Here is a 144,179-nt window from a genome sequence, read left to right on the forward strand (position 1 = left end):
ATATATATATATATATATATATATACATACACACATATACATACATATACATACAGTATACATATAGGACTGTCTCAGAAAATTAGAATATTGTTTCATTCATTCTGGATTCATTATACAACAGAAATATTGCAAGCCTTTTATTATTTTAATATTGCTGATTATGGCATACAGCTTAAGAAAACTCAAAACAATTAGAATTAGAATATTTCCTCAGACCAAGTAAAAAAAAAGATTTATAACAACAAAACAAAATCAAACATTTGAAAATGTCAATTAATGCACTCAGTACTTGGTTGGGAATCCTTTAGCACGGATTACTGCATCAATGCGGCGTGGCATGGAGGCAATCAGCCTGTGGCATTGCCAGAGGTGGGTAGAGTAGCCAGAAATTGTACTCAAGTAAGAGTACTGTTACTTTAGAGATTTATTACTCAAGTAAAAGTAAGGAGTAGTCACCCAAATATTTACTTGAGTAAAAGTAAAAAGTATGTTGTGAAAAAACTACTCAAGTACTGAGTAACTGATGAGTAACATACACACACATATCATATATATATATATATATATATATATATATATATATATATATATATATATATATATACACACACACATTTATATATATATATATATATATATATATATATATATATATATATACACACACACATTTATATATATATATATATATATATATATATATATATATATATATATATATATACAGTATATAATTTATATTTATTTATTTTGCCGTTTTTGTTTACATGTTAAAGGTGTTTTAATGAATATACATGCATGTTTAACACATATAGATTCCTTTCTTTCATGAAGACAAGAATATAAGTTGGTGTATTACCTGATTCTGATGACTTGCATTGATTGTAATCAGACAGTAGTGCTGATAGCGTCCACGTTTTCAAATGGAGGAGAAAAAAGTTCCTCCTTTCTGTCTAATACCACATGAAAGTTGTTGATTTTTGGCATCTTATTTGTCCAGCTTCCATATTCGTTTTTATACACTTTACAAGAAATACATTGGCGGCAAACTCCGTAGCTTGCTAGCTTGTTTGCGCTGGCTTTCGGAGACTCTTGTTTTGAAAGCGCAGGCGCGATGGAGCGACACTTTTATTGTGAAGACAGGAACTGTGCAGTCAGTCTTTAGGCTTTTGACGGGATGTACGGTTGAAATAAAAGGGTATTTTTTCCTTCACACTTTTGATTGATTGATTGAAACTTTTATTAGTAGATTGCACAGTACAGTATATATTCCGTACAATTGACCACTAAATGGTAACACCCCAATAAGTTTTTCAACTTGTTTAAGTCAGGTCATGTGACCGCCTGGTTCTGTTTAATTGGTCCAACGTCACCAGTGACTGCATCTGATTGGTGGAACGGAGTGAAAGTCACCAGTGACTGTATTTGTTGAAACGCATGCACTATGAAGGTCTGTCTGACAGACCAAAACAAACAAAGCGTGCATTAACAGATCGATAAAAAATAGTAGCGAGTAGCGAGCTGAATGTAGATAAAAGTAGCGGAGTAAAAGTAGCGTTTCTTCTCTATAAATATACTCAAGTAAAAGTAAAAGTACGTTGCATTAAAACTACTCTTAGAAGTACAATTTATCCCAAAAGTTACTCAAGTAGATGTAACGGAGTAAATGTAGCGCGTTACTACCCACCTCTGGGCATTGCTGAGGTGTTATGGATGCCCAGGATGCTACAATAGCGGCCTTTAGCTTATTTGCATTATTGGGTCTGGTGTCTTTCAGCTTCTTCTTCACAATACCCCACAAATTCTCTGGAAGCATGTAGTGCTCTAAAATCTCTAGAAGCATCTGACTTGGGCTATGGAAAAGAAGCACTGGACAGTTGCAGAGTGGTCCAGAGTCCTGTTTTCAGACGAAAGCAAGTTTTGTATTTCATTTGGAAGTCAAGGCGCTAGAGTCTGGAGGAAGGCTGGATAGAAGCAAAATCCAAGTTGCTTGAAATCCAGTGTGAAGTTCCCACAGTCAGCAATGGTTTTGGGAGTCATGTCAGCTGCTGGTGTTGGTCCACTGTGTTTCATCAAGTCCAGAGTCAATGCAGATGTGTACCAAAAGAGATTTTAGAGCACTACATGCTTCCATCTGTTGAAAATCTCTATGGAGATGATGATTTCATTTTCCAGCATGATCTGGCACCTGCCCACAGTGCCAAAACCACCAGTAACTGGTGTACTGACCATGGCATTACTGTCCTCGATTGGCCTGCCAACTCCCCTGACCTGAACCCCATTGAGAATTTGTGGGGTATTGTGAAGAAGAAGCTGAAAGACACCAGACCCAATAATGCAAATGAGCTAAAGGCCGCTATTGTAGCATCCTGGGCATCCATAACACCTCAGCAATGCCACAGGCTGATTGCCTCCATGCCACGCCGCATTGATGCAGTAATCCGTGCAAAAAGATTCCCAACCAAGTACTGAGTGCATTAATTGACATTTTCAAATGTTTGATTTTGTTTTCTAATTCTAATTGTTTTGAGTTTTCTTAAGCTGTATGCCATAATCAGCAATATTAAAATAATAAAAGGCTTGCAATATTTCAGTTGATGTGTAAAGAATCCAGAATGTATGACATTTTTGTTTTTTAATTGCATTACAGAAAATAAAGAACTTTATCACAATATTCTAATGAGTGTGAGACCGTATTGCTATATGAATTATATCATACCCCATTTCCATATGAGTTGGGAAATTGTATTAGATGTAAATATAAATGGAATATAATGATTTGCAAATCATTTTCAACCCATATTCAGTTGAATATGCTACAAAGACAACATATTTTGATGTTCAAACTGATAAACATTTTTTTTTTTTGCAAATAATCGTTAAGTTTAGAATTTGATGCCAGCAACACGTGACAAAGAAGTTGGGAAAGGTGGCAATAAATACTGTTAAAGTTGAGGAATGCTCATCAAACACTTATTTGGAACATCCCACAGGTGAACAGGCAAACTGGGAACAGGTGGGTGCCATGATTGGGAATAAAAGTAGATTCCATTAAATGCTCTGTCATTCACAAACAAGGATGGGGCGAGGGTCACCACTTTGTCAACAAATGCATGAGCAAATTGTTGAACAGTTTAAGAAAAACCTTTCTCAACCAGCTATTGCAAGGAATTTAGGGATTTCACCATCTACGGTCCGTAATATCATCAAAGGGTTCAGAGAATCTGTAGAAATCCCTGCACGTAAGCAGCTAAGCCTGTGACCTTCGATCCCTCAGGCTGTACTGCATCAACAAGGGACATCATTGTGTAAAGGATATCACCACATGGGCTCAAGAACACTTCAGAAACCCACTGTCAGTAACTACAGTTGGTCGCTACATCTGTAAGTGCAAATAAAACTCTCCTATGCAAGACGAAAACAGTTTATCAACAACACCCAGAAACGCCGTCGACTTCGCTGGGCCTGAGCTCATCTAAGATGGACTGATACAAAGTGGAAAAGTGTTCTGTGGTCTGACGAGTCCACATTTCAAATTGTTTTTGGAAACTGTGGACGTTGTGTCCTCCGGACCAAAGAGGAAAAGAACCATCCGGAGTGTTATAGGCGCAAAGTTGAAAAGCCAGCATCTGTGATGGTATGGGGGTGTATTAGTGCCCAAGACATGGGTAACTTACACGTCTGTGAAGGCACCATTAATGCTGACAGGTACATACAGGTTTTGGAGCAACATATGTTGCCATCCAAGCAACGTTACCATGGACGCCCCTGCTTATTTCAGCAAGACAATGCCAAGCCATGTGTTACATCAACGTGGCTTCATAGTAAAAGAGTGCGGGTACTAGACTGGCCTGCCTGTAGTCCAGACCTGTCTCCCATTGTAAATGTGTGGCGCATTATGAAGCCTAAAATACCACAACGGAGACCCCCGGACTGTTGAACAACTTAAGCTGTACATCAAGCAAGAATGGGAAAGAATTCCACCTGAGAAGCTTAAAAAATGTGTTTCCTCAGTTCCCAAATGTTTACTGAGTGTTGTTAAAAGGAAAGGCCATGTAACACAGTGGTGAACATGCCCTTTCCCAACTACTTTGGCACGTGTTGCAGCCATGAAATTCTAAGTTAATTATTATTTGCAAAAAAAAAAAAAAGTTTATGAGTTTGAACATCAAATAGCTTGTCTTTGTAGTGCATTCAATTGAATATGGGTTGAAAAGGATTTGCAAATCATTGTATTCCGTTTATATTTACATCTAACACAATTTCCCAACTCATATGGAAACGGGGTTTGTATATATATATATATATATATATATATATATATATATATACTGTGGAGCATCACAATACCTCCGAACAGGTGAGACTAGGCGGAGGGCCAGTCATCACAATGACAGCATGCACCAGGCGGTCAAACTACGCCACCCTCTAGGTGTGGTCATTGAAGGCAAGTGCATCCCTAATTTTATCCTCAATCAGGCTGATGTGTGGCCACCTGCCCCAAGGCAGCTGTGTCAGGTTGGCAATCACTGCGTTTGATTTAAATAGCACCTCAGTGTTTGACTCATTGTGTGGCTGGCTCCCTGCTGGGAAAGGTCTGCGTCCATCGGGCGGTAAGTGTGTTGCTCCACTGAACTATAGTTTGTAAATTAGTCTGCTAAATGTGTAAGATGTTTGATTCATTGAATGCTCTGATTTATTGAACTTTGCACTGATCAGAGATTTCTCTGCTCTATGTTCCAGGCAATTTAGGAGACCTGATCAAGGCATGAGAAATGCGATAATTTGTTTGTTTAAATGAAAACCCCAACCGGGAGGAATTTAAGTTAGCCTGCATTCCAAAAAAGTGACTGAATAAAGCAACGCTGCTGTGTTTGAACCCTAACAGAACTGTCTCTGGGAGGTTGGTTTGTGACCGCATATCACAATACATACATACACATATATATATGTGTGTGTATGTATGCATACGTGTGTGTGTGTATATATATATATATATATATATATATATATATATATACACAGTCGTGGCGTGGTCAAAAGTTTACATACACTTGTAAAGAACATAATGTCATGGCTGTCTTGAGTTTCCAATAATTTCTACAACTCTTACTTTTTTGTGATAGAGTGATTGGAGCACATACTTGTTTGTCACAAAAAACATTCATGAAGTTTGGTTCTTTTATGAATTTATTATGGTTCTACTGAAAATGTGACCAAATCTGCTGGGTCAAAAGTATACATACAGCAATGTTAATATTTGGTTACATGTCCCTTGACAAGTTTCACTGCAATAAGGCGCTTTTGGTAGCCATCCACAAGCTTCTGGTTGAATTTTTGACCACTCCTCTTGACAAAATTGGTGCAGTTCAGCTAAATATGTTGGTTTTCTGACATGGACTTGTTTCTTCAGCATTGTCCACATGTTCTCAATGGGGTTTAAGTCAGGACTTTGGGAAGGCCATTCTAAAACCTTAATTGTAGCCTGATTTAGCCATCTCTTTACCACTTTTGATGTGTATTTGGGGTCATTGTCCTGTTGGAACACCCAACTGCGCCCAAGACCCAACCTTCGGGCTGATGATTTTAGGTTGTTCTGAAGAATTTGGAGGTAATCCCCTTTTTTTCATTGTTCCATTTCCTCTGTCAAGCACCAGTTCCATTGGCAGCAAAACAGGCCCAGAGCATAATACTACCACCATGCTTGACGGTAGGCATGGTGTTCCTGTGATTAAAGGCCTCACCTTTTCTCCTCCAAACATATTGCTAGGTATTATGGCCAAACAGCTCAATTTTTGTTTCATCTGACCACATAACTTTCCTCCAGAAGGTCTTATCTTTGTCCATGTGATCAGCAGCAAACTTTAGACGAGCCTTAAGGTGTCGCTTCTGGAGCAAGGGCTTCCTTCTTGCATGGTAGCCTCTCAGTCCATGGCGATGCAAAACACACTTGACTGTAGACACTTACATCTGTGTTCCAGCAGCTTCCAATTCATTGCAGACCTGCTTTTTGGTGGTTCTCGGTTGACTCTTGATCATCCTGACCAATTTTCTCTCAGCAGCAGGTGATAGCTTGCGTTTTTTCCCTGATCGTGGCAGTGACAAAACTGTGCCATGCACTTTATACTTACGAACAATTGTCTGCACAGTTGCTATTGGGACCTTAAGCTGCTTTAAAATGGCTCCAAGTGACTTTCCTGACTTGTCAAGTCAATGATTAGTTTTTTCAGATCTGTGCTGAGTTCCTTTTGACTTTTGTCGCATTTGTAACCAAGTATAATGACTTCATCACATGAGCTCTATTTAAATGGGCTCAGAGAAGTCAACAAGTGTCGTCAATCATAATCACTCACATGAAGTTAAGAGGCCATGCCATGAAGCCAAATTGATTTGATTGTAACTTTTCTACATCACCAAAATTGATAATGTATGTATACTTTTGACCCAGCAGATTTGGTCACATTTTCAGTAGACCCATAATAAATTCATAAAAGAACCAAACTTCATGAATGTTTTTTTTTTTTTACAAACATGTGCTCCAATCACTCTGTCATTACAACTACAGTGCATACACTTTCTGGCTAGCTGTGTACAAACAAAACATGAAATGTGGGCTAATACTTTTCAGTTACTATAATATGATGGTTCATGTTTTTCAGTCAGTACAGATTGGTGTTCTATCCTATTGTGTTGTGCATTACAAACTCAAACGCGTTTTGTGCTGAGGTTGAAGCTAGCTTATCTCTTGCCGTAGCTAACTTTTATGGCTAATACTGAAACATGGCGATGTGTTACTACGCTAGAAAGAGCGTTCCTCAATGTTCGTTTTTACGCAATGTAAAAGTGTAAAGTATTGGTGATGGTTTTTGAATACATTTTAGAGGTAGAATTGATTGCTCCCATTAGCTGCATTGCTAGCTACCTACAACGAGACAATTTTTACATGTTAGAATGCAAAAAAAACTAAAATGTTTGTCTTCTTGTCTTTCATTATGATTGTGAACAATAGGCAACCTTTTTTTTTTAACTGCAGTTACCCTTTAAGTCACCGGCTGGTTCTTTAATACGCTCCCGCGGGCACAATGTAGGTCAGAAATTATACAACGACCAAAAATAAATGTATTCTCATTTTGCAAAAATCCTCATCAGCTTTCGACGAACAACTCTACTTGTGAATCCCAAAACAAACAGACACTCGGCGAGTCTAAAAAAAATCAGTGTGAGAATTGATTAATTTAATATATATTTGCCAGACTCTCATATAAATGTAGTATTTACATGAGAACACCGGCAGATTTGGTTTTGAGATTCCGTAAGAGTATGCTCTCGCCATATCCATGATACCAGGTACTTGGACTGGAAGCTAGGATTTAGAATGGGAAGTCACAGGGCGAGACATATGCTGAGAAAAAGCATCTTGCTGACTAGATGTTGTGGATTGAACTATGTCTGAATTATGATTAGACACATCTGGTTCTCATCTGGTGGTACAACCTAGACTGTCGACTTGTATGAGTTGGATTGTTGACAAGCTGTTATGCAAGCAAGACTTTCTCAACATGGCCTTGTATGAGCAGATTGACCTAACATAATGACATCTGGTGTTCTTGGCAACACATCCGATATGACGTTAGAAGAGGGTATTTAAGTGTCTATGAACAAAGACTGGAGAGACTGTCTTACTTCTACACAGACGGATAAGTAAAGTAGTAGGCATTTGGGTACATGACTCAACACCTGCTGTCATCTGATGTGATAGTGACTGCTGTGTCACAGGTGGCTGTTGCCAGGGTGGAGGATGATCCACCAATGGCAATTGTGCGGCTGCTCTACCTTGCAGCACCATGACAAAAATGGGTATCTGGCTTCCTAGACCATCTTACACTGGTACTACGAGAGGTGTACGGTAGAAGCTGTCCAGCTATGGATTGCGGTACTGGCACCTAAGGTTACTTCACAGAAGGAGGAGCAGGTTGTAGACCTTGGAAATATTATTCAAGCGAGTCTTTAACAAATACCACTGTTTCCCACACATTCATTTATTTGTGGCGGCCCGCCACGAAAGAATTACGTCCGCCACAAATTGATTTTTCGGCTTTTGACTCGCTCGACCGCTCATAAAAGCAATGGGACTCAATTCACCTGGTGGGCCAGAAGAAGAGGAAGAAGAAGACGAAGACGACGAAGTAAAAGAAGAACGGACCGACCGGATCAAAATACGAGGGTAAGACGTCTTGGCAAACAAGTTCAAAAGTGGTCCGAACCTGTGCAGTGTGCAGCACCGACTCGGATTTTCATAATTTTTATTTTCGGGATTTGAATGCATTTATTTTGAAAGGACAGCTGGGGAGAGGGGGGATTGACGCGGAGCAAAGCGAATCGAACTGGGTCGCCGCAGCGGGTGCTCTACCAGGTGAGATAGGTTATAGCTGCATCACTCGCGGCTCGTCATATATTTAACGTTAATCCGCGATTTCACCGAGCGTTTCACTGACGGTGAACAGCCTGACGCTGCTTCATTAACACCGCCGCTGTTTGACTCGGGGGCCGGGGCAGACGCACGCAGTAACAGTCACCTGTTACCATACCGACAAGCTAACGTGTCCAGGTTATAACCCTGTTGTCAATAAACACACGTGGAGACGGTGCTTCAGATACTGCATTAATACTGAAGCTAAATTGTCCACTGTCCACTGCAGCATGTGAATGCAATGAAAAGAATAAAATCTGAGCCAACCAGCTGTTAAAATGTTGTCCAGGTTAATGTTTTGGCCATTAAAGGCCCTTCATTTCAAGATTTCAACTGTGATCCGGCTTTAAACAGGTGGCCGACCTGTTTCAGATGGGTGTAACTGCTACTGGTCAAATAATGTGAAATAGCATTTAATTTTACATGTATGCAATGCCATTTAAATGTAATTATAGATAATAATAATAATTTTAGTAAGATATAAGCCATGAGCACTACACAGCCAGAAAAAAACCTAGGCAGGACAAGTAAAAATATTGGGGCAAGTAGATTTGAGAAGTCGGGCAAGTAGAAAAAAACCTTAATGTTGAACCCTGCATGTGTTGAGCTGCTGCCACTTAAGGTTAGACGGCACTGTACATAGAGCGGTTCTGCTCGTTAGTAATAAATTCTAATGTTGGATGTTCACTCCTTCACACAGATGATGTATGCACTAATTAAAGGGGCAGAGCTTTAAGAGACATTTTAGCTTTTATATTTTATAAGATATATTTTTTGTAAGAACCACAATTAATAAATATATTTCAGTGAATAACTAATTGTTCAAATCTGTATATAAATATGTACATAAAGTGTTTATTATATTATATTCCAACTCTGCGTTCTTCTTGGTCATCGCCGCTGCCCCCCACCCCATAGATGCCTGTCCTGTGGGAAACACTGAATACCCATAATGGCTGCGCACTTGATTGTCCGCGTACGTCTTTTCCCTCTCCCGCCGATGACGTATTCACCCGTTACGTCATCGGTGATCGACACCCAACGACAGAAAGTTGTATACTGTATACAATTTATTTGGATCATGTTGAAAAAAATGTACAGCACAACAAACAACCACACTTGCATTAGATAATTGAACAAATCCAAAAAGGAATAAGAGGATAGCAAAGCGTATTTGGTCCTACCTCTGTAGAGTATTAGAGCAGTGTTTTTCAACCTTTTTTGAGCCAAGGCACATTTTTTGCGTTGAAAAAATCCGGAGGCACACCACCAGCAGAAATCATGAACAAACGAAATTCAGTTGACAGTAAAAAGTCGTTGTCGCAATTGTTGGCTATGACTTTAAACCACAACCAAACATGCATCAATATAGCTCTTGTCTCAAAGTAAGTGTAATGTCACGACCTGTCACATCACGTTGTGACTTATTTTGAGTTTTTTGCTGTTTTCTTCTTGTGTGTAGTGTTTTAGTTCTTGTCTTGCGCTCCTATTTGGGTGGCTTTTTCTCTTTTATTGGTATTTTCCTGTAGCCGTTTCATGTCTTCCTTTGAGTGAAATGTATTTTGTTTTAGCAATCAAGAATATTTCAGTTGTTTTTCTCCTTCTTTGTGGGGATACTGTTGCTTGTCATGTCATGTTCGGATGTACATAGTGGACACTGTCTTTGCTCCACAGTAAGTCTTTGCTGTCGTCCAGCATTCTGTTTTTGTTTACTTTGTAGCCAGTTCAGTTTTAGTTTTGTTCTGCATAGCCTTCCCTAAGCTTCAATGCCTTTTCTTAGGGGCATTCACCTTTTGTTTATTTAAGCATTAGACACCTTTTTACCTGCATGCTGCCTCCTGCTGTTTCCGACATCTACAAAGCAATTAGCTACCGGCTGCCACCTACTGATATGGAAGAGTATTACATGGTTACTCTGCCGAGCTCTAGACAGCACCGACACTCAACAACAACACATCATTTGCAGACTTATAATTACTGGTTTGCAAAAAATATTTTTAACCCAAATAGGTAAAAATTATATAGTCTCCCACGGCACTCCAGACTGTATCTCACGGCACACTAATGTGCGGCACAGTGGTTGAAAAACACTATTAGAGTGTGTCTTGTAACCACACTGACCATTTTCAGAGAAATGGGCGCAATCATGAGCTAGCAGATGCCCATCACTACAGTGTTTTATCAGCGAGGAAGCCAGTGTTATGTTTCTTATTGGGGTTTTTTTGTCAGATGCAAAAACATTTTATTGTCTGCTGAATGAATGAATTAATGTGGCTGCCAATGTGCAGGACTACACTGTATATCAAAGATATCACGTTACTGTATTGGATATGCTTTGGTGTGAATGTTGCTTAAATTTTGCTCCACAGTCACATTTTTAACCCCATTTCTGAGTATGCCTGCAAATGGTTCTTTTTGTGGGTCTGTCTGAATACGTCGTAAAAACGGTATCAACCTTTCTGCAATATAATGTGCATGGAAATGGTTTCATTTGTAAGTCCAGTACCTGTCAGAGCTCGAAGTTTGACACAGCAGGCCACATAGTCGTCGAAGAAGATGCGTCCACCTTTGTTGTAGCGCTTGAGGATGGCGTTCAGAGCCTGAGGACTGATGCGGTATCCTGGGTAAGCATCATATAAGGCCAGAGTCAATATCATCCAGGCATGTGCACAGATGCTCAAGCACCTGCTCTTTTGCTCTGTGTGAAAAAAGTGCCCTTATCTGTTGCAGCCCAATTTTTGTTGTCAATTATTAATATTAAAAATTACTTATAAGTGGCATTGATTAAGAGTTTTTGTGAGAATTCTTCCTCAAACTCACTCACTCAAAAATGCAGAAGCAGATGTTGGCTATTTCCTTCAAAAATAACAACTGCGACTAATCATGGCAGAATTATTATATATAACGACTACTTTGGGACAAATGATGATCCAGAACCTAATATTTTTTAGCTTAAATATAAGAAGAATAAGCTACAAGTTCAGAAGCTAAGTGATCAGCAGATTCAGCAAGTAGCACTATTGTTAAGTGCTAAATAAGAAATTTAAACTATGGACATGAATTGATTAACGTGGACTTAAACAAGTTGAAAAATGTATTCGGGTGTTACCATTTAGTGGTCATTGTACGTAATATGTACTGTACTGTGCAATCTTCTAATAAAAGTTTCAATCAATCAATCAAAGACATAATAAACCAATCACTAACTTTACAATGTCTGCTCTCACTAGGATGCCGACTGATGGGATGTTCAGAGCTTTCAGATTAAATAAAGAATTATTCATAATCCTCACACAGGTACAAAAGAGAAAAAAAATACACAAATTATCAACGTTTTTAGTGTTTCTCGCCATCTCATGGTCTTAATTGAATGTCTAAGTTGACCACCTTCTCAGTTTGTAGCTACTACCTTCTACTCCACAAGTTAGAGGCATGATTTGTATAATTTTACTAACTCAGACATGATGCAGCAGCTTACCGCCTCAATATGTCAATATGTAGCTGCATATGCTTAAAAACGACTAGCAACAAATCTAGCATATTTTTCTGGTGTTATTGGAGACAACACTCGTGTGTAGAGAGTTTACTTCTGTCACTCAATGTCTGCTACGAACAGTGAGAGCTGCAGCAAGCCTGACGTCACACTTGCTTTGTGCTACTGCTCCAAATGCATATTCTCTCTTTAAAAGCCGCCATTATCCTCTTAATATTTGCACATTGCACATTTTGTAGACCGCTGTCCGCGGGTATATCTCAGATATATTAGAGTACGACCACATCGCAGACATACTGCCTCTGCTCTAAACAATCCCGTGCATTTTCTTTACTTCATCACAACATCTGGTCTCGGTGATCAAAGTTTTTTTTCGCCGGCCGAATACATTTTTGGTGCATTTCTAGTCAATCGTGCGAAAATAACAGCCTTTATATATCCATTCATACTTTATATTACTTTAATTTGTTTTCACATAAAAACAATATAATTTTTAAGTTGTGGCGGCTTTTATTTTGCCATGGCGGGCCTTGTAGGGGAAACCCTGATGATTCTGTTGTGCTTTTAACACTGAATTTTCATAGTGACACATCTAAAAGATGTTTGTTTTCTTGTATCCCTACCTTTGAGGTTCAACTGTATTGTCAAAGTCCAAGTCATTAACAGTCTCTCACCCATTGAGCTGATTGCCTGGTTCATCTCATGAGGCTCCACAGTCCCACTCCTGTTTCGGTCAAACATCATGAAGTTCTGCTTCCAGCCATTCAGAGCCAGAAACAACTCCTTGAACTCATTGAAGCCCATCTTTCCTGTGAAGTCCCTCTGTGATGGTGTGGTGAAGGTTCAATTGCTGATGATGGACAGCAACTGGGACATGTTGCGTGATCACAAATGATGCCGCACACAGCAATACAGAAAAGGATACATCAAGCATCGCAATCATTATTCTGCATGTCTCCAGGCTGAATGCTGCATCATAAAGAACATGAAGAGAACCGTTTTGACAAGTTAGCGTAGCACAGCATAACATTGCCAGAGCTGCAAAGCCTCACGCTTTGAGCGAGACAGTTACGCAATTTAACCCTTTCTCACGCCACACTTGACATTTCTCACACACAAATTTCCCTACACAATACTCATTATTTATGTTTTTCATGATCATAAACTTTGGCCTTTGAGCCTAAATCTAACCAACCACAGAAGCCACCACGCAATATAAACCAATCAGAAGCAATGTAAGGCGGGTCTTGGCTGCGTTTTGGCCGTCCTTTGTTTAAAAAAAGACACTGTCATGTCATTGCTACGATCAGTCAGCGTATCAACTTGAATCTTTTGACGGTAAGGCATAATCTGATTTGTGATTGGCTCGAGACTGAAGGGGATTAATGGCGGGATATAGGAGGAAAGCATGAAAACCGACAGGACTCGAGGGGAGAGGGAAGAACTGATGGAAAATATTTATTTTGTTAGAGCAGTCAGACTGGCTGTGGCGCGCCGTGCTATTATTGTGAAGGGGGGAAGTGTGCTGTGCTTTGGCGACTCACTTGAGGCTGTTAAAAAAAAAAAAAAAGAGAGCGCCTCTCAAGTTGCGACCACGGTTTGTAAATTGATATTACATGGATGATGTCGTTCACAACAACACAAGCAAATGAGATGTGTTGCAGGTGTATGGGTTGTTCTTGTTAGCTTTAGCTTTGTGGTTTAATCAATGTTTCAAGTGACCGTCTATACATTAGCTGTGTCCCAAGTCAGGGTCTGCATCCTTCGAAGGGCGAATTTGAAGGCCGCTTACGTCACAACGCTGCGCAAAGGCTGTCCCAATTTATTAAAATTCAAAGGCTCCTGCAAATGCAGCCGACGAATGCGCCCTCCTTTTCCCTGTATTCAGAGGATGCACCGCGACTATCCTTCGTGGCCTGCCATATCCCGAGATGCTTTGCGCGCCTTTGTTCAACCCGGATCTTTTTGACGATGGCGGCAAATACAAGCAGCGGTACCGGCAGCGGCAGCGAATACACTTTCAAATGTAAGTATCCTCCGCAGGCTAGACTGTCCCCATTTAACAACAGGTCATCTTTCAGAGGTGCCTCCGAAGGTCCAGCTTTCTGAGGCTGCGTAGGCCGGGTCCTCCGAAGGATGCATCCCCTGAATTGGAACACAGCTATTGTTTAGTTTCGGATGGGGAAGTTGACTGTGTCGGGGATAAATGAGCGCTATCGGACACATTATTTTTCCAAACAAATGTTTCTTCTCCTCACAATGACAACGTTTCACTTACATTTATGTCAATTTCCCTGATATTATTTTGCGTTTATCAGCGGATTCTGTTTTATTAGCCAATTATGTCACTTCGTCCGCGGTTACTTGAACGTGTAAATCTTGTGCCTTACTTTTTTGTTGAGTTTAGTGATTATTGATTCGGCATACTCTAATAATAATAATAATAATTAATTTGATTTATATAGCGCTTTTCTATCAACTGGATACTCAAAGCGCTCACAGAGAAGTGAGAACCCATCATTCATTCACTCTACATTCACACTTGGTGGTGGTAAGCTACAAAGCGCTGTGTCAAGTAAAAAGTAGCAACCATGGGGACATTCCAAACCTCTCGTAGACATGCTCTTCTTTCATTCATTCGCTCCTCATCGGTTTCACCATCACAAGCTACGGAATTTGCTTGCACGTTGCGCGGTCGATTGTTTATTTTTTCGATTATTATATCTTCATAATCGTGAAAAGCCATTATCGAAATTCAAATTCGAAATCATAGTCCAGATCTTTTGAAAGATGTTTGGTGAGAGGAAGTGACATCAGACAGTTCTGCTGTCTTTTCCTCCTGGTTGAAATGAAACATTGACAAAATTCTTGTTAAAATTTCCATTTCTAATTTCTGGTTAATTAAGACTATCATTAGGAGGCCACAGTGCAGGGAGAGCCGCTGGAGGTGAGGACATCAATCTTAAAAGGTATAAATCAACAATATCAGGCCAAATCGATTCTAAAAAAAGGCCAAAAAATATGTGAACGCATAATGACACTAAAGTCTCACTTTTTTCTGAAACTTGGCAGCCCTGACATAGCATAGGGATGGCCACTTACGGCTGTAGGTTCCAGTGAAGCCAGCTTGAGTTAGACATCTTTGGAGCTCCTCTGCATCCACCTCACCATCCTACAGAAAGGTAGTAAGTTCGAATTGTAGCAGTGCCCGTTAGAAAGCACTGTAGATGCCTTTTCTTCTACAAGGGGACATACCTGGCCAGCAATGGCTGTGAAATAACCCCACATTGGGTCATTGGCAGTTGGGGTTGGAACGCCATATGTGCTGGGATATCCTCCCCCATAAGGGGCATATCCACCAACCCGAGGCGGTGTACCTCCCATTGGTCCACCCATTTGACTGGGCATGTGGCCCCCCATTGGTCCTCCAGGCGCTCCATAGGGTAGCATTGGGCTGCCATACTAAAGCAAGAAATAGTGCATGTTTAATTTCAGAAATTATTTCGAAAAGCTCCATGCATTCTGAAAAATAGGACATATGCCACTTGGGCCAAAACCATTGTACAACCAAACAATAATGAAAACTAAAGATGGATTTTACATTGTAAAATTAAAAAAAAGTGTATATGTGGCAATAGTATGCAATGGAACACAAATTGTAAAGTATCCAATTGGCTGACTCATGTCAACACAAGCACTTGTCAACATAACTGGTATTAGCCATTCCTTTTACATTTACTTATGATTTGCCCGGGGACATAAAGTGAAAGGGTGATATTTAAGAATGTTTTTTTTTTTTAATTCTCCATTTCTGCAAAATGAAAATGGGTTATTTTTGTTAGTTGCAGAAAGGGAGATGAAACAAAGGCTGAGCAGTCTGCCACCACAGAAAGGTATTTAACATCAGCATATTTTTTGTGCAATAATGATTAAATCAACAATTAGATAAGAATCTTCTTTGCCCTTGTACAAAAATACACAGGACACCAGTTCAACCAAATGTGGGCACAGTTTCTCCCCTCAGTGCAAAACAGGTATATAACACATAAGTAAATGAAAATATAAATATAAAAGTATATAGAAAAAAAATGTAAAAGGAAGAAATACAAATTGGAATCCTAAACACAAATTACACAAAATGACATTGGCAGCAAATTAACACAAGTTACGTTGACAGCAGATTATTGCACTGTTTTACTTTTTTTTTTTATTGTACTTGGTTGCGGATTGCATTTGTCCAATATTGCACTTGTGCCTAAAACGACACATGATACAATCACATGTTTTTATTTAACAGGACTATGGCCCTGTTATAAAAACTGACCCTCAGTCTATAACAAAACCCAAAACCAGTGAAGTTGGCACGTTGTGTAAATCGTAAATAAAAACAGAATACAATGATTTGCAAATCCTTTTCATCTTATATTCAATTGAATAGACTGCAAAGACAAGATATTTTAATGTTCAAACTGAGAAACTAACTAAAAATTTTATGGCAGCAACACATTGCAAAAAAGTTCGCACAGGGGCATTTTTACCACTGTGTTACATCACCTTTCCTTTTAACAACTCTCAGTAAACGTTTGGGAACTGAGGAGACCAATTTTTGAAACTTTTCAAATGGAATTATTTCCCATTCTTGCTTGATGTACAGCTTAAGTTGTTCAACAGTCCGGGTCTCCGTTGTCGTATTTAAAGCTTCATTATGCGCCACACATTTTGAATGGGGAACAGGTCTGGACGTGGCTTGGCATCGTCTTGCTGAAATAAGCAGGGGCGTCTATGAAAAATATGTTACTTGGATGGCAACATATGTTGTTCCAAAACCTGTATGTACCTTTCTGCATTAATGATGCCTTCACAGATGTGTAAGTTACCCTTGGGCACTAATAGACCCCCATACCATCACAGATGCTGGTTTTGAACATTGCGCCTAGAACAATCCGGATGGTTCTTTCCCTCTTTGGTCCGGAAGACACAACATCCACAGTTGCCAAAAACAATTTGAAATGTGGACTTGTCAGACTACAGAACACTTTTCCACTTTGTATCAGTCCAACTTAGATGATCTCGGGCCCAGCAAAGCTGGCAGCGTTTCTGAGTGTTGTTGATAAACGGTTTTGGCTTTGCATACTAGAGTTTTAACTTCCACTTACAGATGTAGCGACCAACTGTAGTTACTGACAGTGGTTTTCTGAAGTGTTCCTGAGCCCCGGAAGCGTCCCGGAAGAGTTAGTGCTGCAAAGGGTTCTGGGTATTTGTTCTGTTGTGTTTATGTGCGGATGTTCTCCCAAAATGTGTTTGTCATTCTTGTTTGGTGTGGATTCACAGTGTGGCGTATATTTCTAACAATGTTAAAGTTGCTTATACGGCCACTCTCAGTGTAAACTGTATCGCTGTTGATGAAGTATGCGTTGCATTTATGTGTGTGTGCGTACAGAAGCCACTCATATCTTGTGACTGGGCGGGCACGTTGTTAGAAGGGATGAAATGTGGACGTGACGTCAGCTCGTACAGGACGTTAAAAGCATTGCCTGTAAGGAACGCCCCAAAGACTGTGGAATACGAGAAATAATGACTGATGAACACCTTCGTTCGATAATGAGGGATGCCTCAGCTCAAAGCGGCGATGACCAAGAAGAACGCGGAGTTGGAATATAATTACAACATTTTATGTACATATTTATATACAGATTTGAACAATTAGTGATTCACTGAAATATATTTATTAATTGTGGTTCTTACAAAAAATATATCTTATAAAATATAAAAGCTAAAATGTCTCTTAAAGCTCTGCCCCTTTAATTAGTGAATACTAAATAATTTAACTTTAGCCTACTACTACAACCATATTATTTACCAGCAACATGAAGTGAAACAGAGGCAGAGGTGTCCTGCCACAGTCAGTCAACCTCCTCCTCCTCCTCCTCCTCCTGCTGCTGCTGCTGAACAGGTCGCACCTGTGGTCCGAACTGTAGGCCTACCTCCTCTCCAAGTCGAGCCCTTTTTGGCCGTTGAAAATATTTTTCTATACTCATCTGTGTGAAGGAGTGAACATCCAACATTAGAATTTATTACTAACGAGCAGAACCGCTCTATGTACAGTGCCGTCTAACCTTAAGTGGCAGCAGCTCAACACATGCAGGGTTCAACGTTAAGGTTTTTTTCTACTTGCCTGACTTCTCAAATCTACTTGCCCCAATATTTGTACTTGTCCTGCCTAGGTTTTTTTCTGGCTGTGTAGTGCTCATGGCTTATATCTTAATAGAATCCTTCCCGTTGACTATTTACAACACTACACAGTATTTATTAATATTATTATTATTATTATTATCTATAATTGCATTTAAATGGCATTGCATACATGTAAAATTAAATGCTATTTCACATTATTTGACCAGTAGCAGTTACACTCATCTGAACAGGTCAGCCACCTGTTTAAAGCCCAATCACAGTTGAAATCTTGAAATGAATGGTCTTTAATGGCCAAAACATTAACCTGGACAACATTTTAACAGCTGGTTGGCTCAGATTCTATTATTTTCATTGCATTCACATGCTGCAGTGGACAGTGGACAATTTAGCTTCAGTCCATGTGTGTTTATTGACAACATGGTTATAACCTGGACACGTTAGCTCGTCGGTATTGTAACACGTGACTGTTACTACGAGCGTCTGCCCCGGGCCACGAGTCAAACAGCGGCGGTGTTAATGAAGCAGCGTCAGGCTGCTCACCGTCAGTGAAACGCTCTGTGAAATCACGGATTAACGTTAAATATATGACGAGTTGCGAGCGATGCAGCTATAACCTATCTACTAGTGATGGTTTGATGAGGCGTCATGAAGCGTTGTGACACATTGCAAAACTGTATTGATACTGTGTCGATACTGTGTCACTAAATAATGACATCTGCTGGACATTAAAAATCCCTACAGGCAACCTATGGACCGACTCAACTGACACTGATTTTATGACCTAGTACAGTGGTTCTCAAATGGGGGTACGCAAACCCCTGGGGGTACTTGAAGGTATGCCAAGGGGTACGTGAGATTTTTAAAAAATATTCTAAAAATAGCAACAATTCAAAAATCATTTATATATTTATTGAATAATACTTCAACAAAATATGAATGTAAGTTCATAAACTCAGTGAAGCACAAGCTCAGGTTTGTCACTAAAATGTCTGTCAAAAAGAACTGTGAAAAGAAATGTAACTATGCAATATTCAGTGTTGACAGCTAGATTTTTTGTGGACATGTTCCATAAATATTGATGTTAAAGATTTATTTTTTTTGTGAAGAAATGTTTAGAATTAAGTTCATGAATCCAGATGGATCTCTAATACAATCCCCAAAGAGGGCACTTTAAGTTGATTATTACTTCTGGTGTAGAAATCTTTATTTATAATTGAATCACTTGTTTATTTTTCAACAAGTTTTTAGTTATTTTTATATGTTTTTTTCCCAAATAGTTCAAGAAAGACCACTACAAATGAGCAATATTTTGCACTGTTATACAATTTAATAAATCAGAAACTGATGACATAGTGCTGTATTTTACTTCTTTATCTTTTTTTTTCAACCAAAAATGCTTTGCTCTGATTAGGGGGTACTTGAATTTAAAAAAAAATCACAGGGGGTACATTGCTGAAAAAAGGTTGAGAACCACTGACCTAGTATATACAATAATATAAACCAAGTCATTGTATTTCATTTAGGATTATTTCATAACTTCATTTAAATAAAAATATATTTTTTGTCTTTTTTAGATACAGTCAAATAATGTGAACATGTATCATAACATGGAAATCTAAGAGAACGTGTTGTGAATGAGGATGCTTGTGGACCTGGAAATTATTATTTATTTATTTTTACACATTTTTATTAAAAAAAAACAGTTTTTCCAACGTATTCAATTTTAGACGCTTTCTCTTCTTAGTAATTATTTCTCCGGCTGTAGAAAAGAGCCGCTCACAGGGCACAGAGGAGGCGTCAGTGCGACACAGCGTATCGGTCACGTGACCAAAACAGCTCATGATCGGTCACGTGACTTTCTAAAAGCGGTACGCGCACCGACACAGGGTTTCGCTCTATGAGCTCGACGCATGCGCCGATGCATCGGTGTTGCCGGACCCATCACTACTATCTACCTATAACACCTGTAAAAATGAAGCAATGCTACCACGCTAGCAAGCGTTAGCTCGCCGGCTATGAGCCACCAAGCTGCTAACTGTCGCCAAAAGGCACCATTTAAGTTTTTTTCCCCATGGCATCCTGGATCAAGGCTTTCAGCAGCTTTTGGACGTTTGAGGTAGAAACGTAGGAAGCGCAATCATTATGAAAAGTAGCCGGCGAGTATTTTGATTCCGTCCGTCCATCCGTCCCTCTTCTTCTTCTTCTGGCCCACCAGGTGAATTAAGTGCTATTGCATAGTGCATAGTAGGCTACCGCCACCTACTGCACCTGGGGTGTAACTACAAGCAACATTCACAGACAGTCCCGTTGCTTTTATGAGCGGTTGACCGAGTCAAAAGCCGAAAAATCAATTTGTGGCGGACGTAATTCTTTCGTGGCGGGCCGCCACAAATAAATGAATGTGTGGGAAACACTGAACAGAGTTTATCAGTTCAAACATTAAGTATCTTGTTTTTGCATTGTATATTGAATGCAGGTTGAAAAAGATTTGCAAATCATTGTATTCTGTTTTTATTTACCATTTACACAACGTGCCAACTTCACTGGTTTTGGGTTTTATAACTCCATATGACTTCTATGTGTCAGGTGATGTGTCTTTGGCAAATATGATGACTATTTGTGGCCATAAAGCTGTGTGAAAAACACCTGCTACTACTGCAGCCAGTTGTGGAAGCGACCACCAATTATACATCTTTATCAGTAAGTTCATGATAACTTGACAGCTTCAAATAGTTGGAACACCAGTGTTGAAATAATAAGTGATGCATCCTTGTGTGTGCTTTCCATATGACTTCTGTAACCAGAATGCCATTTGTGCCATTTGTTTACAACTGAATAGAATACTAATGTGGGTGATTTTGACTATTTTGGACTGGTAGTAGTCTATCCACAGCGATCGCTCTGCCACACACACACTGTACCTCAATGCTTATGAGGGGGAATTACACTTCAACGACTGGCGTTAACTTTCACAGTGGGATTGTCTTGTTTGCATCAAAGCAGTTGTTTTTCTTACTACAATAGGGCGAAACCATAATTTCCCAGACACACCCTCCTGGTTTTTAAAGTATAAATATTTGGGGTTTTAGCACCAGCCGCTCGACGAGATCTGACCAATCTCAGTCTAACGTCTTCTACGACAAACCAAACAGTCCAGTTGCGATCGATTGAATGCCCTGAGATTACAATGACCATATATTGAAAAACCCAAATTTGTGTTTTTGTTCATTATTAATATCAATGTGTCAGCATTCTTCCTTTAGTTCTATTTTAAAAAATTTTGAAGGTGCCATAAAAACAAACATGTTTAATGGGAGGCCCATGTTTCATTAGTTGGACACAGACGCTTGACCTAATTAACTTAGTTTGTACTGTGAAACATGTGTAATAAATGACCAAGAACAAAAATACAGTTATTTGATGTAACGACTGAACTCATGTGAAAGTGTCCGTCAATGCACAATTAATTTTCCGCATTCTCTGGATTCATACGCAGGCGCACAGGGGGCGCATGAATTCTTATTGGGATCACGTAATGTTGGCACTGGATGGAAAAGCGTGTCCAGACTATTTAGCACGGTGGTTCACTGTTACTACGACTCCAAGGAGGCAAGCAGAGCAGCATGTTGTGCATGTGTCGAAAAGCGTAAGAATGAGTTTAACATGGGGGGCACATACTGTATTAGTAACAGGACAGTTCAAAAAAAAGTTTGAGCAGAAATGTCATAAAGGAATCAACAATCCACTGCAAAATATTCACAAAATGCTACTGTATTTAAAGTTATAACTTTGTGACATGAACAAACCCCACAAATAATGTAAAAAAAACAGTGTTTACTTTTGTATATCAATATAAAACACAAATAAGTATGGCCAATAAGGATAAAGTCTTCTAAACAAGTTTTGTTCTTCTCCAAAAACACTATGTGGTCCAGGGCAACAGTTTGGCCAACAAAAATAAGCAGGAGTGAGACCTCTCACCTCTAATACACACACACGCTTTGTGCCTCACTGACAAGTCAGAGTGATGTCACTTTACAACATGCGTTCAATTCATTGAGATGACAAACCATTTTAGCTAGTGTTGATGTTATTGGTAACACTGATGAAGTTAGCAAAATACAGCATGTATGACCATCACAATACACAAACAGCGAGACGTTATAAACAAGGTGTGGCAACGTTCTCTGCACGTTTCTTCCTGTCCTTGAAGAGGAACTGCACTTTTTTTTAAGTTTGGCCTATCGTTCAAAATCATGTCTTTTTTTTTGTCTTAGGATACGTAATATGTACAATATTTAACGTATTTTGGTTATTGTATGCATTACTGAAACCTATTTTCTCAGCGTATTTATTTCCATGCCCAGAGCAATGCACTTCCAACAAAAGTACGTTACTACTTCTGGAAACAAATGTTTGTGTTTTCCAATCGTGGCAGACTTGGAAATAGACGACAAAGTTGGCTATTTTTGGACAAATGCGGATTCACAACCTTATCTTTAACTTAATTTACAGACGTTGAACTGCTGGTTATAGAAGCGAGAAAAGAGAAGGTGATACGTTGGAGCAGAAGCAGGTTGACGTGACTCGCCGATGTAAATGTGGAACTTGGAAACAAGCTTGTTCGTCATAAATGGAGTGCTTACCCCAAAATAACCAGAAAAAGACTAAACGCACAACTGTCAGTCGAGTTAGTCACTATAACACTGATCATGATACATCATACTTGTTATTACATTACATTCACTGTCGAGTTAGCAGTGTACAAACAAAGCATGAAATGTGGGATAATACTTTATACATACTGTAATATAATTGTTCATGTTGTTCAGTCACTACATATTAATGTCCTGTCATTTTGTGTTGTGCATTACAAACTCAAAAGCCATTTAGCTGCTGACGTAGAAGCTAGCTTACAGGTAATACCGTAGAATATCTTGGAAAGGCCATGTGCACTACGCTAGAAAAATAGTTCAGTGTTCGCTTTTACAATACAATGTCGCTACATCTTGGTTTCTATCCAGGTTACGGAACATAAATTAAGTATTGTTGGCAGTTTTTGGATGCATTTTTTAAATTATTTAGAGGTAGTATGGATTGCTCCTATTAGCTGCATTTTTACTTTTTCAGAATGAGCCGATTATTACAAACTTGAATGCAAAAAAAACAAAAAACCTTTGTCTTCTTGTCTCTCATAAGGATTGTGAATGATAGGCAACATTCCAAAAAGTGCAGTCCCCTTTAACACTCAGTGTCAGAGCAAGTGAGTAAAGGAGCGACCAGTCGCATAGCACTGTGTTGCGCTTTAAAAATGTAAATAAAATCAAATACATTTCACCTTGAGGGAAACTTTTAGTGTGAGACAAATGCATCCGTTTTCAATATTGTGCACACCTGGCGCCATCTAATAACAGCAGTGCGGTTTTAAATGCACACCGAGACTCCACGGAAGTGAAGCAAGTGAAATTAAATGAAATGAAGCGATGGACTGCAGAAACCCTGGCAAAAGTTTGTCAATGTTAATGATAATATTAATGTTTAAGTTTGGCGTGGTGGTAGCGTTTTGCGTCCATACACAATGCCCTCTGGCGTGGACGGGCGCGCTCTACGCAGACCAGGGGCCTCATGTAACTAGAGTTGCGTGGCGTTACTACTAAAAATAGACATACTTTCAAATCCAGAAATGTACGTTGGCCAGTACAAATTCCGAAGGAATAAAGTGTGCACCCGCACAAATCCAAGCACATTTCTTGGTTTCGCAATCAACATGGATTTGATCTCAGTAATTGGCTTGACATGGCATACCAAAGCCACGACACGGCCCTTTTAAATACGATAATCATGCGTGGGTTCCCTCCGGGTACTCCGGCTTCCTCCCACTTCCGAAGACATGCACCTGGGGATAGGTTGATTGGCAACACTAAATTGGCCCTAGTGTGTGGATGTGAGTGTTAATGTTGTCTGTCTATCTGTGTTGGCCCTGTGATGAGGTGGCGACTTGTCCAGGGTGTCCCCGCCTTCCGCCCGATTGTAGCTGAAATAGGCTCCAGCGACCCCAAAGGGAATAAGCGGTAGAAAATGTATGGATGGATAATGAAACTAGCAATGTGCTTAAGCGCTGCACGATTTGGCCAATCACAACTCAGTAGGAGGTGTTTCCTTCTTGCGTTTGGAGCGATCACCAGCGGATTGAAATTGCGGTGTGCTGTGGGAACGGCAGACTGAAATGAAAAAGAAATGGTCAGACATCAGAAGGAGGTGAGGAAGAAGATGGATGTACATCGCCGACCATGACCTTCATGATCAAAAATCTTGATTTTATTTTATTAATTGTGCAGCTGTAACTTAGGGCTTGGCGATATATCGAATATACTCGATATATCGCAGGTTTGTCTCTGTGCGATGTAGAAAATGACTATATCGTGATATTCGAGAATACGTTCTCAGGCAGTTGCTTTTAGCTGCGGGCATTACCGTATTTTCCGCACTATAAGGCGCACCGGATTATTAGCCGCACCTTCAATGAATGGCATATTTCATAACTTTGTCCACCAATAAGCCGCCCCGGACTATAAGCCGCGCCTACGCTGCGCTAAAGGGAATGTCAAAAAAACAGTCAGATAGGTCAGTCAAACTTTAATAATATATTAAAAACCAGCGTTCTAACAACTCTGTTCACTCCCAAAATGTACGCTAATGTGCAATCACAAACATAGTAAAATTCAAAATAGTGCAGAGCAATAGCAACATAATGTTGCTCGAACGTTAATGTCACAACACACAAAATAAACATAGCGCTCACTTTCTGAAGTTATTCTTCATTCGTAAATCCTTCGTCTTCGGTGTCCGAAGTGAAAAGTTGGGCAAATTTACGATCCACTGGCAGATGTTGGCGTCGTCTGGCGCTGCCTCCTCGTCTTAGTGAAGGTGTGTTCGCCTTCTGTCCTCCATTGTTCCCACGCAGTTAGCAGTCTAGCTTCGAATGCCCTGTTGACACCAATATCTAGCGGCTGGAGGTCTTTTGTCAATCCACCCGGAATGACGGCGAGTATTGAATTAAGCGCGTAAGCGTGTCTCTCAATGTGCTGTTATGAGCTAGCAAATATAACAACTACACTACCCAGCATGCAACGATAGTTACGAGCATGCGCGGTAGCCCTGAGAAGCGTTGTATGCTGGGAGTTAGAATGTGGTTATGAGCACGCTGTAAGTAAACGTTGAGAACTCAGTTAACACGCCTCGTCTGCATTATTTATAATTAGACAGACAACACACTTAATAGGAGCCATTTTGGGGTCTTTACATAAACACACAAATGGAAATGAAACGTCACATATCCCAGCATGCACCGCGCGCTTCTTCGTCCTCCACTGTTCCCACGCAGTTAGCAGTCTAGCTTCGAATGCCCTTTTGACACCAATATCTAGCGGCTGGAGGTCTTTTGTCAATCCACCCGGAATGACGGCGAGTATTGAATTAAGCGCGTAAGCGTGTCTCTCAATGTGCTGTTATGAGCTAGCAAATATAACAACTACACTACCCAGCATGCAACGATAGTGACGAGCATGCGCGGTAGCCCTGAGAAGCGTTGTTGTATGCTGGGAGTTACAATGTGGTTATGAGCACGCTGTAAGTAAACGTTGAGAACTCAGTTAACACGCCTCGTCTGCATTATTTATAATTAGACAGACAACACACTTAATAGGAGCCATTTTGGGGTCTTTACATAAACACACAAATGGAAATGAAACGTCACATATCCCAGCATGCACCGCGCGCTTCTTCTACGGGGAAAAAAGATGGCGGCTGTTTACCGTAGTTGCGAGACCTAAACTTTATGAAAATGAATCTTAATATTTATCCATATATAAAGCGCACCGGGTTATAAGGCGCACTGTCAGCTTTTGAGAAAATTTGTGGTTTTTAGGTGCGCCTTATAGTGCGGAAAATACGGTACACTACAGGGGCGGCGTGGCGCAGTGGAAGAGTGGCCGTGCGCGACCCGAGGGTCCCTGGTTCAATCCCCACCTAGTACCAACTTCGTCATGTCCGTTGTGTCCTGAGCAAGACACTTCACCCTTGCTCCTGATGGGTGCTGGCTAGCGCCTTGCATGGCAGCTCCCTCCATCAGTGTGTGAATGTGTGTGTGAATGGGTAAATGTGGAAGTAGTGTCAAAGCGCTTTGAGTACCTTGAAGGTAGAAAAGCGCTATACAGGTACAACCCATTTATCATTTATTTACAGGCGTTTCTCACTCTTTCTTGTCTCTCCTTCTCACTGAGACATAAAACAAGCGCACCTTCTTACATACGTCACATACTGTCGCGCGTGCAACGTCATACGCCCTCGCAGAGCAGAGAGGTAGCAGCATAGTAACTTTAGCTGTGATGCTAGCTGAGTGGTGCGAGTGGTAATACGAGAGAAAGAAGGTGTGAATCTGGTAACAAATGAAGGAAGAATTAATTCCTAAGAAAAACAGCACGGGGTGCATCGTCTGGCGGTGGTTCGGCTTCAAGCGGGAAGATGTCGACCAAGTATGCAGCAAAAGCGTTGCTACAAAAAGTAGCACCACTGCTAATTTGTAGCATGACTTGAAAAGTCACCCGCTAGAGAATGAAGAGTGGTTGAAACTCTGCATGTCAACATCTCCGTTCAGTGCCACACCAACAAAGTGCCCAAACAACCATTTCCAGATCAACACCGTATGAAAAAAATAGTCAACAGAAGGAGATAACGTCCGCAGGAACCTACCACATAGCAAAGGACATACACTATTTGATTTACTATTATGCAGCTCATTTTTATTTGACAGCTATTGAAATATCTTGTGTGACATCATGCACAAAAGTGCACTTTATTTGTTTTAAACTATTGTAGTGGCGTTCTGTACAAAAAGTGCACTTTAATTTAGTGTTGTTTGATATGTCATCTTAGTGACATCATGCACAAAAGTGCACTAATAGCTTGTTTTAAAATGTCTCTGACAATCTTGCACGTTCTGTTTTGAAATGACATGAATGTTTGTGCCACTGCTTAATAACTGTTTAATAAATACAGTTTTGGTAAATTGACTTAGTTGTGGTTTCCCTCTCTGCATGAAAGTTTTAAATTAGCATATATTAATGCAGTTTAGATAGATAGATAGTACTTTATTGATTCCTTCAGGAGAGTTCCCTCAGGAAAATTTAAATGACCAAGAATGTTTTAATGTAGACACTAAGAATCATCATACTCGTGTAATTATATGCATCAAGTGTTAATTCAAGGCTAAGGCAAAATATCAAGATATATATCGTGTATCGTGACATGGCCTAAAACAATCGAGATATTAATAAAAGGCCATATCGCCCAGCCCTACTGTAACTACAACACATGTCGACATGAACAAACCCACTTTTCACAGAAATTACCTTTTGGATCTCAAATTCAATGTGGCTTTAAGGATTTGAGGGATGCTATGTGTTTACTAATATTCTATATGGACTTCCAGCCAAAAAAAAACATGTATGGGGAACACTGGGTCAAGTCAGTACATGAAGAACAGTACAGAGACAAGTGTTGAAATGTGACAAAATACTAGCGTTACCTCAAAACCACAAAGTGATGAAACGAAAAACACACCAAACTAACCTGAGATATTTGTTGTCCAAAAGCACAGTCTATGGCAAGCAGTCCCGCTAACACTGAGAAACTATAGATGACGTCTCTAAATGAATGTGTTGACATGACCGTATTATACACTCTCAAAAAGAAGACTACAATACGTTTTATTGTTTATTAATCTTATTGTCCTTTTGACGTATAAACTGTGCTTTATAAACAAAAGAAGAAAATCAACACACACTAACTAGTGCTGTGCGATATAGACAATAATATATATATCTCAATATAGGCAATTTCAATTTCATGCTTTTACTAGTGTACACTGAGTGCACACACTTGTGTAGGGCTTTCCCAAATCAATTATTTTAGTGTTTGCGCACTGACCGGAAATCCATCCATTTTCTACCGCTTGTCCCTTTTGGGGTCGCTGGAGCCTGTCTCAACTGCATTCGGGCGGAAGGCGGGGTACACCCTGGACAAGTCGCCACCTCATCACAGGGCCAACACAGATAGACAGACAACATTCACACTCACATTCACACACCAGAGCAGTGGTTCTTAACCTTGTTGGAGTTACCGAACCCCACCAGTTTCAAATGCACATTCACCGAACCCTTCTTTAGTGAAAAATAAAATGTTTTTTTCAAATTCAACACAAAGTTATATGTTTTTGGTAACACTTTAGTATGGGGAACATATTCTAAATAACAAAGACTTAATTTAGAGTTATTTGGTTAGGGTTCGGGTCAGGGTTAGAGGGTTAGGGTTATAATAAGGCCATGCAGAATAAGGCATTAATAAGTACTTAATAATGACTAGTCAAGAGCCTATATGTTACTTATTTGCATGTTAATAAGCAGCTAATTAATGGTGAATATGTTCCCCATACTAAAGTGTTACCATGTTTTTTTTACTGGTGCACAAAATGAACCGTGCATGAACATCACCTTGTTCAAACAACAAAACCAACACAGTGCATAAACTCACAACAAATTATACACCTGCAAATCAGTCAAATGTTGCTGTATCCGTAATACGCCGATAGGGAGAAGTTTGTATTTACACGATGAGTCGGATGTGTTTTGACCTCCGCCGAACCCCTGAGGCCGACTCACCGAACCCCTAGGGTTCGATCGAACCCAGGTTAAGAACCACTGCACTAGGGCCAATTTAGTGTTGCCAATCAACCTATCCCCAGGTGCATGTCTTTGGCGGTGGGAGGAAGCCGAAGTACCCGGAGGGGAGAACATGCAAACTCCACACAGAAAGATCCGATCCCAGGATCGAACCCAGAACCTTCTTATTGTGAGGCACACGCACTAACCCCTTTTTCCACCACCGTGCTGACCAGAAATGACAATCCCAATATTAGTAACCCACTTGTTCTGTGCAACACCATCACAGTTGCTCCTCAACTGGCATTATTTCAGACTCAGAATCAGCTTCATTGGCAAAGTATGTTTAACTTGCAATGCATTTGACTAGGAAGACTGTAGTACCGTTTAAGTTAGTTCAATATTAAGGGTGGTGACTGGAAGTATGTCCCTCCTCACTCCTACCCACTTCTCCAAAGTGGGCTGGCTCAGGGTGGAGGACAGAGTAAAACAACTTGCACTGAGCCTAGTCTATAAAATCCGCGACACCTCCCTGATACCGAAGTGCATGTCAAACTACTTCCTTATGACCGCCATAACCACAACACCAGGGGGAGCTCCACTAACCACGTTAAACCCAGATTCCGATCTAACAAAGATCTTAACTCATTCTCTTTCTATGCCACATCAATGTGGAATGCGCTCCCAACAGGTAGAAAAGAAAGGGCATCTCTATCCTCCTTCAAAACCGCAATAAAAGTACACCTCCAGGCAACTTCAACCCTAAACTAACACCCTCCCCTATATACAATCAAATGTAGATACGTGTTCTTCTGCCTTCTGATCTCTCTCTCTATGTCCACTACTTGCTGTACATATCCTACCAAGTCAGACCTACACTGTTTCAATATCCATTTCTCTGTTCTCAATTGATGATGACTGATGATAACAACCAAACCTAACCCCCCACACTCCCCCTCCACACCCCGGATTGTAAATAATGTAAATAATTCAATGTATATACCCCGACTTAAACAAGTTGAAAAACTTATTGGGGTGTTACCATTTAGTGGTCAATTGTACGGAATATGTACTTCACTGTGCAACCTACTAATAAAAGTCTCAATCAATCAATCAAAAACCCTGCGCACCCATAATTTTGACCGTTTTGAGTGCAACATCCGGGTATTGGCCGTGAACGCACTTTTTTTTTTTTTTAGCAAGTATAAGTGCGGAAGTGAATTAAAAAAAGTGTCTTCAAAGTCAACTCCAAGACGACACTTTAGTGAAACAGTGACAGCTATGTAACTTATTGTGGTATTTTTCAACCTGAAAGTATTTTTTATGAAATAATTGATTTCCAGCGCACTGTGATGTTTGTTATTTTGGTTTGACTGAATAAGACACAAAGAGCTCGGAAAAAACCAAGGAGTTAAGAATGTTGTTTCAAATAATTGGAAACGCTGGCAGGAGCGCAACAGCCGAACGTATTATTTCAAACATAAAACGGTTACTTGAGTGGACGTTAATTGTTTAAATATACTCACCCCACCGTATCCTGGGTACGCCATGTGAAGTTAAAAAAAAGAAAACTAGCAAAAACCGAAAGGTTGTTGAAGCACCGGTTCTACCACTGCTTCTTCACTTCCGGGAAAGCAGTTGCTGTTTTTTTGGGGGGGGTCAGGTTTTTTTTCCCTCCTAACTTTATTTAAAATACAAACTAGTAGTGACAAGGGCTTAAAGTGGAAACATTCGATAATCAAAATATAATAAACAATAAAAACGACTAGAATGATTAAAACTATAACTAAACGGAACAGAAACATAACAAACAAATACTTAATCCAAATAAATACATAAAAATAAACAAACCAATAGACTTTACAATTTTGAAGTTTTTACGGTGACGATTTTTGTTTGGGCTTTTGTGAAGATTTGTTGTAAAAATGAGGTGTCATGAAAGTAAAACAATTATTAGCGTTGGTTGAATCAAATTAGGAATGTGTAGTTGCTGGTTCATTCCGCTTGGTGACGACAAACCCAGCATGAAACACTTCCCTGTTGACTTTTTGATTGATTGATTGAGACTTTTTATTAGTAGATTGCACAGTACAGTACATATTCCGTACAATTGACCACTAAATGGTAACACTCGAATAAGTTTTTCAACTTGTTTAAGTCGGGGCGGTATCGCTCGGTTGGTAGAGTGGCCGTGCCAGCAACTTGAGGGTTCCAGGTTCAATCCCTGCAAAAAATGTTCTATAGAATTTCTAAAGAATATCTCTATAGAATTTCTAATGAACTTTAGGACCGAAGTTCTATAGAATTTCTAAAGAATATCTCTATAGAATTTCTAATGAACTTTAGGACCGAAGTTCTATAGAACAGGATTCTAAAGAATGGTTCTATAGAACATGGTTCTAAAGAATGGTTCTATAGAACAGGGTTCTAAAGAATGGTTCTATAGAACAGGGTTCTAAAGAATGGTTCTATAGATCTCCTCTAAAGAATAGTGCTATAGAAGAAAGTTCTAAAGAGTAGTTCTATAGAACAGGCTCCTATGGAATGGCTTTCTGTGGAATACGGTTCAGAATGATGTAGAAATGATTGGGCAGGCATTCTACAAAATCTGTGGTCTAACACTGGCAATGGAGAAAGACAAATATTGCAGTTGAATGAATGTTGACTTGTATTTATTATATACATGTAACTCAAATCTTGACGTAATAAATAAATGTCAGCAGCATAAATCAACATGATCACCGCGCTTCCCCGACTGTTAGAGACGGCTAGACGTCCAGCAGAATTTGTTTCTGAGGCCTTCTTTTTTTCCCCATTTTCTGCGCAATGTTCAGTTTCACTCCAATGATTTTCTTTATCACATTTGCTTCACTTGAGGGATGGAGCTTCTTCACAAAATCTGAAAGATCAATAAAATATACCAGAATTAGTGTCTGCAGACACCAAGACACTAGCTGTCATGCAATGAGTTACACTATGGCATTTTTCAGCTCGATAAAGAGAGTGATGTCTATCATTTAATCAATGCAATGGATAGTCAACACACTGCATACATTGCATATCACGCGTTTCTATGCTGTAAGGCACTTGCACTGCTTGACGCACACAAAATCATATGTGGTGCAATCATGGCAGGCTTTACGAACTGCAACAAATCTGTATCAAATTCTGACAGTGCATGTACACTATTCATTAGCTATATAGAAAATCCATTCAGTGTGTGAAATATTTTTCAAATTATTTTCAGGATTTCACTTTCTTGTGAATCTTGTTGTGTACTTGATGGGTGTCCCCAATGGCGTTCGAACAATCACGAAAGTGCATTAATAGAATTCTAATAAAAATATTTAACTTCAATCTGATTGAAACCATATCCACATCGGGAAGGGGATCTGACACATTCCCTATCTAAAAGTTCGTTCACTTCTCAACTTGCAGCAGAACTCACGGAAATTCCCGACGCTAGTTGTTAAATAGTAAGGCGGAGAATGCCGATATAAGATATCAAACGAGAAAAAGGTGTAGATATCCGTGCGCTGCGGTTTTTGCTTTGTCACTTGATGTTGGTTTCCGACGAGATCAAAGCTAATGTGACCACCCATGCCTATAAATCTGTCAAAACGAACATCTCGCAGTCAATTCATGGACCAAGCAGACTGGAAGCTATGGATATCTATACTTCATGCCAAACGATCACGGAACGACTTGGAGATAGGAAAAGGGTCAGATCCACTTCCCTGATGTGGATATGGTTTTAATCAGATTGATTTAACTTATACTCACCAATAATAGCAGACACTTTCTTGTCATCCAGTTTTGGTTTCTCATGCTTATCCTTAAAAGCATTGGATTTTTTTCCTGTCAAGCTGCTGTTGGCCAGCTCCTCTCTGGCAGAGCGACAGCAGGACGTCGAGCTGATAGTATTGTTGCCTGACGTGATAAGTCGTCCATCTTCATTAGCAGGCCAGGAAGTCCTTTAATAGAAAAAAGTACATTGTGATGCAGACACAATTAAAAAAAAATACATTAATAACATGAAGCTGCCGATATCCAAACCGCTCGGCTCTAACCCCAGCTATCATAATGTAAGGGTATTTTGATAGGAATCTTGTTCAAGTCAAGGGAAACATGGTAAGGAAGCAATCAAAGATGAAAAATATATATAACCATATATATTAATTCATCCTGACCACGCGAAGATTTAATATTTGTCGGTCAAGTATTAATCAGATATCCAGCTGAGACAAAATATCAAGATGGAAGGGACGTAACTCTTGCTAATATAAGAGAAACACACAAAAACGGACGGACAGACAGACAAACAAACAAGTACCATATGTCCTCCCCTTATTTAGAGGGGAGGACATCACAACTTAGGATGTTGTATATGCAACAGTTCTGAAATTATCCCAAATCATAAATGGATTTTTATTGGAAAAAAGGGGCATAACTCTGGAAAATATTGTCCGAGACGACTCATTTTCGATAGGCTTCTTGTTACACTAAGATAAATAGATGTAACAAGTTTGGTTTCCGTACATGAAACGATTCTGTAAATATTGCGGTGACGGATGGACAGCCGTACATGACGACAATACCCGTAGGCCAAAGTTAGATGAAAATACAGTAATAAGAAAGTTATTTCATACATCGACATGTAAGCATATTTTCCATCAACCTATGATAATTACAATAACATACTTCTAGAATAAGAAAACCTACCTTCAACAACCCTCAATGCATCTCGAAGGGATTTGTTTTCCTCTCTCAACTGGAGGACTTCCTTCTTCAGGGATTCCATTTCTGTACATGTATCTTTCGGTGAAGTTCTTCCCAGCTGAAAATGTCAAAATAGTAAATCAAATGAAATAATTTGTATTATGATTAATTTGGGCGCTCATATGTTTTCCGGAAGCAATTTGTCCTGGATACGGCCCTGACAGCACCATATAAGTTTTACATGTATAAGCAACCTTGTAGGCACATTAATTTGAATATGCTACATGTACATGTAGCAGTAAGCCATTCACACAGTAGGCACTGTTCATCAGGTATTTGTAGTGTTATTTTCATATAAGTAAAAGTATAAACTTGTGTTTTAAACCAGTTGCCAGGGATGCAATTTTTACGTCCTCGATTTCAAATGAATGCTAGGCACTTGTGATTGTTTGCCTCGAGAGGGTGCTTTGATTAACCAATAAAATCCTATTCTATTCTATTCATGTACTCACAGCAGCAAGTTGGGCCTTCAATTGTGCCCGAGCATCATATCCCACAGCTGTACGGCTTACTTTCCTCTTTTTCTTCTGAAAAATCAAGATTAACAAGAAAACGTGTTCAGTTCTTTTATATGCCATTGAAGTGAAGAAATATGTTTGCAGAAATGATAGATTTTCGAGTACATGCAGAAAGTCTGTCAACACCTCAATTTGTCTTGAATATTATTCTGTCTGAGTTGGTCGAATTGAATCAAAATATTCAATAACTTTAAAGCCTACAATGAAACATGATTTGATTAACTTTTATGATAAAGAAAAACTGACAAGGTACTTCAAAAGTATGGGATTGAATCCTACAAAACCTCACACAGTTGAAACACCACTGAAATAGTGAGTGAGTGAATTAACGTTTAACGTCACTTTCAACACTATTTCGGTCATATCGCGACAACACCACTGAAATAAAAGTACCTGCTGTCTGTCAGATAGAGTCTCCTCAACACTTTCATCCTTGCTCTCACTGTCTGATGACCAAGACTTTGGCTGTTTGTTTCTCTTGCCTCTGCCATATTCCAAATCACCAGTAAGGGGTACATCCTTGCCATCCTGAGCGGCTTTCAAATATGGCGTCAGTTCACGTGTGTCTTCTGTGTAAAAACAAATATGTGCCACATTAAGCTAAATTAAACTGTACAGTTAGTCATACATTTCAGCAGCAGATTGTTATCACTAAATTACTTTGGTATACCTACAGTTCTGATGATTCAGAAATTCACCTCAGCGAGAAACAAATTTCACCTTACTTTCCCTTATTTACAGGCTTACAGCCATATTAAAAAATTGTCAAGGTTAAGTCTGTACTATCATGACAATCACCTCAGCATTGCAGATTGAAACATTCAGTATACCAGGGCTGCACTGATGAGAAATTACTATCAATCATGGAAGAAAAAAAATTATATTAATTAAATTTAACTTTACATAAACAAAGTCGAAAGTTCAAGGTGTAAAATCAGAAGTACATTAAATATATCTATATTAAATATATCTATATTTATATGTACTTCTGGTAAAACGTATACTTTTTACTGAATTGAATTGAAAAGTTTTCAACTGTTTATTAATTACCACCAAATCTCAGAATTCTTGCCACGTATTTGGTTTGTGACTGCTTCCTTCCTCCTGCTTTGTTGAGTGGCCATGGAACTTGGACTTCTTCATCACTGTCCCAATTTTCTCCATTCATCTTCTCTCGAGAACCGCTCGTGGTTAATATACTATATTTCGTCTCGATGATCATCCTCCCCTTGCTTCCGTTTGGCGACCTGACTGGGGGCCAAACTCCTTCTCTGTGTGATCACACAAGCCTGACGTTACAAACAATGGAGGGATGATAATAATAATAATAATAATAATAATAAATGAGGCTAGTTTTGCTAGCTCACCATTTCCGCCCGTGCCTCGAAGCTGCTGTTTGGCTCAACGTTAGCCCGCTTGTGACGTCTCGCATCGCGCCTAGAAGACCCTAAACCTAAATGTGATGTTTAAGCCAACAAAGTTACCGTCAATGAACTCCGACGTGACTTGGGCAGCTTAGAAAGAGCGAGTGAAGTCAACATGGACGTTGTGGCCGCCATCACCAACTCAAACTGCCCGCGAAATCTGCTTTGCAACTACGGCAAGCGCGAAGGGGAAAAATAAATAATTTAAAAAAAAGTTGATTTGAAACATATTCGCACTTATTAGTGTCGGATATGAGAAACATTGATACAACGCGATTATTACCAACTATACATGAATTTGGTTGTGATTGCAGCCTTAAAACAGTTTTGTTATTTTATAACAAAACGAGAGCAGTTCTATCTATCGTGTTTGGGGGGGGGGGGGGAGTAGTAAACTAAATATAACATTGAACCATGCTTTTGAAAATGTATACATTTAAATCCTGGCAAATACTGACTTTTAACAATATAAATTGTTACTTACATGAGTTCGGTAAAGTGTTTTCCTATCCCGGGCTCCGTGAAGAAACGTGTCTGGGCTTGTTCTTCCACAGCTGCATGCAGGTACGTGGGCGGGTCCTGACGTTTTAGGTCTGATTTAAACCTTTGAACTGAGTTTTGCTAAATCAATTTATGTTGGAAGTCCAATAAAATTAATTTTATCACATAAAAAAGTAAGTTACGAAAATATTCACACTTTTTACTTATAGATAACTCAAAAACTCTAAAAATAAAAATAAATTGATTTATTGGAATAAATATACTTTTAAAAATAAAGTCTGCCGAAGTTCTGGGTGTCCGCCTTGAAATGACACCTCACAATTTTGAATGATACAAAATTAACATTTTCATAATTGAGGGAGACATCCTGCATTGTTCAAAAAACAAGCTCAAGTCTGGTGAATCAACTTAATGAGATTAATCAATGCTATGGTGATAGCGCTGCTGCCATTTTATAGAATTTTATTCCATGGAACAATCTATAGAACTTTCAGCAGATAAAGGATAATGTCTATAGAATTTCTGTTAGACATTCTATAGAATGCCCAGTTCTATAGAACAATCTATAGACCTTTCAGCAGATAAAGTAATGTCTATAGAATTTCTGTTAGACATTCTATAGAATGCCCAGTTCTATAGAACAATCTATGGACTTTTCATCAGATAATGTAATGTCTATAGAATTTCTATAGGATATTCTATAGAATTCCCAGCTCTATAGAACAGTGAAAAGACCTTCCAGCACATGAAGCTGATGTCTATAGAATTTCTATAGAATTTTGAATACATATTCTATAGAATCTTCAGTTCTAAAGAAATTCCGACGAAATTCTATAGCGTTCTATATATTTCTATAGAGATTCTATAGAACATTTTTTGCAGGGATCCCCGCTTCCGTCATCCTAGTCACTGCCGTTGTGTCTTTGGGCAAGACACTTTACCCACCCGCTCCCAGTGCCACCCACACTGGTTTAAATGTAACTTAGATATTGGGTTTCCACTATGTAAAGCGCTTTGAGTCACTAGAGAAAAGTGCTATATAAATATAATTCACTTCACTAAGTCAGGGTCCATGTTAATCAATTAATGGTAAACAACTCAACAACACAGACATCACAACATCTTCAAAGGTAAACATAAAATACATCTATTTGTGTTTTTAAAGACAGGGGAGGCTTAACCCCCAGTAGATGCACACATAATTATAATTATTATGTTTTATTATAATTGTTATGATCAATTAACGATAATTCTACATGACCTTGCACTATACAGTAAAGGGAAACTTAACAGCTTCATAATCATATTAAAAAGAATAATGACAGGTTGTATGATTTTTACAACTTCAATTCTGGCTTGTTTGTAAGCACTATTAGAACAACAAAAAACACAAGTTAAATAAAGACAACACCAAATATTTTTGGGGAGTTAAGGATATTTTAGGGATATTGTGGGCTTTCTGATCATGGAGTGCGCCACTTATACTGTGCTTCCGGGTCATGACGTTGGAAAGGCTGGAACGTGTTGAGAATTAATACAATGATCGATGAATGGGAGTGTATACATGCAAGAGGGAACTAGTTTACAATCACTTATTGTAGATATTTTGTTTGCAGCTTTAAAAAGTCCAACATCTGATAAAATCTTTTTCCATGCAAACACTTGGAAAAAGTTTGCATGCTGCATGTAAAACCTTATTAAAGTTTTTATATGTGTTTTAAAAAGCTAGTTTCAACCATAATAAGTCAAAAATTCGTTTTTGAGTGCATGTAAGCAGATTGAGTGTGTGTATGTCATGCGGTGATGTTAGGTTTAGGGTGAGGTAGTTTAAGAATCTAATAATAATAAGTAATATTAAAGACAAGAATGGGTCCAAAACAATCTTGTGTGGGACCGCACAAAGCCCTGAAAATAATTAAGAAATTAAGAGTACAATGTTGTTTTCTTCAGCGTTTTACAAACCCCGTTTCCATATGAATTGGGAAATTGTGTTAGATGTAAATATAAACGGAATACAATGATTTGCAAATCATTTTCATCCCATATACCAGTGGTTCTCAAACTTTTTTTGTCATCCCCCACTTTGGACAAGGGCGAGTTTTCAAGCCCCACCTGCCCCCATCGCCCCAACAGAACGCTAACGCCAAGCTTAACATTTTCAAATTTATTGAACATCAAGTAACATAAAGTTGTATACATTCAAACTCAATTACATAAAATAACATCAAGTTCAATAATAAATAAAATAACTGTGCAGCTGTGGTATAACTTGCCCATCCATCCATTTTCTACCGCTTATTCCCTTTGTGGTCGCGGGGGGCGCTGGAGCCTATCTCAGCTACAATCGGGCGGAAGGCGGGGTACACCCTGGACAAGTCGCCACCTCATCGCAGGGCCAACACAGATAGACAGACAACATTCACACTCACATCCACACACTAGGGCCAATTTAGTGTTGCCAATCAACCTATCCCCAGGTGCATGTCTTTGGAGGTGGGAGGAAGCCGGAGTACCCGGAGGGAACCCACGCAGTCACGGGGAGAACATACAAACTCCACGCAGAAAGATCCCGAGCCCGGGATTGAACCCAAGACTACTCAGGACCTTCGTATTGTGAGGCAGATGCACTAACCCCTCTGTCACCGTGCTGCCTGGTATAACTTGCATCAAGTTCAATAATAAATAAAATAACTTGCATCAAGTTCAATAATAAATAAAACAAAAGTGTTATAACTTGCATCAAGTTCAATAATAAATCAAAAAAAGTGTTATAACTTGCATCAAGTTCAATAATAAATAAAAAAAAGTGTTATAACTTGCATCAAGTTCAATAATAAATCAAATAAAAGTGTTATAACTTGCATCAAGTTCAATAATAAATCATATAACTTGCATCAAGTTCAAAATAAATAAAATAAAAGTGCCACTTTGCAATCTTTGCAAAAAAAAAGGAGGAGCTATGCATTTGGGAAGACAGGGCAAGTGACAGCACTTTGCCCCGGGAGAGCCACCTTGCTTCACTGTGAAACACATACTTGCCAACCCTCCCGGATTTTCCGGTAGACTCCCGAAATTCAGCGCTTCTCCCGAAAACCTCCCGGGACATATTTTCTCCCGAAAATCTCCCGAAATTCAGGCGTACCTGAGTGACGTGTCGACAGCATGTTTTCACGTCCGCTTTCCCACAATATAAACAGCGTGCCTGCCCAATCACGTTATAACTGTAGAATGATCGAGGGCGAGTTCTTGGTTTCTTATGTGGGTTTATTGTTAGGCAGTTTTATTAACGTCCTCCCAGCATGGCAACAACACACAACAACAGCAGTCACGTTTTCGTCTACTGTAAAGCAGTTCGTCTGCCGTAAACAGCAATGTTGTGACACTCTTAAACAGGGCAATACTGCCATCTAATGTACATGCATATGTGACATTAACATCTAGGGCTTTTAGAGAGTGCAGTGCACAACTTCGCACACAACAAGGAGACGAAGCAGATTTCATCATCAGAGAGGGTGTTCAGCATGGTTAGAAAAATAATGACAGAGAATAGAACAAGGATGGACAATTCAACCCTTAACTCAACAATGAGTAGATGAGTGTTATGTGTGTGTATATGTGTAAATAAATGAACACTGAAATTCAAGTATTTCTCTTATTTATATATACATATATATATATATATATATATATATATATATATATATATATATATATATATAGCTAGAATTCACTGAAAGTCAAGTATTTCTTTTATATATATATATATATATATATATATATATATATATATATATATATATGTGTGTGTGTGTGTGTGTGTGTGTGTGTGTGTGTGTGTGTGTGTGTGTGTGTGTGTGTGTGAAATACTTGACTTGGTGAATTCTAGCTGTAAATATACTCCTCCCCTCTTAACCACGCCCCCACCCCCAACCGCGCCCCCCACCCCCACCTCCCGAAATCGGAGGTCTCAAGGTTGGCAAGTATGGTGAAACAGCACGGCTGTATGATCAGCTCCCATTTCCTCACACAGTGCAGAGAATAGTCGCGCTTTCAGTGGTCGTGTTTTGATCAAATTTACCGCGCTCACATCTGTTAAAACCTCATTGAGTTCGGGGCTGAGCTGCCTTGACGCGAGTGCTTCATGACACAGTGTGTCCAATGCGCATTTGGCGCAAGCCTCTTTATTAGAGCCTGCAGCTTGTTTCTTGACCCTGCCATGGTCGTTGCGCCATCAGAGCAAAAGCCCACACAGTTTTCCCATTTAAGGTCGTGTTCTTTGAGGAAACTGTCCATTATCTTGAACAGCGCATCAGCAGAGGCTCTATTTTTGATGTATTTGCAAAACAGCAAATCCTCGCACAGTGACTCGCCATTCACAAAGCGGACGTATGCGATGAACAGGCAGTCTTTATTGCTGTCAGTAGCTTCGTCCACTTGTAAAGCAAAACGACTTTATTTTCATTTGTCTCCGAGTTGTTCCTCAAGATCACTTGCAATGTCGCATATACGTCTCGCCACTGTGTCGTTTGACAGTGGGACAGCTTTTCATTTTGCTGCGCTTGTCTCGTCAAGTTTGTTCCGCTTAGCCCCGCCCCCATTAGTTACTGTTGCTATGTCTGTCAAACTTTTGCTCCTACCTAGAAATGTAGAGCCTACAGGAAGAATAAGTAATTTACATTTATTTATAAAGCGGATTTCACAGACAGAATCACAAAGTGATTTACAGTGTGTATGGAAAATGAAAGCAAAGTAAAAAAAAAAAAATCTAAAAAAAAATAAAATAAAATAAAATAAATTAAAGTGAAATTCCCTCCCGTTCCTCGCGCCCCACCTGTCATGTCTCTATTCCCCACCAGTGGGGCGCGCCCCACACTTTGAGAAACGCTGCCATATACAGTTGAATATGCTACAAAGACAACATATTTGATGTTCAAACTGATAAACCTTTTTTGCAAATAATCATTAACTTTAGAATTTGATGCCAGCAACACGTGACAAAGAAGTTGGGAAAGGTGGAAATAAATACTGATAAAGTTGAGGAATGCTCATCAAACACTTATTTGGAACATCCCACAGGTGTGCAGGCTAATTGGGAACAGGTGGGTGCCATGATTGGGTATAAAAACAGCTTCCCAAAAAATGCTCAGTCTTTCACAAGAAAGGATGGGGCGAGGTACACCCCTTTGTCCACAACTGCGTGAGCAAATAGGCAAACAGTTTAAGAACAACGTTTCTCAAAGTGCAATTGCAAGAAATTTAGGGATTTCAACATCTACGGTCCATAATATCATCAAAAGGTGCATAGAATCTGGAGAAATCACTCCACGTAAGCGGCATGGACGGAAATCAACATCGTGACCTTTGATCCCTCAGACGGCACTGTATCAAAAACCGACATCAATCTCTAAAGGATATCACCACATGGGCTCAGGAACACTTCAGAAAACCACTGTCACTAAATACAGTTCGTCGCTACATCTGTAAGTGCAAGTTAAAGCTCTACTATGCAAAGCGAAAGCCATTTATCGACAACATCCAGAAACGCCGCCGGCTTCTCTGGGCCCGAGATCATCTAAGATGGACTCATGCAAAGTGGAAAAGTGTTCTGTGGTCTGGCGAGTCCACATTTCAAATTGTTTTTGGAAATATTCGACATTGTGTCATCCGGACCAAAGGGGAAGCGAACCATCCAGACTGTTATCGACGCAAAGTTCAAAAGCCAGCATCTGTGATGGTATGGGGGTGTATTAGTGCCCAAGGCATGGGTAACTTACACATTTGTGAAGGCACCATTAATGCTGAAAGGAACATACAGGTTTTGGAACAACATATGCTGCCATCTAAGCGCTGTCTTTTTCATGGACGCCCCTGCTTATTTCAACAAGACAATGCCAAGCCACATTCAACACGTGTTACAACAGCGTTGGAAGAGGGGTTAGTGCGTCTGCCTCACAATACGAAGGTCCTGAGCAGTCCTGGGTTCAATCCCGGGCTCGGGATCTTTCTCTGTGGAGTTTGCATGTTCTCCCCGTGACTGCGTGGGTTCCCTCCGGGTACTCTGGCTTCTTCCCACCTCCAAAAACATTATAGGTAGGTTAGGTTAGATTGGTTGATTGGCTAAATTGGCCCTAGTGTGTGAATGTGAGTGTGAATGTTGTCTGTCTATCTGTGTTGGCCCTGTGAGGAGGTGGCGACTTGTCCAGGGTGTACACCGCCTTCCGCCCGATTGTAGCTGAGATAGGCTCCAGCGCCCCCCGCGACCCCGAAGGGATTAAGCGGTAGAAAATGGATGGATGGATGGATATGAAAGCATGTGTTAATCACCAAGATTGGTACTTATTTAACACATAGACCTTAGGCTTAAGTCGGGCTGATTAAAAAAAAAGTACTAACTTAATACACTGCATAAGAAGGGACTCATGAAAAACTGACAAAAAATAAATGTACGTACATTTATGTTGTGCTAAAACAAATGAACTAAATTAGTATTGAATGTTTCTTAACTAAACTGTCAATAAATTTAAAGTGCAAATAAAAATACAGCTTCACCACTTTAGTCATAATTTTTGCGCTTAAGAAACTTCTCTATGACTTCAGCTCCAGACTTCTTCTGTTTGTTTGAGATTGTCATTACTGCCACAAGTGGTGGAAAAGTGTTTTACAACTGAATACGGGCCACAGCTGAGAAACAGTATTTTTTTGGGCGTCCCTTTTGATGGCGCTCGCAGCTATGGTTGAAAAACACTGCCCTAAGTGACAAATAGGAAACATTTTAGAGTGGTTGCCAAGTGACCAGTGGCAGTTCTAGCTTCAATGGCGCTCAGAGCGAGATTCTCCTTGGCCTGTAATATTCTCTTAACACCCACGTCAGGAGAAGACATTTGATTTTCATTTGTTTTTGTCAGAGTTACACATTTCAGAGAATAAAATCTGAAGCAAAATAGAAATATGGATGAAGGTTACCAATCTTAGTCTGTTAGAGGTGTCATGTAATGCACAGCCGCCACTTACAATTAAAATAACAAAAAATAATTTTGTCAGCTATGTATTAGTATTGTAGGTCTTGGTGGTGGTCTTGCTTTGGAAAGTATTGGTACCCCTTTCAAAGATCACATTTTTGAATCAGGTTGGATTTGATTTTGTGCGCGGCATGGATTTGCTGTGCACAGCAGACGCACGAGCAGTGGGCAATTGTACAGGCGCATACCTTAGAGCAGTGGTCCCCAACCACCGATTGGTACCGGGCCGCACAAGAAATAAAAACATTAAAAAAAAATATATTTTTTTTTTGTATTAAATCAACATAAAAAACACAATATATACTTTATATGTCAGTATAGATCAATACAGTCTGCAGGGATACCGTCCGTAAGCACACATGATTGTATTTCTTTATGGAAAAAAAAGAAACCCCCCCGGTCCGTGGGACAAGTTTTCAAGCGTTGTCCGCAGCTACAAAAAGGTTGGGGACCACTGCCTTTATAGGGCTGCGAATCTTTGGGTGTCCCACGATTCGATCCAATATCGATTCTTGGGGTCACGATTTGATTCTAAATCGATTTTTTTCAATTCAACGTGATTCTCGATTCAAAAACGATATTTTCCAGATTCAAAACGATTCTCTCTTCATTCAATACATATGATTTCAGCAGGATCTACCCCAGTCTGCTGACATGCAAGCAGAGTAGTAGATTTTTGTAAAAAGCTTTTATAACTGTAAAGGACAATGTTTTATCAACTGATTGCAATAATGTAAATTTGTTTTAACTATTAAATGAACCAAAAATATGACTTATTTTATCTCTGTGAAAATATTGGACACAGTGTGTTGTCAAGCTTATGAGATGTGATGCAAGTGTAAGCCACTGTGACACTATTGTTAATTTTTTTATTTTTTTTTATTCATGTCTAATGATAATGTCAATGAGGGATTTTTAATCACTGCTATATTGAAATTGTAACTAATATTGATACTGTTGTTGATAATATTCATTTTTGTTTCACTACTTTTGGTTTGTTCTGTGTCGTGTTTGTGTCTCCTCTCAATTGCTGTTCTGAGTGTTGCTAAGTCGTGTTTGGTTTTGGAATTGGATTGCATTGTTATGGTATTGCTGTGTATTGTTTTGTTGGATTGATTAATTTAAAAAAAATACATTAATTAATTAAATAAATAAAAAATGGAAAATAAAAAAAAGTTAATAAAAAAAAAACTATCGATTTTTTAAAAATGACAATCGATTCTGAATCGCACAACGTGAGAATCGGGATTCGAATTCGAATCGATTTTTTCCCACACCCCTACTATTATATATGTCTCCGTTATCCATAGGTTTATCTATAACCCATAAAGTAGGCAGGCACGGAGCTATTTCTCAGTGTGTGTTTATTCCAGCCGGCACGTTAATACACTGACACACAACATCCGGATTCCCATCATGCATTGTTTCAAAACTACGGCAAGTAGTAATGTCCAAAAACATAACAGAGACGAAGCAGAAGAACAAAGAAGAGACATGGCGACGACGAGGAAGAAGAAGAAGTACGCTTGCAAGTTCCAAAATGATTGGAAAAAATAATTTCAGTTCATCCAGGACAGCTCGAAGGGGAAGGGGTATGCTGCCTGCACATTTTGTAGATCAGACTTCTCCATTGAACACGGTGGCTGAACGGATATACTCATTCATGAACGGATTATTTATAATATTATGATATAAATAATCAGTTCATGAATGAGTATATCCGTTCGGCCAATTATATATATATATATATATATATATATATATATATATATATATATATATATATATATATAAAAGAAATTCTTGAAAATGTATGCACCCCCCGCTACCCCATCTCCCGAATTCGGAGGTCTCAAGGTTGGCAAGTATGCGTTGGCCTCGAGGTCAAAAAGGTTAAGAACCCCTGACTTAGGAGTTCAAGTGAAGCACAAAACTCTATAGGACACATTTGAACACTTCTAAAGTGTTTTTTCTGGATTGAATAACCATAAAACAATCAAAACTGCAATAGGACACTTAAAGAAACACCCATTACCAAGTATGTTTGTTCCAGTTATAAACTTCAACTGCAGACAAATATTTATTGAATGTTCTGACCTCTCCAGTTTTGTTCCGCCTGCCCAAACTTCCTTTAGTCGCATTGTGTGTTCATCATGACAGAAGCAATATCATTAAGTGCTGGTAGTCCCAGTAAAAAGCCTTATATAAACACTTTACTCTTCCATTGGGACCAAATGCGTTGACAGTGTCACCTATAAATGCTGTGGTTTAGTGGCAGGTAAATGGTACATTTCATCTCTTCAAACAAAGCACGCTGCACGAGGGAACGTTTGTTTGCCCAGGATGTCCACTCTGAGGGCAACAAGTGACCAAAATGGTGTTTTATTCCACATAAAGGTAGAGCTTTTCTATTTGTTAAGCTTTTAACAGGGTTTTGTTTTTTTAACCAGCGTTTACTGTGACCAAATGTTCTTCACTTACACAGTGTGCAAAATATATAACCTTCCGATTTAGTTGAAAAAAATATGGTTGATTTACTCTAACATAGAAACACATAATGTAAAGAAAATAACATTCAATAAAAGTAGTAAAGTAATTGTTATTATATTGAGTAAAAAAGAAAAGGTTCAAATGTAATGAATAAAGTATTTTGGTCAAACATAGATTTCAGATCTCGTACAGTAGCAAATGTGCTTGCAGTAGTGTACTTGCAGTTTATTGTAGTTGTAGCACAATACTTGCAGTAGTGTTCTTGCAGTTTATTGTAGTTGTAGTACAATACTTGCAGTAGTGTACTTGCAGTTTATTGTAGTTGTAGTACAATACTTGCAGTAGTGTACTTGCAGTTTATTGTAGTTGTAGTACAATACTTGCAGTAGTGTACTTGCAGTTTATTGTAGTTGTAGTACAATACTTGCAGTAGTGTACTTGCAGTTTATTGTAGTTGTAGTACAATACTTGCAGTAGTGTACTTGCAGTTTATTGTAGTTGTAGTACAAAACTTGCAGTAGTGTACTTGCAGTTTATTGTAGTTGTAGTACAATACTTGCAGTAGTGTACTTGCAGTTTATTATAGTTGTAGTACAATACTTTCAGTAGTGTACTTGCAGTTTATTGTAGTTGTAGTCCAATACTTGCAGTAGTGTACTTGCAGTTTATTGTAGTTGGAGTACAATACTTGCAGTAGTGTACTTGCAGTTTATTGTAGTTGTAGTACAATACTTGCAGTAATGTACTTGCAGTTTATTGTAGTTGTAGTACAATACTTGCAGTAGTGTACTTGCAGTTTATTGTAGTTGTAGTACAATACTTGCAGTAGTGTACTTGCAGTTTATTGTAGTTATAGTACAATACTTGCAGTAGTGTACTTGCAATTTATTGTAGTTGTAGTACAAAACTTGCAGTAGTGTACTTGCAGTTTATTGTAGTTGTAGCACAATACTTGCAGTAGTGTACTTGCAGTTTATCATAGTTGTAGTACAATACTTTCAGTAGTGTACTTGCAGTTTATTGTAGTTGTAGTCCAATACTTGCAGTAGTGTACTTGCAGTTTATTGTGGTTGGAGTACAATACTTGCAGTAGTGTACTTGCAGTTTATTGTAGTTGTAGTACAATACTTGCAGTAGTGTACTTGCAGTTTATTGTAGTTGTAGTACAATACTTGCAGTAGTGTACTTGCAGTTTATTGTAGTTGTAGTACAATACTTGCAGTAGTGTACTTGCAGTTTATTGTAGTTATAGTACAATACTTGCAGTAGTGTACTTGCAGTTTATTGTAGTTGTAGTACAATACTTGCAGTAGTGTACTTGCAGTTTATTGTAGTTATAGTACAATACTTGCAGTAGTGTACTTGCAGTTTATTGTAGTTGTAGCACAATACTTGCAGTAGTGTACTTGCAGTTTATTGTAGTTGTAGTACAATACTTGCAGTAGTGTACTTGCAGTTTATTGTAGTTGTAGTACAATACTTGCAGTAGTGTACTTGCAGTTTATTGTAGTTGTAGTACAATACTTGCAGTAGTGTACTTGCAGTTTAGTGTAGTAGTAGTCCAATACTTGCAGTAGTGTAATTGCAGTGAATTGTAGCAGTAGTACTTGTAGTGGTGTACTTGTAGTTTCTTGTGGTTCAGTTGATTGTAGTTGTAGTCAGTGTTGGGTTAGTTACTGAAAAACAGTAACTAGTTACAGTTACTAGTTACTTTATTTCAAAAGTAACTCAGTTACTAACTCAGTTACTTACACCAAAAAGTAATGCGTTACTGTGAAAAGTAACTATTTAGTTACTTCTTCTACTTTTTTTTTTTTAAAGCTCCCATTAATGCCCTTTTAGCCTTCATTTTAGTACTGTTATTGCACTGGAGAATAATACAATCTGTTGATCAACTTGACATACATTTGCATCACTGAACTCTGCTAAGCAATGTGCTCTACATACAACACACATAGACAAAGATATGTTTCAAAGGGCCAATTTATTTCAGGCCAGAACAAATTGACAAAACTATTTTAAATAGCTGCAACATAACATACATAAGTAACAAACAGCATAATAACACTAACACTAACACTAACACTAACCACGTTAAACCCAGATTCCGAACTAATAAAGGTCTTAACTCATTCTCTTTCTATGCCACTTCAATATGGAATGCACTCCCAACAGGTGTAAAAGAAAGGGCATCTCTATCCTCCTTCAAAACCGCACTAAAAGAACACATCCAGGCAACTACAACCCTAAACTAACACCCTCCCTTCCACATAATACCTCTTCGGATTGTAAATAATCAAATGTAGACACTTTTTCTTATACTTTCTGATCTCTCTCTCTGTGTCCACTACTTGCTGTACATATCCTACCAAGTCAGTCCTACACTGTTTCAATGTCCATTTCTCTGATGATGCAATTGTTGATGACTGAAGTGTTGATACCAACCAAACCTAACCCCCCCCCCCCCCTCCATATCCCACACCCCGTATTGTAAATAATGTAAATAATTCAATGTATATACTCTGATGATTATCTTGTGTGATGACTGTATTATGATGTTAGTATATATTTGATAGTATATATCTGTATCTGGACCCCGACTTAAACAAGTTAAAAAACTTATTTGGGTGTTACCATTTAGTGGTCAATTGTACGGAATATGTACTGTACTGTGCAATCTACTAATAAAAGTTTCAATCAATCAATCAATCAATCAACAACATAGCTGTAAAGCTGGCTTCACCTAAGGAAGGCACACGTGACATACACAGAGCCTAACCAGGCAGATTTGAATTGTTGTTTTGGGCAGTAGACGGGATCTTTGATCCAAGACACAACTTACATTTAACTAAAATGTTCTTTTCTTTGTGCTCGACAAAAGAAAAGAAGTGAGAATATCTCATACTTGCCAACCCTCCCGAATTTCACTGCCTCTCCCTGGGACAACCATTCTCCAAATTTCTGCCGATTTCCAGCCGGACTTAAGGCACGCCCCCTCCCGGTCTGTGCGGATCTGAGTGGGGACAGCCTGTCGTCACGTCCGCTTGGCCAACCAAAAAGTAACCACAGAACACTATACCGTATAGGCGTATAGTGTTCTGTGGTTGCTTTTTTGTTGGCCAACGGTTGTATTGCGCACCCCCTCCCCTCCCTTCCCCTCCCCTCCCCGTCCCACACTCAGACACACAGTCACACGCACACACAGAGAGCGCAGAAGAAGAATCAGAAGCACGTCTCTGCTTCGCTGGAATAAAACACACTCAGATCCTCAGTTTCTAGCCGATATTACATAAAAAATAACCTAAAATAACGCAGTAACGCATCATGTAGTAACGGTAACTGAGTTATTGAATATAAAAAAATAACGCGTTAGATTACTAGTTACCGCCGAAACTAACGGCGTTACAGTAACGCGTTAGTCCCAACACTGGTTGTAGTACTCATCAGTGTGCCTAACTATCAATGAAAGGCTGCAGATGGTTGATGCTTTTTCCCTTGTTGATCAATAAAGTTTGTCTAAGTTTCAGTCTAAGGCAAACACAATGCTGTGTGCTATTTATCGTCCTCTGTCCTTCCGCGATTTTAGCTCTTTGTAAAATGTCCGCGCCAACACCCTGTGCTCACTTCTGACCTTCATGGCAAAGGCTGAGAATCTTTATATACATGTGATTTCTTAGTTTTATATTTTTTAATAAATTTGCAAAAATTTACGATAAAGAAAATAAATAAGTTGTTTATCATTGTCTTTATGGGGTTATTGTGTGTAGAATCTGTGATGAGGTGGGGACTCTGCCCAGGGTGTACCGTGCCTACCGCCCGAATGCAGCTGAGATAGGCTCCGAAAGGGACAAGCGGTAGAAAATTGATGGATGGATGTGTGTAGAATGTTAAGGACAAAAATGAATGTATTCCATTTTGGAATAAGGCTGTGGCATAACAAAATGTGGAAAAAGTGAATCATTTTTGGATGCACTATATAGTGACGTACTTGTCGTTTCTTATAGTGGTAGTACTTGTAGTTGTACTACTTGTAGTTTATTGTAGCCATAGTATGTGTAGTAGTGTACTTGTAGTTTATTGTATTACTTGTTGTGAAATAATGGACGCTGCAACGCGACTTGCGTGAGCTTACATCATAGCCATCTTTTATTATTGTACTCTCACGCTTGTAACACTGCGCAACATTTGTGGGCATGCTATGGGAACACTGCAGGGACATAACAGACACTCACCACTTTATGCATGCTTTCAGCATTTTTACAGGTAAGTTACCAATCCGTTCTTGGTTCGCGGGGTCTTTCTGTGGGTTCCTCCCACCTCCAAAGACATGCACCTGGGGATAGGTTGATTGGCAACACTAAATTGGCCCTAGTGTGTGAATGTGAGTGTGAATGTTGTCGGTCTATCTGTTTTGGCCCTGTGATGAGATGGCGACTTGTCCAGGGTGTACCCCGCCTTCCGCCCGAGTGCAGCTGGGACAGGCTGCAGCACCCCCCGTAACCAAGAGAGGGACAAGCGGTAGAAAATTAATGGCTGGATGGAAGTTACCAATCCCAGAAAACCGTGTACACCATCTTTGTCTGTTAGAGCCTCCACTTTGGCTGGGTCTGGCTTTAAACCATCTGTCGTTATGAGGCGACCTACATGTGGCACTGGCGTCTGCCTAACATGGCACTTGTTGAAATTGACTTTGAGATTGTAGTTTGTTGCTCGTTCAACCACTTGACGCAAGATTGCATCATGTTCATGGTCAGTGGGGGGGTGCAATTACAATGTCGTCCATCACACTTACGGCTCCTGTTATGCCCTGAATTATTTCATCCATGATGTGCTGAAATATTTCTGGTTCACACTTTAGTCTAAAAGGCAGCCTCAGCCATCTGTACTGCCCGTTCGGCATGTTGAATGTTGTGAGAAATGATGATGGTTTATCCAGCTCGATTTGCAGAAAACCGGATTTGGCATCTAAAACTGTGAAGATTTTGGCAACAGGAATCATAGCGATGACTTCTTCCATGGTGCGCATAGACTTAGACTTAGACTTAGACAAACTTTAATGATCCACAAGGGAAATTGTTCAACACAGTAGCTCAGTTACAATGATGGAAAGTGTAAGGATGGAAAGGACAATGCAGGTATAAATTGATGTTGTGTCGTTCGCGAACGATTCGTTAGAAACGAACAAATCTTTTGAGTGAATGTACTGAACCGAATCACTTCATGAACTGATTCGTTCCTTTCTCCATTCAGTTGAGCTCCGCCGCGACCATGCCGGTATGAGTGGAACTGGCGCATTCTGTGACTCACTGAACCCTCGACGTCGGCGAACGACGCAGCCAGCTACTCATCATGGGGGCGGGGGGAGGGACTGAGCGAACGATTCGTTCACCGCGGATTAACGACATGAATCACTCAGTGAACGACAGAATCAGGACTCGCGAACCTACTGACACAGAGAACTGACTGTGTCGCGGAGGAGGACGTCACATTGAGGCTCTCGTTCAGTCACTGTGCGTGTCGTTCATTGGGTGCTGAGGGCTTGTGTCGTTCGCGAACTGACACACACCGAGATCTGCCGCTGGGGAAGCTGTTACTGACTGACTCATGATTCGCCAACCTGCACACAGAACTGCTGCTGCAGAAGTGATTCAGGTTCACGTACTGAACTGTGCTGACTGTGTCACTCACTGCCTGGTGTACTGCATGCACAGAGCTGTGTAGGAACTCGCGTTCACCCTATTTGCTGCTTCTCCCGCGAATGTCTGCACTGTACTGTACTACGCCCCCCCCCCCCCCTATTTTTTTATTTTTAGTTGGGGGGGTGGGATTCGGTGAACGGATTATTTGAACGAATCCATTTAAAGAACTAATTCTAGTGATTCAGTACAGTCAAAAGAACTGCCGATCCCATCACTAGTATAAATAGACTAATATAGCGATAAAAAAATCTAACATATATACGAATATATACATAATATGTGTACAGAATAATATATATACAGATATATTATATTATGTCTATAACATATATACAATATATACCAATGACCATGTACAATATTACAGTATATACAGTATATGTGACAGCAGCAGCATAAAATAGAGAGTAGATCCAGCAGGAAATAGAAAATAGACAATATAAACATTATAAACAAAGAGAAGTAGCTAACATGCAACGTTTCCTCTAAGGTGCGCGCCTGCGCAATTGCGCGCCTGCGCAATTGCGCACCGCTCACGCGTCCTCTGCGCACAGCAAATTAATGCCGCGCAGGAAATCAAAAACCCTATATGAACTTTAAACAAAATAAACACATTACAATTGGCCCTGTGATGAGGTGGCGACTTGTCCAGGGTGTACGCCGCCTTCCGCCCCGATTGTAGCTGAGATAGGCTCCAGCGCCCCCCGCGACCCCGAAGGGATTAAGCGGTACAAATGGATGGATAGACATTACAATTTATTCTGTATGATTTTGCAATGCACCTCTATGAGTGACAAGTGACAACAAGAGTGGCCCCAATGAATAAAACAATCTTTGTCAACACAATTCAATTATCGTCTGTCGAGACACTTTACGGACAGGAATTCCATCAATGACTTTATTGAGCAAAACTGTTTGTAACCACACCAAAAACATGAGTAAAAAAACCTTTTATCTATAAAAACTGGTAATTTTCTGCCACGTCATTTCAACAGAAGCCGCTCGCTCTCTCACCTGCACCAACACACGCACGCATGGCACTTAGCCAGTGCTGCGTTTATGGCCACACAAAAAGTCTGACAACCCCAACGCCACACAACGTGTAAATGCCAGGTTGTAACACTCTGACTCCACAATCAGATGTGTGCTTATTTTACTGCCATTTATTAAGAATATTAATCTAAGGATATTATTCATAAAATATTGTCATTTAGATTTCAGCTGGCTGTCGGTTGACAGGATGGACCGCACCCTTGGCATATGGATCTATTTCAATCATGTCTGGTGCCTGGGAGGGTTCCTGTAGTGTGGGTTGGTTCAGGGAAGTCACTCAGTCCAGCTGGAACACTGTGAGAAGCAGTGACATATTTGTCCACTCAAAAAAAAAAAGAAATCACAGACACCCTGACACACAAGGTCACTACTCCAGCAGCTGGCCGCCTTGCAGCACTGCAGAATACCCTGAAGCGCACCAAGCTGCCACGATAGATGCGGGGACTAGACCCAGCAGGCCCCAACCAAGACAGGCATCCGAAAGGGGTGGACGGCGGTACCACCACCATGCGTTGCAACAAACCCCAACATCGGCCACCCCCCACGCACCAGACCCAGCAGCCACGGGCGCCCACACCACAAGCAAACGGCAGCAGAAACAACGGCTGCATACCCCTGACAACCAGCCCAACTCGATCAAATCATAGTGACAGAAAAACCGTGACCGACAACCACACACCAATTTCTTGTAGTTGTAATACTTGTAGTCGTGGTGTACTTGTAGTTTTTTGTAGTTGTAGTACTTCTAGTACCGTACTTGTAGTAGTAGTGTACTTGTAGTTTCTTGTTGTAGTACGTGTAGTCGTGTACCTTATTTATTACTGAGATTACTGAGACAATAAAAAAAATGTACACATTACAAAAAATTATCTTGGCAAAACATTACAAGTTAATTGAATATTCCAAATTGATTCATTTTCAAAAACACCATGAAAAGCACAATGAACTTAGACTTTGTCTCAGTGTATTTACAAACCCATGAAACTTTAAGCACTAACTATTTAGCATTTTCATGTTGGCAGTTCAGTAAAGACATGTTTGGAAAAGCAATGGAGTTGTTACGATCCGCTGCCCGGATCATAGTTTGTTTATGTTTGTGTCACGTGTTTTCAGCACCTTGAGTTTAGTTTGTTCTCACACAACTGATGACGACGATTATGTACTGTTTCTTAGCTACTAGTTCTCACGCTAGGCTCTTTTGGTTTGCTAGCTCCCACGCTAGCCCTTTTGTTTATTCATCATATTATTTATATTTAAAATAAATCATTTTTCCTACCTGCAAGCTGTGTCCGAAGCCGTCTGCATCCTTGGGAGAACCACACCCGCATCACGATGCGACCACGTCGTTACAGTACGAAGCCAGCAGAAAACAATTCTCCCGCACTGACTAACGAGGAGTTGGACGAAGGTACGCTCATGGTGTTGCGAGCGATGGAAGCCGAGACGCTTCGCTATTCGACGGAGGAGAGGTCGAATCTCATGTGGGGACCTGGAGGCTCTCTTATCCCCATCGATTCCCTCTGGTCGGAAGACATCGCCGCTACACAGCAGTACCGTGCGCGCCGTCAAAGACGGAAGCCGGCCAGGAGGTCTTTCCCTCGCCGCCAAGACGCGCCGCTCCTGCAAACTCCTCCCCCGGACCGAAGCAAGCTACATGCAGCTCAAACTCCCCCTCCTCAGATGTTTGGCAACCCCATCGACCATTTCGCCAAAAAATTCTCCTATTGGGCTGTAAGTCACATGGACAGTTGCAACAGTGATGTCATTTCATTGGCGCCTCCCGAAGAGGTAACTCCGCCCACTTCTGATGACATCATTGAACAAGATTTTTTTTTTCCCTCTTCTAATTCTTTCTGTCAGCCAATACCTAATGATTTTCATTCTAAGATAAAACATTATCAGGACATTTTTGCTAAGTGTAAATCTAGTCAGTCACATTCTGATTTTCAAACTCCACCTCCAGTGACTTTGTTTCCGCCCCCAGTGACTATTGCTCCGCCCACTGCACATATTTTTTCCCCCTGTGCTCCCACCCAATCTCAAGTGAGGAGTAATAATAGTCAATTTGGACAATTTGAAGAAGAGTATACCCCCCTCCATACCTCCCCCCACCCACCCTTGAAGACAGTTCCAAACCGCAAAGAGCGCGTCTGGTATCCGCGTCTTGAGGGGGGGGATAGTACTGGGAACTGTGCTAGTGCGGTGGCACAACTTCGGCGTGCTAAGCCGCAACCTCCTGCACGGCCACCGCCACCAGTTTTTCGGCGTGCTAAGCCGCAACCTCCTGCACGGCCACCGCCACCAGTTTTTCGGCGTGCTAAGCCGCAACCCCCTGCACGGCCACCGCCACCAGTCTTTCGGCGTGCTAAACCGCAACCTCCTGCAAGGCCACCGCCACCAGTCTTCCGGCGTGCTAAACCGCAACCTCCTGCACGGCCACCGCCACCAGTCCTTCGTCCTGCTAAGCCACAACCGCCAGCTAGGCCACCTCCAGCTGCACCTCGGCTAGCACCTGTTCCTGCACCTCGGCTGACACACCAAGCTTCGTCTCCAGTACCCACACCAGCGCCGGCTCCAAGGCTGGTTCCCACACCAGCGCCGGCTCCAAGGCTGGTTCCCACACCAGCGCCGGCTCCAAGGCTGGTTCCCACACCAGCGCCGGCTCCAAGGCTGGTTCCCACACCAGCGCCGGCTCCAAGGCTGGTTCTCACACCAGCGCCGGCTCCAAGCTGGTTCTCACACCAGCGCCGACTCCAAGACCAACCCCTGTCCCGGCTCCAAGGCTGGTTCCCACACCAGCGCCGGCTCCAAGGCTGGTTCCCACACCAGCGCCGGCTCCACGGCTGGTACCCACACCAGCGCCGGCTCCACGGCTGGTACCCACACCAGCGCCGGCTCCACGACTGGTACCCACACCAGCGCCGGCTCCACGGCTGGTACCAGAACCTGCACCTGCTCCACGGCTGGTACCAGAACCTGCACCTGCCTCCACGGCGACGACGTCTCCTCCTGCCTCCACGGCGACGACGTCTCCTCCTGCCTCCACGGCGACGTCGGCTCCTCCTACCTCCACGGCGACGTCGGCTCCTCCTGCCTCCACGGCGACGTCGGCTCCTCCTGCCTCCACGGCGACGTCGGCTCCTCCTGCCTCCACGGCGACGTCGGCTCCTCCTGCCTCCACGGCGACGTCGGCTCCTCCTGCCTCCACGGCGACGTCGGCTCCTCCTGCCTCCACGGCGACGTCGGCTCCTCCTGCTTCCACGGCGACGTCGGCTCCTCCTGCTTCCACGGCGACGTCGGCTCCTCCTGCTTCCACGGCGACGTCGGCTCCTCCTGTTTCCACGGCGACGTCTGCTCTCTCCTCGTCTTCGTCTCAGCGACCTCGAGTGGTCTGGCTGCGCAAGCGGCGCTCTCGGAGGTTTGTTTATGGACGCCAGTGGCGCAAACAGCAGCGACACCCGAGACGTAGTCGTAGAACTCTCCGGCTGCTGAACTTCTGGCGCCACTCACGCCCACCTTCTCGGCAGCCACGAATGTGGCCTTTCCGTGGTCGCCCGCCTCGCCTGCGGCAGCGGCGTTCCACTCGCCGCCGCCACCTGACTCTTCCCCGGTGGATTCGGGGACACGTGGCCTGGCGACCCACCACCAAATCCTCCCTCCACCCTCCCTTGACTCTCGAACTATTTCTTGTTTTTTGGGTTCTAGTTTTATTTAGTGTCAAGGGACATCTGGAATCTGTCCTTTAAGGGGGGGGTACTGTTACGATCCGCTGCCCGGATCATAGTTTGTTTATGTTTGTGTCACGTGTTTTCAGCACCTTGAGTTTAGTTTGTTCTCACACAACTGATGACGACGATTATGTACTGTTTCTTAGCTACTAGTTCTCACGCTAGGCTCTTTTGGTTTGCTAGCTCCCACGCTAGCCCTTTTGTTTATTCATCATATTATTTATATTTAAAATAAATCATTTTTCCTACCTGCAAGCTGTGTCCGAAGCCGTCTGCATCCTTGGGAGAACCACACCCGCATCACGATGCGACCACGTCGTTACAGGAGTGTTTCCTCAAACCGCCGCATTGGTGACATCCACAACTGCCACAACACATTCATTTATCATCATGCAAATATTACAATTATAATATAATCAAAATCATTGTCAAAATGACACCATAATAGTCAAATGTAAGGTGAAATAACTACAAACTTAACCAATATGAATGTGGTAGATTTACACATAAAATAAAATAGAACAAACAACAAATGAAAAAACACACATTTTTACAGTGGATATCAAAGTGCACATCAACAATTTGCGAACACTGCATGGAATTCTAACTACAAAGATGATGGTCATTTTGACTTACGTCTTTGCATCTTACCATTTTGTTAAAGTCAGCTGACACGTCATCTTTAAACAGTGTCACGTGTGACGTGGGTTACACTTCAATTGCTATTGCGACATCCAGTGGACACATTTAGAACAGCAGTTTCTTTCATTAAAAAATTGCAGCTCATATTTATACTGAGAAATCTCATTTTGCGGGCTGCCGGCCGTACGTTTGACACCTCTGGTCTACTCTCTATAGTAAACATGTCCCGTGAACATTTGGGTGCAAAATAAACCATATTGACACAATCCAAGACTCATACTAAATAATAATAATATAAACATAAATGATACAAATATTGTAGTTTATCAGTTATTTTTTGTTGCTTTGGTAAGAATAATGAAATATGTTTAATTTCAATGACTCCAAAGAAACAAAACTCACTTCCTCCAAAGTTGGTTGAACTTGACAAACTTTGCTCTGCTGCTTGCCTATTTATTGTCCTGACTATGAAACCTCAGGTAATATTTAACAGCAACGTGTGACAGACGCACAACAACCTTTCCGCACACCTTTCTGCCGCTGCATGGATCCTGTTGTCATTTCTTTCCAAAACATATCCTGACTGTTCTTTAAGTCATGGTTAGTTCATGAGAGAACACACTTTTTCAGCTTGATGTTTTTCTACGAGTGTTCACTGAGTTTACGTCCACTCAGGTCTCCATTGCCACGGTGGTCCTTGGTGTCTCTGGACTGGCCATCGTCGTTGTTCTCATCACGGTGCCCACTGTCATTTATTTGAAGGGTAAGTCTTATTTTTGTTTGATTACATTCTTCCTGATAGTTACTTTTTTTTAAGGCTGTGTGATAAAAGTTGAGATTTTAGTGCTGTCCCTTCCTGTCATTATCAGTTATTGGCAACCTTTAACATCATGCTGCCCTGCCCCTCCCCTTCTTTATGGGTATTATCATGATGTCAAAATTACATGGGAAATTGACCTCATATATGCGTGATGTTACCATGAACTTTAAACGTTCCATCCAGTGCACTTTTTTTATTCACCAAAATTATATCAATGAACAAAAAATATGAGAAAAATTATTTGTCCAAAAAATAAATAGTTGTGAAAAAAGTCACGCCTGAAAAGCCAACACACTGTACAGTAGTTCTTATTGTAAAACCATGATAATGGTTAAGTAGAATATGAACATGCTGAATATTGAATATCTTGTTCATACAATTTAACATGTCCAATAAGGGGTAGCAAGAGTTTATTTAAATCCTACCCGTTTAAATGTGCTATATAAATAAAGTGGATTGGATTGATTGGATTTCTCCATGTACCAGCAACAAGTGATACTTTGAAGCAGGTTAGATATACTTGTATATACATCCATCCATCCATCCACTTTCTACCGCTTGTCCCTCTCGGAGTCGTGAGCAGTGGCTGGAGCCAAACCCAGCTGCAGTCATACATATATATAAATATATATGTATATATATATATATATATATATATATATATATATATATATATATATATATATATATATATATATATATATATATATATGTCTTAATAAGGTTATCCAAAAAATAGTGCTCGATACCGTAGTAGAGCGCAATATATGTATGTGTGGGGAAAAAAAATCACAAGACTATTTCATCTCGAGATGAAATAGTCTTGTGATTTTTTCCCCCCACACATACATATATATATATATATATATATATATATATATATATATATATATACAATACAAGCCAAAAGTTTGGACACACCTTCTCATTTAATGAGTTTTCTTTATTTTCATGACTGATTGTCACTGAAAGCATCAAAACTATGAATGACCACATCTGGAGTTATGTACTTAACAAAAAAAGGTGAAAACATGTTTCGTATTCTAGTTTCTTCAAAATAGCCACCATTTGCTATGATTACTGTTTTTCACACTCTTTGCATTCTCTTGATGAGCTTCAAGAGGTAGTTACCTGAAAGGGTTTTCACTTTACAGGGGTCATAGTTTTGATGCCTTCAGTGACTATCTACAATGTAAATAGTCATGAAAATGTAAAAAAACACATTGAAATGAGAAGGTGTGTTCAAACTTTTGGCCTGTACTGAATATATATATATATATATATATATATATATATATATATATATATACATATATATATATATATATATATATATATATATATATATCCATCCATCCATCCATCCATCCATTTCCTGCCGCTTATTCCCTTTGGGGTCGCGGGGGGCGCTGGAGCCAATCTCAGCTACAATCGGGCGGAAGGCGGGGTACACCCTGGACAAGTCGCCACCTCATCACAGGGCCAACACAGATAGACAGACAACATTCACACTCACATCCACACACTAGGGCCAATTTAGTGTTGCCAATCAACCTATCCCCAGGTGCATGTCTTTGGAATATATATACAGGTAAAAGCCAGTAAATTAGAATATTTTGAATAACTTGATTTATTTCAGTAATTGCATTCAAAAGGTGTAACTTGTACATTATATTTATTCATTGCACACAGACTGATGCATTCAAATGTTTATTTCATTTAATTTTGATGATTTGAAGTGGCAACAAATGAAAATCCAAAATTCCGTGTGTCACAAAATTAGAATATTACTTAAGGCTAATACAAAAAAGGGATTTTTAGAAATGTTGGCCAACTGAAAAGTATGAAAATGAAAAATATGAGCATGTACAATACTCAATACTTGGTTGGAGCTCCTTTTGCCTCAATTACTGCGTTAATGTGGCGTGGCATGGAGTCGATGAGTTTCTGGCACTGCTCAGGTGTTATGAGAGCCCAGGTTGCTCTGATAGTGGCCTTCAACTCTTCTGCGTTTTTGGGTCTGGCATTCTGCATCTTCCTTTTCACAATACCCCACAGATTTTCTATGGGGCTAAGGTCAGCGGAGTTGGCGGGCCAATTTAGAACAGAAATACCATGGTCCGTAAACCAGGCACGGGTAGATTTTGCGCTGTGTGCAGGCGCCAAGTCCTGTTGGAACTTGAAATCTCCATCTCCATAGAGCAGGTCAGCAGCAGGAAGCATGAAGTGCTCTAAAACTTGCTGGTAGACGGCTGCGTTGACCCTGGATCTCAGGAAACAGAGTGGACCGACACCAGCAGATGACATGGCACCCCAAACCATCACTGATGTTGGAAACTTTACACTAGACTTCAGGCAACGTGGATCCTGTGCCTCTCCTGTCTTCCTCCAGACTCTGGGACCTCGATTCCCAAAGGAAATGCAAAATTTGCATGGTTGGGTGATGGTTTGGGGTGCCATGTCATCTGCTGGTGTCGGTCCACTCTGTTTCCTGAGATCCAGGGTCAACGCAGCCGTCTACCAGCAAGTTTTAGAGCACTTCATGCTTCCTGCTGCTGACCTGCTCTATGGAGATGGAGATTTCAAGTTCCAACAGGACTTGGCGCCTGCACACAGCGCAAAATCTACCCGTGCCTGGTTTACGGACCATGGTATTTCTGTTCTAAATTGGCCCGCCAACTCCCCTGACCTTAGCCCCATAGAAAATCTGTGGGGTATTGTGAAAAGGAAGATGCAGAATGCCAGACCCAAAAACGCAGAAGAGTTGAAGGCCACTATCAGAGCAACCTGGGCTCTCATAACACCTGAGCAGTGCCAGAAACTCATCGACTCCATGCCACGCCACATTAACGCAGTAATTGAGGCAAAAGGAGCTCCAACCAAGTATTGAGTATTGTACATGCTCATATTTTTCATTTTCATACTTTTCAGTTGGCCAACATTTCTAAAAATCCCTTTTTTGTATTAGCCTTAAGTAATATTCTAATTTTGTGACACACGGAATTTTGGATTTTCATTTGTTGCCACTTCAAATCATCAAAATTAAATGAAATAAACATTTGAATGCATCAGTCTGTGTGCAATGAATAAATATAATGTACAAGTTACACCTTTTGAATGCAATTACTGAAATAAATCAAGTTTTTCAAAATATTCTAATTTACTGGCTTTTACCTGTGTATATATACATATATATATATATATATATATATATATATATATATATATATATATATATATATATATATATATATATATATATATATATAAAACATGCTTAAACACTTAACGCAATAAAACGTAAAAATTATTGGTCTAAGGCAGGGGTCGGGAACCTTTTTGGCTGAGAGAGCCATGAAAGCCAAATATTTTAAAATGTATTTCCGTGAGAGCCATATAATATTTTTTTTAACACTGAATACAACTAAATAAGTGCATTTTTAAGTAAGACCAACATTTTTAGAGTATAATAAGTATCTCATTCTTTTTAATAACATTGTTTTTCTGAAGCTAACCAATAATAAATAAAATACTTCTTACCATTAATGCGACTTCTTAAACAGGTGCGGTAGAAAACGGATGGATGGATTAAAATGCATGAGAATGTTTTATATTTTGAACGTTATTTTTAACACTGTGATTACCAGCGGAATTATTCAGTACTTATCCTGTTAAGTAATGTCAGCTAAGATTTATCTGAGAGCCAGATGCAGTCATCAAAAGAGCCACATCTGGCTCGAGAGCCATAGGTTCCCTACCCCTGGTCTAAGGTATGCTTATAATGACAAAAAAGTATATTGATTAGAGATTATCAGGATTAATTTTGAGTTAACAATGAACAAACCACAATTAATTGTGACATTTTAATCGTTTGGCAGCCCTTATATACACACACACACACACACAAAAATATATATTAAGTTATAATTGCGTCAAGTGCTTAAGCAAGTTTAAGCGTCATTTGCCACAAAAGGCATTAGTCATATTGCGTTATTGTAAAGTGTGGTATAATATGAAGAATTGTAATGTAAATTCATTCCAAGGAATATGTGTATGCAGTATAAATGAAAGATCAGGGTGTATTTATCACTGTACTTTGATTTGAAGGTTGCAACTCCGCCTGTGTGTAGATGAACAGAAAGTGATGTGTTTTAGGTAAATGTGTTCTGGGACATCAATAAAGATGTTTTCAAACCATGGAAAGGAAGAAAGTCAGTGTGAAGGGCAGTGCTGAGAATAGGAAGTAGATGATATTTATTGAATTTTAAAAAAGAAAGCAAGCGTATCTCCAACTTAGCAAAGCAATTCAAGCGTATCACTGCTCGTCTGGACTATACTGAAGCAGAATGAGTCTAACGCCAGCCACGATTGTTAAAATAATACCGAAACGGCGGATATTTATCCATGATAATATTAAAAAGCTGCTGATGGTGTGTTTGACAGAGAAGTAGCTGGAAGGAGATATCATGGAAGTTAGAAGTACATTATAGTGTATTTTTTTATACAACATTTTTTGTCTCAAAGTTTGTTTAAAGTCTTGTTGTTACATGTTAAAATTGGGCTGTTTTGGAGGTGTCAATCCTGGATTAAATTGATTTAAATGTATTTCCATGGGAGACATTGATTTGATAGACATGAGTTTTAAGTTAAGGGCTTGGTTACAGAACATAAATTGAGGTGTTTATTGTATTTGAATTTCAAATATATTGACACACAGACATATGGAATATTCTCTCTCCATCGTCTGTGATTGCAACACAAATCTCCTCCTTTCTCACTGTAAAAGGCATTCTGCCGACGCTTCCGGTCACATCTTCAGTGATGTTGTTGCAATCATTGGCTGTTTCCTCCAGGGCTCTCACAGCTTTTTGTGCGTAACTGTGTCACTTTGCACGTACCTTCCAAATGTGCGAAGACAGTTCCAAACTTGATCAATCACTTTGCAAGTGCTAAATGATAATATTTGCATCGCCTCCTCCAAGTATTGTGGGCATTCTCATGATCTGCATGTATTCTATATATTCTTTTGAGTTTTTTGACGTTTCCCTGTGTTTAGTATCTTACTTCCTGTCTTGCGCTCTTAGTTTGGTTGCACTTCCTGTTTTGTGTGTGTTTCCCTGCAACAACTTTACTCCTGCCCTTTGACCGCTGCACTACACACCTGTTCTCTGTCAACAATCAAGACTATTTAAGTTGTGCGGCTGTTATGTTTCGGTTTTGGAACATTGATTGACATGTCATGTATGTTTATACATTGTGGGTGCTTCTCCTGCCTTGCATTTTCACCAGTAAGTTTTTGCTGTGATCCAGCATTCCGTTTTTGTTGTTTTGTCGCCTGTTTAGTTTAGTTTAGTTTTGCGTAGCCTATCCTATGCTTCAGTGTCTTTTGATTGTGTCACTACATTAAATACCTTTTTACCTGCACACTGCCACCTCAGCTTTCTGCGTCTTTGAACAGCTATACTACAAACAACACATGTCGACATACACAGACCCATTTTTTATACAATTGACCAATGAAGCGCTCATGTTTTACGTTGACAAGAACGCTTGACTAAGTATGTCGATGTCATCTTTTTAGAAAATAGAACAGACCAGAATATGATGAGTTGGTCCACCTTGATGGGTATCCAAACAATAACGGGTTATACTGTAGGACGTAAAATGAGTAAAATACCATAAAAGATGTGGATTGTTCTGTTGGTAGATGAACGAAACTCAAACGCTTGAGCTGATATTTTAACACAGATGTGCCAAGCATTCTTCCACTGTGCTTTCCTGGTATTCAGCATCTACTTTTCTCATGTTTCAGAGGAGCAGGATGGAACCGAAGACAGGGCATCCTTTACATTGATGGATGTCTTCAACAGTTCCCTCAAACCCAGGACTTACAGCATGAGGTGGATCTCAGGTGAGGCCATGAAGGTCTACACAACTTTTACGCTTAGTCTTATTTTATCACTTTGGTATTGCAGAAGCTTTTCTGGCTTTCCATCCGTTAGCTAGACTGTAGTACAAATAACATAATTTTCTTCGTAGACGACGAGTATCTACAGAAGCGACAAGGCTCCGTCTATCTCTATAATGTGGCCACAGGAGAGTCCTCCATGTTCATCAGCAGAGACCAATTTGTAAGTCGTCCACGTTGTGTTGATGTAGTGATGAATCGGCACCAGGACCATTCAACCCAATGTGTGCCTTTTGCACCCCCGGGAAATAAAATGTATAAATGCAGGATAGAATTAACTGTAAAATACATTCTTATTAAAGGGGTCATATTATGATTTTTTTTCATTTTTAAAACACTTCATTATGGTCTACATAACATGTAATGATGGTTCTCGGGTGAACTTTTTGCACAGATTTTGTTTTACAGATCATATTCTTGCTAAATTTTAAAGCAGCTCGTTTTGAAAGGCGGAGTTGTCAGATGCAAATGAACCCCTTTTCACCACGCCTCCTCACACATGAGTCAGCATTTGTACCCGCCGGGCAGAAATGTTTTGTAGTTTATTTTTAGCTTTCTTGCTTTTATTGTGCACTTTGGACATCTATTACCAGCACCAGCCATCTGTTTTGAGGGACTTTCACTACAACGCAACATCCCAGAACGAGACCAATGGGCTCACCATGTTTTATTGTCTTGCCGATAAGGAGACTATGCGGGCGGATGAGCGAAATTAAGTCTGGTCCGGTCTTAACTATACACTAAGGTTAAACTTCTACAGAGTCTGTCTCTCCCCAATGCTATATCCTGAACATATCCATCTGTATATTTACAATATAATGCTTTTCTGTTCTATATCATTTTAATACTTTCACTGCTGCTGCTTTGAACACTTGTAAAGAATGGAGGCTCAAGCTGGCTGCAGTAAGCCACGCTACGAGCGACATCGCAAACGTAATAACGGATTATGATACTAACGTGTCCATTGCCAAACACAGAAGGCACTAATTCCATTAAAAGTCATCTTTGGGAAAATTATTTATTTTGCCCCAGCACGTGAACTATTGTCTTACATTAGAAGGTTAAGTTAGCTACACAACAACTTAAGCTAACAATGCTAACGTATCATTTACACATTTCTAACCTAATGTTATTACTTACAGTTTCATTGTCTCCTCCTTTGCCATAAATAGTAGGCACTGAGCATGCCAGTAAAAGTAGTTTTTTCGGAAAGTTTGTGGGAAGCAGGACTCTTCTTAGCAAGCACTCAAAGCTTCCGAGTTGAAGGCGCAATGCCATGAATCACAAAAGTTAGGCACTTTTCACTTCAGATGAGGCTGAAAGTTTGTGTCGTAACTTGTGCTGGTGAAAATAAGCAATGACAGCATTTTTGTTTTTCGTGTCGTACCTTGGTCGTACCTCGTTAGAACTACAAATGCTGGAACGATAAATAAAATGGCGGATTCACACAAAGACCTTTACCATGTATAGAGATAACCGCATACTTCACTGGCCAGAAAAACGTCACAGGACTGACAAATTCCAAACAGACCATTTGGAGGAAGTAGGGAGTAAGGCAAGATAGTTTTGTAAATATCTCTGCAATCCACGGTTTGATTTCAAATTTTCAGGACTTATGCATATACCAAATACATATAAACAGGTACTGTACCAATAGGTTAGAAATGTTAGATTTGCACAATAGGGCCCCTTTAAGTAAAGTATCCTGCACATTTATCTGATTACATATTTGATTAATACAATTAAGATACATTTTAACTACCTTGAACACCAGAGAAAATGCACTTGCTACCTGTCCTTGCTTCCTAAAATTAGACTCTACCATAAAATATAATCATGTACATCTTTTGTAAATGTTATACATATGTTACACCTTAAGTACATCTTTTTTTCTTTTTTTTTTAAAATAAGTTAACATTCCTATATTGGTGGGTTTTCAATCAGTCCCGCTACCCCCTCTGAAAAATCTGTAATATTCCACAAATCACATGGTCCATGTGAAGAACAAAAGTAAGTTCACTCGTTTGTTTTCTGTATATTCGATTACTTTGACTGTAGATTAGAATTGCAGCGTAGTGCTGTTAATTAAAATATATTTTTAAATGTGTTTATTTTTATTATGTATCACTGAAATTAGTTTAGTTTAAACATGCTAATAATGTAAATGTAACAAAAATGTAAACATTCCCTTAAATTTACGTTCCGTCTTGTTACTCAAATAAGTCATCTTCAGCTTAGGAAACTTGCACAAAAATTAAAAACTATTTGATATCAGATTTAGAGTTGAAAACATTTTATTTTGAGAGTTACAACAATCAAATGACACGTATTCAGTGGAACGGCTCACAATCAATCCCTGAATGTTTCACACTGCAAAAAAGCAAGAGTATAATGAAGATAAAATCAGATTTTATTAAAGATAAAATATTAAATCTTAAATATTTATTTTGAGAGAAATATTTTTTTGTTACCCAGCTCCTTCTGATAGACCAATTTGTTAAAACACATGGAGGAGGGTGGGATTAAACATGATTGGCATCTTCTTACTCCTTTGTATTGTTCAAGTCTAAATACTGTGTGATGTTGCTTAAAAGTAACTTTAAGTATGTCCCAAACAATTTCTATAAGCACTCATTAATATAATTTTTAAATCGGTTCAAATTGCTTTGATATGACAAAATGAATTCCCTTTATTCAAACAGAATGAAAAAGGCGCTTCTGACTACCAGCTTTCCGCTAACCGCAGATATGTGGCATTTATGAGCAACCGCACCAAGGTAAGACAGTTTATTATTGTACATTAATTTAATATAAATGATTTAGCAAATGCATCAGAATGACTGAAGTGTTTCTGTTCTGCTAGCTTTGGAGGCATTCATTTACGGCTTCATATTCAATCTACGATCGGACTTTGGAGTAAGTATGCAGGATTTGTATTTTTTATACATGATTTGATACTATCATAATTTATCTCAGCAAATTCTTGGAAGATTCTGACCTTGCTCAAGAAGTCCAGTATTTGGCATGGGCTCCTGAAGGCAACAAACTGGTGAGTGTGATCAAGGGCTTTTGCACTGTCAGCTTCAACGTGATCAATGAGTCAAACCTTGATCCGCCTTTCCCAAACACTTGACAACTCCCAACTAGAGATGGATTATGGAGTGTTCACATGGATTTTCTCTTTTGGATTCCTAGGCTTTTGTTAGGGAAAATAATGTGTACATAAAGACCAGCCCAGATTCACGGGTCCAGCAAGTTACATTTAATGGCAAGGAGAACCACATTTTAAATGGAATTCCAGATTGGGTGTATGAAGGTAAGCAAATAAAGAAATGGCAAATCTTTTCGCTCCACCATTTGTCCTTATAGGGTCCTAAGTGAGCTGGAGCCTTTCCCAGCTGATTTTGCGTGAGAGGTGGGGTACATTCACCCTGGACCAGTTATCAGTCAATCACAGGACACAAACTAAAACAAGCGTTCACAATCACAGTCACACCTATGGACTATACCAAAGGTCAAACCTATTTGTTGGCCCTTTTCACTGAGCATTTACATACCCAAGAGAACAAAATTCCTTTTCTCGATCAGTGACTACAGAGCAAATAAAAATATTCATAAAATAGTATACATCATATAAAATATAAACAACACAGTAAACTAATGCATAGCAATACAATCGGATAAAAACAATCCAATTTTCAGTGCATTCAATCGCTTAACTAGACAGCTGTTTGGGTGAGTGTGGGTGTGTATGTGGCGATGGGGGACACTCCATTAATTAGTCGTACAGCCTGGAGAAAGAAAGAAGTTGAAGCGTCCTGCTAGATTTGCAGCCAATCCGGCAGTATCTGGTCCCTGGTGGCAACATAGAAAATGTGGTGGGAGGAGTGGAATGAGCCTATGATGATGGAGGTGGCGCTACTGATGCAACGATATTGGGATAACTCCATCAGACATCGAAGTGGGACACCGTCCCAGGTGGTGAAGCTATAGGTCAGGATGCATTCAACTGTGTCTCTAGAGAAGGTGGTGTGGTGTGTGGTCAGGAGACCTGTTTTCCTGAGTCTCGGGGAGAGTGGAGCCGATGCTGTGCTTTTTTGAGTACCACCGAAGTATCAGTGATTGAAGTGAGGTCATAACAATGTGAACCCCCAGGTACTTCACACTGCTTACCCTCTTAATGGCAGTTCTGTTGATAAATAGTGGTACATGATCCTGTTTGCCAAGCCTTCCTGAAATCGATAACAAACTCAATCTTTGTCCACATTGAGGATGAGGTCATTAGAAATGCACCCGAACAAAGCTGTTTCCCCCTCTTCCCTGTATGCAGACTCGCTGCTGTCCTTTTTTAGGCCCACCACCGTTGTCTTCTATGAATTTCAAACCGTAGTTGCTGAATCTGGCAGTGCAGTCAAAGGTGAGCAGGCTTAAGAGCAAAGGGCTCATGAAGCAGCCCTGTGGAGAGCCTGTGGTCACTATTGGTCTGTGATGTACGACTGCCCACCCTAAGTGTCTGCTGTCGCTGAGTCAATAAGTTGCAAACCCAGTTACAGATTGGGTTGTCCATCTTTAACAGCTGGACCTCTTCAACCAGGTGCACTGGTATAATGGTATTGAAGGCACTGCTGAAGTCCATGAACAGGAAACTGGCGTAGATGGGGTTTTTTTTTTGCTCAAGGTGAGACGGCGTGAGATGGAGCATGGTGGAAAAGGCGTCTTCTGTGTGTTTTTTCTGCAAGCCAATTGTAGTGGGTCATGGTCAGCTGGGAGGCAGTTTTTAATGTGCTGCATGACCAGGTATTTAAAAAACTTAATTACTATTGGTGTAAGAGCTCCAGGGCGGAAATCAAGACAGGCTGACAGGAATGATTGTCGCGCTTTTGACGCAGGTCGGCACCACAGCTTGTTGGACCGAGATGCTGGAAGATGTTCATGAAAACATCCATGAGCTGCTGAGCACAGTTTTTGAGAACATGTCCAGGGATGTTATCTGGCCCAGCAGCCTTGCATGGGTTGATGATAGCCAGGCCCTTCTGTACTCCAGTTGTGATGAGTTTTAGTGCCTGCTTGTTTGGTGCTGGCAGCAGTGTCTGTGTATGTGTGGTGTTTTTTGCATCAAAACATGCATAGGTGTTCAGTTTATCTGGAAACAGGAGGTCAGTGTGACACATCCGTGAGGGGCAGGGTGTATAGTCAGTTATTGACTGGACTCCCTGCAACAAGCAACGTGAATCTTTCGCTTCAGTGAAATGTCTGTTCAATGTTTATGCATACCGCCCTTTTGTTTATTTCCCCGGGCCAGATTGCTACTTGCGAGTGCATATGCTATGGAGTCTCCAACTCTGAATGCCTCGTCTTTTGCTCTGAGCAATGAGTACACTTCCCCTGTCAGCCATGGCTTCTGATTAGCCTGTCTCTTAAAGGGGAACATTATCACCAGACCTATGTAAGCGTCAATATATACCTTGATGTTGCAGAAAAAAGACCATATATTTTTTTAACCGATTTCCAAACTCTAAATGGGTGAATTTTGGCGAATTAAACGCCTTTCAAATATTAGCTCTCGGGTAGCAATCCGCCATTTTCTCAAACACATTACAAACACCGAATCAAATCAGCTCTGTTATTTTCCGTTTTTTCGACTGTTTTCCGTACCTTGGAGACATCATGCCTCGTCGGTGTTGTCGGAGGGTGTAACAACACGAACAGGGACGGATTCAAGTTGCACCAGTGGCCCAAAGATGCGAAAGTGGCAAGAAATTGGACGTTTGTTCTGCACACTTTACCGACGAAAGCTATGCTACGACAGAGATGATAAATGATAAATGGGTTGTACTTGTATAGCGCTTTTCTACCTTCAAGGTACTCAAAGCGCTTTGACACTACTACCACATTTACCCATTCACACACACATTCACACACTGATGGAGGGAGCTGCCATGCAAGGCGCTAACCAGCACCCATCAGGAGCAAGGGTGAAGTGTCTTGCTCAGGACACAACGGACATGACGAGGTTGGTACTAGGTGGGGATTGAACCAGGGACCCTCGGGTCGCGCACGGCCACTCTTCCACTGCGCCACGCCGCCCCTACTGAGATGGCAAGAATGTGTGGATATCCTGCGACACTCAAAGCAGATGCATTTCCAACTGGACTGGACAGATCAGCTTTCAGGAAAAGAGAGCGGATGAGGGTATGTCTACAGAATATATTAATTGATGAAAACTGGGCTGTCTGCACTCTCAAAGTGCATGTTGTTGCCAAATGTATTTCATATGCTGTAAACCTAGTTCATAGTTGTTAGTTCCCTTTAATGCCAAACAAACACATACCAATCGTTGGTTAGAAGGCGATCGCCGAATTCGTCCTCGCTTTCTCCCGTGTCGCTGGCTGTCGTGTCGTTTTCGTCGGTTTCGCTTGCATACGGTTCAAACCGACATGGCTCAATAGCTTCAGTTTCTTCTTCAATTTCGTTTTCGCTACCTGCCTCCACACTACAACCATCCGTTTCAATACATGCGTAATCTGTTGAATCGCTTAAGCCGCTGAAATACGAGTCTGAATCCGAGCTAATGTCGCTATACCTTGCTGTTCTATCCGCCATGTTTGTTTGTATTGGCATCACTGTGTGACGTCACAGGAAAATGGACGGGTGTATATAACGATGGTTAAAATCAGGCACTTTGAAGCTTTTTTAGGGATATTGCGTGATGGGTAAAATTTGGAAAAAAACTTCGAAAAATAAAATAAGCCACTGGGAACTGATTTTTAATGGTTTTAACCCTTTTGAAATTGTGATAATGTTCCCATTTAATGGTTGTTAGTGTGTTGCTGCCTCTCTGTCGTGCTGCTGTTGCTTCTTGTGGCCATATTCTGACCATGGCCTGGTCCAACTTTGCCTCAAACTCCACACAAAGGGTGTCTTAGCATAGTCGACGATTCGATTTGGAGGAGTTTTAAACTATGAACCTTGCAGTCATATCCTCGGACATTAAACTGTACATAAATTGAGATTTGTGTTCATGGTAATCCCCATTAGTTGTGCTCTAGATCAGTGGTTCTCAAATGGGGGTACGCATACCCCTGGGGGTACTTGAAGGTATGCCAAGGGGTACGTGAGATTTTTTTTAATATTCTAAAAATAGCAACAATTCAAAAATCCTTTATAAATATATGTATTGAATAATACTTCAACAAAATATGAATGTAAGTTCATAAACTGAACATCAAATCCAGTAGGCTATTCCATTCATAACAATGCAATATTCAGTGTTGACAGCTAGATTTTTTTGTGGACATGTTTCATAAATATTGATGTTAAAGAGTTCTTTTTTTGTGAAGAAATGTTTATAATTAAGTTCATGAATCCAGATGGATCTCTATTACAATCCACAAAGAGGGCACTTTAAGTTGATGATTACTTCTATGTGTAGAAATCTTTATTTATAATTGAATCACTTGTTTATTTTTCAACACGTTTTTAGTTATTTTTATATATTTTTTTCCAAATAGCTCAAGAAAGACCACTACAAATGAGCAATATTTTGCACTGTTATACAATTTAATAAATCAGAAACTGATGAAATAGTGCTATATTTTACTTCATCTCTTTTTTTCAACCAAAAATGCTTTGCTCTGATTAGGGGGTACTTGAATTAGAAAAATGTTCACAGGGGGTACATCACTGAAAAAAGGTTGAGAACCACTGCTCGAGATAACATGCAATCATATAAAAACTCACACCCATCGAACTAATCAGATTTTAACACATCTTCTGAGCATGATGCAACTGTTCTAACCACTAGACCACCACTGCCATAACGATAATTTGTACCCCCTACCAGAGGAGATGTTCTCATCCAACCAGGGACTCTGGTGGTCCCCGGGAGGAAAATATGTGTCCTACGTCGAATTCAACGATACAGAGGTCCCTTTCGTAGAATACCCCTGGTATGGGGATAGTCAGTACCCCAGAACGGTTTCCATCCCATATCCAAAGGTGGGTATCCCTTCACAGTAAACATTATATTATACCCACCCACGATTCTACTTCTTGAACCCCATACGCTTATCCAAAGATGTACATACTTATGGTCCTAATTCATATATTTGCATTATGTTTTTTTGTTTTGTCCTCTTCAGGCAGGTTCCCCCAACCCAGTCGTGAGACTATTTGTTGTAGACACAGACAATACAACCCATATTAGCAAAGTTCACGTTCCAGAACTCTTCCGCTCAAGGTAAGGGAACCTTTCCAGCTCTTAAACTTGACTGTCAGTTGAGCACATATTACCATCTCTGGCCTTCAAGCGATCATTACTTAGCCACCGTGACCTGGGTAACAGACCAGCGCCTTGCTGTCCAGTGGCTAAAGAGGGTCCAGAATCACCTTATCCTTCAGATCTACGACTTCAATGGCTCCACTTGGCTCCCTGTTGAGGTACAAAGTATTTTTTTCACATGACTCACAAAAACAGTTTCTTGCTAGTATTGCTAGGTTGCATATGAAGTCACGTCCGCTTTGCTTCGTCGCGGTGTAATTCACATGATGGTCAACAAACCTGAGCAAAGCGTTAAATAATTTGAGAGACGCCTTGATAAATGAGGAGTTTTAGCTGAAAATACCAATTTGCTGTGCTGTTTGAAGTGTTCAAATCAAGAGATAGGAAATACCTTTTAATGGAGTTCTGACGGAAGTGGTTCATAAATGGAATAAAGTCAAGGAATTTACAAAAGTGTGTTGAGGGAAATGGCTCTGAAAAATATCACTTTCATCACAGTCGGGCCATGCTAATGTCTGTAGCGATAACTTAGTCAAAGGTTTGTGTGAACATTTGATTTGTTTGAGAAACTTTCTGTGATGCAACAGAGTGTATTCTCATAGGTAGAGTTTTAGAGCAGAACTAATCTTAAAGGACAAAGGATTGCATTAGTTTTTTTTGTTCTTTTAAGTTATGTTGTAGTTGCTATACCTAAATAACTACAAAGACCTGATTCTGGACATCAACTCATATCAAGTTAAGTCCTATATTGTGATCGTTGGTCCAATCCACTGTGGTTGTGTTGCTGATTTTCATAGTACGTTTGTTGAAACTAAAAGCTTTGTTGTTGTGCAGCAAAGCAAAGTGCTTTATCCAACAAAGACGACCACGTTACAGCGCCTATTGATATTTGTTAGCATGAAAAAAATATCCTTAATTGTATTAATAAACTAGATAAACAAAATTCTCGTAGGCTCAAAAGCATACAGAATCTTGAGACCTAAATGTTGTTGGAAACCAAACATTGCTGAACTCTAGCTAAACAATGAGACAATGAATTCTAGATGAAAAATATTTAAACCAGGAAATCAACTGCAAAAACTAAACTTATGTTTCTTATTAGCGTCATGATCACAGCAACACGGCACTCGTTAGTCAATCAAATAAGGTACTTAACTATGGAGGTTGATTTGTCTTTATTGCGAAAGCTTTTTTTTGATACTGAATTTTGTGAACTGAATTTTTTACATCATATTCTGCTGTCAATTTCATTGAAAATTAATTTAATGTTTAAAAGTTCAGTGTAAAAAATTAAATGTAAAAAAAATTCAGTGTCAAAAAATTTGCTGCTTCAAAATTGATGACTAATTTCCAGTGAATGAAGACAGAAGCAATTGATCTTTTCTCAGAACCAGCCAGTGAGGTGTTAAGTTTGAAGTCACGTAACACGGGTCTTGCAAAACAGCAAAAAAAAAAACAAGGGCTATCTTGGCATAATACAACATAATATATTTTCAAACTATAGAAATGATTACAATGATTAGAATCTGCACTTTTGAGTGATGTCATGCAGACGAGGTACGAACAGAGTGGGGCAGAGTGGACGGGGCTTGTTGTCAGAGCCAAAATGTCTGATCGTGGGTGTCAGACGGAGGCAGAATTCTACAGCAGAGTTATGCAGAACAGTGATATATCGAATATGTGGATGTTTTTTACCCGTTGTTTGTTTCTCGCCATGTTTGTTGCATCTTTGTTGCTCTTGATCGATTGTAAAAGATGTCGATCAAGGAGGTGGTCTGCAGGAGCGCAACACATATTCTCAATATCCAGTTTTATTGTTAATAATTCAGTAAAATATCTAAAGTTAATTCCGTTTTGGAGATGGTCTGATTAGTTTTTTACTGAAAAGGACACTTGAATGTACATGAAAATACAGAATGTAAGATTTACAATATTGACTATGAACAATAAAACACTGAATATTTTAAAAATATATGAATGTTGCTCCTATACTGCAGACCACCTCCTTGATAGACATATTTTATAATCGGGCAAGAGCAACAAATATGCAACAAATACGGCGAAAAATAAAGGCAAAAAGAATCAAAAACATCTACTTATTCAATATAGTATCACTGTTCCTATGGTCACCGTAAGGTGTTGTTTATCTATTAATGACCAAACTTTGTCTTGTGAACAATGAGATTACACTCAAACATGTATTCCTCACTCTATGAATGAATCCAAACATGTCTTCTTCCTTACCTGCCCTGAACATCATTATCCAGCACCTTCTGCTGGTCAGCTGCATATCATGATGTAGAAAACTGTATGTCACTCAAAAGTGCAGATTTGAACCATTAGAATAATTTCTATAGTTGGAATATATCCAGCGGACGGCATTGAAATGTTTGTTGTATTATGCCAAGATAGCCCAGTTAACTGCTTTTTTATGCTGTTTTGCAAGCCCCGTGTCACGTGACTTCAAACTTGACACCTCAATGGCCGGTTCTGAGACAGGATCGGTTGATTCTCTCAATTTACTGGAAGTGAGTCTTGCTTTTTGAAGCAGCAATTTTTTTTGCACTGAATTTTAAAACACAGAATTTATTTTCAATGAAGTTGTCGGCATAATTTGATGTAAAAAAAATAAAATAAAAATCAGTTAACAAAATTCAAACGCAAAAAATTCAGTGACATGAATTTATTGGCAAAAAAAAGCTTTTATAATGGAGACAAATCAACCTCCATACTTAACCAGTGCATTAATAAAGCCAACATTGTTTTTCACCGATTAATGGTCAGTTAGTGGACCCCTCAGATGCCTCCAATCTTTTCTTTTTTAAATCCTTGTGTCGAGGAAGTGTGGTCGAGGCGAGCAGTAACGTCTACTTTGAGGATGGTTTAAATCAGCGTTTCTCAAAGTGTGGGGCGCGCCCCACTGGTGGGGAATAGAGACATGACAGGTGGGGCGCGAGGAACGGGAGGGAATTTCACTTAATTTTTTTTTTTTTTTTTTTTTTTTTTTTTTTTTTTTTTAGATTTTTTTTTTCTACTATGCTTTCATTTTCTATACACACTGTAAATCACTTTGTGATTCTGTCTGTGAAATCCGCTTTATAAATAAATGTAAATTACTTATTTTTCCTGTAGGCTCTACATTTCTAGGTAGGAGCAAAAGTTTGACAGACATAGCAACAGTAACTAATGGGGGCGGGGCTAAGCGGAACAAACTTGACGAGACAAGCGCAGCAAAATGAAAAGCTGTCCCACTGTCAAACGACACAGTGGCGAGACGTATATGCGACATTGCAAGTGATCTTGAGGAACAACTCGGAGACAAATGAAAATAAAGTCGTTTTGCTTTACAAGTGGACGAAGCTACTGACAGCAATAAAGACTGCCTGTTCATCGCATACGTCCGCTTTGTGAATGGCGAGTCACTGTGCGAGGATTTGCTGTTTTGCAAATACATCAAAAATAGAGCCTCTGCTGATGCGCTGTTCAAGATAATGGACAGTTTCCTCAAAGAACACGACCTCAAATGGGAAAACTGTGTGGGCTTTTGCTCTGATGGCGCAACGACCATGGCAGGGTCAAGAAACTAGAGCTGCAGACTCTAATAAAGAGGCTTGCGCCAAATGCGCATTGGACACACTGTGTCATGAAGCACTCGCGTCAAGGCAGCTCAGCCCCGAACTCAATGAGGTTTTAACAGATGTGAGCGCGGTAAATTTGATCAAAACACGACCACTGAAAGCGCGACTATTCTCTGCACTGTGTGAGGAAATGGGAGCTGATCATACAGCCGTGCTGTTTCACCATACTTGCCAACCTTGAGACCTCCGATTTCGGGAGGTGGGGGTGGGGGGCGCGGTTGGGGGTGGGGGCGTGGTTAAGAGGGGAGGAGTATATTTACAGCTAGAATTCACCAAGTCAAGTATTTCACACACACACACACACACACACATATATATATATATATATATATATATATATATATAAAAGAAATACTTGACTTTCAGTGAATTCTAGCTATATATATATATATATATATATATAAATAAGAGAAATACTTGAATTTCAGTGTTCATTTATTTACACATATACACACACATAACACTCATCTACTCATTGTTGAGTTAAGGGTTGAATTGTCCATCCTTGTTCTATTCTCTGTCATTATTTTTCTAACCATGCTGAACACCCTCTCTGATGATGAATTCTGCTTCGTCTCCTTGTTGTGTGCGCAGTTGTGCACTGCACTCTCTAAAAGCCCTAGATGTTAATGTCACATATGCATGTACATTAGATGGCAGTATTGCCCTGTTTAAGAGTGTCACAACATTGCTGTTTACGGCAGACGAACTGCTTTACGGTAGACGAAAACGTGACTGCTGTTGTTGTGTGTTGTTGCCATGCTGGGAGGACGTTAATAAAACTGCCTAACAATAAACCCACATAAGAAACCAAGAACTCGCCCTCGATCATTCTACAGTTATAACGTGATTGGGCAGGCACGCTGTTTATATTGTGGGAAAGCGGACGTGAAAACATGCTGTCGACACGTCACTCAGGTACGCCTGAATTTCGGGAGATTTTCGGGAGAAAATATGTCCCGGGAGGTTTTCGGGAGAAGCGCTGAATTTCGGGAGTCTACCGGAAAATCCGGGAGGGTTGGCAAGTATGTGTTTCACAGTGAAGCAAGGTGGCTCTCCCGGGGCAAAGTGCTGTCACTTGCCCTGTCTTCCCAAATGCATAGCTCCTCCTTTTTTTTTGCAAAGATTGCAAAGTGGCACTTTTATTTTATTTATTTTGAACTTGATGCAAGTTATATGATTTATTATTGAACTTGATGCAAGTTATAACACTTTTATTTGATTTATTATTGAACTTGATGCAAGTTTTAACACTTTTTTTTATTTATTATTGAACTTGATGCAAGTTATAACACTTTTTTTGATTTATTATTGAACTTGATGCAAGTTACAACACTTTTGTTTTATTTATTATTGAACTTGATGCAAGTTATTTTATTTATTATTGAACTTGATGCAAGTTATACCAGGCAGCACGGTGACAGAGGGGTTAGTGCATCTGCCTCACAATACGAAGGTCCTGAGTAGTCTTGGGTTCAATCCCGGGCTCGGGATCTTTCTGCGTGGAGTTTGTATGTTCTCCCCGTGACTGCGTGGGTTCCCTCCGGGTACTCCGGCTTCCTCCCACCTCCAAAGACATGCACCTGGGGATAGGTTGATTGACAACACTAAATTGGCCCTAGTGTGTGGATGTGAGTGTGAATGTTGTCTGTCTATCTGTGTTGGCCCTGCGATGAGGTGGCGACTTGTCCAGGGTGTACCCCGCCTTCCGCCCGATTGTAGCTGAGATAGGCTCCAGCGCCCCCCGCGACCACAAAGGGAATAAGCGGTAGAAAATGGATGGATGGGCAAGTTATACCACAGCTGCACAGTTATTTTATTTATTATTGAACTTGATGTTATTTTATGTAATTGAGTTTGAATGTATACAACTTTGTTACTTGATGTTCAATAAATTTGAAAATGTTAAGCTTGGCGTTAGCGTTCTGTTGGGGCGATGGGGGCAGGTGGGGCTTGAAAACTCGCCCTTGTCCAAAGTGGGGGATGACAAAAAAAGTTTGAGAACCACTGGTTTAAATCATTCGAAAATTATTTTTCTGAAGTGTATAAATCCACTCCATCCCATTTTAAATATATATTTTTTAAAGACATAGCGTATGTATTTGCCGCTAAACCTTTCAAAATATGTCCAAATTGACTGTGCAGATAATTAAACAATAGCTTAAGGGGACTCCTGACCACCATCTGAAACCCGGAAGTGCCTCTAGGTCACCTGATTGCAACCCAGCAAATCTCTGTCGTGATTTTTTTATTTGCCAGGAATGCCAGGAACAAAGTAACACAATCAAAAAACCAACAGACAATCTAGCTAAAAATCTTTAAAATATGAGTGTGAGAGCAAAAACTATGGTTTTAGGTCGACAAGCAACACCTACTATTGACGGAGCAACAAGGCAGTCTAGAAAATGGCTGAGAAAAAGAATAAACAAAAAAAAAATCTTCGTGTGAATGTGACCAACAATAAGACTTAATACACAAACAAGGACTCAAAGACTCGGCATGGAAGCTGCTAGCAAGCCAAAAGAAGACATGACCGTCATGGCACAGAATAGAGAACTCTCAAAGCTCAACACAAATAAACCATGAGTAACCATCTTCCAGATGTGGAAGCAGTGCTAGTTGTAATACACATTTGGTGCAAATTAGACACATCCTCAGTGATGTATCCTGGGTTCACAGGGTGTTTTGGGTGTCACATCAGACACCCTTGCCCAGGTAACCCAGCCGGGGCGATCAAGTCCAGACTTGTTTCTAAGTAGCTTTTATTGTCCAGGGATCGCCCCGCTTGATCCACAGCAATGTGGACGGCTTTTTTTTTTTTGATGGCTCTCCTGTTGTGCAGTTCTTCCACTCCCAACATGTTAAATGTTCTGAGACTGGCCAACGAATCCTCTGGTCATAGCGCCAGGGCACCCCAAGTGCCCATGAGCAGCAGCTCCGGATGTACTTCAGCGATCCACTTCTCTGGCAGAGGGGGCACATTGGATTCTCGGCCGGGCCCCAGAGAAAAAGGTTGGACAGACTTGGGAGGACATCTTTTACAGCCTGAATGAGGGACGTGATCAGGTGTGGCTCAGATTGCCATAGCTAAGTCCACAATATCTTTCAGTCAGGTGCCTCCTCCCATTGGGTCCATACTCCCTGCTGCCGCATCCCTACTGTCCTACTGCAGCGGGCTTCCTCCACCCCTGCTCGGACCTCCTTATGGATCAGCTGATGTCTTTATTTTACCTGGCCTTTGTTGTAGCAATGTCTCAAAACCTGCCCGTCGGGATGCCACTGTTCCTACCAGCTCGCAGTTTTGCCAGCGGGACTTCGCCTGGTCAACTGCCTCATGAGCCTTCCACTTCTTACCGGTTCTCACGACGATGGCAGCCGAGGAGACTTTAGTGTCACTGGAATCCTTATACAGCAGCACCTCTTTTGCTCGGGTAACCATAAACTTCTCTGTTTGACTACTGAGAGGCAGTTTCAGCTTGATATTCCTATCGTCCAAGCAATGCTGCTGAGGCTTCGCAGTAAGCTTAACCAGTTTTGCAGGAAACCGCTGACCTTCCTCTTGAAGCACTCAACATTGGCACATCATAAACCAGCAGTGGCCAGAGGAGTCGAGGCAAAATGCCATGTTGGTAAATCTAGGCTTTAAACTTGCTTGGTAGCCCTGACTTATCCACCGCTGTCAGCCAGGTTCCCAACTCCTGTTGTTTATCATGCTGTGGTGTCCTTCAAGGTGCAATCAAAGATCTGAGAAGCAAAACCAGTTTGTAACCTTCCCCTTTTTCACCACCAAGGACATGGATTTGCCTAGCTTGAAGTTCATTTGAGCCCAGCTGAGGAGATGCTCAAGGCCTTGTAGAATTTATCTACAGCCCGGGACTGACGTTGTAGTCACGGTCATTTCATCCATAAATGCTCTGATAGGGGGATGCCGCATACTTGAGTTGATGAGTGACCCTCTGCACTCCACCTCTGCTGACTTCACCAGTATATTCATGGCCAAGTGACTCTCAAATCAAAGTAGCTGTAATATTCCAGTATGAGGTCTTTGATCTTGCCTGGAACGCGGTGTCTGTCAAGCAAGGTTTCCACCAGCTTGTGTGGAATGGACCAATAGGCATTTGCAAGGTCGAGCCAAAGAACTGCAATAATTGCCTTCATGTGCCTCCCGGAAACTTTGCACAAAGGTGTCTATATAAGTGCTCCTCAGGAGGAACTCAGTCATGCGCCGGACAACAATAGTAAAGAATATCTTGCCCTCGACACTGAGGAGTGAGATGACCCTGAACTGCTCAATGGTACTTGAGCAATCCCCCTTGAGGATCCAGACACCCTCTGTGTCTCCACTGCTGTGACAACTTCCCATTTCTCTAGATAACCTTGGATCAGCCAGTCGCTTCAAGAGTCTAGGGCATCTATTGAAAACAACATTTGGCACTCCGCTGGGGCCTGGTGCTGATCTGGATCAGGCTGATCTGACAACCTCCAACTTTGTTCAAAGTCTGTTTCTTGATGTTGAATGCCAAGGTGGGTTCTGGCGGACTTATCAAAGTCCTGCAAGGCCCAATATGCTATCACTGCAAGGCTTTTGTGCTATCACTGTAGGTGGCCCTGAGGTATTTGCTAACCTCATCTTCAGTGCAAGCAAGCTGACCACTTATTTTTTACCCGAGGATCTTCTTGGTAAAGCCAAAGCTGTTCGAGCTAAAGGTTACACCCTTGCTGTCTCTCTCCTTAGCCCTCCTCCTGCGCCACTCAGCACAACAGAGGGTGGTGAGTTTTTTTCCCTCAGGATATTGTGAAGCTGTGCTAGCCTGGCCTTCTCCCCCTCTCTTGCCTGTTTCAATTGCCGCTCAATCAGTCTAAGCTCTTGCTGAAGCTGGCTGATCTTCACCTACCATCTGTTTGGCTTCTCAATACGTCTGGTGGGTTGTTTTTCCTTTATGCCGAACTTTTCAGCGCCAATGCCGATCATATCAGACATCGTCCGCGACTTCTGAACTACATCTCCCCTTGCAGGAGCTTCAAGTACTTGTTCCAGATCTATATCAAACTGGACTCACTCTCTTTCCTTGTTGGCAGAAGGCCACATGATCCGGCGAGGAGGAATGCCTGATAAACGGTGGGGTTTGGAGCGTGGAGGGTCTGGCCACTTGGGTTGACTCTCGGCCAGGTTCCTCTTGCGTCTCACCAAGTATTGGACCTGCGCATTGCACCACTTGCTTCCCCGTTAAACATTTCATTTTGGTCTGGGGGATCTTCAGACCACGCTGGTTCTTGCAGACTTTGCCATATGAACAGACTGCACTCGTCGTTTTCCAATTAGCATAGGTCATTGCCTGTTTATCCTCACCCCTCTGGGGCACTCCTAATTAGGTAGTGTTTTCTGTAGCTTGCTTGTGGTTACACTCTCCTAGGAGCTGCACAGAGGTTTCAGGCTCTCCTGCCCCGGTTACTGTGTTTCCAGTTGCCGGTATCTCTCCAGCAGTCTCCATACTGTTCACGGTTGTCATCCGGCCCATTACCTGAGGTCACTGGCTTTGCCAGATCAACTAGTTATATTGATACTGATGATTGCCAAGTGTGTTCACCTGCCTCTCTGCTCTGACCCCAATTCCTAGGCCAAGCTGCTTACCAGGAAAAGAAAGTAAGAAAAAGTCACTTGAACAATAAAAAGAGGCAGGGTAAAAGTTAGTAAAAGACAGTAGGATAAAATTACCATGAATTAATAAGTAGATAAAAATAAATACATATATAAATATGTGCAATATAGCTATAGTTTGTTTAAAATAATAACTGCGGCCGGAACAGGCAGACGGGAGGAGCTGGAACTCACCATAAAGACTGTGGGAGATTTCTGCCCTAATTGACTTGGCAATCCGCTGTAACTGCCGAGTGTACAGGGACTCCAAACTCAGCTGAGGCTCACCAATAAGTCAATTTGACCACTTGATTATTTGGCTTAATTAAGTTTCTCTCCTTCAGAGGCAGCTCTCCAAACCATGACACCAAACAAAAAGATACAACCAATTCAATAAAAGCCCGATAAAATAAAATCTTCATGGTTTCGTCAACATGAAGGTATGACAATTTCCTTGGACAGTGAAGATGCTGGTGACCTCTTTCGCTGTATGCAAAAGGTCACCAGACAGAACAAGAACAGACCATAAGAGCTTGATAGGATGGAAACAATGACAATATTTGATATTGAATATGAAGGATATCTTATTGAAACATATTCTAACACATCTGTCTTGATTTTTGTAGCATCTGGACGTGCAAAGCCCCTCTGGCTGGATTGGACGGGTAAAATAAAAACATTTTTAAAACAGATCTCATAGTAAGCATTTCTGAGGTGCCTCTAAATGTTTTTGTTAGTTTTCGCCACCAGATCCAGTTTTTGCTGAAGATACGAAGAGCTTTTATTTGCTGATGAGTGACACTAAAGGCTACAAACACATCCATCATGTAGTTGAGGTAAGCTGAGCCGGCAGAAAAAGCTAACCATCGAGAAGCAGAACATTTTTGTCAAACTTTACGCCAATTTCACCTTGCAGGGCAACGCCACAGCGATCACCGCAGGAGAATGGGAAGTTATTGACATTCAAAAAGTAACTGCAGATACTGTGTAAGTTTAAATGTTTGCTCAGCTGCAGTGGGGAAATAAGTATTTGATCCCTGCTGATTTAGTAAGTTTACCCTTACAGAGCTATTTTAAACCGTACATCATTTTTAAGAGTACGCCTCGCAATAGGTGTGTTCCACTGATTTTATTAATCATGTATAATCCAAAAATAATTTGCACAAACTCACCATAGAGGTACTAAATTGGACAGCCTTTCAAACTCATGGTATGATCAAAATCCAACACGTAACGTTAAAATGTGATACAAAAACACACAACTTGCCCACTGAACTTTGTCAACATGAAACATGTGTAATAGTTTTTACACAAGTACAGATACACCCATTTACTATAGGCCTAATGGGTGATATGTAAAACACTCTCCACACTTTGACATGTTTGATGCAATTTAGTTTGAGGGACATCCGTTGAAAAAAATTAATGGCGATATTTCTGTTTGATTACAAAACTTTAAGGAGGTCAGGGAAGTAAACAAGGTAGAAATGGTCCACATACTCTTAATATTCAATGTTTTATCGTTTATACTTCATATTGTAGCTGCCCTGGCGTCCGAGCCCGCCCTGGGCTGGAAGCTGTTTATTTTTATTTTTGTTTGTTTTTTACATTGGCGCAGGTAAAAAAGGATAAGTAAAAAAATAGGCACCTTGACTAAGACAATAAAACTGACATGTTAAAGTATACATAGGAGAAGAAAATGTTGACAGAAACTAAATCAAATTTAATTTTTTGTCAAAGAATGGGACAAGTTCAGAATATCAGTGGCCTTGTGGTTAGTCTGACAATCTCTATCAGACTTTTTGGGGCTGAAAACAAGCCCCGCCCACTCCCATTGGCTGGTTCTGAGGAAGGATCGATTGCTTCTGTCTTAATTTACCGAAAGTGAGTCTTGAATTTTGAAGCAGCGAATTTTTCGACACTAAATTTTCATACACTGTACATTGAATTTTAAGCTGAAATTAAGCTACCATAAAAATGATGTACTGCGCTTTCTTTGTAAATTACTTTCACTTAGTTAATTATACTCATTTATGTACTTATCTACACTACACTTTCCTGAGAAAAAGGTGAGTTAGTTTTAATCAAATGGTTACATATTGGTACTTAAACTCTGACAATATTCTACAGTTATTACTCCAGCAACCAAGAGGGTGGAAAACCCGGAGGAAGGAACGTTTACAGGTGAATACAAATTTCAATTATTTGTTAATTTCTGCTTTTGAGCTCTTAACATGTGCTTGTTTCAGGTGGACCAAGGCAGAGGTCCAGTGTCTGACGTGTAATTTAAGCAGGGACAACTGCCAGTATAACTCTGCTTATTTCAGTCACAATGCATCATTTTACCTCATGAGCTGCAGAGGTTAGTTCTTGTCTTTTTGCAAAATGTCTTCATTGTGAGTGAAAATGTTTTCTTTTCTCTCAAAGGTCCTGGTGTCCCTTACAGTTCACTTGTGGATAACCGGGATGGCACTGGTGAGATCAGCTAGTTTTTGTTCATTCTTTATTCTTGCCAACCATCTTTACACATTTAGAGCTGAAGCGTTTGGAGGATAACAATGAATTCATCCAGCTGATATCTCACATCCAAATGCCAACCATGCGTCGCGGCACTGTCAAGGTTGCTGGATACAGTGAGTTCACTGCCGACCTATTCCATGCAACATGCATTTATTGTTTTTGTATCATTGGAAAGCTTAGTTTGCTAAAATGGGACCGATATTAACCATTGCAGGATGGTATTCTAATACAGATACAAGTCTGACTAATAAGGTCCTGTTATGTTAGTAAAATCTAGTCAATGTAGATTGGTAATCCAAACCGAACCATATGTCCATAAAAACACACAAACCACTCGTGTCAACATTCGCATTTATGAATAAAGGAATCTTTCCAGTAAAAACAAGGAAACTTAAGGAAAATAAAGGGAAAATCTTGTTTTTCCACAAAAAATTAGATCAGGAACACCCCAACATATGGGAGTCTGGGTTGACAGGTATGTGACCATTGCTGCACACTCATTTTCATTAGATGCGCATATTTTCCATCCATCCATTTTCCACTGTTTATTCGAGTTCGGGTCACGGGGGCAGCAGTCTAAGCAGAGATACCCAGACTAGAGATGTCCGATAATGGCTTTTTTGCCGATATTCCGATGTTGTCCAACTCTTAATTACCGATTCCGATATCAACCAATACCGTTGGAATACAGTCATGGAATTAACACATTATGCCTAATTTTGTTGTGATGCCCCGCTGGATGCATTAAACAATGTAACACAGTTTTCCAAAATAAATCAACTCAAGTTATGGAAAAAAATGCCAACATGGCACTGCCATATTTATTATTGAAGTCACAAAGTGCATTATTTTTTTTAACATGCCTCAAAACAGCAGCTTTGAATTTGGGACATGCTCTCCCTGAGCGAGCATGAGGAGGTTGAGGTGGGCGGGTTGAGGTGGGGAGGGGGAGGGGGGGGGGTTGGTGTAGCGGGGGTGTACATTGTAGCGTCTCGGAAAAGTTAGTGCTGCAAGAGGTTCTGGGTATTTGTTCTGTTGTGTTTATGTTGTGTTACGGTGCGGATGTTCTCCCGAAATGTGTTTGTCATTCTTGTTTGAGGTGGGTTCACAGTGTGGCGCATATTTGTAACAGTGTTAAAGTTGTTTATACGGCCACCCTCAGTGTGACTGGTATGGCTGTTGACCAAGTATGCGTTGCATTCACTTGTGTGTGTGAAAAGCCGTAGATATTATATGACTGGTCCGGCACGCAAAGGCAGCGCCTTTAAGGTTTATTGGCGCTCTATACTTCTCCCTCCGCCCGTGTACACAGCGGCGTTTTAAAAAGTCATACATTTTAGTTTTTGAAACCAATATCGATAATTTTGAAACCGAAACCGAACATTTCCAATATTACATTTTAAAGCATTTATCGGCCGATATTAGTCCGATATTATCGGACATCTCTAGCCCAGACTTCCCTGTCCCCGGCCACCTCCTCTAGTTCTACAGGGGGGATATTGAGGCATTCCCAGGCCAGCTGTGAGACATAAGCTGTGTCTCAATTCGGGGGCTGCATCCTTCCAAGGACTCAGCCCATGGAGTCGACAAAGTGTGGGTCCTGGCGAGAGTCCTTCAGCAGCGACTGGAGTGGTATTATTTGGGACAGTCTAGCCTAAACTTCCTGATTACGTCAGTTGTACCCGCTCTTTCATTTACGTCACGTATCTGCTGCTCAGTCGCCCGAGGTTTATTAATGACGAATTGAAGAGAAGAATGTCGAATAGTTTTTTTGTGTTCTCTTGGTCCTTTACCTTAGTCCAGAGGAAGTGGCTAAGAGCTCCCGGAACCGCCGGCGTCTGATTTCCTTGATCATGGGAGATGGTTGTCATGGAGATGTGTCACAAGCATTCTAAAGCTGTTATTCCTAATTATTAGTTAATTACACAACATTACGATAGTCGTCTCGTATTTTGACACAAATGTACATCACTTGACGTGTCTGCTTTTAGCTGTTTTAAATGAATAAATAAAACTATACTTACATTTTAAGGTGGCTCTTTTCGCCCCGCATGGTATCTCCGTTTTGAAAATTTTCAGAGTTGAGGGCGCAAAGAATTTCGGGAAATGAAAGGACGCCAAGTGTACACGGATGCAATCTTTCTGCTAATGGGAGAAAAGGACACATTTGTCAGGCGGATTCGAAGGACACTTATAACTTTTTTGAATTGTGACAGCCTTCGCGCACCGCGATGACGTTAGTACCTCACAAATGTGCACTGCAAAGGATGCATCCGCCGAATTGAGACACACCCATAGTCCCTCCAAAGTGCCCTAGGTCTGCCCCAATGTCTCCTCTCGGCTAGACATGCCCGAAACACCTCACCAGGGAGGCGTCCAGGAGGCATTCTTAGTACAAAAGTAGATGCCTGAGCCATATCAGCTGGCTCCTCTTGACGTGAAGGAGCATCGGCTTTACTCTGAGTCTTTCCCAGATGACCGAGCTCCTCACCCTATCTCTGAGGGAGATCCCAGACATCCTGCGGAGAAAACTCATTTCTGCCACTTTTATTCGCGACCTTGTCCTTTCAGTCATTACCCAAAGATCGTGACCATAGGTAAGGGTAGGAACATAGATTGACCCGTAAATCGAGAGCTTCGCCTTCTGGCTCAGCTCGTTCTTCATCACTGCAGACGCCGCACCGATCAGTCTGTCGATTTTCAACCTTTTAAAAATGTTTTTCATTTTCAATGGCCGCTTTACTCTTACTTACGTATGACCAGGGGCGTCACTAGCTTTTAAGGACAAGGGGGGCTTAGCCCCCAGGAGATGCACAGGATGTGAGCGAACGTAGCGCACGAGCACAAAACCTCACAAACGGCTAACAAAGACTTAGAAATTATTCATTGTTATTATTATTATTTCAGTCGGTTTATTTTCAATCTGTGTTCAGTACAACAACAAACGTGGGTTTGCACAGTGACATTTTGTTTACAGCATCAACAAGAAACAATTACTTGCATGATCCTTTAAGATACACTGAAACACAATGAAAGTCATGGCATTAGCCTCTATGTTATTACTTCACAACATAGAGGCTAATGCCTCGACTTTTGCTCACAATACAATAATTGTTTGTTCCCAAATATTTTGAAGTTGCACAGATTACATTTTGGGCACATATGTGACTAAACTGGTTGTAAATTCAAGCCCTGGAAATATTACTTAATTACTTGAATTAAAGTAATATCTGGATCGGGATAATTTGGCTTATATATAATATATTTATGTATATATATATATTATGGCAAGTCGTTAAGGAAATTAAATATATATGGAAGTCTGAATAGAAATGAGAAACGTTTATGTACTGTAAATAAGAAAGACTTAGAGTCCGTCTGCTGATCTGAAAAAGAGCCAAAGCTGTCAAAGAGCTGAGGGACCATCTTCAAATTTCAATGCTGAAACAAATAATGCAAACAATAAAATGTAACTTCCAGGGCTTGAGATTAATGTAGTCCCGTCGTCCCGGGGACGGAAAAAAAAATGCACGGGACGAAATTAAATGCTCTCCGGGACGATGGCTTTTAACCATGTTTTTTCTTTTTATGTATTTATTCATTTTGCATTTTATATTAAATGTCTTGGTTTTTCCTCCCTCTGAAAATCCTATGAAATGTTTAACAAGCCATCCTATAACAATACAACAGCTATTAATGTAACAATACAATACAACAAATATATTTAATGATGTTTTTTTCATTATTTGAACAATAGGCTAATGTATATTACTTTATATAGATTCTACAAGAAACACAAAACTTAAAAACTAAATTATTTACAATTGCAGACACAAGGTTTCATGCAGCTTCACTCATTGTAAAGGAAGACAGAAGTCCACACAGGAGAAAAATGACTACAAAAATGGTGTCTGGGTTTTTCTTATATATATATATATATATATATATATGTATATATGTATGTGTGGGAAAAAAAATCACAAGACTATTTCATCTCTACAGGCCTGTTTCATGAGGGGGGGTACCCTCAATCATCAGGAGATTTTAATGGGAGCATTCGCATACCATGGTTTATATAGGGCACAGAGTGGGTGTGCTGGATGCAAGAATTTGCCATGTTATTGAATATTCAACATTATTGTCTTTGAGGTCCCAGATGTGTTTGCTGAGTTCATTTGGGACCTCAAAGACAATAATGTTGAATATTCAATAACATGGCAAATTCTTGCATCCAGCACACCTTACAATAGTGGTAATAAAAGATGCAACCTATGCTTGAAAGAGAAACTGTTTATTATTTACCGTCCAGACCTGTCATCCCTCAACAAGCGCAGCGAAATTGTAACAGCATGCCGCCATACACGGAAACACCTCCTAGGTAACACATGAGCCAATCACCACGCCCCTACGCCAGCCTGTACCCACCCACTCTGTGCCCTATATAAACCATGGTATGCGAATGCTCCCATTAAAATCTCCTGATGATTGAGGGTACCCCCCCTCATGAAACAGGCCTGTAGAGATGAAATAGTCTTGTGATTTTTTTCCCACACATACATATATTGCGCTCTACTACGGTATCGAGCACTATTTTTTGGATAACCTTATTAAGACATATATATATATATATATATATATATATATATATATATATATATATATATATATATATATATATATATATATATATATATATATATATATATATATGAAAGACTTAAAGGTATACGAGATAGGCTCCAGCTCCCCCCGCGACCCCAAAGGGAATAAGCGGTAGAAAATGGATGGATGGATAGAGGATGTTGTGGATCATGTTGACTATTGGTCCTCCTAATTGTCAATCATTCTGGTGATGTTACGTAATATATATATATATATATATGTATGTATGTATATATATATATATATATATATATATATATATATATATATATATATATATATATATATATATATCTCCTTACATAACATCACCAGAGTGATTGACAATTAGGAGGACCAATAGTCAACATGATCCACCCAGAAATAAATAAAACAAATGGCTTGTCGATAAGCCATCTAAAAAAAAAAATATATTTTAATATTTATTTATATGTATCATTATTCTCCTACTCACCTTTCCAGTAGAGGCCTCTCCCCTCTCACTTTCTGTGCACCTCTGCCCTGACTCCTACAGGTCAATAGGGGTTGTGGAGTGATTATTATTATTATCTAATGATGATAGTCATACGTGAATGAGCTCAGCTCCTGTTCTCCTCCATGTGTAAAGTGAGAAACACAGCTGATGCTCCAGAAGGAAGTAACCCCAAAGATAGCAAATGGTAAAAAAGAGTGCACATTTAACTTTATAAATAACCAGGACCTTCATGATGCATTTCAGGCTAACTAGCTAACTAAGTAGCAGCATTGTTTTAGAGTGGGAATGTAACTTTTTGTCAAACACAGACCTGGTGTAAAGTGGAGCTAATACATTTTAATACAAGCAGTGATGAATACTTACTTTCTTGAAAAGTTTCTTATGTCCATTTTGCATCCGTTCACGTTCTTGTTCTGCAGTGCTGTGTGCTAATGTGCTTCGTACACCTGCAGGACCGCAAGCAAGGTCGCAGAGAAAATGCGGACTGGATTTTGAGTGATGTGGGCATTTTCTATATGAACAAGTTCAAGGACCGCAAGCAAGGTCGCAGAGAAAATGCGTACTGGATTTTGAGTGATGTCTGCATTTTCTATATGAACAAGTGGAATGGATTGGATATTGACGCACTAAAGGGGCTCTCTACCTTACGCTATGAAGTGAGGGGAAACTGAGTGAATAATGACAGGTTATATGATTATTTATTTAAACTCATATCCGGGCCACTTTATAATGAATATGTCGGCATGTATTTGTAAAAAAAATAAATATATATTGTATTTTTTTTTTTTTTACACCAAATTATTTAGGGGGGCTTAAGAGTATTTTAGGGGGACTTGAGCCCCCCTAAAATAGGCCTAGCAACGCCAATGCGTATGACCTTTCAAAAAAGAATGTTTGTCACACACACAAATCCCAGAATTTAGAAAATGTTCTGATAGTGGAGAATCACCTACTTGTTTGAGTCATGATATTCTTTATTTATTTTATATCTAGAACTGTTTGATGTTTATTACAATAATTCTTAATCTCATTTTTTTGTTTTAACAGATCTCTGGTACCAAATGTTTTTGCCACCAGGCTTTGATGAGTCTAAGAAGTACCCTTTATTGCTGGATGTGTAAGATCATACCCCCCCAAACAGCATGCCCCTAAAGTCTGGACACACAGCAAAATACACATATAATTATAAATTATAAGCACAATTATTTGTATTCAAAATGTTAACTACATATACATAAATAAATATGATACATGTTTTAATTTTATTTAGTATTAAATAAGTCATTCATTTTTATTTTTGTAAAATGTAATTTAATTTTTTATTGTATTAATTAAACATGACTCAAATCGAACTTGTGTATACTATGTTAATTGTGTGTGTATTATATGTCCAGACTGTAGTGGTGTAGAAACATGGCTTTGCTCAACCTGTCATAAACCACTGATGGACTTTACAGGTATGCTGGTCCCTGCAGCCAAAAGGTTGACTTTCTCTACAGGGTGAGCTGGTCCACCTACCTGGCCAGCGAGGAGAAAGTCATCGTGGCCAGCTTTGATGGTAGAGGCAGTGGTTACCAAGGCGACAAGCTAATGCACGAAATCTATAAACATCTGGGAACCTATGAGGTGGAAGATCAGATAACGGCAGCCAGGTAAGAAGATTGTGGGTCTCAACAAACACATTTCCGCTCAAGCCAGAAAGAAAAAAAAATCCCATGCTGTGATCTCCATTTCTATTTTAGGGAATTCATCAAAATGGGATTTATTGACAAAGAAAGAGTTGCCATATGGGGATGGGTAAGAACTCAAGAGTTGTCCACGTTTAAAACTCTTCTCTTTTGTTCATGAGACGAGTCAACTTTCCATCAGTTTTGCAGAAAGGGAAAGCTTTGTTTAGGCATTTTGGGTCTGATCTACCAAATGTTTGCATGCATTAATAAACATCCATCCATCCATTTTCTACCGCTTGGCCCTTTTGGGGTCGCGGGGGGTGCTGGAACCTATCTCAGCTGCATTCGGGCGGAAGGCGGGGTACACCCTGGACAAGTCGCCACCTCATCGCAGGGCCAACACAGACAACATTCACACACTAGGGCCAATTTAGTTTTGCCAATCAACCTATCCCCAGGTGCATGTCTTTGGGGGTGGGAGGAAGCCGGAGTACCCGGAGGGAACCCACGCAGTCACGGGGAGAACATGCAAACTCCACACAGAAAGATCCCGAGCGCAGGATCGAACCCAGGACCTTAGTATTGTGAGGCAGACGCACTAACTCCTCTTCCACCATGCTGCCCATGTGCAAACTTAATAGCGCACGCTATTACACCATTTGTAACTGAGCTACTGTGTGGAACAATTTCCCTTGTGGATCAGTAAAGTTTGTTTAAGTCTAAGTCTAAAGCTGAGCTTGTGTGCAAATAATTATTTAAATTGGCAAAATAGCGAGCGCAATCCATTTAGCGTGTCTGTTTTCATATACTGTATATGCAGAATATATGCTAATCATTAGAACCCCTACAAAAGTAGGAGGAGATGCAAATGTAATCATTTAGCGCTCGCAGTGTGATTTATCAAGGCTGAAACTGTTTTGGGTCTATATTTAGCACGTTTGGATGGCGCAGTTACGCACAAATGGCTGAGCCGCTGTCAGCATGTGGCAATCGCTCCAGTGGCTGCAATATTCCGTGCTCGTGTTGACAATTCGCACATTTCTGTTGGAAATTTAAATATTACAAAATTGTCCGTCCAGTAATTCCATCTTTTATTTGTATTAATGACTTAAGGAATGACTTGGGGACATGGTTGACATTTTGTTAAATGGTGTTAATTTTTCACATCATTTTTTATACAAGAGATGAATTACTAACAAATCTATGAAAATAATTTGAAATGTTCTTTTCGTCAGACAATATTTTTGGTAAGGTATATTTTCAGCTCCCCTCCCCAACCAACTTGACAGGTGTTGCTCGGTTAGCCACACCTATAAGAACAGCAGGTAGGCGACGCTTCAGTGGTCAGGTGACCCTTTTGAAGAAGACTGCAGATGACAGTCAAAACATGTCAGGCAAAAATTCCATATCAAAAATATTGTCTGACTACAAGAAAATGTGCAAAGCATATTAATGAGAAAGCATAATGGACCTCTTTGAGTATATTAAAAAAACAAAAACATTGAAAAATGCAGCACCAGCGTAGTTATTGTGGCGCGGTTTTCCAGAGCACACATTTAGTGTGCCAAAAAAAGGTTCAGTCTGGATCGCGCTTCTATATTGCAGAAAAGGTTGTAGTGTACAGATTCTATTTGTGTGCTGCATGTTTCACAACATAATAGGTCGGACAGCATAATGTGCAGGGAGGGTCTCCATGGTGATAGCCAACAGTACTAAATTCTAATTTAAAAAGGTGTCCTGCACCACTTTCGCACTTAGGCTTAGAGCATACTGGCCAACCCTCTCGAATTTTCCGGGAGACTCCCGAATTTCAGTGCCTCTCCCGAAAATCTCCCGGGACAACCATTCTCCCGATTTCCAGCCGGACAACAATATTGGGGGCGTGCCTTAAAGGCACTGCCTTTAGCGTCCTCTCTCACCTGAAAAGGAGACTATTATATATGTCTCCGTTATCCATAGGTTTATCTATAACCCATAAAGTAGGCAGGCCGGATTCCCATCATACATTGCTTCAAAACTACGGCAAGTAGTAATGTCCAAAAACATAACAGACGAAGCAGAAGAACGAAGAAGAGACAGTCATGGCGACGGCGAGTAAGAAGAAGTACGCTTGCAAGTTTCAAAATGATTGGAAACAAGAATTTCAGTTCATCCAGGACAGTTCGAAGGGGAAGGGTTATGCTGCCTGCAAATTTTGTAGATCAGACTTCTCCATTGAACTCGGTGGCCTGGTGGATATATATATATATATATATATATATATATATATATATAAAAATAAAGAAATTCTTGAATTTCAGTGAATTCTAGCTATAAATATACTCCTCCACCCTGACCAACCCCCAATCTCCCGAATTCAGAGGTCTCAATGTTGGCAAATATGGGTTAGAGTCAGTCTATTTTCAGCACAGTCACACAACAGTGACATTTCAGCAACTACTTAAAGACTATATATTTGTCGGCACATGTTTCAGCCAGTATTGCACTGCAGTATTGATATCTCATCCACTAAGATGACACAACCGTTATTGTCTAAGTAGCTGGTAACAAGTTGAGCACCAAGATTACTGGGTTTGGCTTGCAGTTAAGTGTTATAGTTTTGGGGATGCATGAGCGCTACTGGCACTGCGGAGCTATGGTTAATTGAGAGAAATGTGACACTGTGAAGCAGAAACTAAGCCACATGTCGGTTTTCTAACAAAAAGACTCCAAACACATTACCATGTCTTGCTGAGGAAGATCAACCCTGCTGACCAACTACAAGAAACTAAAAGTACACTACTACAACTACACTATGACAAGTATTACTACAACTACAACAAATACAAGAAACCATAAGTAGTATGACGACAAACTACAAATACACTACTACAAGTACTGCAACTACAAAAAAACTACAAATGCACTACTACAAGTACTAGAGCTACAAGAAACTACACATGCACTACTACAAGTACTACAACTAAAGGAAACTGCTCGCAAACAATCCTTTTTTTTTTTTTGTCCTTTCCAGCCACTCAGGCAAATCATATTGTTGTAGATGCCCATATTTGGTGCACAGATTTACTTTACAAAAGTGTGGGATACTTCTCTTGTTGCCTTATTTGTATTTGACTTTATTAAATGGATTTATATGAATGTTTGGTGCAGGAGGGGATAGAAAGAAGAAAAAAGAAGACCGAGGGGGAAATTGCGAGTATAAGACAGACATCAACAACAAAAACAGCATCAGCAAATACAATATGTACAGATGTGATACAAAAAATTATAGCAAAGAAGCAGGTAGTGAAGTAAATATTAATAACACAGAAATGACAATGAACAATATTGTACTCCAGATGGAGAATAGAAATATCACTATTGATAATGAATAATATTTAATAATTACATCCATTAACAATAACATTGTTTCAAATGCAACATTACGTAACGATAACTTGAATTACAAAATAAAGCAGATAAATGGAAGGGAAGAAGGACTCAAACTATATTAACCTTGTACATTGTTATAGTAAAATTAGGTTAAGATTCTCCTAGGGGAAACATTACCATGTTTGAAGAAACATGATTTTATGCATGACTGTATGCATATGTGCTTGTATGTGTTTGTACAGTGAATGTGTGTGTGGATGTACAGTATGTACTGTATGTGGGTATGTATGAATGAATGTATATAAATGTGTGTTTGTATGTATAATATATTTGTCTCCTAGTATGTGCAAAAGCCAAAGTACAGCCCCAGCCACCCAGAGAGCCCAACCCAAAACAAGATTTTTTTTGTATTAGCATCCGATACTTATTTGCCTAAATTGTGTTTCCTGATGCTCAATGCATTAAAACTGAAGTCCTCTAATGTTTTCTTCTCTTCAGTCTTATGGCGGCTATGTGGCATCCATGGCTTTGGGATCTGGAAGTGGTGTCTTTAAATGTGGGATGGCAGTTGCTCCAGTCTCCAAATGGGAATATTATGGTATTTTTAGACCTACTTTTTGTTCACCACCTTTCCACTCTCACAGTACTTCCAACAGCAAATGTCCACTTTTTCCCGCCAGATTCCATCTACACCGAGAGGTACATGTTGACGCCAGCTGACAATCCTGTGGCCTACGCAGTAAGTTGTCCCTTACAAAGACACTTAAAAATGGTCCAGCTTTGTGTTGAAGTTTGATGTCGTCTGCACAGAATTCAACAGTAACTGCACGGGCCAAGAACTTCCATTCAGTGCAGTATCTTCTAGTTCATGGAACAGCTGATGGTAAGTCAAGGTTGTTTAACCTTTAAAACTGCTAGTACCTCCAGTACTGGGGGCAACGTGATTGTATTTGTGTTGCTACGGTAACTGGCAACTGCTACCTAAGGCTTGGATCAATATGCTGGTGGAAGAACGCCCGCTAAAAGCTCAAGCAAACCAATTGCAAAAACCAAAACCAGTGAAGTTGGCACTTTGTGTAATTCGTAAATAAAAACAGGATACAATGATTTGCAAATCCTTTTCAACTTATATTCAATTGAATACACTGCAAAGACAAGATATTTAATGTTTGAACTAAGAAACTTTTTTTTTTGCAAATCAATAACTTAGAATTGAATGGCAGCAACACGTTGCAAAAAAGTCCTTTTAACAACACTCGGTAAACGTTTGGGAACTGAGACAGATTTTTGTAGCTTTTCAGGTGGAATTCTTTCCCATTCTTGCTTGATGTACAGCTTAAGTTGTTCAACAGTCCGGGGGTCTCTGTTGTGGTATTTTAGGCTTCATGTTGCACCACACATTTTCAATGGAAGACAGGTCAGGACTACAGACAGGTCAGTCTAGTACCCGCACTCTTACTATGAAGCCACGCTGTTGTAACACATGGCTTGGCATTGTCTTGCTGAAATAAGCAGGGGCGTCCATGATAACGTTGCTTGGATGTCAACATATGTTGCTCCAAAACCTGTATGTACCTTTCAACATTAATGGTGCCTTCACAGATGTGTAAGTTACCCATGCCTTGGGCACTAATACACCCCCATACCATCACAGATGCTGGCTTTTGAACTTTGCGCCTAGAACAATCCGGGTGGTTATTTTCCTCTTTGGTCCGGAGGACACGGCGTACACAATTTCCAAAAACTATTTGAAATGTGGACTTGTCAGACCACAGAACACTTTTCCACTTTGCATCAGTCCATCTTAGATGAGCTCGGGCCCAGCGAAGCCGGCAGCGTTTCTGGGTGTTGTTGATAAATGGCTTTCGCTTTGCATAGTAGAGTTTTAACTTGCACTTACAGATATAGCGACAAACTGTAGTTACTGACAGTGGTTTTCTGAAGTGTTCCTGAGCGCATGTAGTGATATCCTTTACACACTGATGTCGTTTTTTGATGCAGTACCGCCTAAGGGATAGAAAGTCCGTAATATCATTGCTTACGTGCAGTGATTTTTCCAGATTCTCTGAACCTTTTGATATTATGGACCGTAGATGGTGAAATCCCTAAATTCCTTGCAATAGCTCGTTGAGAAATGTTGTTCTTAAACTGTTCGACAATTTGCTCACGCATTTGTTCACAAAGTGGTGACCCTCGCCCCATCCTTGTTTGTGAATGACTGAGCATTTCATGGAAGCTGCTTTTACACCCAATCATGGCACCCACCTGTTCTCAATCAGCCTGTTTACCTGTGGGATGTTCCAAATAAGTGTTTGATGGGCATTCCTCAACTTTCTTAGTATTTTTTTGCCACTTGTGCCAGCTTTTTTGAAACATGTTGCAGGCATCAAGTTCCAAATGGGCTAATATTTGCAAAAAATAAAGTTTTCCAGTTTGAATGTTAAGTATTTTGTCAAACATAGGTTGAAAAGGATTTGCAAATCATTGTATTTTGTTTTTATTTACGATTTACACACTTGTTTTGGGGTTTGTATATAAAAATGATAAAACAAACGGTGAGAAAGCTAATGCTTAGCTCTTCCAAAAACAAGCAAAGATGGATTTGTGCGAAAACTCAAATTGTCCATAGGCATGGACAGAGTCATGTATAAAGAGAGTACAGCCAACTCGGTTTCCGGCGATTTCTTCAATGGTTGGTCAAAAGGCACTGACGTGACGACAGGGCGCCATAACTGCTACTGACCCTGAGCTAATGCTATGTGTTTGCTGTGCTTCAATTTTAAATTTTTCGACGTGTATAAATGCCCTCTTGTGCAGCATGGGGCTGCTCCATGTGCCAGAATTGTGGAGAGCTTTTCCATCGCTTTCCCAACAACCCGGTAAGAAGGTTATGGGAAGTGAAGGTTCGCCACCGATTACTGTTAGTCTTGTGCAAGGTAAATGCAACACTCGTTGCATTTTGTTCAGGAGAGAACACACAGAAGCTACCACAAATAACAGAAGTAATGAACAAATTAAAAAGATGGTTCAACAAAAAGACTATCTTTGAATCTCAGTAAAACTAAAACATTGCAATTCGGCAACAGTAGAAGAGAAAGACAAACACAAATAGACAGACGTTGAAAGAGTAAAAGAATAGATGTGGAAAAGAACTGGAAATCTCATAAAAAATATACAACAGGGTGGAAAGCCATACATCAAGAATGAAGAAGGCAAAATACAGTATGGTCCGGACCCAAAAATCACTCCATATTCTCTACTGCCATACAGTGATTACAAATACTAAAGCTAATAAAGATTTTAGCAAAATGAGGGTAATAAGTAATTTTTTAGGTCGTTCTGTGTACCGTATTTTTTGGAGTATAAGTCGCACCGGAGTATAAGACGCACCTGCCGAAAATGCACAATAAAGAAGGAAAAAAACCTAAGTCGCACTGGAGTATAAGTCGCATTTTTTTGGGAAATTTATTTGATAAAACCCAACACCAAGAATAGACATTTGAAAGGCAATTTAAAATAAATAAAGAATAGTGAACAACAGGCTGAATAAGTGTACGTTATATGATGCATAAATAACCAACTGAGAACGTGCCTGGTATGTTAACGTAACATATTATGGTAAGAGTCTATAACATATAGAACATGCTATACGTTTCCCAAACAATCTTTCACTCCTAATCGCTAAATCCCATAAAATCTTATACATCTAGTCTCTTACGTGAATGAGCTAAATAATATTATTTGATATTTTACAGTAATGTGTTAATAATTTCACACAAGTCGCTCCTGAGTATAAGTCGCACCCCCGGCCAAACTATGAAAAAAAAACTGCGACTTATAGTCCGAAAAATACGGTAAATTGTTTCTTTTACATTTCGGGTGCTTGTTAATAAACACAGCAGCAATGTAGCAGCGGAGTGCCGCAAAATTACACTTTCACAAAATAAAAGCATGTTTTCTCGTAAGTTTATGAGCTGGAGTATGTTTATAACTATTTAGACGTACTGTTTTGTTTTGTCAGAAAGCATGTATCCGGGCACATCCGCACACGTCCTTGGTAGCAGTCATGGCGCCTGTTTTTTAGTTCTCCACAAGCTCTTTATATAAGACTTTGGGTATGAATTGGACTTGGAATGGTGGTTGTCCTGGGATTGGCTGGCGACCAGTTTAGGGTGTACCCTCTCCCTTGAAGTCAGCTGGTATTGGCGCAAACTTCCTCATGACCGTAATAATAAGCAGTATAGTAAATGAATGACGAACAGCATGTTTTTTTTTTAGACAACGTTCATTTCCAGCAAGCAGCTGAGATATCAGAAGCTTTGGTAGAAGAGCAGGTGGACTTTGAAGCTATGGTGAGTAAACGTGACCATGATGGCCACAATAAAAGCAGTATGTTAAAAAATGTGATTGTCATCCTACAGTGGTACACTGACAAGGACCACGGGCTGGGTGGTCCTGCTAATCAGCATGTCTACACCCACATGAGTCACTTCCTACAAAGGTGCTTTGCATGAAGTCCTCGGATCAACGCAACTCCTGTACATCACGCATGAAGCAGATTGTATACTGTATGTGCAACAAGGCTCAGTCTATAATGTCATGGTAATGATGAATAGTCATCACTATAGTCATGCTATACATTTACATATCGATCAACAAAACCAATTTTAGCAACATTTTGCAAATCACATACTTCACATCCCAGCAAGCACAAGACATTGAAACATCGTTGAGAACTTGTTGAATTAGATTCTGCCGTCAATGTTGGGTTCTGATGTTGATTTGAACATTAGATTCTGGTAATTTCCCAACCAACAACGTAGCACCAACGTTAGACAACGTTGTCTCAATTTACAAATACAACTTTTTTGCAACGTTGCTTCTAAGTCAGTTTTAAAGGACATTACACTGACACGATTCCTACCACAAACAATGACGCTTTACCTTAAAGTCTAACTTCCTGTCACTTCTTGATGAATTTATGACTACACTATTGGACAATCTGAAACGTGGAGGCAGGATCTGGTTTGTATTGGCTCGAGTCTTTCTAAAGACATGTCTATCATTGAGAGCACACAACCAGCCATACACACACGGTTATTAGAAAATATCAATATTCATCATTTGTGACAAAATGTCTTATTTAGTGTCAAACAAGTACACAAGTTAGAAATATCTTATTTTCTTAACTTGGACAAAAAAAGTTGATTAACACCAATAAATGTTCTTTCATGGGGTGTGTAAAAATGTCAGTTATAACGTTGCTATATTTTATTTTGATAACTGCATTCTTTGTATGGGTAATCACATGTTTGTATCATTGACTTTACACTGAAACCACATATTTCCAAAGGGCATGTTGAATCTAAATTCACATTTCTTTCATTTGACAAACATTTAAATTCCACAGTTTTTACTTGGTCTAAAAAGCATGCACACAAATGTACTTTTTTTCAGATCAACAACTTCTAGGTGAACATTTACAATATTTGGATACATTTTTTCGAGAAACATGTTGTAGGGCTGAGGTTGAATAATAAACATAATGGTGGTCAATATTGTAGTATCAATGGCTAAACACACTCCAAAACTTTGAAGCTTTAACCAGTCAATTAAGTACATGACAAGTTATGTCCTACTGGAAAAACTGACTTTTGTTACCAGAGGGAGGACAGAGGACTTTGAGACATAGAAACCTTTACCAGAGTATTTTAGGCAATGGGTGTACATCCACCCACATGCCTTAATAGAAATGTGGAGTTTTGTGTCTTTTTTTTCATTTTTTTTTCTGTCATTTCTAAAAACCTGAATAAAGATGCTGTAAAAAGTTACATTAGTCATCCTTCCATTTCCTATTGCTTGTCCAGTTTAGGGTCACAGGTGAAGTTCTGGAACATATCCCAGCTGACTTTAGGTGAGGGGTGGGGTACACCCTGCACTGTTCACCTGTTAATCCCCGAACACATTAACAAACAAAGCATTCACATTTACAGCTATGGACAATTTACATAACACGTGGGAGGGAACCCACACAAACACACTGCAAAAAGTCGAAATCAAGGATAAAAGTGTATATTTACAGCCAGAAGTCCTTTCTGTTCTGTCAGTGTATTTGTCTATCATAAGTGATATAACTTGGGCTGTTAAAACAGGATTTCCAATCTGATTAATCCTTGTATATACTGTACAGTCGTGGTCAAAAATTTACATACACTTGTAAAGGACATAATTTTCCTGAGGGAACCCTGCTGAAGGAATCAATAAAGTACTATCTATCTATCTATCTAATGTCATGGCTGTCTTGAGTTTCCAATAATTTCTACAACTCGTATTTTTTTTGTGATAGAGTGATTGGAGCACATATTTGTTGGTCACAAAAACATTCATGAAGTTGGGTTCTTTTATGAATTTATTATGGTTCTACTGAAAATGTGACCAAATCTGCTGGGTCAAAAGTATACATACAGCAATGTTAATATTTGGTTACATGTCCCTTGGCAAGTTTCACTGCAATAAGACGCTTTTGGTAGCCATCAACAAATTTCTGGCAAGCTTCTGGTTGAATTTTTTATCACTTTTCTTGACAAAATTGGTGCAGTTCAGCTAAATTTGTTGGTTTTCTGACATGGACTTGTTTCTTCAGCATTGTCCATATGTTTATGTCAGGACTTTGGGAAGGCCATTCTAAAACCTTAATTCTAGCCTGATTTAGCCATTCCTTTACCAATTTTGACGTGTGTTTGGGGTCATTGTTCTGTTGGAACACCCATTTGTGCCTTAAGACCCAACCTCCGGGCTGATGATTTTTGGTTGTCCTGAAGAATTTGGAGGTAATCCTCTTTTTTCATTGTCCCATTTACTCTCTGTAAAGCACCAGTTGCATTGGCAGCAAAACAGGCCCAAAGCATAATACTACCACCCCATGCTTGACGGTAGGAATGGTGTTCCTGGTATTCACCTTTTCTCCTACAAACATTGCTGGGTATTGTGGTCAAACAGCCAAATTTTTGTTTCTATTGACATCACATGGACAAAGATAAGATGTTCTGTGGTCAGATGAAACAAAAATTTAGTTGTAGAACCCTACCCAGTCACCCATAAAAGGACAAGCGGTAGAAAAAGGATGGACTTACTGTAGCTACAATTATTTCAATTCCAACCTCTGGAAGAACTTTGAACATGTCACGAGGGAGGCGTTGAATATTGAGTCCAAGTGGACCATGATCCATACCTCTATTGTCAAGGCGGCCAATTGGAGCTGTGGCCGCAAGGTGGTTGGTGGCTGTCGTGGCGGTAATCTTAGAACCCGCTGGTCGACACCACTGGTGAGGGATGCCGTCAGGCTGAAGAAAGGGTCCTATTAAGTCCTTTTGGATCATGGGACTCCGGAGGCAGCGTACAGGTAGACAGGCCAAGCGATGTTCTGGTTCAGAGGTCGCGGAGGCAAAAATTCAGACATGGGAGGAGTTTGTGGAAGCCATGGAAAATGACTTCCGAACGGCTTCGAAGCAATTCTTGACCACCATCCGCCGCCTCAGGAAGGGGAAGCAGTGCACTGTTAACACTGTGTATGGTGAGGGTGGTGTGCTACTGACCTCTACTGCAGATGTTGTGGATCGGTGGAGGTAATACTTCAAAGACCTCCTCAATCCCACCAACACGTGGAAGTAGTGCCTGGGGAATCTGTGGTGGGCTCTCCTATTTCTGGGGCTGAGGTTACCGAGGTAGTTAAAAAGCTCCTCTGTGGCAAAGCCCCGGGGGAGGATGAGATCCGCCCTGAGTTCCTTAAGGCTCTGGATGCTGTGGGGCTGTCTTGGTTAACAAGACTCTGCAACATTGCATGGACATTGGGGGCGGTACCTCTGGATTGGCAGACCGGGGTGATGGTTCCTCTCTTTAAGAAGGGGAACCGGAGGGTGTGTTCCAACTATTGTGGGATCATGCTTCTCAGCCTTCCCGGTAAGATCTATTCAGGTGTATTGGAGAGGAGGCTATGCCGGATAGTCGTATCTCGGATTCAGGAGGAGCAGTGTGGTTTACGTCGTGGAACTCTGGACCAGCTCAATACTCCCGGCAGGATCCTTGAGGGTGCATGGGAGTTTGCCCAACCAGTCTACATGTGCTTTGTGGACTTGGAGAAGGCATTCGACTGTGTCCTTCAGGAAGTTCTGTGGGGAGTGCTCAGATAGTATGGGGTATTGGACCGTCTGATTGTGGCGGTCCGCTCCCTGTATGATCGGTGTCAGACCTTGGTCCGCATTGTAAGTCGGACCCGTTTTCAGTGAGGGTTAGACTTCCCCAGGGCTGCCCTTTGTTGCCGGTTCTGTTCATAACTATTATGGACAGAATATCTAGGTTCAGTCAGGGCGTTGAAGGGATCAGGTTTGGTTGCTACAGGATTAGGTCTCTGCTTTTTGCAGATGATGTGGTATCGGTGGCTTCATCTGGCCAGGATCTTCAGCTCTCACTGGATTGGTTCGCAGCTGAGTGTGAAGCGACTGGGATGAGAATCAGCAGTCCATGGTTCTTGCCCAGAATAGGGTGGAGTGCCATCTCTGGGTTGGGGTAGAGATCTTGCCCCAAGTGGGAGTCTTGTTCACGAGTGAGGAAAGAGTGGATTGTGAGATCATCAGGCAGATCGGTGCGGCATCTTCAGTAATGCGGACACTGTATCGAACTGTTGTGGAAAAGAAGGAGTTGAGCAGGAAGGCAAAGTTCTTAATTTACCGGTCAATCTATGTTCCCATCCTCACCTATGTTCATGAGCTTTGGGTTATGACCGAAAGGACAAGATCACGGGTAGAAGCGGACACAATTAGTTTCCTCCGTCGATTGGCAGGGCTCTCCCTTAGAGATAGGGTGAGAAGCTCTGTCATCCGGGAGGAGCTCAAAGTAAAGCCGCTGCTCCTCCAGGAGCCAGATGAGGTGGTTCGGACATCTGATTACGATGCCACCCAGACGTCTCCCTGGGGAGGTGTTTATGGCACGTCCGACCGGTAGGAGGCAATGGGGAAGACTCAGGACACGTTAAGAAGACTATGTCTCCCGGCTGGCCTGGGAACGCCCTGGGATCCCGCGGGAGGAGCTGGACGAAGTGGCTGGGGAGAGGGATGTCTGGGCTTTGCTACTGCCCCCGTGACCCGACCCCGGATAAGTGGAAGAAAATGGATGGATGGATGTACTCACCACTTGAAAAAGACTTGACACTTTTTAGTGTGTGGAACAAATGTTGTTTGATCATTTACATCATACATTTATTGAGTGTCACATTAGCATTTTGCCTTTGTGACAAATAAGTCATGTCAAACTTTCCATGACGATTTTAAGACTAAAATTTGAATATTTGACGCTCTATCAAAGCTTTACAATTGTTGAATATATTTAAAAGAAATAGGTTTAATGGGAAAAATGATTTGTATTGTTTGAAATCATTTATTATTTTTCCATGCTAATTATATGGCTAGCATATACAAAAACTTTATAAAATGACCTTTTTATTCACGTCCGAAGCCGACCTTGTTTTGCTCCAAAACAATAATACCACTTTGAGAGGTCCCGCAGTGTAACTAAAACTGTCCTTACAATGCCAAATGATTTTACATCAAACAGTTTAATGCTGCTCACTGAAGCAAAATAACTTGTCATGTTGCCTGTGTTTTAAAAAATTAATCGTAAGGGAAACTAAAATTCAGACTCCTTGTGCGTATGATGATGATGATGATGACACACACGGTGATGTCACAGTAGCCCATTAAAGCATTGCTTCCTGCTGTTTGCCAGGATGAGTATTAAGTTTGTTTGAACTTCGCACCGGCACAGCAGCTGGTGTCACGCACCAATTGCTCTTGTTGTCCAATGATTGTGGCGGAGTGACTTGGCTAATGGCTCGAAAGTAATCGGTAGGGCGGATTGAGGAGGCGAACCGGACTACCTGAGCAAATGCATCCTCTGGTATTTAAGAGTGGACGGCAAAAACAGGGTTAGTAGTCCAGGAACTAGAACATTCTTCTGAAAGCAATAAGGAAAAAGGTGAGGTGGCATTTTTCTTGACTTACCTTGAACTATCGTACTTACTGTGCATGTGTCAACTTCTTTTCTGCTTTTTCATGCCTGAACTTGAAAAAGATGCCATGGTAGATGAATGCTTTATCATCTCAACCCAAGTAGATTTTCTTAGATTTATTTCACACCTCCTCTACTTACAGGAGGAGCTTGTCAGGTTAGGTTCATAACTTTAAATCAAAAAGATAAAGCATCAATTAGCAGAGTAAATGAATACGTAAAAACAATCATTTGACAGTAAGTCTTACAACCAACAAGAGTTGTCGCTCTTCTCTTTATCAATCATTGTAGTCTACTGTCATCTACTAAATATACAATTACTTTCTCATGTCACATGCTGTTGGTATCAAACAGTATAAAGGCTCAGATGGTAGAACAGCCGGACAGAAATTTGAGGGTTCCTGGTTTGAATTCAGCTTCTACCATCCTAGTTACTGCCGCTGTGTCCTTGGGCAGACACTTCACCCAACTTTCTCCCAGTGCCATCAACGCTGGTATAAATGTGGTTTAAAAATGCAGAAAATTCACAATGTAAAGCGCTCAGAGCCTCTAGAGAAAAAACTAGAGATGTCGATAAATGCGTTAAAATGTAATATCGGAAATTATCGGTATTGTTTTTTAAATTTTTTAAATTTTATTTTATTTTTTATTAAATCAACATGAAAAACACAAGATACACTTACAATTAGTGCACCAACCCAAAAAACCTCCCTCCCCCATTTACACTCATTCACACAAAAGGGTTGTTTCTTTCTGTTATTAATATTCTGGTTCCTACATTATATATCAATATAGATCAATACAGTCTGCAAGGGATACAGTCCGTAAGCACACATGATTGTGCGTGCTGCTGGTCTACTAATAGTACTAAACTTTAACAGTTAATTTGACTAATTTTCATTAATTACTAGTCTCTATGTAACTGTTTTTATATTGTTTTACTTTCTTTTTTATTCAAAAAAATGTTTTTAATTTATTTATCTTATTTTATTTTATTAATTTTTTTAAAAAGTACCTTATCTTCACCATACCTGGTTGTCCAAATTAGGCATAATAATGTGTTAATTCCACGACTGTATATATCGGTTGATATCGGTATCGGTTGATATCGGTATCGGTAATTACAGAGTTGGACAATATCGGAATATCGGATATCGGCAAAAAGCCATTATCGGACATCCCTAGAAAAACCGCTATATAAATATAATTCACTTTTCACTTCTAGCTACTACAGCCCAATCGGGTCAACAACACCCTTATTGTAGCCAAATAATTCCTTTTGGGTGCAGGCTGATCGTGTAGTACTTTCAACTCAGTGAGAGTTGGGAGAGAAAAGTGAAATAATAGACGGTTTTATGTTGGTTAAAAGCTCTAAATGTCAGTTTCAATAATTGTTCCATTAATCCCTCAGCACAAAACTAAGATTATGAAGGATGTGTGTCAGTTTGATAATGACTGTCATATTAGTAACAAGATTATGAAGGATGTGTATCAGTAGAATAATGACTGTTATATTAGTAACAAGATTATGAAGGATGTGTATCCATAGACTCAGTATCAACATGAACATTACCATCATCTGTCATCTGGTGTTTACCAGCATATTTCAGTTGCATTCTGCAGTAACAGTGTGGTTCTGTGGTTCAGGTTCCAGCAATGATTAGCATTCGCTCCATGGCCGGCCTCCTAGTTGTCCTCAGCTGCGTCCACAGCGGCTGGCAGGTTCCTCTGCAAGACACTTCAAGGTAAAACTCAGAAGCGGACATTCTGTGATTTCTGGTTGGGTTCTAATGTAAAGAACATGTTCTTTCCTCTTCAAGCTCAGATATGGACGATGCTTTAGTGAGAAGACACTCGGAGGGAACGTTCTCAAACGACTACAGCAAATATCTCCAAGACCGGAAAGCCCAGGACTTTGTTCGGTGGCTGATGAACAACAAGCGGAGCGGGTTAGTGGTCGTTTGAACAACTGATGGCTGCTGCTGATGTGCCAATACATCGGTTGACGAAGGGCCTGATTTACTAAGATCCAAATACCACGCGCTTAACAGCGTGTGCAAAATATAAAATAGCGTGTACTATGGGTGTGTAGCGTGTGATTTACTAAGACTGCGTGTGCAATTGAAAAGTGGTAAAGACCGCCTTATTTAAATGAGGATTTTGCGGGCATACAAGGCTTTAACCACGGAGAAGATCATTTTCTGTACATTCATATTATCTTGCTCCTACCTGTGTGTTCCATGTGTTCAACACATCTATAATCTGTAACACTTTTTCTGAATCGCAATCTAGACAACAGAAACATTATGCACACTGACACGTAATTCTGTGTGCGAGGCTGTGAACTGACCAACCAACGCAAATGAAAGACGTCTTTTCATGTAGATATATTATAGTGATATATTTCATTTAAAAAAAAAGATGAACAACATGGAAAAAAAAAGAAAAAGCGGCTATAAGTTTATACAATGATGTGGCTAAATAGAAGATATGTCTGATATTTGTATTTCTGACCGTCCAAAATGTTAACACACACACATAGAACAGAGGATTCTGTGCACTGATCCTGTCAGTTTGCACATACTTTTCAGACGTGTTAAATAAAAATGCAGACTTGGTTCCACAATCACTTTTCTAGTTTTGTAAATCAGGCTGCGTGTGCTAAATGATCATATTTGCATTTTCTCCTCCTTGTATCGTGGGCGTTCCGACGATCAGCATATATTTTGCATGTTAATTAAGACAGAGGCGCATAATTGATTTGCACGCATTATTCTGCTCACTTAACAGACGCAATCCGCTTTGCACAACTTTAGTAGATCTGTTCTGCGTGTGCTATCAAGTTTGCACATGTTTTAGTACACACAAGTCTTTAGTAAATCAGGCCCACTGTGCCACATATCGTTATCGGCACTTGTCACACCTGGAGAGAACCCGTACAACAAAGTTAATTTACTTCACAACATAAGAAATATATTATTTTAAATGTTTAGAATGGCTAAATATTTTACACGCTAACATATAGAAAAAGTAAGTATCAAAAGTGCGAAAGTACAGTAACTTTTAATTGATTTTACGTCATGCAATGCAATGTAGGTAGGCCTATACACAACTTCAAATTAATGCAAACATGCTGTTAGCATGTTAGAGTCAGGGATGTCCGATAATGGCTTTTTGCCGATATTGTCCAACTCTTTAATTACCGATACCGATATCAACCGATACCGATATATACAGTCATGGAATTAACACATATTTATGCCCAATTTGGACAACCAGGTATGGTGAAGATAGGGTCCTTTTTAAAAATAATAATAAAATAAAATAAGATAAATAGATTAAAAACATTTTCTTGAATAAAACGGAAAGTAAAACAATATAAAAACAGTTACATAGAAACTAGTAATTAATGAAAATGAGTAAAATTAACTGTTAAAGGTTAGTACTATTAGTGGTCCAATAGCACGAACAATCATGTGTGCTTACGGACTGTATCCCTTGCAGACTGTATTGATATATATTGATGTATAATGTAGGAACCAGAATATTAATAACAGAAAGAAACAACCCTTTTGTGTGAATGAGTGTAAATGAGTGTAAATGGGGGAGGGAGGTTTTTTGGGTTGGTGCACTAATTGTAAGTGTATCTTGTGTTTTTATGTTGATTTAATAAAAAAAAAAGAAAATTAAAAAAAACAAAAACAAAAAAAAACTATACCAATATTTTCCGATATTATATTTTAAAGCGGACATATATAGTTAGAATGCTAACTCCAAACTAGACTGTAACAGTTAGAATAAGACAGACAGACATGTAGGTAGATAGATGGATGGATGGATGAATAGATAGGTAGATACTTTCGGCAGCCCATAAAAGTCACAAACAATACAATACTGTTAACACTCTAGCAATTAGCAAGCAACAAATGATCTAAAGCTGTTTCAAAGTTACATCCGGCCATGCAAATAGTATTATTATTATTATTATTATGCAATTCAAGATCAGGAAACAGTTGGCATGATTACGTTAGAGGTACCGAACCCCACCAGTTTCATATGCGCATCCACCAAACCCGAACCGTAATCATAAAATGATGTTATTATATTAAAGAAATACTAATAAAAGTATATTTTACAAACAAAGTTACAGGAATGTACACATGATCCCATGTTTACATCTCATTGTGCAACATGTGAATGTTTTAGTGGGAACAAAATGTGATATCTGAAAGGGGTACAAATTATTTCCAAAGCAGGACCCCCACTCAGACATATAATACTAGTACACAGCTCATGAAAAACAATATGTTATAGTCATTGTAAGTGGGCCAAAACACTTATATTAGAAAATAATGTCATGGAAATTACTGCTGTCATTTGATTACAATAATAAAACATTGAACTTATTATTTAGCCAGGTTTGGGACAGGTGTGCTGCAGGTCTGACGTCGCTCACATGTGCTCCACTGAATGCTCAAGGAGATTTTGCGTTTGCTCACACATATGGAAAATTAGAGGGAACATTGTTTGGGGGTATCCATAATAGCCGACAGGGAGAAGTTTTGATTTACACGATGAGTCGGGCGTGTCTTGACCTCCGCGTCGGAGGCTCTGCCGAACCCCTGAGGCCGACTCACCGAACCCCTAGGTTTCAATCGAACCCAGGTTAAGAACCACTGTACTAAATAGGCCTACTGAAAGTGCTAAGGCAGTTTTTAGTTGTTGTTTTTTTAGAAATATACTAATTAAAATGTGTATAAATGCTGGTAATTGTATATACTTATACAAAGTTTGCATGCCACACTTAAAAAGATAGAACTAAGTAGCAAAAGTGATATGGTATAGTAGTTCTTTCGACATTTTAATACCATGCCAGTACACAGTACACCATTTCAAATAAGAAAACTGTAAATGCTAAGAGTTAGCATGCTACCACCAAGTAAGACAGCACTAAGAACCAGAAATTTTATGGCATATCTGTAGTTGTTTTGTATCAGAAAATGTTAACATGCTAACTGTGAACATGCTAGCACCTAGCTAGAAGCACCCAGTACCAAATATGCAAAAGCTGTTTTTTATAGTCATTTTACATTATGTCATGTCAATTATGCAATTTAATACTGAATGTTTAAAATGCTAAAAGTGTATCATATTATCATACTTTATTATTATCATATTATACATACGAGCCACACATAGGGTGACCATTTCCATGACACCAAAAAGGAGGACATTATGCGCCATATCAATAAATTACTATGGTGTACATAGGACTCTGGTATACCGGTACTCTTATTTATAGTACAATTTTGAGTAGTTTAAAGATGATGTTTGTGTGGCTGAATAGGAAAAAATATTAAAGTCAAGTGTTTGTTAACAGTATTTGTATTTATTCAATACATTGTGGTGTTCAAAAAGTGACCACTGAGATGAATCTTTTCAAGTGCAGAGTGCCACAAAGCATAACGTGCGGACTTAAATGCAGTTAACATATATAATTTTAAAAAAATGCCACAAAAAATGTTCCACATCAACATCAAGGCTGCTTGCTGCATATCTGGTTGCGTTATGCAGAATAAGGGCCAAACAGTTTACAGGGAGCCCATCTTTTTGGCTCAGTTTCAGCTTCTGATACACTGTTATGTTTGCCACAATTGACACTGGCATTGTCTGCTGCATATGCAGACATGTTTTTCACCTCTAAGCCAGACATCTCAAGTTTTGCCAGCAGCTGGTTTGTTATGGCTTCTGACGTTTCGTTGCTGTCGCTATAAAAATCCAACAGGACATGTTGGATGCCTTCATCAAAGTGAAAATACCTTACCACAATGGGAAAACACTTGTTTGTTCCTTTATTTGAGGCGTTGGTTGCCACGGAAAAGGGTAGGTTGTTTTCTTTTATGTAGTCGGTATGTTCCTGTACTGAATAGTGAGCGATGACGTTCTCGCACAATGCCTTGGCTTTTGTTCGGCCACAGGCCATCCCTTTAGCTGTGGGATAGTCACTGAAAATCTCCCGGTCCACTTTCATGCCGCAGTCTAAACTTCTGTAGGACTGGTGATGCTTTACAGCAGTGGTTCTCAACCTTTTTTCAGTGATGTACCCCCTGTGAACATTTTTTTAATTCAAGTACCCTCTAATCAGAGCAAAGCATTTTTGGTTGAAAAAAAGAGATAAAGAAGTAAAATACAGCACTATGTCATCAGTTTCTGATTTATTAAATTGTATAACAGTGCAAAATATTGCTCATTTGTAGTGGTCTTTCTTGAACTATTTGGAAAACAATATATACAATAACTAAAAACTTGTTGAAAAATAAACAAGTGATTCAATTATAAATAAAGATTTCTACACATAGAAGTAATCAACTTAAAGTGCCCTCTTTGGGGATTGTAATAGAGATCCACCTGGATTCAGGAACTTAATTCTAAACATTTCTTCACAAAAAAAGAAATCTTTAACATCAATATTTATGGAACATGTCTACAAAAAATCTAGCTGTCAAGACTGAATATTGCATTGTTGCATTTCTTTTCACAGTTCTTTTTGACAGACATTTTAGTGAGGGTCAAACCATCATGGCATGGGGGAAACTCTGGCTTTATGATAATGAATGGAATAGCCTACTTGATTTGATGTTCAGTTTATGAACTTACATTACATTACATACCCCCAGGGTACCATTTGAGAACCACTGCTTTACAGCATGGTACACCTTGCACAGCTCCGCAGCGGTTATCTTGTCATCCAGGGGCGACGAAACTTCATGAAAAAATGTCCTCATTGAAGAGGTACCTGCCGCACGTTTATTACTTTTATGTTTATCCGTACTCGCATGCCGTTCAATTGCAGCTTTCCCCTGACTACTTACGTCGACATCACATCGACAAAGTGTGCAGAAGCCATGGAATGAGTCTCGACTGCTTTTCGTTATAAATTTGTGCTCTTTTATCCATTCAGAATTAAACGAGGTCTTGCGTTTTGGCATGATGCTAACTTTCTGCCGCAGCAACACATGGACCCTTGTTTACTTTTTTAACCAATGATAAGCAGATTTGTATCCGACACAGCTCTTAGCCAATCATTTGATACGTTACTGCGTTGGGGGCATTTTTTACGGTCTTTGATTGGCTATTGCGCTGCAGCCCAGCAAAAATGAAAAAACTCCGCTCTTCAAACCTATGTGCCTCAAAAAGGAGGACAAATACGTGTCCGGCTTGAAGCTGCGCCGGACGCCGGACAGGGCATTAAAAATCCGGACTGTCCGGCCTAAATCCGGACACCTGGTCACCCTAGCCACACACTGAAAAATCAAAGGAACTTTTTAATTTTCAAAACCAATACTAGAAAAATCCTGTAAATCAGCTTTGTGTTACTAGCATCGACATTTCAACATTTTGTTGTTACGTTACACCTGTTTGCTCTTTTATTTCATTTTTTGTGTTTATTTTTTTGAAATGGTATTTTTAGAATGTTCCAAACGAGCTGTGTGCCACACATGGCTTCTGGACCAGACTTTGGACAGCTCTGTTGTATATCTTGCAATGCTAACTGCTAGTATATTAGCACCTAGCAAGATAGTGCTAAGTACTGAAAGTGCTAACACAGTTTTACAGTGATTTTACGGAACATAAAGGAATATAGCTACCATTTCAAATGATTAAAAGGGCTAAAATACCAACAGTTAGCAAGCTAGTATCTTAAAGGGTAGCACTATAAATGTTAAGGTACAATAGTTAATTGTTTTACTTCATGCCATGTAAGTATGCAAATAAAGAAAATAGCAACAGTTATGGTTAGCATGCTACCACGAAGCCACCAGGAATGAGAGGTCCGAGAGAAGATCTATAGCTCTCTATAACATAAAATGCTAACATTATAATAGGGACATACAAGCATTTAGTAAAAAGTCCCAAGTACTAAACATAATAAGGGAGTTCAAAAGCCATCATGCTAAGTCAAATTTACGGTAGCATGCTAACAGGTAACATGCTAGAACTTAGTCAGAGAGCATTAAGTACATAAAGTAGGCTGACCATATTCTGAAATCCCAAAAAGAGGACATATATGCGTGGTAGGTGAACATTTGCCAATGATACTCGAACTTGCTTTATAAAAAATATATTTATTTAAATAAAGCATTTTTCCTCCTCTGTTGACAGCAGTGTTGGCGCTAGGAATTTTCAAAATGGGGTCCCAGGGACCCCATCAAGTCATAAACATGGGGTCCCACAGTACATTTTTGGGGTCCCACTTTTTTGTAAGCGTTTTGAAAACAAATGACAAATGTATGCATTATCCTGTTATATCTCACATTCTATATTTTTTGTTTTGGAAAAAGGTTGTCATAAACGTTACTTAATTCATTTAAAAAAATAATACAAAAGAAAACAAATGTGTAAGCATATGTAAATGTATTCAGTTATAAACATTCATTCACTTTCTTCTTTCCTTCATGGATCTAAACTTTACCGCTGCTGGTAGTTTTTTCTATATTTTTATTTAATAAGTTGTAGGTGTATTTATTTCAGTATAAAAGTGTAAAAAGTTGCTTGGGTCATGAAATGATGATAATGCTGTGCCAGGGCATACATACATTTTATATTTAACGCTTAAATCTCTGGAGTCTACATCAACTTCAGATCTATTCCTCATTTCAAAATGTTTTAGTTTTTTTTATGTTGTTTTTTTGTTTGTTTGTTTTCCGCCCTTTTTTGTGAAACAAAACTGTTTTTTTATGGCAAACACACAGAATATGCAAAATCTTCCACCGAAAATAGTTTTCAAAGTGGAGTATTTGATGTGAAGTAATCGGAACCTTGGATAGGTCAATAATTCATAATAACATTGACCTCCAATGACCGTTTGAAAGAAAGAAAAATAGAGCTTTGTTTTATTAGTCATCATTGCAACTGTTTCTAAATTACATTTCACCTGTAAGCTTTTTTCTTTCACTTTTGTTATGTTTTTGTTCATTTTATTAGTATTTTTAGAATGTGCCGTGGGCCTTTAAAACATTAGCTGTGGGCCGCAAATGGTAAAAAACAAAATCAAAAATCAAAATCTGCGTCCTTTCTGATTTCAATGCGTTAAAAAGACACAAAAAGTGCGTTAACGGCAACACTGGTTGACAGTATAACAAAATAAGTCACACTTATATTCTGTAACATTCACAGTTTTGGAAAAAAGTGCAGAGGTAGAAATATTCAAAATAACCTCTTGTATATAATCTAAACATAAATAATGCCTCAAAACAAGTTAATTAAATTTAAACAAAAAACAGCAGACGAGCTCTAGCCCTTCACAGCCGTTTTGTGCTTTGTAGTGTCGATATGGGCTTGTAGATCTTCAAGCCCCTTTATTTGCCACAGATACATACGTTCCTGCTTTGCACACAGTGCATTCTGCTTTCCATGTGTCACGGCCAGGACGAAACCACAAATACTTTTCCGCAAATCATCCGTGAAGTTGCATTTACGTTTCCGCATTTCTTGTTTTAATGTCCGTCTCTCCACTCACTAGCTCTCTCGCTCTCTGTCTCTGCCCCTCCCTCACGAATGTTTCTGCATGCGCACGCCTTCACAGTTTGTTTTGTTTTTAACCCCTTCTTAACCCTGGACGTACATTGAAAATACACGCAACCCTAACTCAAAATGCCGGACATTTGAGGCATTTAAGAAACCCCACCCGGACACCTCGGACAGTCCCGCAAAAGAGGACATGTCCTCTTCATGCCATGTAAGTATGCAAATAAAGAAAATAGCAACAGTTATGGTTAGCATGCTACCACGAAGCCACCAGGAATGAGAGGTCCGAGAGAAGATTTGAGGTTATTGTCCGGGTGGGGTTTCTTAAATGCCTCAAATGTCCGGCATTTTGAGTTAGGGTTGCGTGTATTTTCAATGTACGTCCAGGGTTAAGAAGGGGTTAAAAACAAAACAAACTGTGAAGGCGTGCGCATGCAGAAAGATAAAGAGGACGTATGGTCAGCCTACATAAAGTGTTATGGCAATTCTATAGTTTATTACATCAAGCCATGGAATTTCAAATGGATAAAATGGCTGAAATGGCAACAGTTAGCATTTTAGTACCTGAAAAGATAGTGCTGAAAGTGCTAATGTGCAATATCATAGTTATTTTGCATATCAAATAATGTAGGTATAAACAATTTTTTAAATGAAGAAATGCTAACAGTTAGCATGCTACCACCAATCACTGGACGTTTGAGAGCATATCATTAGTTATTTTATTTTATGATACATAGCTAGCTAAATGTTAGCATGCCATTACCTAGCGAGATGGCATTAAGACGACTAAAGACTAAAGCACTTCTATAGTGACTTTATCTCATGCTATGTAGGTAAGAACTATTTCATAACATTCATAATTAGCAACCCTTTTCGGATTTACACAATTTAAGTTATTAAACGTGCCTTATAGTTAAACTCGGACTACATGCTTTAACAGGATTTTCTAAACTAAAAAACACAAAACATCCTAAACCAGGAGCAGGTTCACTGCAAAAACTGAAATCTAAGTAAGATTAAATATCTCAAATAAGGGTTACATTTGCTTATTTTCTGTCTGATAAGATAATTATTCTAACTAAGCAGATTTTATGTTAGAGTGTTTTACTTGTTTTAAGAGTTTTGGTCCTAAATGATCTCAGTAAGATATTACAGCTTGTAGCTGAGATGTTATGACCTATATTGAGTAAAACATGCTTGAAAAAAGAATATCAACTGATGCAAAGCTGTGTCATCAACACTCACAAGTATAAAACTACTTTTTTAAAGTAATAATTTCTTACTTCAAGCATGAAAAAAAAAATCATGATGCCGAGCGCATATCATTATGTCAAGATAATGGCACTAGCATTTACTTAATTTAAGAATATTTTTCAACATATTTTTTTTCTACCAAGAAAAGTGTACTTGTTATTAGTGAGAATATACTTATTTTAAGGTATTTTTGGGTTCATTGAGGTTAGCTAATTTTACTTGTTTTGAAAAGTCTTGACCAGCTGAATTTTCTTGTTCTATTGGCAGATAATTTTGTTTAGTTCAAATAAAATACCCCAAATTTTTTTTTTTTTTTTTTCTTGTTTTTGAACACTGACTTTATGCAGATAATTACATGCAAATTTAGCAAATCCCATTGGATGACTTACACTCCTTTTCAGACTCGGACACCAAATTGTTGAAGAAGAACCATCAGGACTCAACTGTCGGTGTCAGTGTTTGGCGGTTTACGCCAACTACATTGTTTGTCAAAATTCTCTCCGGTGGAAACAAGCTTCAAAACACAACAGCTGTCAACTAACCCCTTGAGCTTGTCCTCACGGTTATTCTCATCTTATTTCCAGCGCCACGGACAAGCGCCACGCCGAGGGCACCTACACCAGCGACGTCAGCGCGTACCAGAGTGAGCAGGCCGTCAAAGACTTTGTGGCCGGGCTCATGTCGGGACAGATCCGAAGAGAGTAGGGGAACTTCCTGCTTCTTCTTAGCGCTCCTCAACGGCTCAGCTGCTTTGTCCTGACCCCCCGCCCACCCCACCCTCTTTGACCTTTGAACTTGATGTAGCTTTTACTTCCTGGTGCAACAATAAACCACATGAACGTGCTGAGTGGAGTGAGAGCAAGCCGACAAGTTGTATTTCACAGCACTAACAAAACAAGGGTGAGCTCTACATCTTAGCGTCAAATAAGTTTAACGCCGCATCAATAGATCGAGCTGTGTTTCAAATAGAATACTTCCCTCAGTACTCTTTAATAAGTATACCGTGTATCAGTGGCGGGCCGTGCGTTTCTCACTTAGGCCTTCAGTGATGTCCCACTTAGTCCGACTTCACCTCTCAAAATACCGTAATTGATGTCACCATATGGACAAGGCTGAAGATACTATACAGAAACACACTTGCACACTACTGCGCATTGAAACCCCCTCAACAGTGTACAAAACGGTCTATTTTTCCGCGCATTTAACATTCAATAAACCCGCTTCGACAATTAAAACATATCTTACGTGGTACTGTCAAAATTAAAAGTTAAAGTTAAAGTACCAATGATTGTCACACACACACTAGGTGTGGTGAAATGTGTCCTCTGCATTTGACCCATCCCCTTGATCACCTCCTGGGAGGTGAGGGGAGCAGTCATTTTTGGTGATTTAACCCCCAATTCCAACCCTTGATGCTGAGTGCCAAGCAGGGAGGTAATGGGTCACATTTTTATAGTCTTTCGTATGACTCACAACCTACCGATCTCAGGGCGGACACTCTAACCACTAGGCCACTGAGTAGGCTAAAAGGATTGTATAAAACAAATGAAACATGAAAAAATTAAGAAATAAAATACTTGAACTCACAATTTGTAGGACCCATTCGACGCCCGTATAAGCCAGTGGTACCACTCGTCGGAGTTAGTTGGTCGTAGTCGGTTGATTTGTGTGAAAAGACACGGGCAAACCATTTGACCGCCGGGATAGCGTCCCGTGTTGGCTGGCCTCGTCTCACAAGACATAGTTTCTCTTAAATACCCTTCTTGAAAATGGCCTTGCAAATATATACCTGCCACCTAATCAACATGTTGCTCTCCTTCTTTGTGAGTACCGTTGAGTTTTCTGTGGCTTCCTATGGCTCGTATGGCTCCGGTGCCACTTCCTGTTTTCGTAACTTGTGAATCACAACGTGAGGCCATCAAGAAAGCCTCACTGACAACAATTCGTGATCTGATTGGCTATGGCAGTTGTCTATCAACCACGTGTGTTCGTTCGCTGACAGTGCACAGACGTCCGCGTTGTTGATTCTGAAGGCCTCGAGCAGATTTGGTACAGCATGGCAACATAAGCTAGCTGAATTCTGATTGGATGCAAACTCTATAACCTAAAAACAACAGCACTGGAAGGAGCATATGAATATGAATCTTGTTAGATATTTAGGGAAAGTAAATAAAAAAAATACTTTTATCTTTAATTATGATCATGATTTCTGGTTATGTTAGGCTAGCCGAGAAGGCCTTGCTGGCCCTGACGGCACACCACTGCCTTGTACACTGCGTACTTACAGAGTACAAATAGACCATGTAGTGCTATCCTGAAGTCAAAACTGTCCATGCGCACTTACCGCAAATGCCAATCAAATATTTACCTCCATCGTCTCTCCTTTTAACGGAAAATTGCAACCACCATTGTAAGCTTTTTGAGTGCAACATCCAGGCACTGACAGTGCGCTGCATTTTTCTGTACTTTGAATGCACTGATGCACTCAAAAGAATAAGCGTAGGTAAGTACGCACCAATTGAGACTTGTTTCAGAGCAGAAGCTAAACATGAGCTTATTTAGCATGAAATTAGTAGTTTGGGCCATCTACTGTACTCACATGAAAAAAAATAGAAGCTCCAAAGTCATTCGGATGTTAAAGTGCACTAAAGAGTGCCTCGTGGCGAGCACACTTACTTCTCAACCAACAAGCTCAAACATACAAAGCAAAGCCGCTACATCAGCACCAGTTTTAAGTGACTACGTAACAGGGACGCTCCAAAACAATTTATTCTTGATTCCCAAATGCGATTCTTTTTTTTTTTCAGATTCTGAATCGATTTATAATTTTCAAGAATAGATTAGAAAAAAAGATGAATTAATAAAAGACGTTTTTAGGTCATCTCTGCGCTTACTCAGAAGACAAGCTTGTAACCTGTTTTGAAAAGGTTTTTAATGATCTTTTCTTTAAACCAAATACCGTATTTTTCGGAGTATAAGTCGCACCTGCCGAAAATGCATAATAAAGAAGGAAAAAAACATATATAAGTCGCGCTGGAGCCCGGCCAAACTATGAAAAAAACTGCGACTTATAGTCCGAAAAATACGGTAATATATTGTGAGAATCGGTCTGAATCCACAATGGTGTTGAATTGAAAACGGCTCTGAGTCGAAACATCACCCTAAGAATCGGAATTGAGTCATGAGTTATTGTAAGATTCCCATCCCTACAATATATGATTGAAATATTTGTATTGAAATGCCATCTTTCATTTTGGTGTGCTGGTTTGGTGGCTGCAGGATTAGGTCTCTGCTATTTGCAGAGGATGTGGTCCTGATGGTTTCATCTGGCCAGGATCTTCAGCTCTCACTGGATCGGTTCGCAGCCGAGTGTGAAGCGACTGGGATGAGAATCAGCACCTCCAAGTCCGAGTCCATGGTTCTCGCCCGGAAAAGGGTGGAGTGCAATCTCCGGGTTGGGGAGGAGATCTTACCCCAAGTAGAGGAGTACAAGTACTTCGGAGTCTTGTTCACGAGTGAGGGAAGAATGGATCGTGAGATCCACAGGCGGATCAGTGCGGCGTCTTCAGTAATGCGGACGCTGTATCGATCCGTTGTGGTGAAGAAGGAGCTGAGCCGGAAGGCAAAGCTCTCAATTAACCGGTCGATCTACGTTCCCATCCTCACCTATGGTCATGAGCTTTGGGTTATGACCGAAAGGACAAGATCACGAGTTCAAGCGGCCGAAATGAGTTTCGTCTGCCGGGTGGCGGGGCTCTCCCTTAGAGATAGGGTGAGAAGCTCTGCGATCCTGGGGGAGCTCAAAGTAAAGCCGCTGCTCCTCCACATCGAGAGGAGCCAGATGAGGTGGTTCGGGCATCTGGTCAGGATGCCACCCGAACGCCTCCCTCGGGAGGTGTTTCGGGCACGTCCGACCGGTAGGAGGCCATGGGGAAGACCCAGGACACGTTGGGAAGACTATCTCTCCCGGCTGGCCTGGGAACGCCTCGAGATCCCCCGGGAGGAGCTGGACGAAGTGGCTGGGGAGAGGGAAGTCTGGGCTTCCCTGCTTAGGCTGCTGCCCCCGTCACCCCACCTCGGATAAGCGGAAGAAGATGGATGGATGGATGGGTTTGTCAATAAGAAAAGAAACGTATAAACAAACTTAAAAGTCATATCTTACTGTTAAAAATGTGTTGGTTATTACTTCAGCAAGCATCAAATAAAATAAAAAATAAAAATAATTACGAGTCACCGAAGTAGTGGCTGCAACCCAAGCCCCCTAACCCGAAACTAAATCCAAGCCCAAAGCTTAAAATAAAAATAAACATGAGATTTGCTCACGGGAGCAAATCTGGATGCCCAATGGGTCGTAATGGAGCCATAATGGTTTCCTTGGTGTGCATGTACCCAGATATGACGTCCAGAGGCAGGATCAGGGATTAAGCCGGAGAAGGCACGTGGACGGAAGCTTCACCAGCGACGTGAACAAAGTCTTGGACTCTATGGCGGCCAAGGAGTATTTACTGTGGGTCATGACCTCCAAGCCTTCAGGGGAGAGGTAAATGCTTGAATGTGATCCAAAATAAGGAGCACAAATACTGCATCTACAAAGAAAAAGATGGCATTATTCAAAGAATGATGTTGTGTGTGCTGCAGGAAGAGGAGACAAGTGGACTAGCAAGGAGAGAAGTGGACCAACGAGGAGACAAGTGGACCATTGAGGAGACATTCAGGACCGTGCAAGAACACAAATACGAGGAACAGGAAGCCATACAAAAAAAATGCAAACTCTTCCATTTGTTTTTTTGTTTACATTTAAATTATTGTCTTGTGTATAAAAGATGAAACAATTTTAAAAGAAATGAAACACCAAGAAAAAACTCAGGTATAGAAAACAATCACAGTGTTGAAAAGTAAAATAAAGTTTTTTCCCATTGTGCGTTTGCAGTACTTCTACATATACACAAGAAAAGCTTTGCACCATTCACAATGACAAGTAAAAACACATGTACCATATTTTCCGGACGATAAGGCGCACTTAATTTTTTTTTTCCCTCAAAACTCGACAGTGGGCCTTATAACCCGGTGCGCCTAAGGTACGGAATAATTCTGGTTGTGCTTACCGACCTCAAAGCTATTTTATTTGGTACATGGTGAAATGATAAGTGTGACCAGTAGATGGCAGTCAAACATAAGAGATACGTGTAGACTGCAATAGGAGGGCAATATTGTCACGTTGGGGTCGCATCTTTATGCGGGGTCGTTCCTCCCAGATGCAGAATGGACAACTACGGAAGAAAACGTGAAGTTAGGAGATGATTTATTTCTCATAAATCATGCACTGTAGATACAAGCAGACAAAAACAAGAATAAACAGAAAAGCGGGCCGATAGCATGGGAAGCTATGGCGAAGCTTAGCGCAGGAACAAGAATCAAGAATCACAAAAATAACCAACTTGTTGCAAACAAAGAAGCCAGAACGAGTGTGGCGAGAGAGGTGAATAAATAGCTCTCTGATTAGTGCTCGGCAGCAGGTGAACGTGCGGAACACTAAGCAGAGGCAGGTGAAAGCAATTAGTACCCATGGTAACCAAAACAAACCCAGAAGTGCACAAAACAGGAACTAAGGGAGTCCAAAACTAACAGAACATAACTAAACAAAACAAATATGAGTCAAGTAAATAACACCAACATTGTATATGTTCCATTGAAAATATAGAACATTACACACGGCGCTCAAATATCTATCAAAATGTTTTAGTACAACGTTGGTAGGTTCAGAAGCCGCTTGGTGGATTGTACTGTGCTTCAACATACAAGTATTATTATGGTGTGTGTATAAGGTAAGACATATTATCTGGCGTTTTGTTTTGCGATGTTATGCAAAAGCAACTTTTCTTTCCTTCTGGTACCTGCTGATCTGTATTTGGGATCTGCATAAGTCCTGAAAAATTGTGCGCATCCGCTTTTGTAGTCGATAAGCTTCTTCTTTTTCTCTATCTTCTTGTTATGGGACATTCATCCTCCACTGTTGCCATTTCTAATATAAAGTAGCGTAAGGTTCTTATAACTGTGAGTAAACTTGCCATGAAAGCGCTAAAAACTGCCGGTGTAGTGAATTTACATTATTCACCCAAGGAACTTTAGTTATTAGAGAGTTTTGGTTCGGACGGTTCTTCACGGGACACATTTTTGACATTGTTGTTGTTTCCAGATGAGGAGATGCTGCTCCGTTATTAATTTAAGTAAAGTCTGAATGTCATTAAAACAGTTAGCTCCATCTGTTGACACTTCTTCCACACACGTCCTTGCACGCTACACCGCTACAACAAAGATGACGGAGAAAAGACGCTGTCGAAGGTGAGCCACGTAAATAAGACTGCCCCCAAAACGGCACATCCGGAAGCGACTGTCAGAAAGCGACTTGAAGATAATCTGTAAAACATAATCTATGCAACATTTTGACCAAAGAATCACCATTACATGTTATGTAGACCACAAGGAAGGGTTTTCAATTTAGAAAAACAATAATAATAATATGGCTCCTTTAATGCGCCCTATAATCCAGTGCGCCTTATCTATGAAAAAGATCGAAAATAGACCATTCATCTGCAGTGCGCCTTATAATCAGGTGCGCCTTATGGTCTGGAAAATACGGTACTTTTCTGAGTACTTATATTTCACCTTTTTACGGGACTACTGCCTATTTTGAACATGCGTCAGTTTTTATGTGTTCCAGCCCTGCATTTGACCAGCGTATCATGACTAATCACTCCAAACAACAGAATACACGTTTTTACTGAATAGGACACACAGAACAGACGTGTAAATAATTTGGGATTAACAATTTCAACTATGAACAATACAACTTGAAAGAGTGTGTGAACTGGTATTTCTCTGATGGAGGAGTATTTACTACATAGTAGAATTCATCATTCAGATGATTGCATCCCTCCTTGAATTAACTTTATGTAATACACTAAGTGCTCCACATGATGCCAATCAAAAACAAAAATGCAAAACCACAAAAAGCAACAGTAAATTAAAGCTGCAAGCAGCGTTGGTCGGGCCCGCCTTTTGCTGGTGTTTCCTGCCTTTACCCATTCAACATACCTTTACCTGCACATTACCTACCTTCCCTGCATCCTGGGGTCACACTGGTGCTTCTTTCTTTCACCCATACAACATACAATTACCCGCACATTACCTACCTTTTCTGCATAGTGGGGTCACGCTGGTGGTAGTCCTACGTGTCCCAATACCTTTGTCTAGTGTTAGTTCTAAGTGTCAAAAAACACGCAAAAGTCAGATAAAATATAAGTTCTCTGTAGAACTTGTGTCATTCTAAACTTGCCTCTCCATCTTTAATCACACTCTACAAGCGTTTCAAATCCCGTGTACAGCAACAGCTTTGGAATTGGAGAAAAATAATAATTTGGGAAAGTTGGGTGGATCAGAATTAAAAGCCTAATGGGCCATGGTTTCCTCATACTTGCGTTACACTATCTGTTGCTTTGTTGCTGTGTAAAGTGCTAGATATGAAGAATAGTCAGAAAAATGAACATAGTAAAAGGATATATTAAACAATAAAACATAATTGATCTGTTAGGAATATCAAAGAGGATCCCGTATAAGACATAAGACACATGAGGTTTAAAGGTGGAATAATAGGAGTCATATTTATTTTAAATAGTTAGCCTTTTTGTCATTGTAGGAAGAAATTGTCATGATTTTACACAATATCTGACACACAGAAGCCAAACTAAATGTGGGCTAAATATGATATGATTGATGTTTATTCTGAGATGAAACATACAGTATACCCCAGGAAGGTCCAAGTGCAGCCCTTTTTTCACCCTCTGAAACTGAAACCTTTGAGCCCTAAACCATGTTTCTTTAAAAAATGCACATAAAAAGGGTTGCTCAGTGCATTTAAAGATGGAAAAATCCCCTGAAGAGCAGGGAAACCCGTAGAACAGGCTTGTAGGGAGGAAATAGCCTCTGTGTTTTTTCCTGACCTAACGTATATTCCGCTCTACCCCGGTATTGAGCACTGTATAACGGATAAACCACAGTAACCTCGACTATGTATATATATATATATATATATATCCATCCATCCATTTTCTACCGCTTAGTCCCTTCGGTGTCGCGGGGGGCGCTGGAACCTATCTCAGCTACAATCGGGCGGAAGGCGGGGTACACCCTGGACAAGTCGCCACCTCATCACAGGGCCAACACAGATAGGCAGACAACATTCACACTCACATCCACACACTAGGGCCAATTTAGTGTTGCCAATCAACCTATCCCCAGGTGCATGTCTTTGGAGGTGGGAGGAAGCCGGAGTATATATATATATAAATATATATATATATATATATATATATATATATATATATATATATATATATATATATATATATACACAGTATACATATATATATATATATATATATATATATATATATATATATATATATATATATATATATATATATATATATATATACACAGTATACATATATATATATATATATATATATACACAGTATACATATATATATATATATATATATATATATATATATATATATATATATATATGCATATATATATATATATACTGTATATACAGTCGTGGTCAAAAGTTTACATACACTTGTAAAGAACATAATGTCATGGCTGTTTTGAGTTTCCAATAATTTCTACAAGTCTTACTTTTTTGTGATAGAGTGATTGGAGCACATACTTGTTGGTCACAAAAAACATTCATGAAGTTTGGTTCTTTTATGAATTTATTATGGGTCTACTGAAAATGTGACCAAATCTGCTGGGTCAAAAGTATACATACAGCAATGTTAATATTTGGTTACATGTCCCTTGACAAGTTTCACTGCAATAAGGCGTTTTTGGTAGCCATCCACAAGCTTCTGGCAAAATTGGTGCAGTTCAGCTAAATTTGTTGGTTTTCCGACATGTACTTGTTTCTTCAGCATTGTCCACATGTTCTCAATGGGGTTTAAGTCAGGAATTTGGGAAGGCCATTCTAAAACCTTAATTCTAGCCTGATTTAGCCATTCCTTTACCACTTTTGACGTGTGTTTGGGGTCATTGTCCTGTTGGAACACCCAACTGCGCCCAAGACCCAACCTCCGAGCTGATGATTGTAGGTTGTCCTGAAGAATTTGGAGGTAATTCATCCCATTTACTCTCTGTAAAGCACCAGTTCCATTGACAGCAAAACAGGCCCAGAGCATAATACTACCACCACCATGCTTGACGTCAGGTCTGGTGTTCCTGGGATTAAAGGTCTCACCTTTTCTCCTCCAAACATATTGCTAGGTATTATGGCCAAACTGCTAAATTTTTGTTTCATCTGACCGCAGAACTTTCCTCCAGAAGGTCTTATCTTTGTCCATGTGATCAGCAGCAAACTTTAGACGAGCCTTAAGGTGTCGCTTCTGGAGCAAGGGTTTCTTTCTTGCATGGTAGCCTCTCAGTCCATGGCCATGCAAAACACGCTTGACTGTAGACACTTACATCTGTGTTCCAGCAGCTTCCAATTCATTGCAGACCTGCTTTTTGGTGGTTCTCGGTTGACTCTTGATCATCCTGACCAATTTTCTCTCAGCAGCAGGTGATAGCTTGCGTTTTTTTCCTGATCGTGGCAGTGACAAAACTGTGCCATGCACTTTATACTTACGAACAATTGTCTGCACAGTTGCTCTTGGGAACTTAAGCTGCTTTGAAATGGCTCCAAGTGACTTTCCTGACTTGTTCAAGTCAATGATTCGTTTTTTCAGATCTGAGTTCCTTTGACTTTCCCATTGTCGCGTTTGTAACCGAGTCTAATGACTGCATCACATGAGCCCTATTTAAATGGGCTCAGAGAAGTCAACGAGTGTCGTCAATCATAATCGCTCACATGAAGTTAAGAGGCCATGCCATGAAGCCAATTTGATTTGATTGTAACTTTTCTACATCACCAAAATTAATAATGTATGTTGCTGTATGTATATTTTTGACCCAGCAGATTTGGTCACATTTTCAGTAGACCGATAATAAAGTCATAAAAGAAGCAAACTTCATGAATGTTTTTTGTGACCAACAAGTATGTGCTCCAATCACTCTATCACAAAAAATAAGAGTTGTAGAAATGATTGGAAACTCAAATATTACTTTACAGCCGTTTGCTTCAAGCTAGATTAAAGGGGAACATTATCACCAGACCTATGTAAGTGTCAATATATACCTTGATGTTGCAGAAAAAAGACCATATATTTTTTTAACCGATTTTCGAACTCCAAATGGGTGAATTTTGGCGAATTAAACGCCTTTCTATTATTCGCTCTTTGACACATTTGTCACATCGGGAAGCAATCCGCCATTTTCTCTAACACATTACAAACACCGAATGAAATCAGCTCTGTTATTTTCCGTTTTTTCGACTGTTTTCCGTACATTGGAGACATTAAGCCTCGTCGGTGTGTTGTCGGAGGGTGTAACAACACGAACAGGGACGGATTCAAGTTGCACAGTGGCCCAAAGATGCGAAAGTGTCAAGAAATTGGACGCAATTTGTTCAAAATACGAGGGTGTGGGGAAAGCCGACGAAAATGGTCAGTCGTTTGTTCCGCACACTTTACCGACGAAAGCTATGCTACGACAGAGATGGCAAGAATGTGTGGGTATCCTGCGACACTCAAAGCAGATGCATTTCCAACGATAAAGTCAAAGAAATCTGCCGCCAGACCCCCATTGAATCTGCCGGAGTGTGTGAGCTATTCAGGGACAAAGGACCTCAGTAGCACGGCAAGCAATGGCGGCAGTTTGTTCCCGCAGACGAGCGAGCTAAACCCCCTGGATGTCTTGGCTCACACCGCTTCTACCGTCCCTTATGCCACCGAAGATGATCAAAAGAAGAATATCCACCCTAGCTTCCCTGGCCTGCTGACATCAACTCCAAAACTGGACAGATCAGCTTTCAGGAAAAGAGAGCGGATGAGGGTATGTCTACAGAATATATTAGTTGATAAAAACCTTATTCATTACTCGCGGTTTTACGTAAATTATTATACATAAACTGTGTTTACCAATAATTTAGCTTAAAAACATTACAACACTTAAAAACAAACACATACCAATCGTTGGTTAGAAGGCGATCGCCCAATTCGTCCTCGCTTTCTCCCGTGTCGCTGGCTGTCGTGTCGTTTTCGTCGGTTTCGCTTGCATATGGTTCAAACCGATATGGCTCAATAGCTTCAGTTTCTTCTTCAATTTCGCTTAAGCCGCTGAAATCCGAGTCTGAATCCGAGCTAATGTCGCTATACCTTGCTGTTCTATCCGCCATGTTTGTTTGTATCGGCATCACTATGTGACGTCACAGGAAAATGGACGGGTGTATATAACGATGGTTAAAATCAGGCACTTTGAAGCTATTTTTTAGGGATATTGTGTGATGGGTAAAATTTTGAAAAAAACTTCGAAAAATAAAATAAGCCACTGGGAACTGATTTTTAATGGTTTTAACCCTTCTGAAATTGTGATAATGTTCCCCTTTAAGTTTGTGGTGTAAATCCTATGATTTTATGGAATTATTTTTTATATAAGCTAGTCTTGGAGTGTTTCCTTTTTTTGACATTTGTGCATTTAAGTGCTTGTTGTGTAAAGTTTGCTACAACCGGTTTTCTTGATGTTTGCTGCCTTACGTAATCTATAGCGTGGGTAACATAATGACGACTATCCATTATTACCAGTTTAAGGTAAAAATATATTAGATCATATTTTATTAGACATTACAGTAATTTGCTTTGAGAGCTATTACACAAAGCAAAGATTTCCTGTTCAAATTGTTTTGCAAAGTTTGACCAACTTTGGTTTCCTTTATGTACAAAATGAGTGCAGCCTTCACTGGATAAAGTTAGAACAACACTGTTGTAATCCTTTTCAGAAAATATATATACTTCATACTCATTTTTATCTCCGGATTGCTGTTTCCTGTGTTCTCGAGCAAAAGAGACATGAACAAAACGTGAATTAAGTTTATTGAACATTTTTAAACACTCTTGCTTCTTTGTCATTCTTCAGAAAACACAAGTGAACAACAATTGGAAAGTAAATTATGGCAAAATCACCAGTCCAATTTATGAACAGAAAGTGCATGGCTACCTTCTGCCAAAGTTTAAGGCAAAAACAAACCCAAATGTGTTAAAAATGTATTATTTTAATATTATTGATTTGTCTGAGGAACAAAGAAGCATAAATGAGATGAAAGGAAAGAAACATCTACATGAAAAAACTGTCTTTGACATCAGTTTTGTAATATATTAGTAACACTTAATAAAATATAGCATGTATTATACATTGTTAAGACAGTTAACACATATTACAGGTTGCCCTTTGCTGATTTTTTCATTATTGCATCTCTAGAAGTGTCTTTAAAGAATACAAAGTTTGAATGCCAACAGCATGGAGGAGAGCATAGGTCCATGGGTGACAAGATGACACAAGTGCTAATGTTTCCTGTACAAGCAACTCTAAAGATCCGCCTTTGCAATACAAAACAAAGACCAAGTAAGAGCAATTCCCAAAAAGAGCTACGCTAACATGGTGTCTTTAAAAAAAAAGGTAGATATTTTTAAATGGAATGTCATGAAAATTAATAAATAAATTGCTGTTACCATCACAAACAATTAATTATACAGAATACATAAAAACTCAAAGATTTGCTTTATAACCTTTAGACATCACACAAATTCTCAAATGTGTCCCTAAAGTCTTGATGCAAAATGCATATATTCAATATATATATATATATGAAATATAATACACATTTAAATCTTATTTGTAATGCATTATTTTCTATATTTGTAATTCATTTGTAATTTTGTAATTAATATTATAAATGTTTATTCCAATACATTTTTAAATGATTTAATTGCAATGTCATAATAAATGATGACATTTGTTCTGTATTGAAAAACTAAAGCTGAACTGAGCTTTTTTGGAATTTTGCCTATCAATTACAATCATTATGAAATCCATCATGACGATGGATTTAAAAAAAAAAATGTTGCAGTCTGAATATTAAAACAAATTCGGTCATAAGTTCGCTTTCAATGGAGCCGCGCAATTCTGCCTACAAAGCCCTTAAAAAAACATCCGGACACCTCCATTAAGGTTTTATATACATGATGTAAATATATATGCAATGTAATAACGGGCATATTTATAATAACATTTAATATTTCCGTATTTTGATAATTTTAAGCAAACGCGGCGCATTCATTTTTAAAAACGTTTGCTTTTTTTTTTCTTCATGACTATTATTTACTGCTGACGTTACAAGAGCCAACAAACATAAATAAAACATAATTTACTGTGCAAGGTCTGCTGTCAATAGGATGCCGACTGCTAGAATTGTTCATATGTTCCCATTTAGATGAAGCATGACCATCATCCTCACAAATAAACAGGGGGCTGTGGCAATATCACTAACACTTGGTTAATATTCAAGTCATGATATGTAAATGGAGTATTGTTGGCGGTTTTTCAATGGTTATTTATCAAGCGGACTTTAATTTACATTTGCTTACAAGAAATAATGTATTTAAAAAATCCATCCTTCGTCATGTCTTTCATAATGATTATGAACGATAGGCAAAATTCCCCCAAAAAGTGCAGTTCCTCTTTAAAATGTAAACTTTTTTGTTGTCAAACGTTTGAAGATTATATATTCACACTTCAGGGACGTGCAACACACATAAGCATTTTTTTTTTTTTTTTTCAATACGATGCAGATTTTGCAAAGCATACAAATCTGTAAAATACAATTAATGTTATTCAAAATTTGTCAATAATTTTGGCCTGTTGAAAACATTACATTTGCTGCTGGTTTTGCACAAATGTGCATTGACTCTTTATGACAATGACATTTCTAATTTAACCTTTTTAGTACACAACTTGCACACAAAGACAAAAAACAGTGTATCACAGTACAAAGGTGGTTGAGTGTGGCACAGTATTTTAAAAACTATCTTTAACACAGACATGACAAAATGGCGGCACTGCCAGTGTGTGTCTTCACAAACTTGTCTCTCTGTCCAAGCTCTTGTCGCGCCTCCGACGTTTGTGACGCTTCTCGCCACTTTTGGAAAACCTGGGCAGAAAATAAATCAATTAATAAAAAATAAATAAATTAATTAAAAAAATTATATATATATATATATATAGTACAGTACAGGCCAAACGTTTGGACACACCTTCTCATTTCAATGTGTTTTCTTTATTTTCATGACATTGTAGATAGTCACTGAAGGCATCAAAACTATGACACCTGTGAAGTGAAAACCCTTCCAGGTGACTACCTCTTGAAGCTCATGGAGAGAATGCCAAGAGTGTGCAAAACAGTAATCAGAGCAAACGGTGGCTATTTTGAAGAAACTTGAATATAAAACATGTTTTCAGTTATTTCACCTTTTTTTGTTTAGTACATAACTCCACATATGTTCATTCATAGTTTTGATGCCTTCAGTGACAATCTACAATGTAAATAGTCATAAAAATAAAGAAAACCCATTGAATGAGAAGGTGTGTCCAAACTTTTGGGCTGTACTATATACATATACATATACATATATATACATATACATATACATATACATATATATATATATATATATATATATATATATATATATATATATATATATATATATATATATATATAAGGGGTGTGGGAAAAAATCAATTCGAATTCAAATCGCCATTCTCACATTGTACGATTCAGTATCGATTCTCATTTTTCAAAAATCAATTTTTTTTAATTTTTATTCTTTTATTTTTTTATTATTATTATTATTATTATTATTATTATTTTTTTTTTTAAATTTATTAATTAATCCAACAAAACAATACACAGCAATACCATAACAATGCAATCCAATTACAAAACCAAACCCGACCCAGCAACACTCAGAACGGCAATAAACAGAGCAATTGAGGGGAGACACAAACACGACACAGAACAATCCAAAAGTAGTGAAACAAAAATGAATATTATCAACAACAGTATCGATATTAGTAACAATTTCAACATAGCAGTGACTAAAAATCCCTCATTGACATTATCATTAGACATTTATAAAAAAATATATATATAAAAAAAAAAGAACAATAGTGTCACAGTGGCTTACACTTGCATCACATCTCACAAGCTTGACAACACATTGTGTCCAATATTTTCACAAAGATAAGTCATATTTTTGGTTCATTTAATAGTTAAAACAAATTTTCAGTATTGCAATCAGTTGATATAACATTGTCCTTTACAATTATAAAAGCTTCTTACAAAAATCTACTACTCTGCTTACATGTCAGCAGACTGGGGTAGTTCCTGCTGAAATCATACGTATTGAATGAATAGAGAATTGTTTTGAATCGGAAAAATATAGTTTTTGAATCGAGAATCGCGTTGAATTGGAAAAATCGATTTATAATCGAATCGTGACCCCAAGAATCGATATTGAATCGAATCGTGGGACACCCAAAGATTCGCAGCCCTAATATATATATATATATATATATATATATATATATATATATATATATATATATATATATATATATATATATATATATATGGATGTAAAAGTTAATACAGCACAGCATATCATTTTAAAGTGCCAATACATCATGCAATTATAAAAGACATCTGACTGAATGCTTTGATTGTGTGATGATCTTCATCAGCATGATATCATTGCCACATACAGTATTTGCATTCTGTTTTTTGACGCTTGTTGTGTCTCAAATGGAATACATACCAGTACACCTTAATCAGTATACTATGTACAATGTATACTCAGTTCCTGAATATAGACAGTAGTGCTGTTCAAAATCCATTACTGTCATTGCACACTACCGGGAAAGACCATCACATTATTTTCCTTCTCTACTTTCAAAGGTGATTTTGCAACCATTTGAGTTAGCCCCACCCCAATTTTGAGTGTTCAGAGTTTGACATCTGGGTGACTGACAGACAGTATATGGCATTTTGCCATATTTCTTAGTGTACACACTTGTGCACTCAAAAGACTAATGCAATTATGGCAGTTTGCCAAATGAGACACATTGTAAGTGTATAAGAGTCAAACAATTGTACAATAGTGTAACTGAATGTTAGTCAAAGCACATTACAAGGCATGCAAACACTGAAATGCACTCATGCGAGGCAATAAACAACTCATCATAACATGCAAGGGTAAATGTGCATGGGCAAGAGAAGTGCATGCAAGCCCAGGCTGTGTAGTTTTTCAAACCAAAAACATTCACACCGTTGCAGCTTGGCATCACTTAGGGGTGGAAAGGTCCATTCATTTGTAATCACACTTTTCGGTATTGAACATTAAGTTTGGTTCCCACACTGTACACATTAACAGATCAAAAGAAAGTTTTTTTAATCTTCTTATCTTAAAGGCCTACTGAAACCCACTACTACCGACCACGCAGTCTGATAGTTTATACATCAATGATGAAGTCTTAACATTACAACACATGCCAACACGGCCGGCTTAGCTTACTAAAGTGCAATTTTAAATTTTGCGCCGAAATATGCTGCTGAAAAAGTTTCGGTATGATGACGCCTGCGCGTGACGTCACGGATTGTAGAGGACATTTTGGGACAGCATGCTGGCCAGCTATTAAGTCGTCTGTTTTCATCGCAAAATTCCACAGTATTCTGGACATCTGTGTTGGTGAATCTTTTGCAATTTGTTCAATGAACAATGGAGACAGCAAGGAAGAAAGCTGTAGGTGGGAAGCGGTGTATTGTTAGCGGCTGAAGCAACACAAACACAGTCGGTGTTTCATTGTTTACATTCCCGAAAGATGACAGTTAAGCTTTACCATTGGCCTGTGGAGAACTGGGACAACAGAGACTCTTACCAGGAGAACTTTGAGTTGGATACGCAGACGCGGTACCGTGAGTACGCTGCGGCTTCCAAACATTTGATCGCTTGCCCGTACGTGCGTGCCGCTATGTGCATGTCACGTACGTAACTTTGGGGACTTTGGGGAAATATATGTGCTGTGTGAACTTTGGGGAGGTGAACGGTACTTTGGGCTGTGGGATTGAGTTTGTTGTGCAGGTGTTTGAGTTGTATTGGCGGGTTATATGGACAGGAGGGGGGAGGAGTTTGTTATGCGGGATTAATTTGTGGCATATTAAATATAAGCCTGGTTGTGTTGTGGCTAATAGAGTATATATATGTCTTGTGTTTATTTACTGTTTTAGTCATTCCCAGCTGAATATCAGGTCCCACCCGCCTCTCACAGCATCTTCCCTATCTGAATCGCTCCCACTGCCCTCTAGTCCTTCACTCTCACTTTCCTCATCCACAAATCTTTCATCCTCGCTCAAATTAATGGGGAAATCGTCGCTTTCTCGGTCCGAATCGCTCTCGCTGCTGGTGGCCATGATTGTAAACAATGTGCAGATGTGAGGAGCTCCACAACCTGTGACGTCACGCTACTCGTCTGCTACTTCCGGTACAGGCAAGGCTTTTTTATCAGCGACCAAAAGTTGCGAACTTTATCGTCGATGTTCTCTACTAAATCCTTTCAGCAAAAATATGGCAAAATCGCGAAATGATCAAGTATGACACATAGAATGGACCTGCTATCCCCGTTTGAATAAGAAAATCACATTTCAGTAGGCCTTTAAATACCCTGCCAGTTCAGTACCCGCTGAGGCCCAATGCGTACAGCAGGTGTGTTGGGAAGATAGATCGTTCGTCATGTCTTCTTGATGATATTAATAAAAGACTCTTTTGTGCAGACAAATAATTTTAGTGTAAGAGATGCAGTGGTACCTCAACTTATGTTTACTTTAAGATACAAACTGTGTAATGGCTTTTTGTTATGCTTTAAATTGCGAGCATAGTTTAAATTACGAGCTGCCAAGCAGGTAGATGCCGTAGCTAATGCCACAGTGAACGCCGTAAGATCCTCCCTAAAACCTCCTATAGCTTATAGCTTATAGATTAAAATAACTTTGTTTTCCAACGGTGGGAAATCAAACCTTTAGCAGCAGTCCAGCTTTCACAGCCTTCCTGCCCACATCCCCCTGCTCCTGCTGCTGAAGATTGATCCTTTCCCGCGGCTCGCCTTAATATGCATGCATGTCGATGCCCCGGGTGTCCAGCGGTTTATGTTAGTCTTTGTCTCGTCGTGAGCACCGGACATGTCCTTGCCGCCCCCGTCTGGTGATTTTCCCAGCCTATCGCTTAACAAGCGTCAACTCTCATCCACCACAACACTGACTGCGGTAGATAGCCTAACTAGGTATACTGTATCTGCTTTTTCAACATTATTTTGTAAATAATAAATTATTCAACTATTTATTTATGAGAACTGTATTGTTATTTGAGTAATTGATCATTATTTACTTACTCATTTGTCTATTTTCTAATATATTCATTGATTGATTTATTTATGTTTTTTATTTAATGTTATGGTAAAGAATGAGTAGGGCTGGGCAATATATCGAATATACTCGATATATAGTGGGTTTGTCTCTGTGCGATGTAGAAAATGACTATATCGTGAGTATTCGAGTATACGTTCTCACACAGTTGCTTTTAGCTGCGGGCATTACACTCCAGGCTTTTCTTACACTTTCTTGTCTCTCCTTCTCACAGTGACATAAAACAAATGCACCTTGTCACATACTGTCGCGCGTACAACATCATACGCCCTCGCCGAGCAGAGAGGTAGCGGCATGGGTAACGTTGGCTGTGGTGCTAGCGGAGCGACGCGAGTGGTAATACGAGAGAGTTAAGGGGCCAATCTGGTAACAAATGAAGGAAGAAGAATTAATTCCCTAAAAAACAGCAGGGGGTCCATCGTCTTGCGGTGGTTTGGCTTCAAGCGGGAAGATGTTGAACAGACAACCGTAATACTCTATGTCAAGTATGCGGCAAAAGCGTTGCTACAAAAAGTAGCAGCACTACTAATTTGTAGCATAATTTGAAAAGTCACCCTCTAGAGCAGTGGTCCCCAACCACCGGGCCGCGGGCCGGTACCGATTGGTACCGGACCGCACAAGAAATAAAAAAAAATAAAAATAATAATAATTGTATTTATTTTTTATTAAATCAACATAAAACAACACAATATATATATTATATATCAATACAGATCAATACAGTCTGCAGGGATACAGTCCGTAAGCACACATGATTGTTTTTATTTATGAAAAAAAAATAATAATAAAAAAAATCCCCCCCACCCCGGTCCGTGGGACAAATTTTCAAGCGTTGACCGGTCCGCAGCTACAAAAAGGTTGGGGACCACTGCTCTAGAGAGGAGTGCTTGAAACTCTGCATGTCAACATCTCGGCCGGTGCCACACCAACAAAATGCACTGACCCAATTGAGCCTGGAGTCTTCCATTTCCACATCAACACCGTATGAAAAAAATAGTCAACAACAGAAGGAGATAACGTCCGCAGGAACCTACCACATAGCGAAGGACATAAACTATTTGATTTCCTATTATGCAGCTCATTTTTATTTGACAGTTATTGAAATGTCTTGTGTGACATCATGCACAAAAGTGCACTTTATTTGTTTTAAACTATTGTAGTGGCGTTCTGTACAAAAAGTGCACTTTAATTTAGTGTTGTTTTGATATGTCATCTTAGTGACATCATGCACAAAAGTGCACTAATAGCTTGTTTTAAAAAATGTCTGACAATCTTTCACTTTCTGTTTTGAAATGACATGATTGTTTGTGCCACTGCTTAATAACTGTTTAATAAATACAGTTTTAGTAAATTGACGTAGTTGTGGTTTCCCTCTCTGCATGAAAGTTTAAAATGAGCATATATTAATGCAGTATGAACAATAATGTTTTAATGTAGACACATAGAATCATCATATTGCTGTGATTATATGCATCAAGTGTTCATTCAAGGCTAAGGCAAAATATCGAGATATATATCGCGTATAGTGACATGGCCTAAAAATATCAAGATATTAATAAAAGGCCATATCGCCCAGCCCTAAGAATGAGCAGTAAAAACTGTTAGAAATTGCTATGAGAGGGAAAGGGGTAGGATTAAATAAACTCTACTTCCTCTTACTCCTTTTCAGACATGCTGTAATGAGAAACTGTAAATATGTGACGTATGATATTGTGATTGTATGCATGTTCGGAATAAACTAACACCATAAACTTATCCATAACCATTACTGGCTGCCATCCCAGCCTTGCCCCTTTGGTAACTTGGCTTGTTGCACATATTGGATCTAATGCGACGGGAAAGCGCCACACAGAAAAAACTGACAATTTTGAAGTGCTCATCAGTCTGCTGGAAAAGGTTAACTCTTTACATATTTATTACTGTATTACCAAACACAGGTGATGCGTTCACAGGAGTGCTGGCGTGGGCATTTTCCATTATCTACCTACCCTGTTACATTCGTAAAACCACTGTCCTGTAGCAGTTTGTATTATTATTGTATAATTTTTCTAACAATATTTCTTTTGTAAGAGATAGTTTTTTTCTTTTTAAAAATCATGTTACACGACTTGTCCAGGGTGTACCCCGCCTTCCGCCCGATTGTAGCTGAGATAGGCTCCAGCGCCCCCCGCGACCCCAAAGGGAATAAGCGGTAGAAAATGGATGGATGGATGGATGTTAAAATTGAGCTGTTTTAAGATGGCCAATCCCAATTTAAATTGTTTTCAAATCATTTCAATAGGCGGGGCTACTTTAAGATACGAGTATTCCGAGTTAGTGCTAAGTCACGATATGCAATGTGCTCCTATGTTGCGGTATTACTGTAATTTATATCTATTTACAATTTCAGCAGTCACAAGAGAGCAATCACTGCTTTCTGACGTCATTTAACCAACCGGCTGCCGTGTTTTGGCCTCACACATCTCTTACTACATAAAAAGTATTTGTCTACACACTATAACATTTTACTAATAATGCTGGGAGTATGTTTGTACATTAGAGACCTGATCGAGACTTGTCAAGGCGCTGTGATGTCATACACAAAGCTCGCCGTGCCATCGTAAGCCTTTTACTGGCCGAATCCCATGGTTGGCCCACGCCATGTCCAATTTCCAGCCAATTTCATAACGTCTCGGAAGTGTTGCGCTTCTTTTGCAAAGGTAATGCTCATTCTGCTGGTGGTTATACTTTTACTTGCTCTATTTAGTCAAGTCTGATGTCCTCTTTGGTGCTGCGCCAGAGCAAGAACCTGACAAACTGTGGTTTAGACTTTTTTTTAGATGGAAAATCTCACATATGAGATCTTTGTTTTGTTCACTTTAATGAAATATTAGCTGTATTAATTAACTTTAATTAGCTTTAGGAGAGAGATTCACTGTATACAAGCTAGAGCACATACAGTATGTGATATTACCGACACCTAGTAACCAGTCAGTATACACTACTACATATGATCATCTGTTTATTTCTCTTAAAAAAAATGCTGTAGGTTCTACTGATCATAAACTATTGGCAAAATCTAAAATCAGATTTGACTATTAAAATCTTTAGTCGAAGACAGCCCTACTGTGGATATATGGTATTACCTCTGGTTGTAAAATCTCATCTAGATATCTGTCTGTAATGAGATTGCCTACAATATTGACAAACCTTGTTTTATGCCCCACACCATCACATGACCTCCACCAAAAGACGTTCCTCTCGCGGTACAGTTATCAAAATAGCGTTTTCAATACTTTGAGTCTACGATCTAACTGTCATAAAGAATCTGGACTCATCGCTGAAATGAATGTTCCTCCACATGTTCAGCTTCTAATGAGCGTGCTACTGACACTAGCGCAAAAAGGTCTGACGGTGGAGGGCCGTCAAGACAGACGTCCTGACAGACCTATGAGAACAGAGATTGGCCGCATGCAGTCTGTTCCGGATTGTCAGGGCAGAGAGCCGTCAGCCATCCTGAAATCCCTGACTGCAATGTGTAGAAGACAGCCCATGATACTCAAGTGATGACAAAGTGAGGAAAGAGTCTTCTTAAGGTGTCGTCTTCTTGGGGCGCCCACTTTACCTGTCCCTGACATCCCAGACTATATGAAACTTGGCAGCAAAACAATGGCTACATTCCGAGACTATTTAATGTAGTCCCCGCTCCACCACCAAAGTATAGCTGACATCAAAGACATGCGCATTTCGGAAGATGTGTTTTCATGCGCTACAATCAGAATGACTTTCGGCATAAAACACCCGTCTCGATCCGAATGAAATTTTAAACCGAACGTGTGTGATTGGGTCAGAATATTCCGAATGCCGTGTTTACATGGAACATTTTTATTCCAGTTAGGCCATTAATCCGATTAAAGGTGTCCATGTAGAATTACCTGCAAGTTTGCTGTTATTGATGTTGTTTTTATTAAATCATTGAAAAAAATAAAACCATTTTTTGTTTTGGATTATGCTCCCAAAATAAAGCGAATTGCGGTTCATAACAAACTGTGACAATGACGTACCGTTACACCCCTAGATCACTGCATCTAACATGCAGCCATTTCAAGCCTCACCAAGCGCAACAGTGCAAGACTCACCTTTTTGCTTCTCAGCTTCTGAGAGGTTAGGAAGGGGATCTTGAGGGGTGGAATGAGATGGAGAGAGGCAATGCAGGAGTTTCTATGTTAGCCTACATGGTGGACATCATTTAGAGCAGGCCATGTATACACACATATGTATTTCTAAAAAGGGATGTTTATTCCCTACGAAATAGATGATAATACACCTCTTTTGTTCCGACACTAACAATATTCAATGCTTATTTTGTAAGTTTACTCCATTACAAAGATATGAACAGTACTCCGTTGTAGTAAGGAGAGAGACAAGAGGGTAGAAAAATACATTGAGTGAAATAAGTACTTAGTCCCCAAACCAATCAGCAAGCATTTGACCCAACAGAGCGGTTACCGGTATGTGTCCATACAACACATATATTTGTCAGGAAGCTGGAACGTAGCTTAGCGGCGTGACACCAAAAAAGCAGAGACGGGAGGCAGATGATGAGTAAAATAATATTATTCAATAATCTAAAGAAAGCGCACAAACAAGGGACTGGGAGAACACGCAACTAAGAGTGGAAAAAACAAAAGGCCTGCATGGATATCTAGCAAGCTGCTGGGCTGGAGATAGCTGTGCGTCCCCCGCTTACAGCTTCCCATTGCACCCCCCCCGCCCCCCCATTGAGAGAACCAAGGTGAGGTGACTCAGGCATTTTGTTTCGGTATATCTCTAATGCCTCTCTTGTTGAGGCAAGCCTAACTGGCAGCAGACGCCGGGCTAGATCTAGGACACGCTGAATTATGTCTCGCAGCTAGCCTGGGAATGCCTCAGTGTCCCCCTGGTGGAAAAGGACAAGATGGCCGGAGTCTGGGCTTTTCTACTGAGACTACTGCCCCAGAAACTCGGACCCAGATAAGTGGAACAAATAAAACATTAAAACGTTGGTCTGTCTTAGTCTTGCGCGATATCAAGAAGGATCTCACCTTCGTTTTGGTGCAAAGGCGAGAACAACTCAAGATTGCTTCCACTTTATCCACATGTGATCGGACCTCTCAGCTTCCCAACTGATCGCAAAAGTGCCGTTTTTCCTCTTGCGCCCATTCACATTTACTGACATTTAAAGTCAGTCCTGCTGCCTGGATATTTCCAACAACTTGCTTTATATGTTGCAGGTGTTCTTTTCAGGTTCTGCTGAAGCTCACCACATCATCTAGATAAGCTGCATTATACTCCTCATAACTTTAGAGGACTTTATCCATCAGTCGTTGGAAAGTCGCTGGTGCTCCCTGCAGTCCAAAAGGCATAACAGGCAATTGAAATAACCCACCAGGGGTCCGGAACACAGTGTATGGCTGACTCGCTGGCTCAAAGGGGCACCTGCCGAAAATCTTTGCCAATAACTAGTGTAGTGATGTAAGCTGCTGATCCACTGCTTTCTAGAAGTTTGTCTATTTGTGGAATTGGGTAGGCCTCAAATTCAGAGATGGATTTTAACATGCAGATGTCAAAGCAGATGCGGATGGATCCATACTTTTTGCCAACAATGACCACCGTGCCACCACTCCAAATTTGATGGCTCGATGACTCCTATTTCCAGCATGGCCTCGACCTCTCTGCGTAATTTCTCCACCAGCTGCTGTGGAACACGATACTGTCGCTGGCGGAGTGGATGAGCCTCCTTTAGCCGGATTGCATGCTCAATTACGGTTGCCTTGGCAGCAAAGAGGGATGATACTTCTTGCAACACCTGCCGAAGCTGTGCTCCTAGTTCCGTGGTCGGGTGTCTTGGTGACTACTGCTACACTGGGATCATACTCTTCTTCCATCTGAATGTCTTTCACCAGTGACACTACATGAGTTGGAGCTTAAATTTGTTTCCATAATTGAAGCAGGTTCACATGGTATGTTTGTATTTGTTTCTTCTTGTCAGGTTGGAGTATCTCATAAGTGACCGGGCTCATTCGACGGATGATTGTATAAAGACCTTCCCACTTTGCAAGCAATTTATTACTGGAGGAAGGAAGAAGGAGAAGAACCTTTTGCCCTGGCTGGAAGTCACGCTGACGTGCTTGTTTGTCATACCAGATCTTCTGCGTTTTCTGGGCCTCCTGCAGGTTCTCTTGAGCCTTCTCTTGATACCTGGTCAAACTGTCTGTCATTTGGAGCATGTATTGGATCACTCCATGGTCATTTGACGCGGGTGCTGAGGCTTTCCAGCTCTTCCAGAGTAGGTCCAATGGGCCTTGGACGTCACAGTTATACATACGTTTAAAGGGTGAAAATCCTGTTGATGCTTGGGGAACTTCCCATAGGCGAAGAGTATAAATGGAAGCCAACGGTGCCAGTCCTTTCCGGTATCATCCACAAATTTCTGTTACATCCTATTCAGGTTCTGGTTGAGTCTTTCAGCAAGTCCATCTATTTGGCGATGCTAGGGCGTGGTATTGATGGACTTAATTCCCAGCGGATTGTTGAAAAGCTGCAATAGCTTGGAGGTGAAGTTAGTGCCCTGATTAGTCAGCACTTCGTCTGGGAGTCCCGCTCTTCAAAAGAGCTGCACCAGTGCATGAAGGACGGCCGGTGCAATGATACAGCAAAGTGGGAAGGCTTCAGGGAATCTGGTGGCATAATTGCACACAAGAACAATATACTGGTGTCACCGACAGCTCTTCACCAGCGGACCCACAATGTCCCTTGCTATCCTACTAAAGGGAGTGGAGATGACAGGAAGTTGACAAAGGAGGCCTCTGTCTGACTTGCTGGCGGGGCATGATATTTGACATGTGTGGCATGTGGAACAATATGTTTGGATGTCAGTGTACATGGAGGGCCAATAAAATCGTGACCTAACCCACTCCACATATTATCAGTAAAAAAATATTTTGTGTCAAAAGGCTTTAAGTGATTTTCAAAACGCTGTTGGCGCCTTAACTATCTAGGTCATTTTATTCCTCCCTTATATATACTATCGTCAAGGTCTGGGAGATGTCGGAGACCAATTTCGGCTTGGGCCCTCTTAACCACAGGACAGGGCACATGCAGACCTGCCTTTGCAGTAGTATTTGTGTTAGCCTTAGCATTCTTTCCACCGTAAGTGTTGCCCGGTTGTTTATTTTCATAAAATAACTCTACAAGAATGGGCATGTCACATCCCCAAATGGCATCCACTGGTACATTTTCTACCACCCTAAAAGTCAGCCAATGAGTGTTCATCTATTGTCACATTTAAATAATTTTTGGGATGAGGATGCATGTCCCCATGAACACATAAAATGTCTGCTTGTCTGCTATAGTCCACACTGTTAACGGGTACTAAATTGTACTTTACAAGTAAGATTCAACTGCCAGTTTCCAACAAAGCAGTAACCTATTGTCCATTGATACACAGTTTGATATCGTTGCAATTTGCCTTTCTGATCTCTGCTGATCTTAGGTTGGGGTGCACAGCAAGCGGTTGCAACTTTGGCTCTTTGTATGGGACTCACAGAGGCTGTATGGCCTGGCTGCTGGCAATGGTAACACATTCTGTCCTTATGGGCTGGCCGCTGGTTTGGGGCAGTATTGGTGCGACCTGGCGCTTACTGGCTGTTGTGTCCGTCTGAATAGAGGTGGCTGGATTGCTGGACGGAATGCTGGACAGTATGATGTGCTGGGGACATGAGCCGCTAGTCCACCTCGGAGCCCGTTGAAGTACTGCATAGCCAGTTTCGCCGCTCCAAGCCCTTCGGTGGGCTCATGTTCTTTCACCCAGGTACGAACATGCACTGAGAGCACTCAAAGCAGCTGCTTCAAGATGATGGTTTCACCAATTTGTTCTTTGGTGTGCTGCTCTGGCCTAATCCAACTTTGATAAAGGCTATTCAGACTATGATAAGTCCCACTGGAGCGCTCACCAGAAGGCACAGTTGCGGCCCAGAATTGTTGATGGTAAGTCTTTGTAAAGATCTTGAATTTTACCAGCAATGCTGCCTTCAGGTCTGTGTAACAGTGAGCTTTGTCTTCATCCATCGCCGTGTATGCTTCTAGCGCCTTCCCAGACAGGGTCTGCAGACTAGTCTGCAGACCCATTCATTCTCTGGCCATCTCCAGGTTATAGCAATGCACTCAAACCGTAATAAGTAGTTCTCAAGGTCATCACCTGCCTAATATAGAGGAACTTTTGACATTGTAATGTCTCCATTCAAGTCAAGGTGGCTCTTTATTGTGCAGCGGAAACGACATAACAGGGCCAAGCTGTTCAAAAGTCTGTGGCGCAGGCGTCTGAAACTGGGGTGCCTGTTGAGGTGAGAGTCAGGATCTGAGCTAAGCCAACAAATACTCCTCTCTCTTCTTCTTTCCAGCCATAAAGTCTCTCATCATTGCCAGAAACTCTCCGCCTGGCACTGGTGTTGAAGGCCCAGCTTGTTCTGGTGCCTAGGCAGTGGTTTAGTCCTCCTCCTCTGCTGAGGCCTTTACTTCTCTGACAATATCCATTTTGGGGTATTCACAATCTCCACCCTGTTCTTGCTGTTTTTGGGAGCGCAGCCCTGTGCGGCTTTTAAATGTGAAGGTAATTCCTATTTTCCGACTTGCCGTCCCACTTCTGACACCATTTGTCGTGGGGTTCAATCCCCACAATTAGGGTGAAAAATAGGCAAGTGAAAAGAAAAAAACTTAAAAGTGGCAAAAATAAGTGAAAAAATACAAAAATGGTGAAAAGTGTCAGAAAAAATTCCTGTATAATTTAGCCGAAATAATTACAAAAAAAATAAACAGTACTTCATTTATTTGGTAAAAACTTAAAGTCTATTATCTTCTTTGTAATAGTACAAAATGGAAAACAATGCTTCTCAGCTTCCAACCACCACTATCTCCAACCCAATACTCCTCTCAATGCCAGGCAAAGGCCTCTTTTTAAATCCTAGGACCCTCCCCCTGACGGTGAGGTCACTGAAATGCTTTGATGCTTTGAAACGTCAGCTCAATTTGACTCCGACGGCTGCGAAAATGACCAAGTATGTTGTGAATACTTTTATGTTTGGCCAGAAATGTAGATTATGGATAATGAGGATAGGCATAGGCATCAAGTGTGCTCCGTTGATGTTCTGCCGGGCTAAATAAAAGCTACACGGTCACCGGATTGAAAGTGTGTACATGTGGTTTGTTGTGTGTGTGCATGTGTGTATGTCTGTGTGTGGGTGTGTGTGTGCATGTGTGTGTCTGTGTGTGTGCCTGTGCGTGTAGCGCCGGGTGTTTCTCTGTGATCTGTCGATCTTGATGGAGCTACTATGTCACAACCATAAAATAATGATTATGCTGTTCATATCTTTGTATGGGTAAACTAATTAGTGTAATAGTACACACTTTTTACATCATAAAATAGAGCTGGGACAGAATGGACATGTATAGATGGACATACTGTAAACCACTTTGGACCTAAACACACCATGTCTGGGTTTTTTTTTTCTTGGAAAAAAGATTTACCTTTTAGCAGGAGGATCTTTTTCCACAGGACTGACACCCTTCCATACGTCCCCAAAAGAGCCTTTGGACATCTCATCAGTAATGTTCACTGTAGCTGGGTCGCTCCTTCAAAATGATTGAACAAAAAATAAAATACATTTAAAAAATACCAAACACAGCATGGAAGCAGTTGTTTACCATGGCTGTGTTTCAGCTGGTGCACATTCATACTTATACTCAGTCTTTCGAGTGCTTAAGTGCGTTACACAGGGAATTAAAATAAGAATTACCCGGGTTTTGCCCTCAAAATTATGAATGTGCAGTAACACTTACCACCCCCAATTGTCGCCATTTTTGCTACATAGCGGAAGGGGAAGGACTAACTCAACTGGTTGCAATTCACAAATAAAAGGATGTGGAGAGAAAAAAGAAGTGAAGAGCAATTGTAATTCCGCTAAGTGCACATGGACAATATTGGATTTGGGGCAGCATGACACTGTCCAAATGTGTCTACAAACACAGTAATGGATACATGACAGCACACCACTGTCAGGAATATACTTCAGTGTCCTCAGTACACTTACACTGAACAAAAGTATAAACGCAATGCTTCTGTTTTTGCTCCCATATTTCATGAGTTGAACTCAAAGTTCTAAAACTTTTATTGCACATGCAAAAGACCTATTCCTCCAAATATGTCTAAATCTGTGTTAGCAAGCATTTCTTTTTGCCAAGATAATCATCACACCTCACATGTGTGGCATATCAACATGCTGATTAAAAAGCATGATTATTGCACAGGTGTGCCTTAGGCTGCCCACAATAAAAGGCCACTCTAAAATGTGCAGTTTTATCACACGGCACAATGCCACAGATTTAGTTTGAGGGAGTGTGCAGTCCACCAGAGCTGTTGCCCATGAATTGAATGTTCATTTCTCTACCATAAGCCGTCTCCAAAGGCGTTTCAGAAAATTTGGCAGTACATTCAACCGGCCTCACAACCGCAGACCATGTCTAACTACACCAGCCCAGGACATCCACATTCAGCAGGTTCACCTACCTGATTCTCTGAGACCAGTCACTTGGACAGCTGCTGCAACAATTGGTTTGCATAACCAAGGAAGTTCTGCACAAACTGTGAGACACCGTCTCAGGGAAGCTCATCTGCAGGCTCGTCATCCTCTTCGAGGTCTCAACCTTATTGCAGTTTGTTGTCGTAACCGACTTGATTGGGCAAATGCTCACATTTGATGGCATCTGGCACGTTGGAGAGGTGTTCTTTTCACAGATTAATCCCGTTTTTCACTGTTCGGGGCAGATGACAGACAGCGTGTGGCGTCATGTGGGAGAGCTGTTTGCTGATGTCAACGTTGTGAATCGAGTGGTCCATAGTAGGTGTGGGGTTATGGTATGGGCAGGTGTATGTTATGGACAACGAACACAGGTGCATTTTATTGATGGCATTTTGAATGCACAGAGATACCGTGATGAGATCCTAAGGCCCATTGTTGTGCCATTCACCCGAGACCATTACCTCATGTTGCAAAGATCTGTACACAATTCCTGGA

The 144,179-nt window shown here is 40.0% G+C and overlaps 5 protein-coding genes across 11 annotated transcripts in view; 2 read left to right on the top strand and 3 right to left on the bottom strand.

Annotated features, from left to right (window-relative positions):
• Window positions 1-30,535, bottom strand: part of LOC133617973 (grancalcin-like) — a 34,509-nt gene extending 3,974 nt beyond the window's left edge. Inside the window, exons 1-6 of the mRNA XM_061978411.2 lie at window positions 30,406-30,535; window positions 15,222-15,428; window positions 15,069-15,138; window positions 12,892-12,935; window positions 12,641-12,788; window positions 10,980-11,093 (exon numbers count right to left, since the gene is read on the bottom strand). Of these exons, the coding sequence (XP_061834395.1) occupies window positions 10,980-11,093; window positions 12,641-12,788; window positions 12,892-12,935; window positions 15,069-15,138; window positions 15,222-15,428; window positions 30,406-30,429 (607 nt within the window). The 5' untranslated portion in view covers window positions 30,430-30,535. The remainder of the gene's footprint in view (window positions 1-10,979; window positions 11,094-12,640; window positions 12,789-12,891; window positions 12,936-15,068; window positions 15,139-15,221; window positions 15,429-30,405) is intronic.
• A 1,027-nt stretch (window positions 30,536-31,562) lies between these two features.
• On the bottom strand, window positions 31,563-36,110 carry LOC133613241 (uncharacterized). The gene is made up of 8 exons (XM_061970638.2): window positions 36,085-36,110; window positions 35,544-35,629; window positions 35,227-35,447; window positions 34,570-34,745; window positions 34,111-34,185; window positions 33,602-33,716; window positions 32,663-32,853; window positions 31,563-31,778 (listed from the first exon to the last, which is right to left on the bottom strand). The coding sequence occupies exons 3-7, from the start codon at window positions 35,396-35,398 to the stop codon at window positions 32,741-32,743; spliced, it is 651 nt and encodes a 216-aa protein (XP_061826622.1). The 5' UTR covers window positions 35,399-35,447; window positions 35,544-35,629; window positions 36,085-36,110; the 3' UTR covers window positions 31,563-31,778; window positions 32,663-32,740.
• A 21,167-nt stretch (window positions 36,111-57,277) lies between these two features.
• On the top strand, window positions 57,278-99,749 carry LOC133617958 (dipeptidyl peptidase 4-like). Of its 3 annotated transcripts, XM_061978380.2 has the most exons (26): window positions 57,279-57,332; window positions 57,408-57,495; window positions 63,365-63,463; window positions 63,592-63,683; window positions 66,223-66,297; window positions 66,384-66,436; window positions 66,497-66,569; window positions 66,716-66,836; window positions 71,364-71,518; window positions 71,662-71,759; window positions 71,830-71,959; window positions 81,704-81,742; window positions 81,815-81,913; window positions 81,994-82,064; window positions 83,208-83,261; window positions 83,327-83,439; window positions 83,505-83,552; window positions 83,612-83,710; window positions 89,782-89,851; window positions 90,192-90,386; window positions 90,477-90,531; window positions 94,275-94,374; window positions 94,457-94,515; window positions 94,587-94,659; window positions 98,055-98,128; window positions 98,198-99,656. In XM_061978380.2, the coding sequence occupies exons 1-26, from the start codon at window positions 57,330-57,332 to the stop codon at window positions 98,288-98,290; spliced, it is 2,229 nt and encodes a 742-aa protein (XP_061834364.1). In that variant the 5' UTR covers window positions 57,279-57,329; the 3' UTR covers window positions 98,291-99,656. The 3 variants fall into 3 exon arrangements, with proteins under 3 accessions (XP_061834383.1, XP_061834364.1, XP_061834374.1); XM_061978399.2 differs by lacking the exon at window positions 83,612-83,710 and having other exon boundaries at window positions 57,278-57,332; window positions 98,198-99,749; XM_061978390.2 differs by lacking the exons at window positions 57,279-57,332; window positions 57,408-57,495 and adding an exon at window positions 62,757-62,840 and having other exon boundaries at window positions 98,198-99,646.
• Window positions 99,750-103,572: 3,823 nt separating this feature from the next.
• LOC133613254 (glucagon-1-like) lies at window positions 103,573-119,500 on the top strand. 2 transcript variants are annotated; one of them, XM_061970649.1, is made up of 6 exons: window positions 103,573-103,805; window positions 105,486-105,583; window positions 105,659-105,787; window positions 115,205-115,321; window positions 119,014-119,160; window positions 119,259-119,500. In XM_061970649.1, the coding sequence occupies exons 2-6, from the start codon at window positions 105,495-105,497 to the stop codon at window positions 119,278-119,280; spliced, it is 504 nt and encodes a 167-aa protein (XP_061826633.1). In that variant the 5' UTR covers window positions 103,573-103,805; window positions 105,486-105,494; the 3' UTR covers window positions 119,281-119,500. The 2 variants fall into 2 exon arrangements, with proteins under 2 accessions (XP_061826633.1, XP_061826641.1); XM_061970657.1 differs by having other exon boundaries at window positions 105,664-105,787.
• A 7,132-nt stretch (window positions 119,501-126,632) lies between these two features.
• Window positions 126,633-144,179, bottom strand: part of LOC133617981 (sodium-driven chloride bicarbonate exchanger-like) — a 121,582-nt gene continuing 104,035 nt past the window's right edge. For 2 of the 4 annotated variants that reach the window (XM_061978424.1, XM_061978431.2), the window contains 2 exons: window positions 142,633-142,737; window positions 126,633-128,763 (listed from right to left, as the gene is read on the bottom strand). In XM_061978424.1, the coding sequence (XP_061834408.1) occupies window positions 128,688-128,763; window positions 142,633-142,737 (181 nt within the window). In that variant the 3' untranslated portion in view covers window positions 126,633-128,687. Of the gene's footprint in view, window positions 128,764-137,207; window positions 137,300-142,632; window positions 142,738-144,179 lie in introns of all 4 variants that reach the window. The other 2 variants (XM_061978440.1, XR_009817098.1) reach the window with 2 other exon arrangements.

The sequence above is a fragment of the Nerophis lumbriciformis genome, linkage group LG01 (genome assembly GCF_033978685.3).
Source record: "Nerophis lumbriciformis linkage group LG01, RoL_Nlum_v2.1, whole genome shotgun sequence".
NCBI lineage: Eukaryota > Metazoa > Chordata > Actinopteri > Syngnathiformes > Syngnathidae > Nerophis > Nerophis lumbriciformis.

Excerpts from the sequence above, each read along its gene's own strand:
- LOC133613241 (XM_061970638.2), bottom strand. The coding sequence starts at position 35,398 with ATGATCATCGAGACGAAATATAGTATATTAACCACGAGCGGTTCTCGA. Across the intron at positions 34,186-34,569 it reads CTCTATCTGACAGACAGCAG|AAGAAAAAGAGGAAAGTAAG; the intron begins GTACTTTTATTT and ends TTGATTTTTCAG. Across the intron at positions 33,717-34,110 it reads TGAAGGCCCAACTTGCTGCT|CTGGGAAGAACTTCACCGAA; the intron begins GTGAGTACATGA and ends TGACATTTTCAG.
- LOC133617958 (XM_061978380.2), top strand. Across the intron at positions 66,298-66,383 it reads TTATGAGCAACCGCACCAAG|CTTTGGAGGCATTCATTTAC; the intron begins GTAAGACAGTTT and ends CTGTTCTGCTAG. Across the intron at positions 90,387-90,476 it reads GATCAGATAACGGCAGCCAG|GGAATTCATCAAAATGGGAT; the intron begins GTAAGAAGATTG and ends TTTCTATTTTAG.
- LOC133613254 (XM_061970649.1), top strand. The coding sequence starts at position 105,495 with ATGATTAGCATTCGCTCCATGGCCGGCCTCCTAGTTGTCCTCAGCTGC. Across the intron at positions 115,322-119,013 it reads TCGGGACAGATCCGAAGAGA|ATATGACGTCCAGAGGCAGG; the intron begins GTAGGGGAACTT and ends GCATGTACCCAG. Across the intron at positions 119,161-119,258 it reads TCCAAGCCTTCAGGGGAGAG|GAAGAGGAGACAAGTGGACT; the intron begins GTAAATGCTTGA and ends TGTGTGCTGCAG.